The following is a 144,179-nucleotide window of genomic DNA, read 5'->3' as shown; positions in this document are numbered from 1 at the left end:
TAAATGCCAGTCATTTCTTAGAATAAAGCTAGAGAATGCCTCCTTACTGAACCAGGACAGGGAAACCTAGAAGGGATAAGAATCTGAAATTAATTTAACTCACTAGGGCTGGGTAGATGCTAGAGGAAAGACAGAGCTGCCAGGATTTGGAGTAAATCCAGCCCAGCAGGTCAGATGTGATAAAGAATGAGTAATTGTGTTCCCGTCAGGAATTGTCAGGGGTGGGAATATCCCTCCAAGAGGAAGAAGTACATCCATGCGGAATCCAGGAGAGGTATTCTCAATCCCCTTTAGGTCACGTTTTCTTCTTCCAGCTCAAAATTCTCAGTTATGCTCCCTTTTTGCCAGTGTGCCTAATTTCCACCCCTGGGACCAGGATGAAGGCATTTCCCTAGATATGTGAAGAAGTTGAGTCTTGTCTTTTCTGGCATTCTTATTTTCTTTTTCTGAGTCTCCTGAATTCAGCTCAGCCTGAAACTCTTCATTATTTTCTACAGAAGATGTTCTTTGGTCTAGACTCACAGTGGTATTTTATTCAATTTTGCCCTTCTCTCTTTGTCCCAACCCTCACTCCATTCATATCTGGAAGTTAAATATAGAAGGAAAATCAGAAGTTTTCTTTGTTTCTTCTTTTTTTTTTTTTTAACCTCCTGACAATAAAGCATTCCATGGAGCAGCACACTGGTGTAAATACATCTAGAGCCATGTTTTCAAAACTGTGTTCTGTGGAACATCAGACTCCCATGAGATACCACTAGATAGGGTGATTTTTAATGAGCACATTTGGAAAACTTTTATTTCAGTCCAATTCATTAAATAGTATTCAAGTATTTACCAAGAGTCAGATAATGTATTTGGTACTGGGGTTGTATCAGTTAACAGGATATATGCAAAGCCAAAGCAGAAATGCTGCCTCACCTTTACTCCCTTTTTTTTTTTTTTTTTTTTTTTGCGGTACGCGGGCCTCTCACTGCTGGGGCCTCTCCCGTTGCGGAGCACAGGCTCCGGACGCGCAGGCTCAGCGGCCATGGCTCACGGGCCCAGCCACTCCGTGGCATATGGGATCTTCCCGGACCGGGGCACGAACCCGTGTCCCCTGCATTGGCAGGTGGACTCTCAACCACTGCGCCACCAGGGAAGCCCCTTTACTCCCTTTTAAAACCATTAAAGGCTCTAAGACTTCTAGAAGTGAGAATCCTATTTAACTTTCTTTAACCCATTTTTTTCCAAACCTATTTAAATATGGGAAACCTCCCTTTACCCCACTACCTGGGAACACTTCTTGAGAAATGCCTCAATGCTGTATATGACTTACTCACTGTCTTCAAGATCTTCTGCACTTTGGGGCAAGAAGATAGGTGTACACATAATATCTCAAGAAATAAAACTTATAGGGAACATATGGCAGCATGGAAAAAGTGTCAAATTAAATAAAAGCCTCCAAAGTTTACAGACAAGCCCAAATATGGTAATTAATTCTCCTCATACATGCCTGCTTTCACAGCCCTCTTTCCTTCCTCCTCCCTTCTAGATGACCTCTGCTACTGTCTGGAGAGGGATAAGGGAATACTTACTTCTTGAGAGTTCACAAGAATTTAAAGCCAGTAGAAAGGAAGAAGTGAAAGCAAAAACAAATTCAAGACTTGACCACAATGGACGTGGGTGGTCCCTCTGGTCAGTAAACCAACCCTTGCTTTCACTTCATAAAACTCTTCACCTGCCTTTTATGCTTCTTGATGTTCCACACATTATTCATTTGGATTAATAGGAAGTCTGTTCTGTAAAAGGGAAAAAAATCACTCTCAAAAGAAAATATCATACTACAGAAAAAAAGGGCTTCTGAGTCACAGTGGCCAGAGCTAGGTTCTGCCTCTGCTTCTGGCTGCATGAATTGAGCAAGTTGTTCACCTGTAAAATGAAGATAAATCATTCTACTGACAAGAGCATTTAAAGGATAAAATCAACACATCCTACGAAGTCAGCACTTACTAAATAGTAGCTCTTGTTCTTATCACTTTTAGTACTAAATGGTCATTCTAAAATAGTCACAGGAATATCAAAGCATATTAGGTCACCACAAAAGGTTGCTTTTCTGTAACAAATGACTGAGTTCAGCCACTCAAAGGGAATGACAATTTTCACTGGTGGAAGGAGAGTTTGGCACTTTAGTTCTACAAGAACTTTCCTCCAGGGGTGGGAGCCAGGCTAGGAAAAGAGAAGCAAATTTTCTGCACCATCTCCCAGGAATTCAGTGCATTTAGCATCTTTGACAGTTTATATTAGGAGTTCAGTAGACTTGTAGGTTGGCCTGGGAAACTAACCAATAATTTCTTTTTAAATCAGATAGTATATCTTAAACACCAGAAAACTCTCTCTGTGAAGATTTATGGGAACATAACCTGTCTGTAAATTGGCATTTTTATAATAATCACATGTATCTACATTTGTATAATGGTAAAATGTAACTACAAGAAAGCAGAAAAATAATCCTGAAAAGGGAAGATTTGCAGCTTATAGCAAAAATGATAAAGGGCATGTAGTTGACTGTGGAGTGAGCCAAAGTTACTGCCTTCAAGGGAGGTCTTTATAGGAAAAGGAAGATCCATGTGGAATAGGGGGTCCATGATGTCTTCTGCTAACTCAAGTCATCTTTGAACTCACATATATAGAAGTCATCAGCTTAGAGGGGTTTTTTTTGGGTTTTTTTTGTTTTTTTTTTTTAAATATTTATTTATTCATTAGGCTGTGCCAGGTCTTAGTTGCGGCACATGGAATCTTCGTTGCCACGTGTGGGATCTTTAGTTGTGGCATGCGGGATCTAGTTCCCTGACCAGGGATCAAACCCAGTCCCATTGCATTGGGAGCGCAGAGTCTTAATCACTGGACCACCAGGGAAGTCCCCAGCTTAGAGTTTTGTTACTAAGGAAATGAATATCCCAACTCTGATCATTAACAATTCATACTGCTCTATATATTCTTCAAGGTGTATATCTTTCGGTCTTCAAGATTGCAGAAGACAAAGTCACAAATTTATTCATATTATCACTATGTTTTTATTGATAACATCTTTGGAAAAATCATGCCATAAATACACCCTTCTAAACACTGAATAATCAAAGTTAATGAAGGTGTAATAGATATGATAAATTGGATTTCACGCAGATTATAGGTTACTACTCTGAATAAATATCTGCTGTACTTGCCCTCTCCTTAAAGGAATGCAAAGTGCTAATTAGGTCATGATCAGGGATTACTTTTAGCTTTTTTCCTACTTTAATTTAGAAGAGTTCACTTTGTATTCCCCCCAAGTTGTTACTTGAATAAAACAGTCATCTTCTAATTTTATGCTTAAAATAGAATTCCCTTTTAATGAAATAGTTCTGCCCCAGCTCCACAAAAATTAGAGAAGATTTTAAATCTCACATGCTTTTCTTTGAAAGCTGTAGATTTCTGTCCCTTTTTATGAAAGTCATAATATTTTCAGTTGTGAAAAACTAAGATCCTCCAAGATTCCCAACCCTTGGGGTATACACTCCTTCACCCAATTATTCAAACATTAACCTAGGTGCTGCTGTGAGGGGATTTTGCAGATATAATGAAGGTCTCAAGTCAGTTGACTTTTAAATGAAGAGATTCTAATTTGTAGGCCTAACCTAATCAGGTGACACCTTAAAATAGAACAAGGCTCTACATGGAGAAAGAGATTCAGAATGTGAAAGAAATTTGATGGGAGGAGATTCCCCATTGCTGGTTTTGAAGATGGAGTGGGCTACATGGCAAAGAATGTGGGTGACATTTAGCAGCTGAGAGCCCTCTGACTGACAGCCAGCAAGGGAACAGGAACCCCAATTCAGCTTCAAGGAACTGAGCTCTGCCTCAAACCTAAGTGAGCCTGGAAGAGGGTCACATACGTCAGGTGAGATTGCAGCCTCAACCAACACCTTGATTTCACCCTCCTGAGATCCTGAGCAGAGAACTCAACCATGCCACATACAGAACTGTGAGTGAAGAAGTGACTGTTGTTTTAAGCTGCTAACTTTGTGGTAATTTGTTACACAGCAACAGAAAATTAATATACCAGTGTTTGTTTTATGGGTGCAGGTAAAGCAGGGAAAAAATGCTTGAGCATCTCTACCTACATACAGGCTAGATTCCAAAGGCTTTACTGAGTATATTTCCTTTCAAATCTGTAGTGATATTATGCAAATCATTAATAGGACCTCTCCAGAATGGGAGGTTGATGATGCATATTTGTTTTCATGCCTTGCTTGTTCATAGTCATGAAAGTTGATACTAAGTTGCAAGTTTATTCATATAGGATTAAGTAGTTACAGCTTTAACCCATGGCTCCTGCAGCATTTATAATTTGGTCTTGCACACCTGTTACATTCCCCAAAAGTTTTCTCAAAAGGAGAAACTTCTGACAGCTGATCACCCCTGTTTGTTGGCCACCATTTCCCGCAAGATGTTAACAGCTCCTTGTATTGCATTTTTGGACATGACCTCCATGGCACTTGAGGCAGTGTATCAGTGAGTGTTGAACCACTCTTCTGCCTAGTGTCTCACAGCCTGTAATACTGTGAGTTTGTGTGCATCTTGGTGGCGGGGATGTGATCTTCCTGCATCTACTTTCTCCATTTGTCCTACTCAGAGGAACTATGTTATCATGGGAAGATAGATTTGAAAGCTTGTAAATCTGCTTGAGGTCTAGTCTTTCTCCTTTGGTCCATTGTTGGTTTTGAATGACTTGAAGACACACTGATAAGATTCTCTAAGAAAATAAATGAAGAATGAATAAGTGAAGAGATGAATATATAAATAATAAATCTAGTTAAGAATTAAAATGCAATCAATGGGGAGGTACTCTGGCACTGAGAAAAAATAGCATACTACAAGTTAGAAGACATGAGTTTGAGATGACTACTAGCTTTATTATACTGGAGAAGGCACTTAATCATCTCTAGGGCTCAACTTCCCCAACTGGAAAATGTGTTACATTGTACTAAATAGTCTTTAAATTATGCTTCACTTCTGAATCTAGGTTTTAAGCCAATTAAGAGGCTAAATAATGTCATATCCCATGAAGCTTCTATTTGTTGGGTTTTTTTTAACATCTTTATTAGATGGTCTGTCAGTTTCTGCTTTATAACAAAGTGAATCAGTTATACATACACATATGTCCCCATATCACTTCCTTCTTGCACTTCCCTCCCTCCAACCCTCCCTATCCCAGCCCTCTAGGTGGTCACAAAGCACCGAGCTGATCTCCCTGTGCTATGCGGCTGCTTCCCACTAGCTATGTATTTTACATTTGGTAGTGTATATATGTCCATGCAACTCTCTCACTTTGTCCCAGCTTACCCTTCCCCCTCCCCGTATCCTCAAGTCCATTCTCTAGTATGTCCACATCTGTGTTCCTGTCTTGCCCCTAGGTTCTTCTGACCATTATCATTTTTTTTTTAGATTCCATATATATGTGTTAGCATACAGTATTTGTTTCTTTCTCTGTGGCTTACTTCACTCTGTTTGATAGTCTCTAGGTCCATCCAGCCCACTACGAATAATTAGGTTTCATTCCTTTTTATGGCTAAGTAATATTCCATTGTATATATGTGCCACATCTTCTTTACCATTCATCTGTTGATGGACACTTAGGTTGCTTCCATGTCCTGGTTATTGTAAATAGAGCTGCAATGAACATTGTGCTACATGACTCTTTTTGAATTATGGTTTTCTCAGTGTGCATGCCCAGTAGTGGGATTGCTGGGTCATATGGTAATTCTATTTTTAGCTTTTTAAGGAACCTCCATACTGTTCTCCATAGGGGCTATATCAATTTACATTTCCACCAACAGTGAAAGAGGGTCTCCTTTTCTCCACACCCTCTCCAGCATTTATTGTTTGTAGATTTTTTAATGATGGCCATTCTGACCGGTGTGAGATGATATCTCATTGTAGTTTTGATATGCATTTCTCTAATGATTAATGATGTTGACCATTCTTTCATGTGTTTGCTGGCCATCTGTATACCTTCTCTGGAGAAATGTCTATTTAGGTCTTCTGCCCATTTGTGTATTGGGTTGTTTGTTATTTTGATATTGAGCTGCATGAGTTGCTTGTATGTTTTGGAGATTAATCCTTTGTCAGTTGCTTCATTTGCAAATATTTTCTCCCATTCTGAGGGTTGTCTTTTCGTCTTATGGTTTCCTTTACTGTGCAAAAGCTTTTAAGTTTCATTAGGTCCCATTTGTTTATTTTTGTTTTTCTTTCCATTTCTCTAGGAGGTGGGTCAAAAAGGATCTTGCTGTGATTTATGTCATAGAGTGTTCTGCCTATGTTTTCCTCTAAGATGTGATGGTGTCTGGCCTTACATTTAGGTCTTTAATCCATTTTGAGTTTATTTCTGTATATGGTGTTAGGGACTGTTCTAATTTCATTCTTTTACATGTAGCTGTCCAGTATTCCCAGCACCACTTATTGAAAAGGCTGTCTTTAATCCATTGTATATTCTTGCCTCCTTTATCAAAGATAAGGTGACCCTATGTGTGTGGCTTTATCTCTGGGTTTTCCATCCTGTTCCATTGATCTATATTTCTGTTTCTCTGCAGATGCCATACTGTCTTGCTTACTGTACCTTTGTAGTATAGTGTGAAGTCACGGAGCCAGGTTCCTTCAGCTCCGTTTTTCTTTCCCAAGATTGCTTTGGCTATTCGGGGTCTTTTGTGTTTCCATACAAATTGTGAAATTTTTTGTTCTAGTTCTGTGAAAAATGCCAGTGGTAGTTTGATAGGGATTGCATTGAATCTGTAGATTGCTTTGGGTAGTAGAGTCACTTTCACAATGTTGATTCTTCCAATCCAAGAACATGGTATATCTCTTCATCTATTTGTATCATCTTTAATTTCTTTCATCAGTGTCTTATAATTTTCTGCATACAGGTCTTTTGTCTCCTTAGGTAGGTTTATTCCTAGGTATTTTATTCTTTTTGTTGCAATGGTAAATGGCAGTGTTTTCTTAATTTCACTTTCAGATTTTTCATCATTAGCGTATAGGAATGCAAGAGATTTCTGTGCATTAATTTTGTATCCTGCTACTTTACCAAATTCATTGATTAGCTCTAGTACTTTTCTGGTAGCATCTTTAGGATTCTCTACGTATAGTATCATGTCATCTGCAAAGAGTGACAGCTTTATTTCTTCTTTTCCTATTTGGATTCCTTTTATTTCTTTTTCTTCTCTGATTGCTGTGGCTAAAACTTCCAAAACTATGTTGAATAATAGTGCTGAGAATGGGCAACCTGGTCTTGTTCCTGATCTTAGTGGAAATGTTTTCAGTTTTCCACCATTGAGGACGATGTTGGCTGTGGGTTTTATGGCCATATAAAGGCCATATATGGCCTTTATGATGTTGAGGAAAGTTTCCTCTATGCCTACTTTCTGGAGGGTTTTTAACATAAATGGGTGTTGAATTTTGTCGAAAGCTTTCTCTGCATCTATTGAGATGATCATATGGTTTTTCTCCTTCAATTTGTTAATATGGTGTATCACGTTGATTGATTTGCATATATTGAAGAATTCTTGCATTCCTGGTGTAAACCCATCTTGCTCATGGTGTATGATCCTTTTACTGTGCCTTTGGATTCTGTTTGCTAGTATTTTGCTGAGGATTTTTGCATCTATGTTCATCAGTGACAGTGGCCTGTAGTTTTCTTTCTTTGTGACATCTCTGCCTGGTTTTGGTATCAGGGTGATGGTGGCCTTGCAGAATGAATTTGGGAGTGTTCCTCCCTCTGCCATATGTTGGAAGAGTTTGAGAAGGATAGGTGTTAGCTCTTCTCAATGTTTGATAGAATTCGCCTATGAAGCCATCTGGTCCTGGGCTTTTGTTTGTTGGAAGATTTTTCATCACAGTTTCAATTTCAGTGCTTGTGATTGGTCTTTTCATATTTTCTATTTCTTCCTGGTTCAGTCTCAGAAGGTTGTGCATTTCTAAGAATTTGTCCATTTCTTCCAGGTTGTCCATTTTATTGGCATAGAGTTGCTTGTATTAATCTCTCATGATCCTTTGTATTTCTGCAGTGTCAATTGTTACTTCTCCTTTTTCATTTCTAATTCTATTGATTTGAGTCTTCTCCCTTTTTTCTTGATAAGCCTGGCTAATGGTTTATCAATTTTGTGTATCTTCTCAAAGAACCAGCTTTTAGTTTTATTAATCATTGCTATCGTTTCCTTCATTTCTTTTTCATTTATTTCTGATCTGATCTTGATGATTTCTTCCTTCTGCTAACTTTGGGTTTTTTTTGTTCTTCTCTCTCAAATTCCTTTAGGTGTAAGATTAGTTTGTTTATTTCAGATGTTTCTTGTTTCTTAAGATAGGCTTGTATAGCTATAAACTTCCCTCTAAGAACTGCTTTTGCAGCATCCCATAGGTTTTGTGTCATTGTGTTTTCATTGTCACTTGTTTCTAGGTATTTTTTGATTTCCTCTTTGATTTCTTCAGTGATCTCTTGGTTATTAGGTAGTGTGTTGTTTAGCCTCCATGTGTTTGTATTTCTTCCAGATTTTTTCCTGTAATTGATATCTACTCTCATAGCATTGTGGTCGGAAAGGATAGTTGATATGATTTCAATTTTCTTAAATTTACCAAGGCTTGATTTGTGACCCAAGATATGATCTATCTTGGAGAATGTTCCATGAACACTTGAGAAGAAAGTGTATTCTGTTTTTTTTGGATGGAATGACCTATAAATATCAATTAAGTCCATCTTGTTTAATGTATCATTTAAAGCTTGTGTTTCCTTATTTATTTTCATTATGGATGATCTGTCCATTGGGGAAAGTCGGGTGTTAAAGTCTCCTGGTATGATTGCGTTACTGTCGATTTCCCCTTTCAAGTCTGTTAGTATTTGCCTGTATTGAGGTGCTCCTATGTTGGGTGCATAAATATTTACAATTGTTATATCTTCTTCTTGGATTGATCCCCTGATCATGCTGTAGTGTCTTTCTTTGTGTCTTGTCATAGTCTTTGTTTTAAAGTCTATTTTGTCTGGTATGAGAATTGCTACTCCAGGTTTCTTTTGATTTCCATTTGCATGGAATATCTTTTTCCATCCCCTCACTTTCAGTCTGTATGTGTCCCTAGGTCTGAAGTGGGTCTCTTGTAGACAGCATATATATGAATCATGTTTTTGTATCCATTCAGCCAGTCTATGTCTTTTGGTTGGAGCAATTAATCCATTTACATTTAAGGTAATTATTGATATGTATTTTCCTATTACCATTTTCTTAATTGTTTTGGGTTTATCATTGTAGGTCTTTTCCTTCTCTTGTGTTTCCTGTCTAGAGAAGTTCCTTCAGCATTTGTTGTAAAGCTGGTTTGGTGGTGCTGAATTCTCTTCGCTTTGCTTGTCTGTAAAGGTTTTAATTTCTCCATCAAATCTGAATGAGATCCTTGCTGGGTAGAGTAATCTTGGTTATAGGTTTTTCCCCTTCATCACTTTAAATATGTTCTGCTACTCCCTTTGGGCTTGCAGAGTTTCTGCTGAAAGACCAGCTGTTAACCTTATGGGGATTCCTTTGTGTGTTATTTGTTGTTTTTCCCTTGCTGCGTTTACTATTTGGTCTTTGTATTTAATTTTTGATAGTTTGATTAATATGTGTCATGGCGTGTTTTTCCTTGGATTTATCCTGTATGGGACTCTGTGTGGTTCCTGGACTTGATTATTTTCTTTCCCATATTAGGTGAAGTTTTAAACTATAATCTCTTCAAATATTTTCTCAGTACCTTTCTTTTTCTCTTCTTCTTCTGGGACCCCTGTAATTCGAATGTTGGTGTGTTTAATGTTGTCCCATAGGTCTTTGAGACTGTCCTAAATTCTTTTCATTATTTTTTCTTTATTCTGCTCTGCAGTCATTATTTCCACTATTTTATCTTCCAGGTCATTTATTCATTCTTCTGCTTCAGTTATTCTGCCATTGATCCCTTCTAGAGAATTTTTAATTTCATTTATTGTGTTGTTCATCACTGTTTGTTTGCTCTTTAGTTCTTCCAGGTTCTTGTTAAACGTTTCTTGTACTTCCTCCATTCTATTTCCAAGATTTTGGATCATCTTTACTATCATTATTCTGAACTCTTTTTCAGATAGACTGCCTATTTCCTCTTCATTTGTTAGGTCTGGTGGGTTTTTGCCTTGTTCCTTCATCTGCCATGTGTTTCTCTGTCTTCTCATTTTGCTTAACTTACTGTGTTTGGGGTCTCCTTGTCACAAGCTGCAGGTTCGTAGTTCCCGTTGTTTTTGGTGTCTGTCCGCAGTGGCTAAGATTGTTTCAGTGGGTTGTGTAAGCTTCCTGGTGGAGGGGACTGGTGCCTGTGTTCTAGTGGATGAGGCTGGATCTTGTCTTTCTGGTGGGCAGTTCCACGTCTGGTGGTGTGCCTTGGGGTGTCTGTTATCATGATTTTGGGTAGCCTCTCTGCAAATGGGTCGGTTTGTGTTCCTGTCTTGCTAGTTGTTTGGCATAGGGTGTCCAGCACTGTAGCTTGCTGGTCGTTGAGTGGAGCTGGGTCTTGGCGTTGAGATGGAGATCTCTAGGAGATTTTCACCGTTTGATATTACATGGAGCTGGGAGGTCTCTTGGGGACCAGTGTCCTGAACTTGGCTCTCCCACCTCAGTGGCACAGCACTGACTCCTGGCTGGAGCACCAAGAACCTGTACTCCACAAGGCTCAGAATAAAAGGGGAAGAAAAAAAAAGAAAGAAGAAGATAAAATAAAATAAAGTTATTAAAATAAAAAATAATTATTAAGAAAAATAATTTTTTAAGTAATTAAAAAAAAACGGACAGACAGAACCCTAGGATAAATGGTAAAAGCAAAGCTATACAGACAAAATCACACACAGAAGCATACACATACACTCTGACAAAAAGAGAAAAAGGGGGGAAAATATATATATCGTTGATCCCAAAGTCCACCTCCTCAATTTGGGATGATTCGTTGTCTATTCAGGTATTCCACAAATGCAGGGTACATCAAGTTGATTGTTGAGCTTTAATCCGCTGCCCCTGAGGTTACTGGGAGAAATTTCCTTTTCTTTGTTCGCACAGCTCCCGGGGTTCAGCTTTGGATCTGGCCCTGCCTCTGCGTGTAGGTCGCCTGAGGGCGTCTGTTCTTCAGGACAGGATGGGGTTAAAGGAGCAGCTGGTTCTGGGGCTCTGGCTCACTCAGGCACGGGGGAGGGAGGGGCACGGAGTGCGGGGCGAGCCTGCGGTGGCAGATGCCGCCTAACATTGCACCAGCCTGAGGTGCGCCATGTGTTCTCCTGGGTAAGTTGTCCCTGGATCACGGGACCCTGGCATTGGCAGGCTGCACAGGCTCCCGGGAGGGGAGGTGTGGATAGTGACCTGTGCTTGCACACAGGCTTCTTGGTGTCTACAGCATTAGCCTTAGGATCTCATGCCCATCTCTGGGGTCCACGCTGATAGCCACGGCTCGCCCCTGTCTCTGGAGCTCCTTTAAGCTGCATTCTTATTCCCCTCTCCTCATGCACCAGGAAACAAAAGGGGCAAGAAAAAGTCCCTTGCCTCTTTGGCAGCTCTAGACTTTTTCCCAGATTCCCTCCCAGCTAGCTGTGGCGCACTAGCCCCCTTCAGGCTATGTTCACGCCGCCAACTCCAGTCCTCTCCCTGGGATACGACCTCAGAAGCCCAAGCCTCAGCTCCAGACCCGCCCGCCCCGGCGGGTGAGCTGACAAGCCGCTCAGGCTGGTGAGTGCTGGTCGGCACCGGTCCTCTGTGCGGGAATCTGTCCGCTTTGCCCTCCGCACCCCTGTTGCTGCACTCTCCTCCGCGGCTTCGAAGCTTCCCCCTCCACCACCCGCAGTCTCTGCCCACGAAGGGGCTTCTAGTGTGTGGAAACCTTTCCTCCTTCACAGCTCCCTCCCACTGGTGCAGGTCCCGTCCCTATTCTTTGTCTCTGTTTTTTCTTTTTTCTTTTGCCCTACCCAGGTACATAGGGAGTTTCTTGCCTTTTGGGAGGTCTGAGGCCTTCTGCCAGCGTTCAGTAGGTGTTTTGTAGGAGTTGTTCCATGTGTAGATGTATTTCTGATGTATTTGTGGGGAGGAATGTGATCTCCGAGTCTTAATCTTCCGCCATCTTGAAGCTCCTCCTGTTTGTTGTTTTTATGTTCTGGAACCTTAGGTCTTGTCCATCCAAAACTGCCTTTCGACAGCCAGTTGTCTAGATTCTTTTAAATCAGTCAATGTGCATTGTCAGTATTTTCCATACACAACAAAATTCAGGTCTCTCAAGTTTCACTAGTGGTAAGTTGTTACACAGCAAGCAACAGAAGATTAATACACCAGTGTTTGTTTTATGGGTGCAGGTAAAGCAGGAAAAGAATGCTTGAGCATCTCTACCTACAAACAGGCTAGATTCCAAAGGGTTTACTATGTATATTTCCTTTCAAATCTGAAGTGATATTATGCAAATCCCTAATAGGACCTCTCCAGAATGGGAGGTTGAGGATGCATATTTGCTTTCATGCATTGCTTGTTCACATTCATAAAAGTTGATATTATGTTGAAAGTTTATTCATATAGGATTAAGTAGTTTATTGGCTAAATGTATTACTTATGCCAAAACTATTGCCTTCTTAACTATTTAGGTCCAAACAGTTTATATCTTTCATGCTGGCATTTATGTATAAAAGTATTTTACATTAAAAAAAAATTCCTGTAAATCAATCAATATTTATTAAAAGTCTACTTAGAGTAAATCAATGCACTAAATATTGTGAAACATGAAAAATACCTCTGCCCCCAAAGAATTAGCTTTTCAATACACACACAAAAAGATAAATTCTAATGAAAGAGATAAATTAAGTTGACTACAATGGCAAGTTGCAGAGAAGGAGCACTAGAAAATGCGTTAGATGACCTGGGTCCTTTTAAGTCTCCTGGCTCTAATAAATAAGACATCTTCTCTCTCAGCCTCTGTTGTTTCATATGTAAGGTTGGTATAATACCTGCCTGATTCTCATGGATTTATAAAATTCCTACTCTGTACCAGGCACCTTATTAGGACTTAATAATTAAAAGATGAACATGACTAGTTTAACCCATTGAGTTCACTGTTACGTATAGGTTAATATACTTGAAAATAAACAGTTACTACAATGTGATTATCGCTATTGTTGAGCATAACTAGAGGAAGAGCAAAGAGTTACCTTTTTTCTCCTAAACTGTGGAAATTTCCTCTAATCCAGAGGTGATGCAATATAAAGTATATAGCATCACTTTTGAAGTATTTTTGCCAAATTAATTTAAATCTAATCAAACCTTTAGATCTAAATTTAAGCTTATAAGAAATGAGGGGGATAGAACAAGTTAAATGAGATCACAAGAAAGCATTCAGACAAGTCCAGAAGGTGGACATTCTAAAGAAAAACTGGCTTGATCTCTTCAACAAGTCAATGCCATTAAAAATTAAAAAGCAAGCTGGACTCTTTTATGTTAAAAAAGACTTAAAAGACATAACAACCAAGGTACTATGAGGTCCTTGATTTGTACAATCCATCTGTAAATAGGGACAATAAAGGAAATCTGAAGATGGATTTTGTTTAGAAGATAAAAAGATTAGAGAAATACTGTTAATTTTTTAAGAGTGTTATGGTATTGTGGTTATATTGTAAATATCCTAATTGCTTATAATAATGATTTGGTAAAAACTCATGAAGTCCTATTTTACATTAAAATACAGCAGAAAATAATGAATGAAGCCATTATAGTAAAAATGTTAACTGACAAAATGATGTGATGAATATAGGGGTGTTCTACTATACCATTCTTTCTAAATTTCTGTGTCTGAAAAGTTTCATAATAGTTAAAAATGAAAGATAAAGAATAAATGAGAATATATTTGAAATCACTTTGTAAACTTTAAAAGGATAAAAGAGATTTTTTTTTTTAAAGAAATTGTTGGAGAAAGAAGGAATGGTTTTTTTCAAGCATATGTGCTACTTTGGACCACACTGCTAAGAGAAGTCAGGAATGGCCACCACAGAGATCCACCCAATGCCTCTAGAAATAGAAACCAGGAGGAATAGCATGGATTCCCAGATACTGATCTTTTTAATACCCCCCTTCATGCCTAGATGACCTTGACCAAAATTGAAGACAAATGTCTTCTTGCTGGGAAAGGTGGGCTAAAGCAACGTGCACTTATCCAAGAAGCAGCAGAAAGCCTGTAACCGTTACAACATGAGAGTAACTGGTGAGTTTTCCTTTTTGCAGATCGGTAGGATTTGGCACCCAAAGCAGAGGTTTGAAACCATGGATGATTGCCCTTATTGTGTTATTACTGACAGTGGTAACTGTGGCCACTGGTCTTCTGGCTTACTTCTTAGTCTCTGGTAGGTAAAATTGTGGATTTTGCTCAGTTTGATTTCAGTTTTCTGTAAAGCTTCATTTGAATAAATGTAAATTTATTTCCATCCAAAAATAATGTACTTTCACTAGTAAATGTCCACATTTTGAATTTTTTAATTTATTCAGTCATTTCATCAACAAATAACTACTGAATGTTTAGTATGTCCAAGTACTTTTCAGGGCACTCAAGAAACAGCATTAAGCAAAGCAGATAAATTTCCCACCTCCTTGGAGCTCACAGTCTAGTATTCTTTTCAGAATCTATACAGAAGACCAAAATAGTAATTGTCTAAAATTTACTAGTAATCACAATAAACTCTAATCATTCATGTATATGCAAGTGAAAAATTATGATGAATTAGTTATTAAAATTGGCTCTTTTACTCAGCATTTTCTGCCCACTAACATTTCTAGGGAAAAAGAAAAGCACGTGTCCAATTAAATAATGAATTTTAAAATTATTGGTAAAGTATAAATATGATACAGTATTATTACTTTTCTTTTTTTTTTTTTTTTTTTTTTTTTGGCGGTACACAGGTCTCTCACTGCTGTGGCCTCTCCCGTTGCGGAGCACAGGCTCCTGACGAGCAGGCTCAGAGGCCATGGCTCACGGCCCTAGCCACTCCGCGGCATGTGGGATCTTCCCGGACCGGGGCACAAACCCGTGTCCCCTGCATCGGCAGGCAGATTCTCAACCACTGCGCCACCAGGGAAGCCCCTATTACTTATTTTTAGAGAAAAAATTTTACTCTTTCCAAAACAATATCGAGAGATTTTTCTATTGCCTGATGTATTTATAATCCCACAAAAATTCATTGCAGAATTCTCTTTTTACATTGCATCACTCTGCAGAGTGCAAACCATTTACATTTTTCACAAATGTCCACAATGTCAATCTCACACAGATGTATGTGATAAGACAACTAGTACAGGGGACTTACCTGAATGGACTTATCTGTTGTCTCTTTCCTCAGACTTGATGGGGGAGTCCAGATTCTTTTAGGAGCTTTAAAGGGCTTAAGAACATAGTTCTGGGGCCCATATAACTACTCTATCTGTAGTTTACACCAATGGCAAAAGATTCTCGGGTCAGCTAATTTAATGTATAGAAGCCCCTTTTCTATGAGTAGAGGGTTCAATTACAAATGGACTATATAGATTAGTAATCGGGGGGACCAAAAAAGCACTACAGAGTCCAGAGATGTCCCTAGGAGACAGACCATCCTGAGGTCCTCTTTCTTTCCTAGATCCACAGCTTCCCAAGGAGAGATATGCTTCTGTGGTTGCTCCATTTTCTATCTTTAACTCTTTGTAGATTTCTTGCCCCACCAGGGCCATACTCCTAAGATTACCACACTCCTCCACTGCTGTTTTTTATAACCTTTCCTGAGAGATGAGCAGAAATCTGATTGATTCATCCCTTTTACACACTGTTCTCACCTCCCACCTCAGGCAGTTTTTTCCCTGCCTTTCTTTTCACACCTTTCTTAGTGTGCCTGCCTCTTCCATTAAAAACCAAAATTTACAAGAACACTTATTTACCTCTACTTCCAGTAGAGTACAAGGTGGTATACATTTCACCGCAGCAAGAAGCAATACAGTAATTAAATATTCCAGCTCTAGAGCCACACTTGTCTGGGTTTAAACTTGGAGAGGCCACTAACTAGCTGTATAGCACAGAGCAAGTTACTTAATGCCTCCTGCCTCACTTTCTTCATCTGTAAAATGAAGGTGATGCCAGTCTTAGAGAGCTTAGTGAGAGTCAAATGAATTAATACATATAAAGTGCCCAGAACAGAGCTTGGCACATAGTAGGCACTGAATAAATACCAGCTACTATTATTAACATATAACATTAATCATTATTTTTATTATATTTATTATTAAAGTCTCAGAGATATATTCAAGACTTCATATTAGCCCCATTATAGTTGGGCCTTAGATCCCAAAATCTACCCTCAAACCACTTAATTTCCTACTTTTTCTTTTCATCACAGGCCAGAAAATGGAGTATTATCATGGCACCTTTAAAATTTCAGATCTACGAGTCAAAAGTAATTCTGGACAAAGCAGCCCATACCAGCTTAAGGACTTACAGGAGATGACTGAAAACTTGGTAAGTCAGATAAAATTGTTTCTATCATAAAATATTGCAGGAGGAAGGGATTTTGTGAATCATTTTCTCCACTATTTCTTAAAACATGATTTTCAGACAATTTGCATCAGAATCATCTTGCAGATTCCCAGGTCCCACTCCAGATCTTCTGAATCAGTGTCTGATGGGGTGGGTGGGTAGGGAGAGAGGAGTAAGGGAATCTGCATTCTAGCAGATTGGTGATTCTGATAAACCACTTTTTAAACCACCTCATTTAAAAGTGAGAGAACGGAAGCCAAGGTATCCCAGCCCTTCGCTCCCCCATTCCACCACGATACTACCCAACTGAAAAGCTTAAACATACCAGAAGTGGTTATTGGTAAAACCACATGCTTTTTTTGTTAGACCACATTTTAGGACTTAAAATATTTTTTAAATACATGAAAAAAGGAAAGAGGATTATAAATGTTCATTTTATCTCAAAAACACACTAATTAAGATAAAATACCCAGACCTATTGTGCAATATTCAAATGAACTGCTAACGATTTTGTTAAAACTGAAATACAAGACTGTCCCCACCCCCACCCCCCCTAAAAAGTAAACTCAGTTGCATAACAGCTCTGCTCACGATGTGTGTGAACCCTCACTCAAAAACTAAGGTCAAGTTAACTGCCTTGACAAAGAAGCACAGAGCATAAAATTATCTTAAAAGGGTGGAAATGTCAGGTGTTGGTTTGTTTTAGTCAAAGAATCATTTTTTACTCAAAACATTTCCTTTCTTTCTCAAACCATTTTCATTTTTTCATGCCACTATTTGATCTTTGTCCACATGCATACCCAGTTGCAACATATTCACAGTCACATCACAAATGGAGTTTTTAATCTATATTTTCAATTCTCATTAAATTATGCAATTTTTTTTTATTTTGCAGTCTTATCCCCCAGATCAATAATTACATTTATAGATTGATATATATCCTCCATTCTTTTATATTCAGAGCACCTTAGAAAATAGCATTTGTGATCATTTCTTGAGGAATGCCAGAAAAAACTTGGATACATACCCTAGTACCTCTTTTATTCCTCTGACCCTGAGTGACTCCACATAACCTCCTCAATGTTAAAATATTAATAATAAATTAATTATTTATTAATTTAAAAATTAATAAATTAATTAATCTTAGTTTAAAAGATATACAATTTCTTTGACTGTTGAAAAAATATTTATAATTTAACAGGAAAGTTTAAAATTTGTTTTCTTTATGTTTTACAGCCAATATTGTTGGCATTGTTTTAGGCTAACTAAGACATTGTTTCTACTGAAGTAAATGGACAGGAATGAAGTAGGTCTTTTTTAAAAAAGTGAAAGAAATTCACTTATAGAGGTATGTGTTTGAAGGTGAACTTTGAAGCTTCACTAAACCACACGTTTTTAGGTGTGAAAGAACCTCAGGTACAAAGGCTGAGTTACGTGATGAAACATTATCATCATAAGGACCTACAAGGTCTTCCTCTAGTTGTCATTATTTATTTCTTCTCTTTTATTTTCATACCACACTCTCATTCTCCTCCCCCTGCAGACAACCATACTGTATTTCACATGTATTCTTTTATTAGTATTCATTCTTGCAAAAATGCATTTTCTTGTTTTGTGCAGAGCACATGGCTTTAATTTATTCTTTGTGTTATAAATCCCTTGTTTTAGTTAGTTTGGGCTGCTATAAAAATGTACCATAGCTTGAGTGGCTTATAAACAACAGAAATTTATTTCTCATAGTAATGGAGGCTGGAAGTCTGAAACCATGACACTAACATGGTCAGGTTCTGGCAAGAACCCTCTTTCTTGTTGCAGACTTCAGACTTCTTGGTGTATCCTTACATGGTGCAGAGCAGGGAGCTAAAGAGCTCTCTGGGGTCTCTTTTCTAAAGTACTAATCCCATTCATGACCTAATCACCTCCCAAAGGCTGCACCTCTTCATATATGGCCTTCATTATGTTAAAGCAGGTTCCCTCAATGCCCACTTTCTGGAGGGTTTGTAACATAAATCAGTGTTGGATTTTGTCAAAAGCTTTTTCTGCATCTATTGAGATGATCATATGGTTTTTATTCTTCAGTTTGTTAATGTGGTGTATCACACTGACTGATTTGCAGATACTGAAAAATTCTTGCATCCCTGGGAAAAACCCCACTTGATCTTGGGGTATGACCCCTTCAATGTATTGTTGGATTCAGTTTGCTAGTATTTCGTTGAGGATCTTTGCATCTATATTCATCAGTGATATTGACCTGTAATTTTCTTTTTTTGTGGTATCTTTGTCTGGTTTTGGTATCAGGGTGATGCTGGCCTCACAGAATGATTTTGGGAGTGTTCCTTCCTCTGCAATTTTTTTGGAAGAGTTTCAGAAGGATAGGTGTTAACTCTTCTATAAATGTTTGATAGAATTTGCCTGTGAAGCCATCTAGTCCTGGACTTTTGTTTGCTGGGAGTTTTTTAATCAGTTTCAATTTCAGTACTGGTGATTGGTCTGTTCATATGTTCTATTTCTTCCTGGTTCAGTCTTGGGAGATTGTACCTTTCTAAGAATTTGTCCATTTCTTCTAGGTGTTTATTTTATCGGTATATAGTTGCTTGTAGTAGTCTCTTAAGATCTTTTGTATTTCTGTGGTGTCCATTGTATAATAACTTTCTCCTTTTCCAGTTCTAATTTTATTGATTTGAGCCCTCTCCCTCTTTTTATTGATGAGTCTAGCTGAAGGTTTATCAATTTTGTTTATCTTTTCAAAGAACTAGTTTTTAGTTTCATTGATCTTTTCTATTTTCTTCATCTCTATTTCATTTATTTCTGCTCTGACTTTTATGATTTCTAGATAGGAACAGTTTGTTGGTAGTAGACATTGCACTTATCCATTCCATCTTTTATTAATTTGGACCATATTGCCCTTCATAAAACAAAAATCCATAATTTTAAAGTAATCATACTTATCAGTTTTCTCAGCCTTATGGTTGTGTTTTTAAAGATTTTTTTTTAAAGTTATTTCCTCTTTTAAGTTATAAAATTAGTTTACTGTATTTTCTTCTATTAAACTATTAAACTTCTACCTTCTACAGAAGGTTTTTAATGCATCTGAAGTCCACCTTTGAATGTGATATTAAGTAGGAACCCAGGTAGTGATCCAGTTTTCCCAATGTAACTAACTAAACAATCTGTCTCACCAATATATGGTATGATTATTCAGCTTATGACACTTCTTAGCCCCTGAGTCTTACAGAAAAAAAACGATGATCCTCATCTCTTCAAACTGCTTCCCATCTCCTTGGAGAGATGATAGTAACACACATGAAACTGAACAGCATGACATGATATGGTTAAGGACTAAACTATATGTTGAGGACTATAAGTGCAGAAGAACTTCAAAGAAAAGGAAGATCAACTAGGGTTCACGTGGTCAGGAAAGGCTGTGTATTATTTTAGCCCTGTTTAAGTGAGACAATGTCCCTTTCCCTCCAATCCCCACCAATTTACCTTCAGGAGAATTACAGGAAGTGTTCATGCCTCATCCTGAGCCACTCCTTTTTATTGTTGCTAAATCCCAATGAGTGAAACCAGATTCTTCTCTCTGACCTATGTGTGTGCTAATTAGACAGCCACGAAATACAGGTTGTAGGTCCTGTTCTTCCTCATAACTGGGGATTCACTGATTTGAATGGAAACAGAGATGCAAATATAAAATGAGTTCATGCTCAGATACTGCTAAAACCCATTCAAGTTCCTTGAGATAGCAGCACAGACATATCTCATCTTTCATACCATTCTTCAGAGAATACTCCAGTAACCAGACACCATGATATTCCTAAATAGGTAGGTCATTTTTATTATTATTATAAGTTTGAGTAGGATCACTGACTGAGCGAGCACTTCATTTGAAGAAATATATTTCAGAAATATTTTTAAAGTATAGGATCATTACAAATGTGAAAGTTAAAAACTTGTAACACTATAGCAATAACACTAGTTAACATATACTAAATGCCAAGCACTCAATTAGCTTAGCACATTAAGCACTGTATCTGTATTATTTTAGTTAATCCTCAAAAACAAACTTATGAGGTAAGTATAATTATTATCACAATTTTACAAATTGAAAAATCAAGGTACACAAAAGTTAATTTACCCAAGATCATTCAGCTAGTAAACGATATAGTTAGGGTTTTAGATTACATTTTCTTAATACATTTTCGTCATCCATAAGAATCATCTGTGTGATTTTACTTCCCATCTACCATCCCACAAAACACCAGAAATCAAGTAATTATCCCTGGTACATTATTCTCTTTCAGTTACAGTTGACCCTTGAACAACATGGGTTTGAACTGTGCAGGTTCACTTACATGCAGTCTTTTCAATAAATACGTGCTATAAATAAATAAACAAATATGTGCTACAGTACTACATGATTGGTGGTTGGTTGAATTTACAGATGCAGAACCAGGGATACAGAGAGCCAACTATGAAGTTATATGCAGATTTCTGACCCAACCCCCCACATGGTTCAATGGTCATTGAATACTGTATAGTATTAGCATGTGCCAGTAACCACCATCTGAATTAACAATGGCATCAGTTAGGAATTTTCTTAGTGTTGTCTCCAAAAAAACTCACTTCTCCTGTGCCCAAAGCAGTCCTAAATTTTATCTTCTTTGTGCCCAGGAACACCAGAAACAGTGCCTGAAATGATCCTCAAACTATCCTTTGGACTATGTGTCTAGAGTTGTAGAGACAAAGAACTTGGAAACAGAAGTGATGTAAGGAGATAATATAGTTTAGGAACACTCTCTAAAGGAACTTGAAGACACCAATGAGAGACTTGGCTCTCTGAAGCAGGAAGCTCTTCTCTTGAGAAAAGGCAACCGGGTCAAGGTAAACAACTTAGCAAAGGTATTAGACTACCTAAAGTTTGGAGTTGCATAATGTAAGAGAAGTAAGAGGCCCAGTGTCTGGTGTAGGCCTATGGTCCTATGCTCAGAGAAGAGATGAATTTGAAAGCTTATTTGAAAGCTTAGAAAAGAAAATAAGTAGCAATTATTTAAAAAAACAAAAAAAAACCTTTGTGTTCAGAGGTTAGAAAAATTGGGTGTAGAATGTGACTGAGTTCTTACTTGGGAGCTCAAACTCACGTTCATTTCATAACTGAAGATTAGGTATGACTAAAAGAGGAAAATGTGTATCACAACCTCTGCCTTCAACGTGTTAAATTTGAATACTGAAAGAAAAAGCTAACTGTTGTATATTTCATGTCTAATCTTCAATATAACACTGCAAAGGAGGCATTGTTATTCACACTTTATAGATAGATAAGAGAACTAAGCCTCTGAAGATAAGGTCCACAGTTGGTAAATCAAGGAGGGGAGATTTGAAGCCATATAGGTTAACTCCAACAGGTGCCATCTCCACTAAATTATTCTATTTGTCAGGAAGGGACTAAGCTTTAATAGGAAGTTCAGTTCTACATCAATTCTCCCATTTAATTTTTAAATCCATAAAGATTATAAATTTATATGCTCTGTCAGACCACTTTTACTTAGCCAACACATTGGGATTACATTACTAATTATATAAAGATGTCTTCATTCTTAGTTTCTTCATTTCCTTGTATCAATTTTTTCAGCTTTATTAAAATATAATTGACATATAACATTGTGTAATTTTAAGGTGTAAAATGTGATGATATGATACATTTATGTTGCAAAATGGTTACCACTATAACACCTCCATCATGTCACATAATTACCATTTTTTTTGTGTGGTGAGAACACAAGTTCTACTCTCTTAGCAACTTTCAAGTATATAACACAGTGTCATTAAGTATGATCATTACAATGTACATGGGATACCAGAACTTATTAATTTGCAACCAGAAGTTTGTACTCTTTGATCAATATTTCTCCATTTTTCCCATCCCCTAGCCTTAGTAAGTACCATTCTACTATCTGTTTCTATGAATTCTGCTTTTTAGATTCCACATAAAACTGGAATAAAGTATTTGTCTTTGTCTGACTTATTTCAGTTAGTGTAATGCCCTCAAAATCCATCCATGTTGGCAGAATTTCATTCTTTCTCCTGGCTGAGGAATATACAGCTGACCTTTGAACACTATGGGCTTGAATTGCAAGGGTCCACTTATATGCAGATTTTTTTTCATTAGTAAATACTGTAGGATTGTATGATTTGACCCATGGTTGGTTGAATCCACAGATGCAGAACCATGAATACAGAGAACCATATGGGAACTGTGGATACAGAGGGATGTTATGCTATATGGGGATTTTCAACAGCACAGGGGGCAGCACCTCTAAGCACGACATTGTTCAAGGGTCAACTGTATATATATGTATATACATATTCTTTATCCATTTATTTTTTGACAGACACTTAGGTTGTTTCCGTATCTTGCCTATTGTGGATAATACTGTGATGAACATGAGAGTGCAGATATCTCTCTTGAGATCCTGTTTTAATTTCCTTTGGATCTATACCCAGAAGTGGGATTGCTGGCTCAGATGGTAGTTTTAGTTTTTTGAGGACCCCCCCATGCCTTCTCCACAGTGGCTATGCCAATTTACATTCCCACCAACCGTGCACGAGGGCTCCTTTCACCAAAGTCTTGAAGATTCATTGTTAAGATCTTTTACCTCCTTAGTTAAATTTACCCCAAAGTATTTTATTGTTTTTGATGCTATTATGAATCGCGTTGCTTTATTTCTTCTTCAGATATATTGTTGTTATTGTATAGAAACACAACTAATTTCTATACACTATGAATGTTGATTCTATATGTTTGATTTCTCTTGATATGTATGCAACTTTACTGAATTCATTGGTCAGTTCTAACAGTGTTTTGGTGGCATATTTATGATTTTCTATATATAAAATTATATCATCTGCAAATAAAGGCAATTTTACTTCTTCCTGTCTGATTTTAATGCCTTTTATTCTTTTTCTTGCCTGATTGCTCTAGCTAGAACTCCCAGTAACATGGTGAATAGGAGTGGTGAGAGTGGGCACCCTTCTTATCTTGTTCCTGATCTTAGAGGGAAAGATTTCAATCTTTTACTGTTGAGTTTTGGTGTAAGCTGTGCATTTGTCATATATGGAGTTTATCATGTTGAGGTATGTTCCTTCTACACGTGATTTGTTGAGTGTTTTTATCATGAAAGAACCTTGTTTTCTGTCAAATGCTTTTTCTGCATCTATTGAGATGGTCATATGACTTTTAGCTTTCATCCTATTGATGTGTTGTGTCACATTTATTGATTTGCATATGTCAAACCATCCTTGCATCCCAGAGATAAATCTCACTTGATCATGGTATATGATCCTTTTAATGTGCTGTTGAATTTAGTTTGCTAATACACTGTTGAGAATTTTTGCTTCAGGAATATTGGTCTGAAGTTTTATTTTCTTGTAGTGTCCTTATCTGGCTTTGGTATAAAGGTAATGCTGGCCTCACAAAATAAGTTTGGGTGTGTTCCTTCTTCTTTGATTTTTTGGAAGAGTTTGAGAAGGACTGGCATTAATTCTCATTTAACTGTTTGGTAACATTCACCAGTGAAACCATCTGGTCCTGGGCTTTTCCTTTTGAGGAGGGTTTTGATTACTGATTTAATCTCCTTATTCATTATTGGTCTCAGATTTTCTGTTTCTTCTGATTCAGTCTTGGTAGGTTGTATTTTTCTAGGAATTTATCCATTTCTTCTAGATTATCCAATTTGTTGGTTTATAATTGCTCATAGTAGTTTCTTATGATCCTTTGTATTTTTGTGTTATAATGTCTATTCTTACATTTCTGATTCTATTTGAGTCCTCTTTTTTCTTTTAGATAGTCTCACTAAAGTTTTGTCAATTTTGTTAATCTTTTCAAAAACACAGCTCTTAGTTTTGTTGATCTTTTCTATTGTTTTTCTGATTTTTATTTCATTTATTTCTTTTCTTATCTTTGTTATCTCTTTCCTTCTGCTAGCCTTGGTCTTAGTTTGTTCTTTTTCTAGTTCCTTGAGGGGTAAAGAGATCAAAAGACCAATAAGCATCAAAATCCTGTGAGCACCATCAGTGCTCAGGTTGGCCATGTTCTACATAGGCTTAGGATAATGATTCATAGCTGACTTCTTAAATCTTGGGTTTTGCCAAAAATCTGGATTTTAAATAGACAGAATAACAACTTTAAAGGATTGCAATAAGAACGATCAAGATTATGGTCTTTATTTTTAGAGGGCAAAGAATATAGGCTGCCTTTGGAGAGGGGTAACCATTACATGTTGCTTGTACATATCAATGGGTAGGAGTTCTTAATCCATAGGAATCAAATTACTGAAAATGTCAACAAGGAGAAAAAATTCCCCTCAAATACTTCATGTGCAGTTTTCTTTTTTCTCTAGGAGCACTGATCTCAATCTGAGGTAAATCTCATTAAAAGCACTAATAAAATCTTCCTGATAAATGCAAGGCTTTCTGATAAACAAATTTTCACTTCCTTTTATTAATTCATTCAAAAAAGCATGCTGAATTCTTACATATTGTAGAGTATGAAAAGAAGAATGATTGTCCCTATCCATAAAAGGTTTGCAGTTTAGTAGAGGAGATAATATATTTTCATAAATAACTATATTAAGGAGTAGAAGATATAAGAGGAATAAGAACAATTAGGACAGGAAGAGGAAAGATTACTCTTTCCTCAAGGTTCAAGGAATAAACCCAAAGTAGGTCTTATCTGAAATAGACTTTGAAGGAGAGTTGTGATTCAGAAAAGCAGAGCCAGCAGAATCAGAGAGGGGACTACAGACCAAAGGAATAGCCTGAGAAGGGCAAGTACAGAGGGAAACAGGACATGCCTGAAAACAGCACTACCAAGCATGAAAGGTAATGGTGGTGTTGATGGGGGTTGTGGGCGTGGGGATGAATGACAGATGGTGAGGCCCTTGAACATATGACTCTGTGACCAGAGACTCAAATGCAATTGTGCTCTAATCTCTATTTCTACCTTGAGTTCAGCCCTGGAGTAAAGCAACTTCAATTGAACCTTATTTAAGGTTAAAGGTGTGTTTTTTAAAAGCATCTCTTATACCATCCTTTGTGTGCCACTCTTATTATAACTAGGAGAAAGCAACAGGATCTGAATTTTTTTTTTTTTGGCATGTTTTGGCTCTAAACTTTTAGTTATCAGGCACTCATCTGGTGAGATGTTGGTAGAAACTGCCTTCATATTCCATTGGCCAGTCTTCAGTGGCATATCTCTCTGAAGTTAGTGGTCTCAGCTCTGAAACACCCCTATGTGAGTACAAAGACTGCTGTGAGAGGAGCAAGCTGGGAAGCATCTAAACTGAAAGGCGGGCTACATGTGTGAACAGAGGTAGTCTGGGAATGAGAGTTAAATTGCTGGGCCCGTCTGTTTGTTTGAATTGAAGGCCTCTCCCTAACTCTTCCATTAAACACCCAACTAACCTGCAGTTGCCCTCTTAGAACTTAGTGCAACTTCCAGCATTTCAAAATCATCAAATATAAAGAGGTACTACCTTGAAAGAAGGTCTTTTGTTCAACATGAGGGACTAACTCCAACTACAAGACTCTACAAATGGCTCCAAATGGGAGCAAGATAGATTTATAAATCACTAACTCTATTAAGATATGTAAATAATAAACTTAGAACAACTTGGCACACAGCTTAAAAAAAGTGTCCTTTGAAACTTCTGAGAATTTAGAATTAGAATGCCAAAGTGCTGGCAGAATGTTTCTGATGAAATAGGCCTTAATCTGCCAGGGAAACATTTTTGGGTGGGGTCTCTAGAAAGCTAGTTCTTACATAAACTCCATTCAGCAATAAAGTTTACGTTCATGTTTTCTCTGATTTCCCTGTTTTAAATTCCTTTAGTGTAGGAACGCTGTTAGCTAGTCTCTGTGCCCCAGCATCTTTTAGGATAACATAAAGATCCTGGGCTTCACCCCAGACCCAACCAATGAGGCTTTATAGGGACACGGTCCTGGAATTTGAATTATAGAGAAGAGAATTCTATATTTCTGTGATTACCAAAGTTACTTCTACCTAGATTCTTCTTATGTTATTCTTTCAGCTCCTATCTTCCCAGACACCTGAACTATTCAAAGATGGAATGGATGCTGGGGCTAGATATTCTTCTCAGGAGGTATTTTGCCAGATGAATGATGTCATCCAGAGGCAAAAACTTAATCCAGTACCTTCACCAACAAGTCACAAACAGCCAAGGGATCTATTGCGGGTAGAATTTCAGAGGATAATTACAAACCAAACTTCTTTAGATACCCAAACACTATTTACTTTTTTTTCCTTTTAATACTGGTCATTTTTCTCCCCTTTGTTTTGGTTAGTCTTTTCTTTTCTTTTGGATTTCCCCCAGATACTGAGTAATAGGACTGGCTGTGTATGTCGGAAGAGAAATGATTAAAACAATTAGTGGTCTTGCAAAAACATAACTTACAAAATAATTTCATTTCTAACATATAAACCCCACATTTCTTCAGCCCATTTAAGCTTTTCTTATTTAAGTACAAGTAAATGTATATTCTGGATACAAGCAATTTCTCTATTTTCTAAATACTGTCTTTGATCTAAAGTTTAAAAATATATTACCAAATATATGTTTAAAAGTTTTATACTTTAAGTCAATCGACTGTTTATGTTATAACTTATTGTTGTATGTTCTATGAAAGAAATTGAAGTAAAATGTACATCACATTTAACAAGGAGGTTGTGTGATTGATAAGAGATGGACCTAGAGACAGAAGACCTAGATTTAAGTCCCAGTTTACTAATCCACATGATGCTAGGGAAATTCACATGATGTCTCCGAGTGTCAGTTTCCTCTTCAAATGAAATAAGAATCAAAATAATTCTTATTTCATACAGTTATTATAAGGAGTAAGGGGGATATATATTTTGTTTCCCAATTAAGCTTTTTATGAATGCCTGATACTGCTAAGGAAGTCACAACTTGTTGCTTGATCTCTGAAACAGTCTTCTTTTTTATTTCCATTCTTTGGGTTTTTCAAAATGAGAGGTGGTTTTCTTGTCTCTTTCTTAAGGATTTAGGACATAATTTTTGTCCTAAATAGATGAGCACATTTGGCTCATCTACTATCAAATATGAAATGCAGTGCCTGCATTCAGATGACACTGTTGCCACCAGGTGGTCACTGGGGGATACTGCAAGCAAAAATCTAGGTGTGATAAGTCACAGCATCATAATGTCTAGGCATGCAATTAAAATTCTGTGCAAATGGACCCCAAACAGTAGTTTTTGTTCTCCTCCCCTGTTGACATAAACTGAGGAACACAACTTTGACCTAAACCTGTAAAACCACCTTACTCTTTCTTCCTTCCTGACCTACCCTAGGGCTCAGAATCAACAACAATTAGAAAATTTTTAGCTCTTTCCTAAATCTCTAATGCCTCTTCCCTGTACTTATAGCCAAAGACCTGCAGAGAAATCTGAGACCTGTGATGACAGAATGGGGGCTAACCTGATCCACCGGCAGTCTACTACCAAAATATACCCAGCATTTTATATGTGTTTAATCCTTACAACCCTATGAGCAGCATAGCAATATCTTTGTTTTAGAGGTTAGGATACTGAGGCTCAGCTTGGTTCAGCAACTTTTCCAAGGTCACCCAGTTCAAGAGCAGCAGGATAAGCAGGCTTCAAACCCAGCACTGAGCCACGGTTGTCTCCACCACTTCTCAAGGCCTCCCTCCATGTCCCATCTCTGCTCTGCAACTTTCTGCTTCACCTTCTGTGGAGTTTTAGGAAGATAACCTTTACCCCAGATACCTATGTCAGCACATTAGAGTCACCTGGGGAGATTTTTACAAATACAAATGCCTAGGTTCCATCCAGACAATTTATAACCAAAATTCTGGGAGAGGGGCCCCAGCATCTTAAGTCATTTTTTGTTTTTTAATTCTGCAAATGATTCTGTTGCACAGTTGGAATTGAGAACCACTGGTTTAAATCATGATATTACTCATGTTAAAACATTTTTCTATCGCTTTAACATTTAATCAGGGGTATATTCTTCTTATAAAATATCTTATTAACACATAGTTTCTCTTATTGTAATAACAGGTGGATGATACATTTATAGATTCGGCCTTGAACAAGCATTATATCAAGAACCAAGTAGTCAAACTGACGTATGTATGTTTGGGCAAAGGTGGATTCACATCCTGGAGTGACAAAGGGCAAAAGAGATAGGAACCCTCATATACTGTTGCCTCTATGAGCTTGGCTTTTGGCTAGGATTTCTTATAAATATTATTTCGACAACAGTCTCGAGATACAGGGCCGATCACCAGTTTGTAAACATAAAAACTAAGACTCTGGGAGCTTAAGTGATATGTTCAAAATTCCGCAAGTGACAGAACCAGGATTCAAATCCCATCAACTGATTATAAGGCCTGGGACTACCAGAAACCATAGCTTTGGGAAAACCCAGCAGCATGTCACTGAATGCACCAAGCTGTATTCTTTCAATACACATGTCATTTCAAAAGTATTAAGAAGGCAAAGTTGACTACAAAATGGGATCATAAGTCTTACCTGTAATGAAGCCCTAGTTAGAGGAGCCATGCCCAAACAAAAAGATGTTCCTGTTTTAATGAATTTCTGCTTGTTGTGGTGGAGAGGGAAGACTCCTGTCATTTGCAGAAATTGCTCAGAGGTTTCAATTGTGTTATTTGGAAAGCTCATAGCAGAACATATACGTAACAGATACAAACATATGGGCCTGTGTGACTCATCTTCTTAAAGAAAATGAATATAGTCAGACAGATCTATTTGAAGGAAATAATAATCGGTTTTCTCATCAATAGGCTAATGCTTTATTGGCAGACTTACCCCAAGTTCCTTATACCTTTATCGAGTAACTAGTGACCTCCAGAAGGATTTTACAATATATATTGGATAAATTTTATAATATTTAGGAGATAAAAAGCATGTATTTCCCAAAACTTTCTAGATTTCATGCCCTCCGTTTTTAAATTCTGACTTGCCATAGCATCCTAGCAAAATTATCATAGTCTTAAGAACTCCTTTGAATTTGTAGCCACTATCATTTTGTAAGCTTTTGTGTGGGTCCAGGGAAATCCCACTTGGTAAACAATGTTTTCCCTCTGATTTAAAAACAGGGAAAATTACTAGATTGTATATTTACCAATTTGACATAAAATTCTGTTTATTTATATCTTCACATTCCAAAGCCTAAAATGAACCACAATATATAAAATGCCTTTAAACTGATATGATTCCCTCTTTTTTTAAATCGAAGAATTCAGGAAAATAGGGCTTCAGTGGTTTTTAGAGCTTGGATCTTTTGAAATGTAAAAATAAAAGACATGGCAGATCAACACATAGGTTTCCATTTTTCTTAAAGTCCTTTAATTGTTTGGTTTTCCTACTTTAAGAGTATGGAAAAATTCAACCCCACAAGTGAAGGGGCTTGAACTTGTGTATATGAAAAAAGTTCAAGGAACTGGACATGTGTAATCTGGAGAAGACTCAGACACCAAGAATATCACTGTCTTCAAATATTTTATGTGGAAGAGGGAACTGATGTTTTATGTATGTCCCAATTGGTAGACCTAAGCCTATGGAATGTAAGCTTTAGGGAGACATATTTCAACTCCAAGTGAAGAGCTCTCTTAAAATCAGAGCTGACCAAAGAGAAATACCCTCTTTAGAGAAGTAAATCTTTTTAATTACTGTGCTGGGGTTAGATGACCACTTATCATGGAAGCTGTAGAGCTGATGAAGGTATCACACGAGGGACTGGCCAAAGACACCATTAAAGTTTTTTCCAATTCTCAGCGTTTATAATTTTGATGATAAAATTTTGGTGTCTGAGTCTAACTCAAATGCTATAGCAAGCCTTCAAATTAATGGGGAAAATTCACTCAGAACATAATGAAAACTTGAAGAGGGAACATATGAAATGATCTTGAGTCAGAAAGTGACATATATGAGTTATCAATGTGAGATGATTAGTTCTTGACACTTTCAACAACTGAGGCATAATTCAGGAGAAGACAATACAGAAAAGAGAGTTAGATAATACTGGATGTATTTTTTGAACAAGTACCTTTCTCTTGTGTGTCACAGTCCAGAGGAAGATGGTGTGACAGTAGATGTGATTATGGTGTTCCAGTTCCCCTCTGCTGAGTCAAGGGCAGTGAGAAAAAGGAAAATCCGTAGCATGTTATATAAGAAGATAAGTAACACCAGAGCTTTGTCAATAAATGCCTTGTCAGTTGAAGTTAATGGTAAGTAGGTGCCTTTCTATGTGATGTGAAGTTCTCTATTAAGTCCATTTTTTGTCTAATCATAAACTTATTTACCATTATTTCTATTCCAAATAATGGCTAGAATTCAGATGGAAAAAATTTCAAGTTAAAAAAGTGACTTTTAAAGGTTTTGTTATTCTCTGATGAAAGCATGTCTGAAGTTAGTTGTCAAGTGATTTTTTTCTGTAGTAATTGACTGGCACTCATCCAGAAATAAAATCAAACCTTTACCACTAACATAGTCAATCTGAGCCAGCCACTGCCTCCATGACTAAGCAGGTGAAAATACCAAGTGTTTAGCAAAAACTGTTTTTCTGTTTCTAAAACATAAACTCATTTGTTGCCTTTTAAAAATATGAATAGTTTCTGTAAACAGTGAAATCATGGAGTTTATGTTAACTTTTTTTCCTATGGGCATTTGAGAAAATGGTAAATCAATTTTGGAGCCACTAAAGCCTTCTTATAAGTAATGCTTTAAAAATCACTAAACTAAAAAAAAAAAAAAAAAATCACTAAACTAGAAAAGAAATCATAGGAACGAGAAGTAATCTTTATCAAGGCCCTTCTCTATATCCTTTACATGCAGCGTCTAGTTTCTATATTCTTATGAATTAGGCAAATTCACCTTTATAGATGTGAAAGAGGGGCAAAAAAGGCTAAGGACTCCAATAATTAAATGGAGCAAACATTCGGGACTTCCGTGGTGGTGCAGTGGTTAAGAATCCACCTGCCAATGCAGGGGACATGGGTTCGAGCCCTCGTCCGGGAAGGTCCCACATGCCGCAGAGCAACTAAGCCTGTGCACCACAACTACTGAGGCTGTTCTCTAGAGCTCTCAAGCCACAACTACTGAGCCCGCATGCCACAACTACTGAAGCCCGTGCACCTAGAGCCCGTGTTCAGCAACAAGAGAAGCCATTGCAATGAGAAGCCCGTGCACCACAACGAAGAGTAACCCCCACTCGCTGCAAATAGAGAAAGCCCGTGTGCAGCAACAAAGACCCAGTGCAGCCAAAAATAAATGAATAACTTTTTTAAAAAAAGGAGCAAACATTCAAATCTAGATTACTAATTTCTTGAGAGGCTTGTGAAAAAAGGGTGTGGTCAAACACATTTCAGAAATTCAGTCTATGATATTCACCTCTTGGAAATTCATCCCTTATATTAGCATACTAAAGACTCTGAGACCAGCTAGACAGAAACCTGTTTAACCCTGTACATTAAGCTGCTTCCACAAGCATCTATTTCTGGAAGACAAGTGCAGATTTCCCGTACAAATTCCAGGGGACACCAGAATTATGAGTCACAGAAGAGATTCAGAGTAAGTGTGATTAATATCAGATGTGAAACAGAAGGCCCTGCCCTTGCAAGGGTCTGGTTGACCCTTTAAGAGGAAACCTGACCAGGAAGTGAAAATCTGCAGGAATGGGATGGGCAGGAGTTTGCTGATGAGACAAAGAGTCAGCTAGTCAGGGAATAAACTTGGGGACCTCTCCCAACCCAGGAGGGAAGAACCTGTCAAGGGCTTAATCCACCTTCTTTGTTTTCTTGTTTGTGGGGAAACAAATGAATCGAGGTTGTGAAATAGTGGAAGCTCTGATAAATTACATGATGTGTTCTATGTAATTTCCAACAACCAGTTAATCTGCCAGGAACTTAAAAGCCTGAACTATCTGAAACCAGAAATGAAGTATGAAATGGTCATCAGTTGTCTGGGCTCTTTGTTTCTTATAGGTTCAGTTTGTGACCTGCAGCTTATTTTAATGACTACAATAGAGTAAAGGGCAGGATGTGCTGATGGAGAACCTGATTTGAGAGTTACCTAATTCTAACTCCACTGAGTCACTGCAGGAACACCCAAGTAATTGGCCCATGCCTTTGCCTCCATCTTCTCATCTATAAACTTGCAATGATAATGTTTGTTATTCCTGAAGTCACAGAAATACCATGAAGATACACAGGAAAATAGAATATGGAACATATAGGCCATAACCTCTTAGAAAGCCAGCAAATTGTGCATATGCGTTGGAAACCTGAAAGCATTAATGTGAGTAACTGGTGGTAGAAAAAGCTATAACCTTGAAGTTTTCCAAATTTCCAAATATAAAAAGAGCAGTGTTTACTAGTACTTAGGAAAGGCCCATTTAGTAGAAAGCTCAGTAGAATCCTCAAGGCAATTCTTACAGACAAAAACATTGCTCTCCAGCAAAACTTAATTTGGGGGACTTCAAATGAATGGAGAACCACAGAAATTCTAGACCAAGTCTAGAAACAACCCTGCAGCCCAAGATTTATCCATAATTTGTCAAGAATCTGTGTTTTGGCTTGACAAATAAGTGTGTGGTGTGGGTCTTTCACGTGATGTAATGTGTCAGAGCAAAATTAAAATCAGCTCCTTTGAATTGCAAACACCATGGCTGTGGAAGAGCGGCTCACTGCCTACCTGTTGTTGATGTGGGTTCCAGTTATCATCATGTTACTTGTAGCATGTACTGACCTGAATATGATTACTCCCAACTCAGAAGTGTGTTAGAGGGTCACTTTCAAAACTAAGGTGTTAATGTTTCTTTTCACTTCTAGACGTGGAAAGTAAAAGCATTTGGTCAAAACTGGAAATGTGAAACAGCTAGTTACTTGTGTATGGGTAGTTTAGTTCCAGATGTAATCATTCTCTTTCCTTAAAAATTCAATTACACTCCCAACTATTACACTCACCCTGGTATCATTCCTGGAAAGGGGTGATTTGCATCTTGCTCAAACTAAGCTGAAGAAGTTTTAACTGAAGAAGTCTAACATTATACTATTTTCCATTTTAATTTATTACTAACATGTGACATATTAAAATACCTCTTTTTATTTCACTTCCCTTCATTGCACTTCAGAGATGTTGTGTTTTTATAAATTGAAGGTTTGTGGCAACGCTGCAGTGTCAGATAATTTTTAGCATGTTTTAGCAATGAAGTATTTTAAAATTATATATATATATATATATAGTTTTTTCAAGACGTAATGCTATTGCACACTTAATGGACTACAGTATAGTGTAAAAGTAAACTTTTATATGCACTGGGAAATCAAAAGCTTTGTGACTTGCTTTATTGCAATATTCACCTTATTGCAGTGGTCTGGAACCGAACCCACAATATCTCCAAGGTATGCCTACATTTAAAAACATAAAATAAGAAATTTACTACCTTAAAACTATATTTGACTGAAAATTGAGTTCCTTTCATAAGTAAGTACTGAGAATCTGACCTGAGAAATTGATTCTTCACCATATAATGATTTAGATATGCCTTTAAGGGTATCCCTGAATTGGATATTCTCAAGAGCTCCCACTTTGTAGAGTTCATTATCACTAGTTTCCCAAGTGAAATTTATAGAAGGTAAGTAGAAAGAAACATTCTTATTGTGTATAATGAGAAATTAGATACAAAGAATATGAGTCTGAGAAACATGGCATTGGTAGAAATAAGTAAAACCAATCTACCCTCATTCTACTCATTAAGCCCTTTTATTTTGAAAAACATCACAGTTTTCATGCAACTGTCCGTCAGCTTAAGTTTAAATGTTTGTATTTCCTTTATCAGATTCCTAACTTTGTTGGAAATGACAGAATTTAATCTTAGATTCTGTCCAATAATTGGCCTTTACCAATATTCAGCCGGTGTTTGATAAGAATATACAGTAGTTTATACCTCAGAAAAAAATAATTTTAATAATTTAGGAACCATGTTTTAGAAGTATTTTAAATATAGTTTATGTGGTAGTTTTCAAAGTTTTTTTTTTTTTTTCCATTCCCAAACCCTTTGACCAAAGAAAGGCTTATGTGAAATCTTAAATAAAGAGAAGAGATAGGGCTTCCCTGGTGGCGCAGTGGTTGAGAGTCCGCCTGCCGATGCAGAGGACACAGGTTTGTGCCCCGGTCCGGGAGGATCCCACATGCCGCAGAGTGGCTGGGCCCGTGAGCCATGGCCGCTGGGCCTGCGCGTCTGGAACCTGTGCTCCGTAACGGGAGAGGCCACAGCAGTAAGAGGCCCGCGTACCGGTAACAAAAAAAAAAAGAGAAGAGATAAAAGCAGACCTGTTCTGGTTGAGCCTGGGTTTGAACCTGAAGACCCCATCTAGTTGCTCCCTCTTTCCCCTCTTTCTCTATTTCCTTAAATAAAATCCAAAGAAGCTTTATCCTGCACCATTGGAAAACCACTGTTCTGTATTAATACAAATGATTTGTGAGTTTTGATCATCCAATATTTGTGCCTTAATTACCTACTGCTTGTATTACCCACCTAATCAGCGGTTGCCTATAAATCTCTACAAAAACTGTACACATATTCTGTTATATCAGATAACCACTTTCCTGACTGATCTATATGCTCAAGTTTCTAGAATCCATATGCGGTCAGTATCGTCTGATAATTTCTGGTCATTGAGACCAACCAGAAGAATATCAAATTATCATTCTTTGCTCTATTTTGTTTTTCAGCAATGAGCTCATCGACAGGGAAGCTAACTGTCCAAGCATGTAAGTCTAGTTAGCTTGTAAAAACAAGTTCAATTTCCATATCAGGGAGGATAATATCTTCAAATATTACCTCATAATCTCCCACCCATGTCCCACATTTTCTTTGGGAGAGAATAACAATTGAGTAAGAGATGAAAATACTTTTTTTCCCTAAGACCATTCTTTTTGTAATGTTCAAGAAAAACATTTTACATGGTGGGAATTTGGGGGCAGTTTGAAGAAATTATATATTTCTGGTTTGGAATAAATAAATTTGCCTTGCTAATTTTTTGAATGCTATGAAATATGCTTTCTACTGAGAAATAAAATGAGAAAGTGATAAATGGGAAAGAGATAGACCCCATAATTTGTGACTGACCTATAAAATTTACTTATTATACCCATCTTGATGGTTGACAGCAGCTCCACTCACTCACTTTATATCACTGTGACCTAAATTTTGAAAGATTTTATAATAGCAGTGATGAATTTTAGGAAAGTTGTTCTTTCATTTTCATCTGTGTCTTGCAAACACACTATACATTTTATTCATTCATTCAATAAATAATTTTTTAACATCTACCAAGTGCCAGAAAGTGAATACAAGTGTCAATAAGACATGATTCCTCCTCTAAAGTTAGGAGTTTGAAGGTAGGGGAAGACATAAATAAATCAGGAAATGTTAAAACAGTGTGATAAACGCTATGACAGAGACAGAGCACAGTGCTATGAGAGTCAATCAGAGCCAGCTAACCTGGTCTTGTGGGGTCACAAAGTGATCCTTGAGGTGAAAGGAAAGACAGAAAATCAAGTGACAAGTGGAATGAGTGTCTCAGGCAGGGGGAGCAGAATGTAAAAATGTCTTCAGAAAAGCAAGAACACGGTCATTTCTTGTCATTGAAAAATGTCAGTGTGGCTGTAATATAGAATAGGGTGGGCATGGGAAAGGGGTGTGATTAATAATGATCAAGGACCAGAACCATGCTGAAACATTTCGACCTTGTTTGGAGGGCAACGAGAAGTCACTGAAGGGTTTTACACACATCAGAAAGGTCACTCAGTTTTCAGTGTGGAGAATGGACTGGAAGAGCAAAGCTGGAGGCAGGGAGATGAACAGGGAAGCTATTGCAGTCCTTCAGATGAGAAAAATGGTAGTCTAAACTAGAGATGGCAGAGTGATGGGGATTTCTAAAATGACTGGCCACAGAAGGAGTGTAATCAGTACCAGTAAAGTGAATTTCCTTTTTGATACCTAATTTGTTGGAACAAGAATTGAACCTACCATGTTTTCTTTATGAGCACCATGCTTTAAACAGGCTTAATTCTTAGCAGGAACCCTAAGCATCAAACTAATCTCTGATCTGATGCACATAATAAAGTACATATTTATTCCTACCAATAGTGAATGTGATGTTTATGTGGAAACACAGAACCCTCCATCCCGAAGAGTAAGAGACTGGTCATGATACATTAACCCGTGCTCACTTTAGGAACTAGTCACTCAGAAAACTGTATGGGGGTAGGAGTTCCAAGGAATTAGCAATTACTTCTCTGACTAGTTCTTTTGGTGAGGGCTTCATGTCAAAGTAACATGGTGGGAACATCTAAAACTGGGAAACAATAATCTTAGTAGGAGCTTCCAGAACATCTGGATAATTGACACTGCAGGTCCTCAGGACATACACTTTTTGGTGTGTCAACACTTTACAGCCTTACATAGCTTTAGTAGGCAATATATATCCACATCTATAAAGGGAGGGAGTAAGCAAAACATCAACTATCAGGAAATACAGAGGATGGATATTAATATTGTACATGTTTATATAATGACATGCAAATATTGCACTGCAGTACTCTACTAGTTTCTCTGTATCAGGGATTATAGAGATGTTTCTTACAATCTAATGATGTCATCTCTTTCAGGTTGTGGTAAACGAGCTGTTCCATTAATAGTGAACAGAATAATATCCGGAGAGATTGCAGGCAAGTCTTCCTGGCCTTGGCAAGCTTCCCTTCAGCATAATGACATACATCAATGTGGCGCCACCTTGATTAGTAATACGTGGCTTGTTACCGCAGCGCACTGCTTTAGGATGTAAGTGATTGACGTTAACTTACTACTACTACTGCTACTACTACTGCTTAAAAAAAACCTCTGAGTTTTATCATCTTCTGAGTAATAATCAATGTCCCCAAATATTACTGAGGTAAAATGAGAAAAACTTCTTTCAGTTTCTTTTCTAAAATTGTGTTACACTTACACTTATTTGGAAAGTCAGTAGGGGTAGTAGTCATTATCCTAGTATCAGGTCCTTAAGGTTTTAAATAAAGAAACTGTGGCTGAACAGAGTGTGGAGAAAAGGGAACCCTCCTACACTGTTGGTGGGAATGTAAATTGGTGCAGCCACTATGGAAAACAGTATGGAGGTTCCTTAAAAAACTAAAAATAGAGCTACCATATGATCCAGCAATCCCACTCCTGGGCATATATCCAGAGAAAACTCTAATTCGGAAAGATACATGCAACCCAATGTTCACAGAAGCACTATTTACAGTAGACAAGACATGGAAACAACCTAAGTGTCCATCAACAGGTGAATGGATAAAGAAGATGTGGTATATATGTACAATGGACTATTACTCAACCATAAAAAAGAATGAAATAATGTCATATGCAGCAACATGTATGGACCTAGAGATTATCATACTAAGTGAAGTAAGTCAGACAGTGAAAGACAAGTATCATATCACTAATATGTGGAATCTAAAAAAAAGATACAAATGAACTTATTTACAAAACAGAAATAGACTCACAGACATAGAAAACAAACTTATGGCTACCAAAGGGGAAAGGGAGGAGGGATAAACTAGGAATTTGGTATTAACAGATACACACTACAATATGTAAAATAGATAAACAACAAGAACCTATGTATAGCACAGGGAACTATAATCAATATCTTGTAATTAACGCTAATGGAAAAGAATCTGAAAAAGAATATATATATATATATATATATATAAAATGAATCACTTTGCTGTATACCTGCAACATTATAAATCAACTATACTTCAATTTAAAAAAAAAAGAAATAATTAGGTTGAGAAACAAGTATCTATATCGGCAGTACCTGTCTCTTTGCTTATCCCTCTTGGATGATGTTAGTTCAATTAATTAGTTAAGGAACATTAATCTCATTATTAATAATACATTTTGGTGGAAGATGGTGTCCTATAAAGAACAGAGAGAGACAAGCAGACATGTGATACTAGGCATATAATTTAAACCATCTAGGCCCTATTTTCCTTAAGTATAAAACAAAGCCTTTACTAGAGGACCTTTCATTACTAGATGACCTTCCCAGTCCCTGTATGTGCCAGGATCTACCAGCTGCTCAAGCCCATAAGCTAGAAGTCACCCACACTTGGTCATCTCTCATAGGACTTATGACAACTTTGCCTCATTCACTCTTGCCCTCTAACAATCTACTCTCTGGAAAGAAACAATGTGATTTTTTTTTTTAACATGAGACTACATTATGCTTGGCTTAAAATCATCCAGTGAATTGCCATATCACTTGAATAAAATCTAAGCACTTTATTCACGACGTATAAGACACTCTAAAATCTGGCCCCCGCCTACCTCGCCGATCTCATCCCCCACCATAATTCCCTTGTGTCCTGAACTGCAGCCTGTCTGGTCTAAGCCCTTGAGATGTTTGCCTGAAAACTTGTCACCCCACCTTCTCACAGCTGACTCCTCATCAACCGTGTCTCAACCCAAATGCCATGATCTCAAGAGGCTTATCTAACTACCCCCTTGTACTCTATTCCATTGCCCTATTTTATTCATAGACCTTATCACTGTGGGAAATTATTTATCTATTCATTAATTTGTTTTGCTCTTTTTCCTTCACTGAAATCAAATACACCCACCAGCAGGGACCTTTCTATCTTGTTTGACACTTTATCTCCGGCACTTCAAATAAGGTTCAACATGTAGATGTTTAATAAATATTTGCTGAAGAAATAAATGAATAATATTTTATGTGCTTTACAGTTCTAAAATTCAATAATTCTATACTGAATTTCAGCTCAAAGATGCCGTTTGTATACATTTTATCTTTCAAAACAGTAGCAAAAGACTATATGGTCAAAGAAAACTATCATTGCAACCAAGTGTTTTAGGGTGGAATTTTCTCCTTTATTAGCCTGCATGCAATTATTGTAATGCAGTTCATATATTCTGTTCATTTCTAATCTTTTCCAGTAAATCAAATCCACATCAATGGACTGTTAGCTTTGGAACAACAATCAACCCTCCATTAATGAAAAGAAATATCGAAAGAATTATTGTCCATGAGAGATATCACTTCCCAGCAAAAGAATACGACATTGCTGTTGTGCAATTATCATCCAGCGTCACCTTTACTGATGAGATCCGAAGAGTTTGTTTGCCAGAAGCCTCTGTGTCCTTCCAACCAAATTCAACTGTCTATGTCACAGGATTTGGAGCACTTTTTCATGGTGGTGGGTATCCCAAAATGAATCATGGAGCACTAAGCCGTATTTATGGCAGTGTGATTTAATGTCCATCAATATTATTCTGTCAGACTTTTCCACACAGTTTGGTTGGATTAGTTAGGGTAAAAGAATGGAAATCACACATAGTATGCTCTCTGATGATAATGGAATCAAACTAGATACCAGTAACAGATAATAGGAAAATCTCTAAATGCTTAAAAATTAAGCAATACACTTCTAAATAATTCATAGGTCAAAGAGAAAATCTTGAAGAAAATTGTAAGTATACATAGAATAAAATGAAAATGAAAAAATATCAATACATGCAGGATGTATCTAAAACAGTAAAGAGAGAGGGAAACATAGCAAATGCATACATTAGAAAACAGGAAAGGTCTCAAATCAATAACATAAATTCTCATTTCAAGAAACTAGAAAAGAAGAGCAAAATAAACAGGAAGAAGGAAATAATAAAGGTAAGAGTGAAAATGAATTCTATCAAAAGCAAAAAATAGAGAAAATTAATGAAATAAAAAGCTGATTCTTTGAAAAAAATCAACACTTTCTGAGAAATGTCATTAAGCATTCCCACAATAGTTGAGAAACAGTTCAGGGATGTATAGGACTTATAGGCTATACTTTTTGTTTGTTTGTTTCCTATGGGTTTTTTTTTAATTTAATTAATTTTTATTGGTGTATAGTTGATTTACAGTGTTGTGTTAGACTATAATTTTTATAACTTTTTGCCAACTAGTTTTATGAAAAATTTATGAATTTACACTGTCACCTACAATATGCATTTCAACCCTTCCCGGCACTGGACATGAATTTTTTTTTTTTTTTTTTTTTTTGCGGTACACGGGCCTCTCACTGTTGTGGCTTCTTCCGTTGCGGAGCACAGGCTCTGGACACGCAGGCTCAGCGGCCATGGCTCACAGGCCTAGCCACTCCATGGCATGTGGGATCTTCCTGGACCGGGGCACGAACCCGTGTCCCCTGCATCGGCAGGCAGACTCTCAACCACTGCGCCACCAGGGAAGCCCGACATGAATTATTTTTAATTGATAATGTAGTAGGCAAAAAAAATTACACCAATTATATTCAAAGAACAGAATAATTTGAGCATTTTTAAAACATTTTAGCAAACACACCTGTCCAGAAATAAATCCCGAATTGGCATTCTACAGAAATTAGTATCTATATTAGTTTTATACTGCTGTGTAACAAATTACCACAAATTTAACAACTTAAAAGAGCACACATTTATTACCTCACAGTTTCCATGAGTCAGAAGTTCAGACATAGCTTAGTTGGGTTCTCTTCTCAGGGTCTCACAAAACAGCAATCAAAGTGCTGGCTGGGGTTGTGGTCTCATCTACGGCTCTGAGTTCTCTTCCAAGCTGGTTGTTGATGGAACTCAGTTTCTTGCAGCTGCAGAGCTCATGGCATCTTGCTTCTCCAACACCATTAGCGAAAACTCTCTGAACTTAGGGAAGGCCTAAGCCCTTTTTAAAAGGGCTCACAGGATTAGGTCAGGCCCACCTTGGAAAATCTCCCTTTTTATGAACTCACTGTCAGACTGACTACATCTTAATTAATCTGCAAAATTCCCTCTCCTGTGCCACAGAATATAACCTAATCATGAGAATGACATCCATAATATTCACAGATCCCACCCATACCTCAGAGAAAGGAGATCACATAGGAATCTTGGGGATCATAGTAGAATTCTGTCTACTACAGGGTCAGTTTCCCAATCAGCATATGGTTGATATAAAGAAACTCTGAATGCTTGTGATATTATTGTTTTCCATCATAAATAGTTGTCTTCTGCATTAATACTGGTTTCTATAACTCAGGATCTCGTTTATGATCTGGAGTCCCAAAATTGTAAGAGGTAATGAAATCATTGCCTTTAAATGTCATTATGTATGTGAAAGTTCTTCATAAAATGTAAAGGATAAAGTAAATGTATATAGTTATTTTATCAAGCCAGGGAAGCAAACTAGGCCTGAGAAGTTTCTGGGAACAATCTGGAATCTAGAAATACAAACTTTATTTTTTAAAAAATGCCGTCCTGGGCTTCCCTGATGGCGCAGTGGCTGGGAGTCCGCCTGCTGATGCGGGGGACACGGGTTCGTGCCCTGGTCCGGGAGGATCCCGCGTGCCGCAGAGCGGCTGGGCCCGTAAGCCATGGCCGCTGGGCCTGCGCGTCCGGAGCCTGTGCTCCGCGACGGCGGAGGCCGCGGCGGTGAGAGGCCTGTGTACCGCAAAAAAAAATAACAATAAAATAAAATAAATAAATAAATAAAAATTAAAAATGCCGTCCTAAATACATTAACTGATTGTTTTTTAAGGTACAAAGGTTCCAGAAAAAGAAACAAAATGTTTTTCTTGCTAGTATAGGTATTTATAAAAATGAGATAAGGACGATTATCATTTACATATACCAGATATTAAACAGAATTTTTTTTCTTTAGGAGCTGCTTACATTAACCTCATCCTGTATCAACAATTTTAGTATGAAAAAAATCGGGAAAAGGTCCACACTTCATTCTAGCTAAGATGTTTACTGTAAACACTAAAATTACTTTGTTTTTCCTTAAGGGGAATCCCAAAATGATCTTCATGAAGCCAGACTGAAAATCATAAGTGATGATGTGTGCAAGCAGCCACATATGTATGGCAGACATATAAAATTTGGGATGTTTTGTGCTGGCTATCTGGAAGGAGTTTATGATGCCTGTATGGTAGGTGGAGAGAGATTATTTTGATATCATGACCTCAAAAAATGTATCTGGCTCAAAATGCTCTTTATTTTAGTAAAATACAGAGATCTTGTCTGTTCAAAAATTTATAAATGCAAATCTCAAACACATATTTTTAAATGTTTTATTAAGCAAAACAAAATAAGCAAAGAGTTTCTTTGATGCTATCAACCAACCAATAAAATTAAATTTTCTTAATACCAAAAATCCACAGGTTCATAAAGCAGAGTCCCTTTCCTTAAAGAGCTCACATTTAGAAAGGAAACAATGATGAACAATGAACTATGATGTAATGTTATAAATTATATAACAGAGAACAAAAATTTTTATTAAAGTATAGTTGATTTACAATATTGTATTAGTTTCAAGTGTGGAGAACAAACATTTTTAGCTTGAAGGAACATTTCTGGAACAAGTATTAGAGAGACGATACTTCAATGAGGCCTGAAGGATAAAGAGCACTTACCCTATAGAATAAGAGGGGAATATTATAGAAAAGAGAGAAAGCATAGCTAAAATTCTGAAGGTGTGAAATTATAATTCATATTTGAGGCAACTCCAAGTACTCTGTTGGGTCTCAGCCTAAGGAGGATGAGAGGTGAGAAGCTGTTAATGCTGAGAAGGTGGATTAGGCCATGGTGTGAATATCTAGTCCCCTTTCCAGTGGCCTACTCTGTTGTCCAGCATCTATCCTGCATGTATATTTTTGGACAAAGGAGTAAAGTGTGTTTCTTCCTGGAGGCACTTGCTTTATAATGAGAGATTCCTGAAAACTCCAAGGAGGTGATTCCACATGCTAAAATGATGGGAATTGTATTGTTATCAGGTGGCAGAAAGCCCTGCGCAGAGTCCCACCAATTACACAACATAGACAACCTCTGTCAGAAAAATAGCAGGGAGTTTTGCAAGCATACACGCTGGGCAAGAGCAGAATCTAGCCCCAGTTGCTGAGAATGTGGAGGAGGCATCTAAAATTCAGGGAATCCAAAGAGAGGTTCATGCCATGACAGGCAAGTGGGGGGTGGTGACAGGAACACACTGAAAATGAGAATCTAGATGAACAGTAAGATCAGTGATAAGCCTCTGGAAAGACTGGTGGTCATAAAGAGCTTTCACTGGACTGGGGAGCAGAGGTAAGATTCCTGCCCCATGACTGTTCAGTACATAATAAGGCAAAGCTCTAGTCATAGAAAAATTGGGGAAGTTATCGAGGAAGTGACTCAGGCACAGGGGTCTAAGCAGGAATACAGGGATTGCTACTGGGGTACATCGGGAGGTGCTTTGTCTGATAAAACAGAAGCTCAGGCACCTTACTTGAAGTCAGAAAAAACTAACATCAGATTGACTTTCTGTGTTGTGTACTTGAAATTTGCTAAGAGTAGACCTTAAGCATTCTTACTACACACATACACCCACACACACACAAAGTATTGTGAGGTGATGGGTGTGTTAATTAACCTGATTGTGGTAATCATTTCACAAAGTATATATGTCAAATTATCATGATGTACACTTTAAATATATATGTTTATTTGTGAATTATTCATCTATAAAGTTGAAAAAATAAAATGTGGAAATTGAATTTTATAACTTTTGAAACCCATGTTTCAACTAATTATCCTAGAATTGGTAATCTATACATATACTGTCTAATAATAAAATATGTGGTTCATCAAACTATCTTAAGTAACAAGTTTTACATTTAGCTAATTTTCTTTCTCTTTTTTCTTTTTTTAATTTCAGGGTGATTCTGGGGGACCTTTAGTTGGAAAGGATCTTAAAGATACCTGGTATCTCATTGGAATTGTGAGCTGGGGAGATAACTGTGGGCAAAAGAACAAACCTGGAGTCTACACAAAAGTGGCTTATTACCGAAACTGGATTACTTCAAGAACGGGCCTCTAATTCACTATTACAAGTTAAACATTGAGAGCTGTATGCAGGTCATACATGTATGAGAATCCATATATTCTGTGGTTGTAGTACAATGAAGTGAGATTAAATGATATGTTTTATTTCAGAATCACTTTAATCAATCAAAATCCCATAGCCAATTTGTAAAGGATTTAAATTTATAAGGTAGTGGGTCAGTTTAGCCTGGCTTGAAAAATACAGCAGAGATACTGAGCTCTTTAAATCAGCAAGCTAGAGTATAAAAGAGGAGCAATGCAAATTTTTGAGGATAATCTGTATGATTTTTAGAGTGTCTTTTTCCCTTAAGTGAGAAACTTTTTGAACTCTGAGTTTAGGAAACCCTTACATAATTTTCTATCATTTCTCTAGAGGTCACAAATACTTTTTTCTAGTTCTTACAGATTTTCCAAAGAAATTTTCCATACTTTCAATTTATAAACCCATTGGAGGGATCCTAATTTTTTTAAAAGTTATATCTAGGAAACAAAATATGGTGATAAATCAAGCCAGAGATCTTATAACCTTTGCTGCAAAATCTCCCTAATTTTTCAGTGATTCTTTAACATACATACACACACACACACACACACAGAGAATATCCCTACCTTCAGATATACCCAGAAAAAGCCTGCTTAATGAATATATACAGTAATTAGCTAATCAAAGATGTATTTTTGTTACAAAAATTGGGGGGAAGGTGATAGTAACTTCATGAACAGTCCGAAAAAAATGGCACAAAAATTGGATATTTTATAGATGCGTTTACATGTTTGGACCACCAGGAGGCAGCTTTGTACATTATTGTTGTACGCTTAAATGCCTAGAAAAAATGAGAATTTGTTCATATGTTGAAGAATTAATGAGCATTATCCTTTCACACAGAAAGAAAAAGTTTATTCCTGTGTATTGCTGCAGCCAATTATCTCCTAAGCCTTGCAGCAACAGCCTGACTATTGCAACCATGAAACAATAGTTTTTGTTTTAATTTAATAAATATAAATTTTGAGGACCAACCATATAGAACACATGAACAAAGTGATTAAATGAACCCCCTAAGTGTCTCATGAAGACATTAGGTGAGTCAGGCTCATGTATTCCATGATACAATTAAATGAAGATTTTGTGGAAACTGTTACTCTGTGTGACAATGCTGACTAAACATCAGGGTTTATAGGTGGGGCGTCGTTTACTCATGCAGTCCAGATATAAGCCAAACTGTTAGAAAATTGAGTGATTTTATAACAATCTCCCCCATGTCCTAGTAATAAGGCATAAAAGTAATCCTAAAAGCAACGAAGACCCAACGCAGCCAAAAATAAAGTAAATAATTTTTTAAAAAATCCTAAAATAATCTAAAAGAGATTTAAAATTTATTCACCATAAAAATTGATCCATAACTTAGACTCACAGAATTTTAAAGCTTAGGAGAGACTACACGTCATATGGGCCAGTACACTTAGGGTTCAAAGAACTGAAGCCAGGAAAAGTAAATAACTTTGTGAAGTTGTAGGTAATTTGTATCCCCAGTGGGCCTAGAACCCAGGTACAAATTTCACAGGCCCTTTTCTTACAAAGTATCTTTATGATTGTCTATATTTATTGAATCATCAGCTGTATAAAAATTTCAGTGAGTTCTATTGAATCTGTTTTAAATTGAATTTTAAACGGTGTGATTCACTTAGGCGGCTGGCTGCCAATTCTCTGAACTCACTTCAAGATAAAGCTGCTTTTTCTTATATAAAAATATACATAGGCATATAAATTATTCGATATTATGGTGGCAAGATATAATTCTGATTTCTAGTGTTAAGGTTCAAGAAATGATCTTAGAGTTATAACTTTATATTTCTAAACTGTTTTGTGAAGCACTTAATCCTGGGTCACATGTAAACAAATACTGATATATTATTTAAAATCTAATAAAGTTGGTGATCAGAGCATTCTACAAATAATATCATTGAATCTGTGTTAGGCCAATAGCATGAACCTTTCTTTCAACTTCTGTTAAAAATTGCATTTCTTTTAAATAACTAGTTTGGGTCACTCTGAAGCAGAATTTCTCAACTTTGGCACTTTTGACTTTCTGGTCTGGATAGTTCTTTGTTTTAAGAGGCTACTCCATGCATTGTAGAATTTTAGCAGCACCCCTGACCTCTGCCTTCTAGATGCCTGAAATACACTCCTTCCCCCCAAATTATGATAACCAAAAATGTCTCCAGACATTGGCAAATGTCTCCTAAGGGGTGAACTTGTTCCCTTTTGAGAACTACTGTTCCAAAGACATTTGATTATTTTCAGAAATGCCAGCGATATCTCAAAATTATGACACTGAGCATTCAAAAACTATAGTCTCCTGGTCAAACTGTATGTTCACTATCATGTTCCTAAAAGAAACAGCAGAATAAGTGACTGATGCTTTAGTCAGTGGCTATTTCAAATACAGAGTGATCTTCCCACACACAATGTGCCTAGCGTTTTTCTCATACTCCTGCCTACAGTATATTCATAGAGAACCATCAACCACTACTATGAAGATAGCTTTTCTATGAATATACCCTCTAGTAGAGTTTCTCTATCTTGACCACAATCCACAGCAAGAAATATATTTTACATCACAGCTCCATAAATATGTTACAAAATACTATGTATGAAAAAATGAAACAGAAGTTTCATTAAACAATACCTACCTTATTAAATACAATAAAATCTAATATTTCTATTCTATTCTATTTCATATTTTTAAATGCTTGCCCCACCAACTAAATTGATTTCACAATCTAACAAGTCAGTTAGATTGTGAATCTGCAGTTCCTATAACATATTCTGGAATGATCATTCACTATTATTAACGCCATATTATTACCTCACCTCTTCCCACTGCGTTCCCCACCTTCAACCTCTCTCTACTGCATTTAGCAAATTGTAGCTAGATTATAATGCTATTCAATAATGCTATTCTCATGCACTCAAATCTTCACTGATTTCCCCTTTGCCTGACAAATAGAGTCTAAATTCACATCACCATAGCTTGTAAGGTCCTTTACAATCTGCCAACAACGAATAAAATTTTTGTTTCACTTGTACTCAGTGCTCTTATAACACTGAATGTTACTCTTTATTTCCTGAACACATATATAGTGGGGCATGCAATGTTCTCTTCACTCTATAAGATCTAGCTCAAATATCACTTCTACTGAGAATACCTTTTTTATCCCAGATAAAATTACTCTTTTTGAATGTTTTTGTTCTTCCCCTAGAGCATTTCTCATACTTTACTCTGTATTACAGCTTATATGTAAATTTATTATCTCTGCAAACATTTTAAGTTCCATTAAAGACTGCTTTGCTCATTTTTGTATTCCCTACAGTATTTAGGACAATATGCTGTATATATTGTGTTTAGTGAAGGAATAAATTAATAGAGGTTAATTATGATTTCTATGAAGGAAAGACACCTCAGTTCTCAGTTGTTAACTGCTTCCCCCAGGTCACCTTCTTTTACACTGCTTTACAATCTGTGCGGGTCCTGCTTTGCACATTCTTGAACGTTTCTAAAGATCTCCTGCTCTCTGCCTACACCAGAAGCAATCAAATTACAGTAAGGCAAGTCCCTGACATTTCAGGACCCCCTCTAAATCAAAAACTTTTCCCTATATCCCTTAAATGAGCACATTCCAAACCCATAGGGATATTTGGAAATAAGGCCAAAAAGCAAATCTCCCATTTCCTTTTTTTTGTTTTTATTTGATCTACAAGGACTGTCCCTTTCCTCCTTTTTCTTTCATGGACCTCACAAAAGAGGTCTGGGTACTTCCAAAAAGCCTTGTTAGATATCCATGGTTATTTTTTTCTGATCAAAGCCCTTCTTTGTTGAATTTGCCTAATGGGAAACAATAGAGATAAAACTAAAAATCATATACAATATCTATTTTTGAAAGCTCACAGAAATAAAAGGATTAGAATTTCATGAAAAACATGACATTTGGTTCAACAATTTTAATTATCCATAAGCCTGTCCTTTCATATCCATTAGTAATCAAGATTTAACTGATTAACTTTTTAAAACTGATTTTGTTGTTTTCCAAGTTCAGGAGACTCCTCCCACACCTGAAGTCACTAAATTAAATAAAGGGAAAAAAATCCCAAATGTTGCACTGAAATCTAAATACATACTAATGAAAATGATCAGGGGCTCATGGGCTAAAAGAGGAGAGACAGTAAGAGTGTCAAGACTGTTTGTATAAGTACATGCCTGGGACATCTAAGCTTGAATAAAGATGCTACATTTTAGGCTCAGTAACTTATCCATGAACTGTGGTATTTTGAGCTAAAGCTGGAATTTCTGAGGTCCTGATTTAGAGAGAAGCGAAATCGAAAGACATCTTATAGATTTTTAATCTGAAGATTAAAGCCAGTGGGGAGAGAAATCTAAATACAAATCCACTTAGAAACAAGGAAAGTCTGAAAGAGAATAAGTTCAAAGGAAAGTCTGGAAATTCAAAACCTAATTATTAGACCAACTAATGGAAAAATGAAGCTGATTTTACTAGAGTAACAATATTATTTGCAAAAATAATGATGGATGAGTTAAAGAGACTATCTCAGGTTTATCCACTGAAAAACCCAAAGGTGCTTGCTACATTTCTAAGGTTGGTGCTACAACAGCACCTTCCTCCAGCCTGTACACTTTTCAGTAGACAAAAATAGGAGTCAGCTGGGAACCTCTTAACATACTTGGGTTTTCTGCCTCAGGTTAATGTTGTTGGGATATGTAGGCATAAGCTATAGTGGGGTCTTAGTTAATTGGCATAGGGGAGAGCTGAGGAAGAAAGGAGGCATGTCAACAAATGAGGCAACTGAAGCTGAAAGTTATGAGATTAATATTATTAGTTACTAACACCTCAAAGCAGTCCCACAGAACTTTAAATCATAACACAGGCTAGAAGGATATCAAAGAGTATATTCTACATAGTAGTCTTCCCTAAGTTTAAAAAGTCAGCATCCCTAAAGATGCTACACAAATGCCAAAACATTTGCACCTGATCTTGATACCATGGAGACTATGATGGTGTCACTTCCTTATGGCCTGTACATTTCTCAAGTGCTAAAAAGCTACCAGGGGAATGCAAAATGGTATGGCCACTTTGGAAGAAAGTTTGGCAGTTTCTTACAAAACTGAACATACTCTTACATACAATCTAGCAATTGTGCTCCTTGGTACTTAACCAAAATGAGTTGAAAATCTATGTCCATACAAAAACATGCACAAGAATATTTATAGCAGTTTTATTCATAGTTACAAAAATTTGGAAGTAACCAAGACAACCTTCAATAGGTAAACCGATAAACTGTGTTACAAGCAGACAGTGTAATATTACTCAATGATAAAAAGAAATGAGCTATAAAGCCATGAAAAGACGTGGAGGAAGTTTAAATGCGTGTTACTAAGTGAAAGAAGCCAATCCGAAAAGGTTACACACTGTATGATTCCACCTAGATGACATTCTGAAAAAGGAAAAACTATGGAAACAGTAAAAATATCAGTGGTTTCCAGGGATTGAGGGGAGGGAGGGATAAATAAGTAGAGCATGGAGGACTTTTAGGGTAGTAAAACTATTCAGTATAATACTCTAATGGTTGTCAAAACTCATAGATTATCAAAACCAAGAGTTAATGTTAATATAAACTTTGGACTTTAGGTAATAATGATGTGTCACTGTAGGTCCATTGATTGTAAAAAATGTACCACTCTGGTTCAGGATGTTGATAGTGGGGAAGCTGTGCACGTCAGGGGGTAGTTGGTATATGGGGGCTCTTTGTACTTTCTGTTCAATTTTGCCGTGAACCTAAAATTTCTCTAAATATAAACTGTTTCTCTATTTTTTAACAAAAGCTGCTAGAGCCTCAGAGGCCCTTGAGGATGTGGTAAAATATAAAGGAATATTGAGTTCTGACTCACAAGGAGTTAGTATAAGGGAATTCTTCTGTAGCTTAATTGTGTTGTTTGCAGGAAACATACAACAGGAGAGTTTTCTAATTACCAAGCTGAAAGTCTTTTTATCAATCGGTATAGGCAAAAAAAAGAGGAACTAAACGTATTTTTCTTAAATGAATAGCTGAAAATTATATTAAAAAATTCTGTGGAAACTGATAGTGATGGTGAGGATAGAGATCCAGTATAGGGATTAACAACTTCATAAGTGTAGTGAAGACCTTCAATGTTAGTGAGGGAAAATCAAAGATTAAAATGCAGGCTTTCAGGAGTCAGAAAAAAAAAGGAAAGAAACAAATGAACAGCAGTTCCTCAGATTAACCTAAACTGTGTTTAGCCTTGAAATAGGTGTTATGGGTTTAGGCATATAGATGATATTATGTCACATACAGGGCCCCTGAAAATTCCTACATAACCTGTTGAATACTTTGTATGGGCTACAATGATCAACTGTGGTAACAACATGGTACAGAAAAAACACTAAGCTGAGCACGTCTCTGACTGAGTTACGTGGTCACTGCCCTCATACAGCGGACCACCTATGTACCCTGTGCCTCCCAGGGCCATCTCAGGAGGTTCTGCCATTCAGTGAGGCACTATTATCCACATGATTCTCCTGCTATCCTTTAAGGGATCATGTGCTTTAGTTGGAACCTGGGAACTAGATGTCTTCAAAATTCTCAAGATTTCCCAAGGAAAAACTTCCCTTACCAATCTGTTAACCTGGCTTCCAGGATTAGAGGAGCCATCTGGCAGGTTTGCTTTATCTACTTCAGCAAAAGCAACTCACCAAAAAAGACAGTGGCAGTAACCATGGTAGAACAAACCGTGAAAGTCTAGAGACATGATGCTGGCCCCCCCTCAAAGGGATAGTTCTAAATCTTGAAAGTGTGCTTGATATTGAATAAATACGGTATTTTACCTTTGTGGGAATGCTCTCCTGGAGAATCATATATAATATTGGTCCCTGAGCAAAGATAAGTCCAATTTCAATGACGGAAGGTAGGGGTAGTTTAGAGGAGGAGATTGGAGTAATTTCTGTCATTGCCTATAGAAAGTACACAGTTGTCTCTGGGGTTCCAGACAAACCTCCTTCCCATGTAAAGTTTTGTTATTGTTTTGTTTTGTTTAAGTGACCATGGCAGAAAAGTATGAAATGAATCACTGGGGGGACCTTAAATATTTTTGCCCAACCTTGAAGATTCCCACTTATAAAACTGTCATCAGTTATCTGGCTGGGATCACGTCTGGATAGAGAGAACATTCAGGTTTCCTGTCAGTGCTCTTCTTGAAACTGTACTAAAAGTGGTAACATAATCTGGCTCCATGATACACTACACAATGGTGGTCCAGCACAAACCTTTAGCTAGGCCTCCAACACTCTTCCTGCTTTCCCTGGATGGACAACTGGGAAGTAGGATGGAGACCATTCTAGGTCAGAAGTCATGCCACAGCTGACCACAGCTCTGTTTCCTCTCTCTCATGGTGTCTGAGGCAAAGGACAGTATTCTTGGTGCAAAAGCACAAACTTTACTTCTGGATTTCCATGAAAAACACTCTAAATACAGCCTAGCCCTCACATTGCCTTTCATTGGGCCATTTTAAGAACCTAACCATCAAATAGGAGATAATTATACCATCTCATATTTGATCTACATTCCTCATTTCCTTCTCAGTTAGACGCCTCTGAAAAAATAATCAGATCAACAGACTCCAGCACAAGACAAATAAAGCAAACATTAAAAAAGAAGACACAGACTGAATTCCAAGGTGAGCAGGTAGCTTCTCCCTGTTCCATGACTACAGACTATTCCTAATCATCAAAACTATCATAGTATTAAATGTTCTTGTTCAAAAGCCTGGGAAAACAAATAAGGGTAAATCAGTGGAAATTCACGAGTATTACTAAAAAAAAACAACTCAAGTACTTTCTCTTCGAACAGTAAGTGAGAATTGTTATCTTTGTGTCAAAATGATGTCATCATGCACTTTCATGGTTCCAAATGACCTCAAACCCTGTTCATGTACCTCCTTACAATCACATATTTCACAGATTGGTGAAAGAGTTCAACACTAATAAAAAACCTGGCCATTGATGCTCATTTGAATCAACTGGATTATTAAATATAGGTTTAAAAAATCTTTCAAAATGTTCGTAAAAGATTACACTACCAAATCATACAATTGCTGGATAGTGAGTAGTAAAACACAGAAGTAAACAATATGAAGTTAAAAAGAATTTATTTAAAGAAAAAGAAAAAGAATTTATTTGAATCCCAGCTCCATAGCCTACCAGCTGAGTGACTATGGGTGTGTTATTTGAACTCTATGATGGTTAGTTTTACATGTCATCTTGACTGGGCCACAGTGCCCAGATATGTATCAATAGTTAAACATTATTTTGGATGTTTCTGTGAGGGTGTTTTGGGTGATATTAACACTTTTCCAGCTTTATTGAAATATAATTGAAAAACTGTATGCATTTAAAGTATACAACATGATAACTTGATTGTATATATACATTGTGAAATTATTACCACATTAAGTTAATTAACACATCCATCATCTAACATGTTTTTTGTTTTTTGAGTGAAAATGCTTAAGATTTACTCTCTCAAAAAATTTCAAGTATACAATACAGTATAATTAACTATAGTCACTATGCTAAACATTAGGTTGCCAGGAGTTAGGGGCAGGGGAAATGGGGAGATGTTGGGTGAAAGGGTACAAACTTTTAGCTATGAGATGAATAACCTCCAGGATCTAATACACAGCATAGTGATTATAGTCAATACTGTATTATATACCTGAAAGTTGCTCTGAGAGTAGAGCTTTAAGGTACCCAAAACAACAACAATGAAATGGTAATTATGGAAGGTGAAGGATGTATTAACTAACCTGACTGTGGTAAATATTTTGCAATGTATATATGTATGAAATCATCACATTATATACATTAAACTTACACAGTGTTATATATCAATTATATCTCAATAAAGCTGAGGGGAAAATCAATAGATTGTCTTGAAGTTAGCACTAAACAAACAGAAAAAGAAATGGAAAATTAACCTATTCAAAATGACAACAAAAACAAATCCAACAAAACAAACTCAAGAAATCTGCTTTTGACCATTCCCAGGGACAAAACAGGAAAAACCCAAGTTCTAAGAAAGGTCTGTGTAGGGGGAGATTCAAAATGGCGGAAGAGTAAGATGAGATCCCCTTCCTCCCCACAAATACATCAGAAATACATCTACATGTGGAACAACTCCTACAGAACACCTACTGAATGCTGGCAAAAGACCTCAGACCTCCCAAACGTCAAGAAACTCCCCACATACCTGGCTAGGGCAAAAGAAAAAAGAAAAAACAGAGACAAAAGAATAGGGACGGGACCTGCACCAGTGGGAGGGAGCTGTGAAGGAGGAAAGGTTTCCACACACTAGGAATCCCCCTCGCGGGCGGAGACTGCGGGTGGCGGAGCGGGGAAGCTTCGCAGCCATGGAGGAGAGTGCAGCCACAGGCGTGCGGAGGGCAAAGTGGAGAGATTCCCGCACAGAGGATCGGTGCCAACCAGCACTCACCAGCCCAAGACGCTTGTCTGCTCACCAGCCGGGACAGGTGGGGGCTGGGAGCTGAGGCTCAGGCTTCGGAGGTTGGATCCCAGGGAGAGGACTGAGGTTGGCTGCGTGAACATAGCCTGAAGGGGGCTAGTGCGCCACAGCTAGCCGGGAGGGAGTCCGGGAAAAAGTCTGGAGCTGCCGAAGATGCAAGAGACTTTTTCTTCCCCCTTTGTTTCCTGGTGCACAAGGAGAGGGGATTAAGAGTGCTGCTTAAAAGAGCTCCAGTGACGGGTGTGAGCCGCGGCTATTAGCGCGGACCCCAGAGACGGCCATGAGATGCTAAGGCTGCTGCTGCCGCCACCAAGAAGCCTGTGTGCAACCTCACGTCACTTTCCACACCTCCCCTCCCGGGAGCCTGTGCAGCCTGCCACTGCCAGGGTCCCGTGATCCAGGGACAACTTCCCCGGGAGAATGCACGGCGCACCTCAGGCTGGTGCAACATCACGCCGGCCTCTGACGCCGCAGGCTCGCCCTGCGTTCCGTACCCCTCCTCCCCCCAGCCTGAGTGAGCCAGAGCCCCCGAATCTGCTGCTCCTTTAACCCCATCCTGTCTGAGCAGAAAACAGACGCCCTCAGGAGACCTACAGGCAGAGGCGGGTCCAAATCCAAAGCTGAACCCCAGGAGCTGTGGGAACAAAGAAAAGAAAGGGAAATTTCTCCCAGCAGCCTCAGGAACAGCAGATTAAAACTCCACAATCAACTTGATGTACCCTGCATTTGTGGAATACCTGAATAGACAACAAATCATCCTAAACTGAGGAGATGGACTTTGGGAGCAATGATATACGTATTTTTTTTCCAATTTTCTCCTTCTGTGAGTGTGTATGTGTATGCTTCTGTGTGTGATTTTGTCTGTATAGCTTTGCTTTTACCATTTGTCCTAGGGTTCTGTCTGTCCGTTTTTGTTTTTTGGGGTTTTTTTAGTATGGTTTTTAGCACTTGTTATCATTGGTGGATTTGTTTTCTGGTTTGGTGGCTCTCTTCTTTCTTTCTTTTTTTTTAATTACTTTAAAAAAATTTTTTTCATAATTATTTTTAATTTTAATAATTTTTAAATTCTATTTAATGTTATTTTATTTAATTTTCTTCTTTGTTTCTTTCTTTTTTATTTTTCTCCCTTTTATTCTAAGCCATGTGCTTGACAGACTCTTGGTGCTCCAGCCAGGCATCAGGGCTGTGCCTCTGAGGTGGGAGAGCCAAGTTCAGGACACTGGTCCACAAGAGACCTCCGAGCTCCACATAATATCAAACAGCGAAAATCTCCCAGAGATCTCCATCTCAACGCCAAGACCCAGCTCCACTCAATGACCAGCAAGCTCCAGTGCTGGACACCCTATGCCAAAAAACTAGCAAGAGAGGAACACAAACTCACCCATTAGCAGAGAGGCTACCTAAAATCATAATAAGTCAACAGACACCCCAAAACACACCACCAGACGTGGACCTGCCCACTAGAAAGACAAGATCCAGCCTCATCCACCAGAACACAGGCACTAGTCCCCTCCATGTGGAAGCCTACACAACCCACTGAAACAACCTTAGCCGCTGGGGGTAGACACCAAAAAAAACGGGAACTACAAACTTGCAGCCTGCGAAAAGGAGACCCCAAACACAGTAAGTTAAGCAAACTGAGAACACAGAGAAACACACAGCAGATGAAGGAGCAAGATAAAAACCCACCAGACCTAACAAATGAAGAGGAAATAGGCAGTCTACCTGAAAAAGAATTCAGAATAATGACAGTAAAGATGATCCAAAATCTTGGAAATAGAATGGAGAATACAAAAGAAGTGTTTAACAAGGACCTAGAAGAACTGAAGAGCAAACAAACAGTGATGAATAACACAATAAATGTAATTAAAAATTCTCTAGAAGGGATCAAGAGCAGAATAACTGAGGCAGAAGAACGGATAAGTGACCTGGAAGATAAAATAGTGGAAATAACTACCGTGGAGCAGAATGAAGAAAAAAGAATGAAAAGAATTGAGGACAGTCTCAAAGACCTGTGGGGCAACATTAAACACACCAACATTTGAATTATAGGGGTCCCAGAAGAAGAAGAGAAAAAGAAAGGGACTGAGAAAATATTTGAAGAGATTATATTGAAAACTTCCCTAATATGGGAAAGGATATAGTTAATCAAGTCCAGGAACCACAGAGAGTCCTATACAGGATAAATCCAAGGAGAAACACGCCAAGACACATATTAATCAAACTGTCAAAAATTAAATACAAAGAAAACATATTACAAGCAATGAGGGAAAAACAACAAATAGCACATAAGAGAATCCCCATAAGATTAACAGCTGATCTTTCAGAAGAAACTCTGCAAGCCAGAAGGGAGTGGCAGGACATATTTAAAGTGATGAAGGGGAAAAACCTACAACCAAGATTACGCTACCCAGCAAGGATCTCATTCAGATTGGATGGAGAAATTAAAACCTTTACAGACAAGCAAAAGCGAAGAGAATTCAGCACCACCAAACCAGCTTTACAACAAATGCTAAAGGAACTTTTCTAGGCAGGAAACACAAGAGAAGGAAAAGACTTACAATAACAAACGCAAAACAATTAAGAAAATGGAACTAGGAACATACATATCGATAATTACCTTAAAAGCAAAAGGCTTAAATGTTCCTGCCAAAAGACACAGACTGGCTGAATGGATACAAAAACAAGACCCATATATATGCTGTCTACAAGAGACCCACTTCAGAGCTATGGACACATACAGACTGAAAGTGAGGGATGGAAAAAGATATTCCATGGAAATGGAAATCAAAAGAAACCTGGAGTAGCAATTCTCATATCAGACAAAATAGACTTTAAAACAAAGACTATTACAAGAGACAGAGAAGGACACTACATAATGATCAAGGAATCAATCTAATATGAAGATATAACAATTGTAAATGTTTCTGCACCCAACACAGGAGCACTTCAATACATAAGGCAAATACTAACAGCCTTAAAAGGAGAAATAGACAGTATCAGAATCATAGTAGGGAACTTTAACACACCACTTTCACCAATGGACAGATCATCCAAATTGAAAATAAATAAGGAAACACAAGCTTTAAATGATACATTAAACAAGATGGACTTAGTTAACTGACATTTAGAGGACATTCCATCCAAAAACAACAGAATGCACTTTCTTCTCAAGTGTGCATGGAACATTCTCCAGAATAGAGCACACCTTGGGTCACAAATCAAGGCTTGGTAAATTTAAGAAAATTGAAATCATATCAAGTATCTTTTCCGACCATAACACTATGAGACTAGATATCAACTACAGGAAAAAATCTGTGAAAAATACGAACACCTAAACAATACACTACTTAATAACCAAGAGATCATTGAAAAAATCAAAGAAGAAATTTAAAAATACCTAGAAACAAATGACAATGAAAACACGACGACTCAAAACCTATGGAATGCAGCAAAAGCAGTTCTAAGAGGGAAGTTTCTGGCAAAACAATCCTACCTTAAGAAACAAGAAACATCTCAAATAAACAACCTAACCGTATACCTAAAGCAATTAGAGAAAGAAGAACAAAAAAACCCCAAAATTAGCAGAAGGAAAAAAATCATAAAGATCAGATCAGAAATAAATGAAAAAGAAATGAAGGAAACAATAGCAAAGATTAAAACTAAAAGCTGGTTCGTTGAGAAAATAAGCAAAATTGATAAACCATTAGCCAGACTCATCAAGAAAAAATGGGAGAAGACTCAAATCAATAGAATTAGAAATGAAAAAGGATTAGTAACAACTGACACTGCAGAAATACAAAGGATCATGAGAGATTAATACAGGCAACTATATGCCAATAAAATGGACAACCTGGAAGAAATGGACAAATTCATAGAAATGCATAACCTGCTGAGACTGAAACAGGAAGAAATAGAAAATATGAAAAGACCAATCACAAGTAATGAAATTGAAACTGTGATTAAAAATCTTCCAACAAACAAAAGCCCAGGACCAGATGCCCTCACAGGCGAATTCTACCAAACATTTAGAGAAGAGGTAACACCTATCCTTCTCAAACTCTTCAAACTATAGCAGAGGGAGAACACTCCCAAACTCATTCTATGAGGCCACCATACCCTGATACCAAAACAAGACAAATATGTCACAAAAAAGAAAGCTACAGGCCAATGTCACTGATGAACATAGATACAAAAATCCTCAGCAAAATACTAGCAAACAGATTCTAACAGCACATTAAAAGGATCATACATCATGATCAAGTGGGGTTTATCCCAGGAATGCAAGGATTCTTCAATATAAACAAATCAATCAATGTGATACACCACATAAACAAACTGAAGAATAAAAATTGTATGATCATCTTAATAGATGCAGAAAAAGCTTTTGACAAAATTCAACACCCATTTATGATAAACACTCTCCAGAAAGTGGGCATAGAGGGAACCTACCTCAACATGATAAAGGCCATATACGACAAACCCACAGCAAACATCATTCTCAATGATGCATTGAGAAAGCATTTCCACTAAGATCAGGAACAAGACAAGGATGTCCACTCTCAACACTATTATTCAACACTTTTGGAAGTCCTAGCCACAGCAATCAAAAAAGAAAAAGAAATAAAAGGAATCCAAATAGGAAAAGAAGAAGTAAAACTGTTTGCAGATGACATGATACTATACATAGAGAATCCTAAAGATGCTACCGGAAAACTACTAGAGCTAAGCAATGAATTTGGTAAAGTAGCAGGATACAAAATTAATGCACAGAAATCTCTTGCATTCCTATACACTAATGATGAAAAATCTGAAAATGAAATTAAGAAAACACTCCCATTTACCACTGCAACAAAAAGAATAAAATATCTAGGAATAAACCTACCTAAGGAGACAAAAGACCTGTAGCAGAAAATTATGACACTCATGAAAGGAATTAAAGATGATACAAATAGAAGGAGTGATATACCATGTTCTTGGATTGGAAGAATCAACACTGTGAAAATGACTCTACTACCCAAAGCAATCTACAGATTCAATGCAACCCCTATCTAATTACCAATGGCATATTTCACAGAACTAGAACAAAAAATTTCACAATTTGTATGGAAACACAAAAGATCCTGAATAGCCAAAGCAATTTGAGAAAGAAAAACGGAGCTGAAGGAATTAGGCTCCCTGACTTCAGACTATACTACAAAGCTACAGTAAACAAGACAGTATGGTACTGGCACAAAAATAGATATACAGATCAATGGAACAGGATAGAAAGCCCAGAGATAAACCCACGCACTTATGGTCACCTTATCTTTGATAAAGGAGGCATGAATATACAGTGGAGGAAAGACAACCTCTTCAATAAGTGGTGCTGCGAAAACTGGACAGCTACATGTAAAAGAATGAAATTAGAACACTCCCTAACACCATACACAAAAATAAACTCAAAATGGATTAAAGACCTAAATGTAAGGCCAGACACTATCAAACTCTTAGAGGAAAACATAGGCAGAACACTCTGACATAAATCACAGCAAGATCCTTTTTGACCCACCTCCTAGAGAAATGGAAAGAAAAACAAAAATAAACAAATGGGACCTAATGAAACTTAAAAGGTTTTGCACAGCAAAGGAAACCATAAAAAAGACCAAAAGACAACCCTCAGAATGGGAGAAAATATTTGCAAATGAAGCAACTGACAAAGGTTAATCCCCAAAATTTACCAGCAGCTCATGCAGCTCAATATCAAAAAAACAAACAACCCAATCCAAAAATGTGCGGAAGATCTAAATAGACATTTCTAGAAAGAAGATATACATATTGCCAACAAACACATGAAAGAATGCTCAACATCATTAATCATGAGAGAAGTGCATATCAAAACTACAATGCGATATCATCTCACACCAGTCAGAATGGCCATCATCAAAAAATGTACAAACGATAAATGCTGGAGAGGGTGTGGAGAAAAGGGAACCCTCTTGCGCTGTTGGTGGGAATGTAAATTGATACAGCCACTATGGAGAACAGTATGGAGGTTCCTTAAAAAACTAAAAATCGCACTACCATACAACCCAGCAATCCCACTACTGGGCATATACCCTGAGAAAAACATAATTCAAAAAGAGTTATGTACCACAATGTTCATTGCAGCTCTATTTACAATAGCCAGGACGTGGAAGCAACCTAAGTGTCCATCAACAGATGAATGGATAAACAAGAAGTGGCACATATATACAATGGAATATTACTCAGCCATAAAAAGAAATGAAATTGAGTTATCTGTAGTGAGGTGGAAGGACCTAGAGTCTGTCATACAGATTGAAGTAAGTCAGAAAGAGAAAAACAAATACCATATGCTAACACATATATATAGAATTTAAAAAACAAACAAATAAAAAATGGTCATGAAGATCCTAGGGACAAGACGGGAATAAAGATGCAGACCTACTAGAGAATGGACTTGAGGATATGGGGAGGGGGAAGGGTAAGCTGGGACAAAGTGAGAGGGTGGCATGGACATATATACAGCACCAAATGTAAAATAGCTAATGGGAAGCAGCCGCATAGCACAGGGAGATCAGCTCGGTGCTTTGTGACCACCTAGAGGGGTTGGATACGGTGGGTGGGAGGGAGGGAGATGCAAGAGGGAAGAGATATGGGTATATATGTATATGTATAACTCATTCACTTTGTTATAAAGCAGAAACTAACACACCATTATAAAGCAATTATACTCCAATAAAGATGTTAAAAAATAAAATAGAATAAATACATCTATTATGGATGCATGTTAAAAAAAAAGTCTATGTAACTAAAGATCTAGTAGGACATGTCATGTATATTGCAAGTAAAACCAAAAATGTATATGCAATTTTCAAATACCAACCCCAAATCGAAGATCAAAAGGGCAAACACTCCAAATTACACGTGTTTGGTCTGTAGTCTAGATAAGCTACATAGGCAACCCTATGTAGCTTATCTAGAAAAGATAGACCCAGGGGTTTATTAATTCAAATATGTTAATAATTCCTCAGGGGTAGACTGGTACATTTCTTAGTGTCTTATCAAGATTTTTATTAACCAAGATAATGTCAGCAGTGTAAAATTCACGGAAAAGTTTTCAGCATGTTCTATACTTGGGAACAGTTAAGAGAGCATAGGAAATAACAGTTTCTTGAAAACATTGAGTCCTGACGCTTTTAGGAAAAAAAAGTGTATATAATCTTTTCTATTTCTTCCACACTTAGTTATTTTTCTGTTCAAGTTTCCTAGTTCTTGATTCAATTTCAATAATTTTAATTTTTTCAGAAATTTATTTTCTTGAGACTAAATATTTTTGGTATAGTTTCACATATTCTTATCTATTCTTCATCAGCTGTTACCTTATTATTCTCAGTTTTTAAATTGCTGCATTATATATTTGTGTGTTTTTATCAATATAAATAACCCTCTTTATCCTGGTTACTGTTATTGCTTTGGACCTCTATCCTTACTATCTCCGTATACTTGCTTGCTATCTTTGTTCCTTCTCTTTAACTTTTTGTTTTAGTTGTATATTTGACAATGTACAGGCTTTTGAAAACTGGATTTTCTTTTTAAAACCATCAAAGAGTCTTTGCCTTTTACTCCATCTGTTGAAACTACTCATGTATATTAGCATAAGTTTTATGTTTGGTATAACTCTGTCACCTTTCTTTCTACCATTTATTTCTTATGTTTCTTATGGCTAATTTCTTCATTATCTTTATTTTATTCCCCAAACACACACCCATCCCCAGAGCAATAAAGACCTCAGTAAATACTTCTAGATACTTCCCTCCCTTGGTGGGAGATTTTCTACATCTTATTCATAATAGTCTAATCATTCTGTTTTAGACAAATATGCTTTGTTCCTTTAAAGCATCTAAAAACAAAAATGAAAAAAATGTTTTTATACTAATACTTTATGTAATTTTACCTCCCAAAACACCCCTACTTGTCCCAGCTCTCTAGTGAAATCCCCCCTATTGTGACTTAACTTTGGTAATAGGCTTGGCAGCCAGGAGAGAAAATGCATGCAGCTCCTGGAGAGGACAGCTATTGCCTTGTGAGGAAGAGGCTTCTGCAATATCCCTGCATAATGCTAGCTCAACAGAGAGAGAGAACCCACTTCTGCAAACTCAGAAGGCTCAAACAAAAAAAGTTTGCAGAGTCAAAAACTTCAGGTTATCTAGCCCAATAGCCACATCCCATGTGTCAGGTCCCAAGTTTTACCAACTAGGGCTCTGACTTTGGATCACCAGATCTATGTTGAGCATCCAACCATCACTGCAGTTCAACCACTCTATCCAGTCCTGTGTTTGGTATTCAGCTTTTCCTGCTCACCCACTGCATGAGATGAGAGCTTTTAAATAATCTACCAAAGAGAATCTCTGGATCTCAAACTCAGCTTTCAATTATGTTAACTGCCCTCCACTTTTCATTATCCACCTCTTGCACATAATTGCAAACTAGCAGCAACCATGCAATTCCACTGTCCTTATGTTTATCACCTCTAACCCTAAAATGTATGAACTGGCACTGACTTGTGCACTCACCTCTACTACCAGTGCCAGTGGTGAAAGTTTTAACAATCACACCACTGCCTGAGCTAGAAGCTGTCAGCATGCCACCTACCACCAAGTTCTCATTACCAGCACCAGCTGAGTGGTGATTGATCCAGTCCCCAAATCTCATCTTAACATTAGTTTTCTTGGAGCTCTTTCAGTACTACCTACTACAGATTAGGCTTTCTGGGTACCAAACACTTAAATAAAGTAAATGTGCAAAGGTTTATTGAGAAGTAACACCTGTTAAAGGAAAAGAGAGGAAGCAGGATCTGGCGGGGAAAGCTATCAGACGCCAATCTGACAAAAGTCTCTTCCAGACCAACTGGGAACTATGGAGTAAATAATGTGTTAGAGAAATCCACACTGGGTGGAAATGACTAAACCTTTATATCACTACCTTGCTCAGTCATTGGCTGAGGGCTACCCAGGGAAGAAAATGCCCTGAGCTTGAAAACTGAGGCAAACCTTGACAAAGCTAACAGCTAGAGTCTGTCAGGTTGTATTAAGCATATATTTTTACTCTGATACTTTGATATCTGAGGCCTTGCTGATCCTGGAGGGAATGCCTCTTCCAGGGCCAGCTAATTCCCAGAGACGGCAAATGACTCCACTGTGAGCATGTCCTCCATATGCAAACCAACCAACCCAGAGCTTATAACCCAACCATCTCCTTTTTTTGAGCTCTTATACTCTGGGCCATCATTCCTCTGCCAGGGAATAGTGTACGCAGTATTACAGTGTACCCACACCAGGGCCAGGTACCAGACAACAGGGGACAGCCCCTATGCCACAGAGCCCACTGAAATTATTTCAACTAGCCAAGCATCAGCCTGCTTACCCTGAATCATCTGTCCTTCTGATGGAAATCACAATAAAGGCTCTTGCACATAGTTCTTTCTTTTTCCCTCTGCCTCCTGACTCTGCTTCCCCATGTGACCCTGCATGGTGTGACATGTCCCCTTCTTGGGAACAGTAAGTAACAAACTATCTTTTCAATCAATGGCAATCATCTCCTGATCTGCTAGCCTCACCTTATCTAAATAAAAATGAAATCTATGTTTTAAAATATAGGTACTCATACTCTTTGCAGTTGAGCAGTTTGTCTTGAAGAATGATCTGAAGGCTACCTCCATGTGTCCTACAGGAGTGATTTTTTTAAAGTGGATCAATCATAGCTGTAATACTTCAGAAAGCAGTGAATTTTTATTCACTATTTCATTCACTACTTTTTTAATTAACCACATACCAGTTAGGGATGACTGGCTCTGAAAACATAGCAGTCCTTTCCCCCATGGGCCCTATGGTCTACTGTAGAATAATTTCAAAAGGTGTGCTGAACACTGTAATGAGTATGAGAGGAGAAGCAAACAGATGTGGGATCACAATGAAGAGGAACCAACCTCTCCTAAGTGTGAAGAAGCCCTCATGGATGGAAAAGCATATAAGCATTCCTGAAAGACTATTCAGATTTGGACACTAAAAAGAAATTTGTTGAAAGAGGTATGAAACAATAGGGAAAGCTGAGGGAACAGAGCTGGAGGAGACAGAGAGGGCAGTATATTCAAGTAACTAAAGGAAATTCAGTGTATAGTGTAGAGTTCTAGAAGCAGGGTGGGAAAGGAGGGTGAAAAGGTAGGCAAAGTCTAGATGCTGCAGGGCTCTGCCACCCATGTTAAGGAGAGTGAACTCTCTTAAATGCAAGGGAAGCTACTGAAGAATTTTTAAGAGGGTAGTGACATAACTGAATGTGTAAAGATCACTCTTGTATGAAAAAAAGACTGGAGTGGAAAAAAAAATATGGGCAGAAAAGTTAATCAGAAGACTGTGGCAGTAATCCAGCTAAAAGATCAGAGTGGCCTGGAGTCATATAGTGGCAGTGGGTATAAGGACAAGGGGAAAATGGGTTCAATAAATATTTATGCACATAAGACATTAAGAAAAGAGATGGAGTCAAGGATGACACCCAGATTTCTGGTGTGAGAAACTGGGTGAATGGAAGGTGACTTATAGAGATAGGAAATACTGGAGAAGCATATTAGGAAGAGGAAGCATAAAGATGTGCATGTAAAGAACAAGTAAAAAGATTAGCCTCCCAAGGGAGGACAAAAACATCTTCCACTATAATAAGAAGGATATAGGCAGATGCATAAAATTTACAGATACAATAACAAGTAGTTGAGAGAGTGTCCATCTGAAGGTGGTTCTATCTTCACCTGTTGATAGAAAAAGTTCTATCTTTTTCTCCAACAGTAGAACTGTAAGTCATCTGTTGAAAGCAAATGCAGAGAGTAAGGGATAGAAAATAAACATTTGGGGAAGAATAGATAAGATATGAAATGGTTTTTGTAAATACTAAACACCGACCATGGAAACCTAGCTATATTGCTGGGCAGTAGTGAAGAGCCAGATAAGACCAGCAGTTATAAATTGATAATGGGATCAATCTTAAACTAGATACTTACAACGGTTATGTATATTCATACTCTTCTTATTATCGACCAAATAAAAGATCACTTAAAGCCTTTTGTGGATATATTGGGTAATTTTAATTTGAGCTTACCAGCCGGAACTTTCAATTGATCAGATGACTTATGTTGTATATTAATATGTACTTTATTTATTTGCCCTGATTGCCTCTCTGAATGTGGAGGGAAAAGAGCAAGAGTCAAACTTTCATATGTATATAGGAAGACAGAAATTACCCTTTATAAAGGAGAAAATGACTCTATGCAGCTCAAGGGAGACTGAAGTGGAGAACTTAGGAGAGGGGTAAAAGATACATGCTTCCTCCTCTAACAAGATAAAAAGGTATCTATAACCAAGATGCTTCTTTGACCTCTTAGTATTAGAAACTGGCTTAAAAAAATTTACATGTGGAAAGCACAAGAAAATAGTTGGCTCTCAACATAAAAGCCATCACAGATTGTAATAAGCTTCTTTGGATTTCTTAAACCATGTTTGAAGGAATGCTGTAGGAATAAGATTACTTTGGAGAAGCATGGTCACATATGTGAATCTAGGGAGGGGGTATTTTAGAAACACCCAGGGCCATTTTCAAACTGTATGTGCTTTCCACCTCTCAGCAATTGTGACTTCTACACATGTATACACACACTGCCTTGAGAATCAGTGTTGAAGGAGTGACCACATTACAAATTGTTGCATTGCCAGGTGCTTTACATTTGTTAGTTCATTTGATTGGATTTGACTGAATTTTCATTTTTCCATGAGAATGGTATTTTAACTTCATTTGTATGTATAAGAAAACTGAGGCATACACAGATAAACAATTTTGTTGGACCCCACTGGGTAGTGAATATTGGGTGGGCCAAAAAGTGCTTTTGGTTTTTTAAGTAAAAATAAAAGACACATTTTTCATTTTCACCAAGAACTTTATTGAACAACATATTCACCCTTTAGTTCCACTACCTTCTGCCATTTTTCAGGCAACTTCATAATTCCATCTTCCCAAAACTTTTTATCTTTCTGAGTAAATAACGGTTCCAGGTGCCTTTTACAGTCTTCCAGGGAATTGAAATTTTTTCCATTAAGAGAATTTTGTAAAGGCCAAAATAAATGGAAATCCGAAGGTGCAATGTCTGGTGAATACAGAAGATGAATCAGAACTTCCCACCCAAGCTGTAACAGTTTTTGCCTGGTCATCAAAGAAACATGCGGTCTTGCATTATCCTGATGGAAGATTATACATATTCTGTTGACTAATTCTAGATGCTTTTCGTTGGGTGCTGCTTTCAGTTGGTCTCAGTGGGAGCAGTACTTGTTGGAATTAATCGTTTGGTTTCCTGCAAGGAGCTCATAATACAGGACTCCCTTCCAATCCCACCATATATACAACATCACCTTCTTTGGATGAAGACCAGCATTTGGTGTGGTTGGTGGTGGTTCATTTCGCTTGCCCCACAATCTCTTCCATTCCACGTTGTTGTACATTATCCACTTTTCATCACCCATCACAATTTGTTTTAAAAACAGAATGTTTTCATTACGTTTCAGTAGAGAACTGCACATGGAAATAAGGTCAAGAAGGTTTTTTTCACTTAACTTATGTGGAACACAAACATCAAAGCAATTCACATAACCAAGCTGGTGCAAATGATTTTCAATGCTTGATCTGGATATATTGAGTATGTAGGCTATCTCCCTCATGCTATAACATTGATTGTTCTGAATTAATATTTTGATTTGATTGCTATCAACTTCAACTGGTCTACCTGACCGTGGAGCACTGTCCAGCAAGAAATCTCCAGCACGAAACTTTGCAAACCACTTTTGACACATTTGATCAGTCACAGCACCTTCTCCATACACTGTACAAATATTTTTTTGCATTTCAGCTGCATTTTTACCTTTCTTGAAATAATATAGCATAATATGCCAAGAATGTTGCTTTTTTCCCATCTTCAATATTAAAATGGCTACACAAAAATTCAGCAATTTTGATGTCTTTTTTTAAATGCACACTGATATGACAACTGTCACATACTACTTAACAAAATTGTTTCGAATGACATTAAACACAACTAAGTGCTACTAGAGCCATCTTATGGAAAAAAACAAACGTTTTGGCGCACCGAATAGAAGAACCAAGATTTGATTCCAGGTGTATTCTAACTCCAAAGAATGTACTGTTTCTACTACATGCCTTCTGAATAGATAAAAGCCTTTGAAACATAGTAGGACATACTTATTCCCTTACCTCCCACTGCCTACAAGTCATAATCCACAAAATATACAAACAGCTCATGCACCTCAAAATCAAAAAAACCAAACACCCCAATCAAAAAAGTTGGCAGAAGACCTAAATAGACATCTCTCCAAAGAAGACATACAGATGGCCAACAAACACATAAAAAGATGCTCAAAGATTCTACCAAAACAGACAAAGATAGCAAAAAAAGAAGAAAATTACAGGCCAATATCACTGATGAACATAGAGGCAAAAATCCTCAAGAAAATGCTAGCAAACAGAATCCAACAGCACATTAAAAGGATCATACTCCATGATCAAGTGGGATTTATCCTAGGGATGCAAGGATTCTTCAATATACACAAATCAAACAATGTGATACACCACATAAACAAACTGAAGAATAAAAACTGTATGATCATCTTAATAGATGCAGAAAAAGCTTTTGACAAAATTCAACACCCATTTATGATAAACACTCTCCAGAAAGTGGGCATAGAGGGAACCTACCTCAACATGATAAAGGCCATATACGACAAACCCACAGCAAACATCATTCTCAATGTTGAAAAACTGAAAGCATTTCCACTAAGATCAGGAACAAGACAAGGATGTCCACTCTCAACACTATTGTTCAACAGTTTTGGAAGTCCTAGCCACAGCAATCAGAGAAGAAAAATAAATAAAAGGAATCCAAATTGGAAAACAAGAAGTAAAACTATCACTGTTTGCAGATGACATGATACTATATATAGAAAACCCTAAAGATGCCACCAGAAAACTACTAGTGCTAATCAATGAATTCGGTAAAGTTCCAGGATACAAAATTAATACACAGAAATCTCTTACATTCCTATACACTAACAATGAAAGATCAGAAAGAGAAATTAAAGAAACAATCCCACTTGCCATTGCAACAAAAAGAATAAAATACCAGGGATTAACCTACCTAAGGAAGCAAAAGACCTGTATGCAGAAAACTGTAAGATACTGACAAAAGAAATCAAAGACGATACCCACAGATGGAGAAATATAACATGTTCTTGGATTGGAAGAATCAATATTGTGAAAATGACTATACTACCCAAAGCAATCTATAGATTCAATGCAATCCCTATCAAACTACCAAAGGCCTTTTTCACAGAACTAGAACTAAAAATTTTACAATTTGTATGGAAACACAAAAGACCCTGAATAGCCAAACTAATCTTGAGAAAGAAAAATGGAGCTGGAGGGATCAGGCTCCCTGACCTCAGACTATACTACAAAGCTACAATAATCAAGACAATATGGTACTGGCACAAAAACAGAAATATAGATCAATGGAACAGTATAGAAAGCCCAGAAATAAGCCCACGCACCTCTGGTTACCTAATCTATGACAAAGGAGGCAAGAATATACAATGGAGAAAAGAGTCTCTTCAATAAGTGGTGCTGGGAAAACTGGACAGCTACATGTAAAAGAATGAAATTAGGACACTCCTTAACACCATACACAAAAATAAACTCAAAATGGATTAAAGACCTAAATGTAAGGCCGGACACGATTAAGCTCTTAAAGGAAAACATAGGCAGAACATTCTTTGACATATATCACAGCAAGATCTTTTTTGACCCACCTCCTACAGTAATGAAAACAAAAATAAACAAGTGGAACCTAATGAAACTTAAAAGCTTTTGGACAGCACAGGAAACCATAAACAAGACCAAAAGACAAAACTCAGAATGGGAGAAAATATTTGCAAATCATGCAACTGACAAGTGATTAATCTCTAAAATATACAAACAGCTCATGCAGCTCAATATCAAAAAACCAAACAACCCAATCCCGAAATGGGCAGAAGACCTAAATAGACATTTCTCCAAAGAAGACGTACAGATTGCCAACAAACACATGAAAGAATGCTCAACATCACTAACCATTAGAGAAATGCAAATCACAACTACAATGAGGTATCACCTCACACCGGTCAGAATGGCCATCATCAAAAAATGTACAAACAATAAATCCTGGAGAGGGTGTGGAGAAAAGGGAACCCTCTTGCACTGTTGGTGGGAATGTAAATTGATACAACCACTATGGAGAACAGTATGGAGCTTCCTTATAAAACTAAAAATAGAACTACCATATGACCCAGCAATCCCACTCCTGGGCATATGCCCTGGGAAAACCATAATGCAAAAGGACACTTGCAATGTTCATTGCAGCACTATTTACAATAGCCAGGACGTGGAAGCAACCTAAATGTCCATCAACAGAAGAATGGATAAAGAAGATGTGGTACATATATGCAATAGAATACGATTCAGCCATAAAAAGGAATGAACCTGTGCCATTTGCAGAGACATGGATGGAACTAGAGACTGTCATACAGAGTGTACTAAGTCAGAAAAAGAAAAACAAATATCATATAATATTGCTTACATGTGGAATCTAGAAAAATGATAAACTTATTTGCGAAACAGAAATAGAGACACAGATATAGAGAACAAAGGTATGGATACCAGGCGGGGAAAGAAGGATGGGATGAATTGGGAGACTGGGATTGACATATATACGGTTCTATGTATAAAATAGATAACTAATGAGAACCTACTGTATAGCACAGGGAACTCTACTCAATGCTCTGTGGTGACCTAAATGGGGAGGAAATCCAAAAAGAGGGGATATATGTATAGCTGATTCACTTTTCTGCACTGCAGAAACTAACACAACATTGTAAAGCAACTATACACCAATAAAAATTAATTTAAAAAAAAAGAACCTGCACATAGTAAGAAACAAAATAAAATAGACTCTTGGCCAGACTTAGAAAATCCAATTACTACCCCACTTTTAAATTTACACTTATACTAAATGTAAATATTTCTATTTAAACAACATTTACAACTTTCAAATGGTGGGCACATCATTAACTTTCTTTTTCTATCTATATAATAACTCTGTGAAGGAGGTCATGACAAATTCATTACCAGCCATAGCCATACGAAAGTGCTGCCCTGGACATGATGACTAAACAATCTCCAAATTCAAAGAAAACACTCTGGCCCACGCCTTCTTACATCATCTGCCTTTTGGTTGTTTTCTTCTGCTCATATTGTTGTGACGGGTTCCACTGAATGACTCATACTTCTTTTAAAGCTAGGTCTATTTTCAGACATTTGTGTATTTGGAGATACTGTCTTTACCATGATCTCCCCACTCAGCCTAGGCAGGCAAAAGAACCAATCTTGATAGTGTTTACACTACATGATTTATCCTCCATCAAAACAAATGATCTCTTCTATTGATATTTCCCTGAAGCTTGTTCCTGTCAGTCTTAGGTCACATTGTCTTGGTTTTGTGAATATACAGCTGGAGGAATAAAATCAAGCCTATGGCAGGGAAGAAGAGGATTCTGATTTTTTTTGTACAATGTCATTCTACATTCCTTATTCTTGCAATGGCTTCCCTATAGAATAGAAAAGGTCAAGGCCTATCCTGCCACTCCCTGAGGATCTGAAAATTAAGAGTCAACATCTTTTGAATAAGTCCTTGTTAAGAGCAATTCCTTTGCCTCACAAACCATAATTTTTTTGTTTTTTATTAATTTTTATTGGAATATAGTTGCTTTACAATGTTGTGTTAGTTTCTGCTGTGCAGAAAAGTGAATCAGCTATACATATATACATATATCCCCTCTTTTTTGGATTTCCTCCCCATCTAGGTCACCACAGAGCATTGAGTAGATTCCCTGTGCTATACAGCAGGTTCTCATTAGTTACCTATTTTATACATAGTAGTGTATATATGTCAATCCCAATCTCCCAATTCATCCTGCCCGCCTCCCTTTCCCCTTTGGTAATCATAAGTTTGTTCTCTACATCTGTGACTCTATTTCTGCTTTCACAAACCATAATTTCATGTCCCACCTCTCTTCTTGTGCTGAGCTCATCATAGGAAAGCAGGAAGTTGCTTTCAGACTGAATGCAGTTTACCCCATGCCATTCCCAAGTTCTGTTGTGAACAGTGTTGCAAAACCAGGATCTGCATTAATTCATTCAGTTACTGGGCATTCAATTAATGTGTGCTAAGTACCTTCTCATTAAAAAGGGCTTTGCTGATTGCTCCAGGAAATACATAGATGGAGAAAAAAGAGCACACATAGTTGGGGGAAAGTACTGTCAACAAAACCCAGAAGACAATATACTCCACATCTTAAAAAAATTATTAAAATAAAAGCAAATTTTTAAAGGTCATTAAAATATTTAAATGATTTGCCCCAGTATGCTACTTTTTCTTTTTCATTTATTTCAAGGAAAAATTCAGCAGCAGGGTTAAAAAAAAAGACTACATTCGTGAAGGTGGTCAAAATACTTCACATTAGGAGATGGTTTCAGTATTTTATGATGAATCTGTTCAGTGTGATATGATTCACCTTTTAAAATGCAGCTGTTAAAATTCTTAATAATTGATGAATCTAGGTACTATATTTGCAAGTTTGAAATTATATCAAAATAAAGTTATACTTTTTATGCAGCCATTAGACAGATACACAGCTACCAGAAATAATATATACAGCTACTAGAAATAAAAATTAGTAACACAAGAATATGCTTATGAAATAACATTGAGCATAATAAAAAGCACAATACAAAGCTATATACTATGATATAACTTGTGAAAAAGAGCTGTACATGTGAAAAGTACTTAAAGGTTAACATATAAAATAAAAATGGTTTGTTTAGGTAACTTTGTTCAAATGTTTTTAATATATTGTTTTATTCTTTTTACTAATAAAAAAAAGGTCAGAATATCAGTCATGAGACATAGGATCTGATGAAAATATATAGGGGAGATGGGCAGGGAGGAGCCCATGCATTCCTGTTCCTGTTGTATGGTATGCACATTATATAAAAAATGCATAAGTAATTGAACACTTCTGGAATTGAAGTCTTGGAGTGAATCCATTAGACATTAGCTATCAGTGATTTACAAGCTAAAGTCATAGAATTTTAGAGATAAAAATGTCCTCTAAAACCACGTAATTCAGCTTCTCATTTTTCTCAGTAAATAAATGAGACTCATATAGTGATAAGTGATTTTTTTGCTTAGGCTTTGCAACTAGTTGTTGAAAAAGTTGAGACCAAAATTCAAATTTCCTAATTCTGTTACACATTCCAATTATTTAGCATTCATTATTTCTCCCAAAGTAAACTCAGCATAACCTTCCAAATTTATCTCCTGTCCTTCCCAACACAATAAACAGGAATGTCCTTTCTCACTTCCATGCTATTCTACATGGAATATTCGTACTACACTCTGCTGTCCACTCATCCACTAGCAGTATTGAGTTAGAATATTTTTTTTAAAAGGCATAGAGAAAAAGATAAAGTGAATTTTAGTTCCAACTGTTCTGCTTGCTTATCCCACAACTTTGTATATGTAATCAATTACTTCTCTGAATCTCTGTTTCAAGTGCTATGAGAAAAACAGAATTTTATCACAAAGAAGGGAGAATTCAAAGGTAGTACTACCAATTAATATCTGGAAAGTATTTTCTGATCGTCTTTGGCTTGTGTGGCAAAGAATAAGTTGTATGACAACATGATAATACGGGCGAGTGTCACATCCTTTTTAAATGAAAAACTATGACACTACAGCCTGTGGACTAGTTTCAAGCTTTCACAAAATACCTATCACCTTTTATCATATGTAATCACAATTTACCAGTATAAATAAAATTTTTACCGATTTGTAAAATTTCCTGTCTATTTCTGATTCCATTCCACAAGTCACATAATTGGTTCAAGTTGATTCCTTCAGACTTGTTTAACAAGTTAGGTTTTAATTGTGTGGGATTTCCTCCTTTGTCTTCAGTTCTTTCATAGATCACATATAACACACAAGCGTCATTCATCTGAGTGGAAATCTCAGAGCAGTTGGACAGGCAGAAAAAAGGACCTCTTTATTACTCAGGATTAAAATGTATAGGTAAGTCCTATTTTTGCTGCTGTAGTTCTGAAATTTTGACTATATCATAAAGCATTTGAAAAATGTACAGAAGCTTAAGAAATTTTGGCTGTGCCTAGCAATCTTCTAGTTATTTTTCTCAAAAGTTCATTGAAACTCTTAGATATTGTTTAGATAACATGCTTGATATTGTTTAAATAAGGTGCTTGACTGCTTGACTGAATTTTTAACAAAATGAATAAACCTAAAAAGATGGCTTAGCGTTATGAAAACATGTTTGAATAAGGAAGTGTTTTTGTTTTCTCATATTTAACTTTTCAAAAAACTGATGTGTGGCTTTTAAAATGTAATCAGTAAAAAATACCTCTGTTGTTTAAAGTTTTTTAAGGATTCTCTATTTTTACTCCTGTCGCAATATTATTACTAGCTATTAAATATGCAGTGAATCCTGAAGTCCTCTTTAAGAAAGCAAAGACTGTATTTGTCTACCTATTATATACTATGATATCATTAATTTCAAGTTCTTGTTGATACTTAAGAAAAAATAGTATTTGCCTAGTTTTCTTTTCAATTAATAGCTATTTATGATCATACACTTTCACATAAAAAAAGCAACAAAATTGTAGCACAATCTAGAGTTAGATGGTACAATCTCAAAATTACATAATTTGATGTGTTTGTGTCTGCATCTATGAGTATATTGTTCATTTTGTTTTCCCATGAACAAAGAAAAGTATGATATTGGTAAGTCATTTTAAAAGAGGAATAAATAAAATATGGACAATCTATTGGCCATGTTAAGTGTAGTTGTGTTTATTTTAAATCTCCTGAACTTTAGAAAACTCAATCAAAATTCAAATAATTTCAATAAAATATGTACAATTATGTGCATTTGAATATATATAAAAGAATAAAAAATGGATAGCAATCTAATTTTCCAAAAATAAATGATAATTAACAAGTAATAATATAAGAAAATAATAAAAATAAATTATTTCATATTCATAGAAGGGATAGGTTTAATAACACATTAAAATAGGTTAAAATCTATGAAACAATTTATGTTATTCTCATAAATGTATTCTCATTTTATGTGAAAATAAATCACAAAATTGTATTCACTCATTGATTAACACTTTGTAAAACTATACATGTGAAAACGTCTATGAGAAATATAAAACACTAATTGTGTTTGTTGTATTAGAGTGGTGAGCTTATGAATTATATTTTTTCCTAAACCTCCTATAACAATCTGGTATTGTTTCGGTAAACACGATAGAGTTTGAAATGTATTTTGCTGAAACGTTTTTAATTTTGCAAAGAAATTTCTCTGATTTTTTAAAGAAATTGAATCTCATAAACAGCTAAATGTTATTCAAAGGAAAATAAAGGGAAACATGGAAATAATGGAAATAATGAAAGTGATGTACAATTTCAGAATGCCTTGAATCAATCTAATTTCTAAATTGATCCATCCTTACACTCAATGAGAACCAAACTTTATAATTACAGAGAACTCTTCTTTGCAACTTGGTTTCTATGGATCATACTTTGAAATATTTTATCTCTTAAAAATAAGCTGCATCTACATATAATCAGATTTTCCTCTTTTATTAATCTAAAAATATATAACTCATAATTAGGTTTGTTCATTGGTTGGTTGGTTGGTTGATTTTATCGGAACAAGATAATCAGAGTCACTGTGCCAAATTGGTAAAATTTTGAAAATAACTTATGGACCTTGTTCATCAATTTGAGGACCCATGACTAGAAAACAATGCCTTCTGTCAACATGAGTAAAGAATAGAATTTTTAGTGGGAAGAGGAGAGTATACTCAAATGGCTTGCATAATTTTAAAATAGACAAATTTTTATTTTATTTTATTTATTTATTTTTTATTTTTTGGCCGCGCCTCGAGGCACGTGGGATCTTAGTTCCCTGTCCAGGGATCGAACCCGCGCACCCTGCACTGGAAGTGCGGAGTCTTAACCACTGGACCGCCAGGGAAGTCCCAAATTTTTATTTTGACAGGATACATGCCTGAGTTTAATAGTGCAAGAAATGAATTAAAACATAGTTTCCTACTCTTCTTGAATATTCCCATCAGCATAAAGACACACCTCACTATCTTCAATTTAAAAGAAAAAAACTCAAACTTCACTATTTTCCAGTTCCTCCATATGCTCTGAGGGAGCAGGGTATCCAAATTGGGCAGGGGAAGAGAAATGAAAGTAATATGTTTTTAGGTAATTCTATGTCATTTTTAGGTAATTTTAGGTAAATCTCCAGGTAATTCTGTGATACCTTTTGTTGAGAATGGGGTCTCTTGAATGGTTTGATTACTTTTATGTATAAATTAAACTTCCAGACCTTTTTTAGGTTGTCTTCTCCTGAAGGTTGCAAAGATGGTGTGTTTCTTTCTTTACCTATCTGTTCACCCCTCACTGAAGAGGGAAATCCTATTAGAGGACCTGGGCAGCTCTGTTATCGTGATACAATTATTATTCATTTCAGATGTTCTTAGGTCCTCTGAGAGAGTGTCTTTTTCACTGGATTACATAAAAAGTATGAGATGAAGTTTGGAAAACAGGATGAAGATTAAAAGCTGGAATTCAGAATGTAGTTTAAGGAAAGATTTAAGGCAAATGAGCATATCTCAGCTCAGGTACAGACAGGTCTTAGCAGGACTCCTCCCACCATAACAAATCTTATTTCCATTTTCTTCCTTTTTGTTTGTGCTCTTGATATGATTAACTGACCAGAGAGACATGCCAAAGCCAATCAAATGCCATGGGGAAAAAAAAGACTGTAACTGTCAAAAATGTATTCCAAATTCTTCCTGTTGTTTCAATTCTGGTTTATGAATTGCTATTTTAATTTTCAAAAACCATGCTTAAAATTGTAAATCAGTAGGCAAAGGACATATTTCTTAGTAGAAATTAGACAAGTGGATACCAACTTACCTTTACAGTCAAGGAGCCCAAAATGGCACATTTAAAGCACAAGGTATTGCCCATAAACGCCTCAAGCCACATGCTAAACCAGTTGCCCATTTGGCCAGACTATTTTTCTAATGTTGGTACAGGCTGGGGAGTGGTGATGGCATTATAATACATGGTGACTGCAATCAGTCCCCTAGAATCATGTATTTTCTAGCAAATTCTCTTATATCCACTGACAATTTGTCCTCCAGAAGGAACTCAAATTACTTCCTCAGAAATTTGTTCCTTATCTGACTCATGCCACTCCATGCCACCACAGGGGTGTTTACAGTTGACACCCCTAAAATAAGTCATGAGGACAACAATCAGTATCTGTTGCTGTAAGGGAACCTAAAGATACCCAATTCAATTCCTTAAAAGGTATTGCTCCAACTTGAAGGATCTCATTCTCCTGAGCAAAGAAAACTTGCCATAATTTCAGTTTTTCATAGTATTCTTTAAGTCTAAATTTAGCATGTGCTCATGATATATAAAATTAAAGTACCATCCCAAGTCTAAAATCATTCACTGGGTAACTAAGATCATTGAAAATAAAACTGACTTTGGAAAAGTTTACACTGATGAATAACTCAACAAAAAGAAATGGCAGATTCAATACAATATTTTCAATATCCATGTGCCAGAAGTATAAACAAATGTATCAATGATTAATAAAAGGATATGTGATCTCAAATTTCAAGTCAGTGGATAAATAAATCCATCGAACATTTTTCTAACCTAGACATTTTTTTATTCTGAATTAAACAAATTAAAACATATAGTTTCCTTCTCTGCTGGAATATTCCTATCAGTATAAAGACATACCATGCTATCTTCAGTTTAAAAAAAAAATTCCTCCCTGATCCACAACTCTTCTCTAGCTATTGCCTCATTTCTCATTTTCTCCCCTTAACAGCAAAACTCTTGTAAAAGTTTGTTTAGACCCACTGCCTTGATTTCTATTTTCTTCTCCCATTCACTTTTCTTACTTAAAAATTTATTATGAAATATATCACACACAAAGGCTTATTTAAAAATGAACCTCTGAGTACTCAGCATTCATTAAGAAAAATAGTATCACTGTAATTTAGAAGACCCTCTGGGCCCCTCCCCAGTTACATCTTGTTCACTAACTGCCCTCCCCCAACACTGCCCTTGTAACTGTTATCTGTCATGGTATCTAAATTTCCTTGATTATCTTTATGATATATATATTTACATATACATACGTATATATGTGTGTGTATATGTGTGTGTGTGTGTGTGTGTGTGTGTGTGTGTGTGTGTGTGTGTGTATCTCCCTAAAGAACATACTGCTTAGTTCTACCTATATTTTAAATTCATTACATGGGATCAAAATTAGGTTTTATAAGATGTATAGTAATAACTTATTCGTGTTCACAGCTATATGATATACCATTGTAGGAGTATAATATAACCTACATATCCACTGTTTGGGGATTTTACCATTACAAATAACACAGCTCTGAACATTCTTGAATGGGTCCAATGGTACAAATGTGCAAGAGTTTCTCTTGGGTATGTTCCTGCAAATGAATTTTCTGGACCATAGAGTGTATGCATGTTTATCTTTAACCCATTCTCTCTTTTCCCATTACAAACAGTTTCTCATCTCCACAGCTCTCAAATTGCTCTTGTCTAGCTCTCCAGTGATCATGCAAAATCCAGTGGTCAGATCTCAGGGTTCATTTTACTTAACAGCTTCACAACAGATCATTCCCTCCTTGAAACACAGTCTTCACAAAGCTTCCAAAACATCATTCTCTCTTGATTTTTCTACTATCCCACTGGTGAAACTTTCTGAGTTTATGTTACTGGATCCTTCTCATTTTACTGTTGTCCAAATTCTAAGTAATTTGAGGTATAACTTCTTTTCTTCTGTAGCTCTGCTTACTTTCTGTGTGATTCCATCCAGTTCCATGGTTTTTTACAAACTTCTCAACTGATTTTTACACACACAAAAACTTGAGAACTGTTAGCTTAGATGGTAATTGAAGTTGACTGAATGAGATCAACTAGAGAGAAAAGTGAACACCCAAAGACAGAGCATGGAGCAACACTAGACTCTTAAGGTTGAATAGAGGAGAAGCAACCAGCAAAAGACATTTAAAAGAAGAGTCAAAAGGATAAAAAGAGTGTGGAATCATGGAAATTAATAGAAAGAGAGTGTTTCAATAAAAAGGAATGATCAAGAGTGTGAAATCCTGCTAATAGGCTATATCTTATCTTCCCTCAGAAAGTCATGAGTGCCTTAAGCAAGGACAATTGGCCATTGTTTTAAAGTCCCCAGTGTCTAGCAGAATGGCATAATAAGTATTCAATATCTATTGATTTTTCCACCACTCATTCAATAAACACTGTGTTAATACAGTGCCCACCATGTCCTGGGTTGAAAAATAAATAAATAAGACTTCAGAAAAAAACCACAGATTAAGAAAATGAAGAGGCATCTCTGTACAACCACTTAATCTCTCTTTAGATCAGTCGATTCATCTGGAGTGGATATTCCTGAAGTTCCCTTCCACTGATAACATTCTGTGATTCTGAAGAATGTTATTACTCTTACAAAATGCCAGCATTTTGTATCTGGCAGCATTTTTACTAAGTTCTGAGGAATATATTTTATTATGTAGGCTTCAAAAATACTAGTGTCATAGACCTTGGAACTCTGCTAATTTCATTAATCATCCTGGGAAAATGATACTGAGAATCTCAATTCTTTCCCCTGCTTCTTTAGAAAATCTGGGCAAGAAGCCACTAGGATTAAGTTCAGATGGGTTTGAGTACAAGTTGTTTTTAAAAATATATTGATACAACTAAATGTTACTCAAGAGCATTGGAAACAACTAATCTTGGGTTTGGTCCATGATTCATTAGAAGCTACTTTTTTTCTATGAGAACAATCATCATTTACTGGATATAGTTAAATAGAACTAACCATGATAAATACATATGGGGTTCTGGGTTCAGTCTCCACTTCTTCCAACTTACTGGTAATAACCCTTAACTAGTAGTTCTGAGAGAATAGTTCAGTAAATTTCTATATTCTCTATTCTATCATTCCTACTAACTTATTTCATCTAGTTTGTGCTGAAATGTCTTTCTTGCTTTAGACCCTTAACTAATACATTTTTACTTAACTTGTGCATTTCTTTTCTCTTTCTTCAACCCCATTTTTCATTGTATCTCCTTTCTTGCCTCCCTGCCCCACCCGCCCCAAGTAAACAATGTTAAAAATCTGGTATATATCTCTCTATACAAATTAAACAGGATTGTCTCCTTGGTAATTGTTAGAATTTTTTAATATTTGGGTCTATATAACAATCAAATCAAATATTAGAAGATGAACACATGTGGGGCAAAAAATGCTGCCTTGTGCTTCTCCAGAGTGTGATGTACCAAATTTCTCACCTCACTGGGACACACTTTGTAGAAAAAATAAAACAGGGAATATCCTGATACTTTAAATTTAGTATTACAAATCAGGTCACAATGAGCTAGGAGTAAGGGCCCCCAAATACTTCACCCATTTATTTTCTACAGAAAGCAAATATGTATCTAGTTTTATTTTGACAAAGCAGTAAGTTAAGGTTTTGGACATTTCATAATGATCTTATAGCAGAAAAGGATTGTCTCTGTACTTGGACTTTAGGAAACAGAGAAGAAACTAGGATGTCTTCAGTAGAAATCGCTCTGTTCTGTCTTGGAGCTACTCTGATCTAAATGTATCCAAAACCCTTGTTACACAAAGTGTGGTACTGGGACCAATAGCATCAGCATCACCTGGGAGCTTGTTGCAAATGCAGAATCTTGGGCCCAACCCCAGCTTCACTAAGTTTAAGTTTACATAATAGGCAATTGATACATACATTAAAATATAAGAAGTACTAAACAAAACAACTTCAACTAAACTAAACAGCTACAAGGTAGTCTCCCAAGTATTCAAAATGGAGAGAGAGGTACAGCAAGAAGTATCTTTGTGTGTTTAAATATGAATGAGCATGCCCTCTAACCTGGGTGTGCGATAGATTTCCCATTCCTCTCCTGCAGAAACACTTTAGTGCCTTGGGCAAGTCACAATTCACAGAGGAGCGTTTTCCTAACTGAGTCCCAGGAACACTGTGCTCCTCAAAATGTTAGGTATTTTGGAAATAAATGTTTCTGAGCTCAAATAAGTTTGGGAGACACTGCTATCTAGACAGGTCAGGCCGCTTAAGAAAGGAAGAAATTGGGGAATTGGGAATTCCCCAGGAGAATTGCGGAATGCACAGAAAATGAATGGCTTTTTTGTCATTTAGCAGCTGAAATTTAAATATGTTTTTCTCTAGGACTTCTTAGTTCTTTTTTTCCACCCTGACAAGTAACAGTAATATGTGTGACATACCCCCCTGGATCTAACCAGGCTTATAAGCAATTCCTAACGTACTCCTTGTAACTCCACTCAAAAAAAAAAAGGAAGAAAGAAAATACAAATGAGTGAGAGGAATGTTATGCTAGAATTATCTGCTCTAAATTGTGTAAGAAGTAAATCATTTCAAAACTCTAATGCTTTAACTATTATTTGTAACAAGTTGTTTGCTATTGTTGTTGTTATTAACAATAACACACCACTGTATTCCAATACCTAGATGAGAATTTCTTTCAAGGAAATGGCACTGAAACTTGAACTGAATGGGTTATTGAGTCCTTTTCTGTCTCTGTGAGTTCAAGTCCACCCTCACTGTCAATTACTCTTTGAAAGTTTGGTAATTTTGTTATTGCAGTAAGTTAAGAATCATTAAAAGATAAACAATTTTAACAGCTTTATTGAAATATAACTATGTATCATAAAGTTCACCTGTTTAAGTGTACAGTTCAGTGGTTTCTAGTATATTTACAGATTTGTACATCACCAAAACCTAATTTCAGAACATTTTCATCATCCCAATAGATACATTTAATTTTAAAAATTAATTTCAAATACACATTTTTAAAAGAGGATTTTGACAATAAACTATCACATGCTTATAGTGTCAAGAATATGTCTTTGTAATTTGCAAAAAGACAGCAAAATAATGTTGGTGCCGATAAAGGTTAAATACCATCTTTAGTTTAAAAAAAATTTTTTGAAGAAAATCTCTTTAGTTTTTGAAAAAACTAAACAAAAAAATTTAGTTTTTGAAAACTAAATCTATATAGGAAAAATATACTATTTGGAGGAAAACAGACAAGGAAGCAAATCTTCAACTAAATAGTTATTTCTTGCTCTGAAACTAGTCTGGGCTCAATGGTTCTGTCAATAGATAGCTACACTTTCTAGAATTCAGGTGGAAAACTAACATAGAAGAGCAGTGCCCTCTAGAACAGCGGTCCCCAACCTTTTTTGCACCAGGGACTGGTTTTGTGGAAGACAATTTTTCCTTGAACAGTGTGGAGGGGAGGGGAAGGTTCAGGTGGTAATGCGAGCAATGGGGAGCGGCAGATGAAGCTTCGTTTGCCCACTGCTCACCTCCTGCTGTGTGGCCCAGTTCCCAACAGGCCTCAGACCGGTAATGGTCCGCAATCGAGAGGTTGGGGACCCCTGTTCTAGAGTACATGCTAAGCTCTCCCTAACATTAATCAGCAAGGAGATAGGTAACCTCTGTCAGGATTTTCTCTATTACAGTTGTTGGTATTGAAACACCAGGTACACGTTTTTTGACAGTGGTAGAGTCAAGAAAGCGTTGCTCCCATGACTTTGTGGACTTGGTGATTCCTAGAGAAATATTCTTAAAATATCAGCATTGTCAAGTTCCAGAAGTATTTCAACTGTTCTGTAGTTTTCAGATCACCTACGCAGGTTCACCTTTGCAGACAGTGACACCGTGTACCATAGTGCCACTGTGCCTATTTGCACATGGAAAAGCCTCCATAATCTCAGTTACAGAATCAGAACCCACCTTTAGGCAGCTATACAGTTCCAGCAAAGTTGACCTTCCTTATAAAAGCAAGTGTGTATTAAGTTTAGCAGAGCAGTAACCAGAATATGCCTTTAAGTCTTTAACTGACTCTATGTCAGTTAGGAGTCTTCAAATATCCTCTACTAATAATTATGCAAGGCTAACCCTTTTATTGAATTTGGAGGTATATACTGAGTAAATGAAACCTGGCAAGCTTTACTGATCTATGTCCAGCAGCATTCCTCAAACCCTCCTCAGCAGTACATTCCATTCTCTAAACCAGACCATCTGCTTGAGGAAAATGAGCATGAGTGGGACAATTCAGATATACCATCTCCTGCCTTAGTCTAAAATAAGATAAATATCAAAGAAAGATCAGAAACAAGTATCTGGAAATGCTTACTTTAAAACAATGGGTGCAAGGCTGTATTAGGGCTGTGATTTGAAAAGGAAGGACTTTGATTTTCTTTGGATAAGTCTTCCACAGTCAAGAATCTCTTCCCCTGAAAAGGCCTATGAAATCAGCCTGACTCATGAACAAAGACTCTTGTTTTTGGATGTCACATTCCTTTACAGTCTTTTCAATACCAGAATTAATTCCTGCTTCTAGTAAATGCCTTTCTTGGAACAGTTCTTGAATATGTTGAATACAGAGAAACCAGAGTAATGGGACCAGTCTTCTTAAAATAAATACATTACTCATGAGGAGGAAGGAGGGAAGGAGGGAAGGAAGGGAAAATCCCCACCCTCCTGGAGCTTCTAAATCAATGAGGGGAGACAGATAACAAACTAAATAAGTAATATGGTATATCAGAAGGCTCTAAGTGCTCTGCAAAATAATAAGGCAGGAAAAGAGGGTAGAGAGTACTAGGGGAGGAGGAGCAATTTTAAGTAGGGAAGCCTCACAGAGAAGGTGTCAATTTAGCAAAGACTTGAAGGAGGGAAGGGAGGGAGGGAGCCCTGGGGAAACCTAAGAAAAGTGTTCCAAGGAGAGGGAACAGCAAGCACAAAATCCTTGAGACGGAGAGTGCCAGGATGTTTGGAGCACAACACGGAGGTAGAAAGAAGTAAGAGATAAGGTCAAAAATATAAAGAAACATGGAATCACATTAGAAATACATGGAAGTAGCATCACCATGCAGCACCAAGAAATTGAGACAAAATATTACAAGATAAATATCCAAGGTTATCTTGGATATCTGATAAACATTTCAGCATCAGCATTCTTAATCTTGAAGATATAAGAAAGTATTAAAATATACAAAAACAATATTGCCAACACAAGAAAAGCACATAGCATTCAGCATGAAGCCCTAATTGGGGTGATCAATGTGCCACCTTGGTGGTATAGCTTGTGCCAAGACCATTTTGTTTAATTAGATGCTCCAATTCCTTACTCTTTATGGGGTGAGGGGGCCAGCTCTGTACTACAAAAGGAACACACCAGCAAAATAGCAAATAAGAACAAAAGCTCAACCTATAGCTCTGAACTGGTTGGGAAAATCTATCTGCTATGAAACCTTTGACCTTGGTCTCATTATATCATGCCATAAGTACACAGAATAATCAGCTACTGAAGGACAATTCCGACTCCATTAAACCATCAATCAACTGTTTAAATAACCATACACCCAAGCACCCAGCATGAGTAGTCATTTATGTTGTTTCATTCATTTGACTATTCGTGCCTCTTTAAAGTGTAGACTAGCTAGGACTTCCCTGTCAGTCCAGTGGTTAAGACTCCATGATTCCATTGCAGGGGGTGTGGGTTCGATACTTGGTTGGGGAACTAAGATCCCATATGCCATGCGGCACAGCCAAAAAAAAAAAATCTAAATAAATAAAGTGTAGGCTAGTTAAAGAAGTACAGACAAAATTTTGTATTTCTTTCTTTTCTATTTGTAAGCCACAATAAAAGTTCATTTTCACTGGGTCATGGTTCATTGCATTTTTAGTCTCATATGTAAAAATTATTTCACTTCGGACAATGGTGTAATTATATGTGTTTAGTAGATATTAATGATGGCCGCCTAAATTATATACACATACTGATTTTCATAACGCCAAGTGCTTTCACTTATTAATGGATACCTAAGGCTGTAGTAATGGGAAGTTCTTTATGAAATCAAATTCATGTGTTTCTGCATATCTGCCTAGACATTTACATTGTATTTTTTTAATCCAAATTTAGTGAAATGAGTTGGTTTCACACTCTCTTTTTCAGAGCTTTAAATTACTCTCTCTCAGATAATGGCTTCAGAAAGGATACCTCCAGTCCCAAGATCTTTTCTTAGGTTAGACGTACCTTTCCAGCTAACTGCTGGGAAATATCATACAAGTACTGCTAGTTACTAAAATTAAATATTATTAAAATACCTGAAAAAACTCAAATTATCTATTCATATAACTAGTATAACTAATTCCTAAATTACTCAGGCTGAGCCTTCAGCCTCATCTTGCTCCTCTTGCCTCTGGCACTGAATTCTCTATCAGGGACTGATCCTAGTTTTCCATCTTCCATATTTCCCTCCATCCCTCCCTTTCCATCCTACAGTCTCTGCAAGGCCCTAGGCCCATCCTATCCCGTTCACGGACTAATGAGTTAGTCTCCCCAGTAAGACCTCCTGCCTCCCAACTCCCTCCCATTGTGGCCCAATCAGGCCACCAGATTAGCCTTTCTACAACACTACTGTTTTTCTGTAACTACTCATTTCAAAAACCTCAGTGATGTCCTAAAGCAAGCAAAGACTCCAAATCCATCACACTTAGTGTCTTCTATAATCTTGACTGACTTAGTTTTCCAGATTATTTTTCCATTTACTAATCTATAAGCACAATACAGGGCCAATTACTATTTCCCAAGCACACTTTGCACTTTCTCTTTTGTTCTTGTTTCTTCATCTACTCAGAAGTCCTGCCCATCTTGCAAAGTATAGCTCACATGCCACATCTTCCATGAAGACTGGAATCAATTTATATTCCCTTTAACCAAAAGTTACTTCTCTGACCTCTCAATTTCTATAGCATTTGGAGTGCTATGTGCCACTTTTTACCTATCACTCTAAAGTTATTTAAGGAATTTTATTTATTTTTACATGTCTGGCAAAAGTACAGGCATGTAAAACCAATAAATCTTTCTGAATAAAGGAATAAGAAGAGTAGAAATATATAAGAAGAGTAGAAAACTAATATTAAATTTCTTCTACTACAAAAAGGACTTCAGTAGAGGCAGCTGTGGACATGTTCCTTTCCTTTGGTCTAAGGTATATATATGATAACACCCAGGTGTCAGTTGGAGGAAATTGGAGCTCATGAAAAACATTACAACTAAAGATATAAATTAGAAGTCATCTCTGAAAAAGAATGTGTATAAAGTAAGCTTGAAAAAAGTGGAGATAGAGTAGAATAGGTAAATAGGTAAAACTGAATATTTTAAATGAAATATATTTTCTTCTCTTGATAGTATAAATTAAATATGAACAGAGGGTAATAAGTAAGATTAAATTGATTAATGAAAACAATTTCTTCTTACTCCAAAGGTGCCTTGTGCTTCTTTAGCACTTTATAGTTTATATAGCATGCATATTATCTGCTTTAATTCTCACAAAATACTGTGCGGTGGGTATTGTTATCACCATGGTACAACTGGGGCAACTGAAACTCCACCATGTTAGAAGGACTCATTCAAGATCACTCAACAGTTACTGGAATAACAATCTTCTGTTCTTGAGATCTTTCTAGTATACTTCAGTTGTCCCTATAATAATGCCTTATATTCTGAAAAACTTTTTCAGAATTTTACAAATAATTGTCACATACATTTTATTTTGTTCTCTTTGGTTAGGGAAGGTATTGTTTTATCAATTTTTAAAATAAGACAGCTGGAGTTTGAAAAAATTATGATTTACATGAGACCTTATAGCTTAGATTTGACAGAGAGAGAACCTGAATCCACACCTCCTAACTCCAGTTCTCTTTCTACATCTCCTTATAAGTCTTTTACAATGCAGGAATTAAACACTATGCTCAGAAGTTTAAACTCAATGAAAGGAATCTTTTATATCTCAGGTCTTTCATTTCAAAAACATGACTGATATTAGAATGAAGGAAATCTCAAAAAGAAATAATTTTTAATTTCCTTACTTATTGCAGAAATGTAAAGTGAACATTATTAACAAAGAATGTATTACAAAACTGGAACTATTTTTCAATGTAGCTGGGTCCAAGTAAATTAAAACTTGATATACTATGCTGAAGTATAATCTATAATTTTTCCCTTCTCCAATAATTGTTTAATGCAGCCCAAGATCTATCCTCAAACAGAACTCAGTGAATCTTTTTAATCAAGTAACAATTGCTGTAAAACATCTTAAAATACATTTCAATTATATAATAATAATAAACTGGAGAAAGAATGTCCATGGGAGTTCTGGGCTTTTGAACACGAGCTGGCCATTTTCCTTGCTTGGCCCTGAAATAAACCTTTTTCTGCTCCAAAAAAAAAGAATGTCCATGAACTTCCAGTATATGAAAAATTGACTCCTTCAAGTTTAGAACCAATTAGACAAAGTATGAATAGAGTACCATAGGGAAGGAATTAATTTTTCCCCCAGCAATAAGGATGGATTTGTCTTATTATGGCCACACTCTCTCATGGAGTTGAATCTGTGGCCTGGATCTGTTAAAAAGAGCCTGAGTTCCAGGATACAGCCTGAGTCCTAAGAAAGAAAGAACTTAACTAGCCTGTGAAGCTACTGAGCCCACACTCTTGGCTTCATTGGCAGCAGGTTCTCCTGAACCATCATCAACTCCCCAACTCAACTACTACATACATGCAAACATAGGCACATGCTTACATAATACCTATTAGTCATTTGTCCATATCAATTTGCAAACTTTATGAGAAAAAAATGAATCCTAGATTGGCTTTTCCCACTAGCAGCAGATTTCAAAGCTTTGACACATCATTTCAGGTCTGTTGTACACACGTGTGCAGTTTGTGCAATGCACAGAAATGCTGGTTCAGGGAGAGACTGGAAGCCTAGATGGTGCCTATGCTCCCTGACAAGCTGTCTACCCCAGAGTAGAGCTGCATGCAGACCAAGAAACACCACTGTCTCTGTTTCCCAGAGAAGTTGTCTTTTCCTAACTCTCAAAAAATCATTGTATAGGCTTGCTCAGGTCCCTTACCACTTGCCCAGTCTCTGTATCCTCAACTGGTATAAAGTGCTGTATATCCTCAAGGAATATAAACTTATTTAAATGTTACCCAAGATAAAGTTAAGTTGGAAGGTAAACCATTGAATTAAAAGAAAGTAATGTAGTGCATTCCAAAGGTACATGCACATAAAATGTTGTGGATTTGTGATTCAAGGATAGGAACCTTATCTTCCATATGAACCCAGAGTTTTCAGAATGCATCATGTTTTAATAAAACAAACATATTCGAGAAGTCTTAAAACTATGGCACTTACTCTACCATCATCCAGTTGTGCAATCCTGAATAATACAATCATCCAGTTGTGCAATCCTGAATAATCCTGTCTCTCTTTTCTTTCGGAGCACACCTAAGGTTATCAAGAACAACCAAAAAAAAAAAGTTAATAAATAAATAAATAAAAGTGTTGGACTAGATCAGTGATTTGCTGGAAATAGGAAGGTGTCTTTTTCCCACAACTCAAAATTAAACAGAGAAGCTACTCCGTTTTCATCTGTTTTAATCATTAAGCTTCCAAGCCTTTCAAGACCTTGTCTGAACAAAGTATTTCTCAACTTAAAAAATTAAATCATTCAATTAGATAGTCTCTATTGCCTGCCTCATGACCCCATCCAAAGTTAATGAAAGGGACTAAAATAGAGTAAGTTCCTCTACTTTGGAACCATTTCTCATATTCTTCTTAACTCCAACATAAAATGTAAATACACACACTCAAATATATGTGTTTGCATATCCTGTAATACAAGGGCTATAGAAATATTTTTGAACTTTCCATTTCTTAGTATCAACAATAAGGTAGTAAGTGTGACAGAAATTAATAACAACAACGTGATGATTAACAGAAAACTTCCTCCCATCTGAAGTGGCTATTTGTAGTTTGAGCTTGTCAGACCTGTATTTGCATTCCAGCTCTCTTACTAGCTGAGTAAGCTTCTGTTTCTTACCTGTAAATAAGGGTTTTTAATAGGGATTAAATTAAATGAGGTAGAAAAGTTCAGCCGGTACATGGTATGCACTCAATAGATGGCAGAGATTATTCTCTGATCTATATTTTTGTCACTATTTAAAATAAGAATGCACAGCATACAATCTTACATAAAGTCCCTCCAAACTATAGTAAAATTATTTTTTAAAACCCCCTTTGCAGAGTCATTCATAAATTTTTCCATAGCAATGCCTGATGTGGACTCTGTAATGGGTATTATGTAGGAATGGGGCATATCCTGGCAGACAAGATGCATCGCTACCTTTCATGAGTTACAGCCTAGACTATGGATGCACATGAGGGGATAAGGGACTGCAACAGAGAAATTCATTGAGCATTATGAGATCAGATGAGGAGAAAAAGGTATCTACCTGGAGGGAAATGAAAGACGTTTAAATTATTTTAAGGATAAAATGAGAATTAACCAGGTATGACATTTTCCACGCAAAAGACATCACATACAGAAGGGGCTGTGACATTTGATCTGGCTGGGGTCAAGTGGGCAGGTGAGGATGCGGCAGACGATGAAGCTGCAGGGGTGATATGATTGGCCTTAAATGCCATGGAAGATTTGAATGCCATCTGAGGATTTTCATGAGCTATAGAAAAATTTCAAATGAGGTATTATTGGAAGGGGAGGGTGTCAGACCCTAAGATCTACATTTTTTAAATCCTTTGAAGGATTTTAAAGTGTTGACTGGAAAGAGGCAAAAATCTTGAATTCATTGGAAAGAGGCAAAAATTTTGAATTCGATCTGGATTTCTCTTTTTCCCACATCTCATAAGTGAATCATCAGCAAATCCTCTAGGGTCTAAATTCGAAATATATCCACACTCTGACTACTTCTTACCACCTCCACTGCTACCACCCTTGTCTAAACTACCATCGTCTCTCACTTCGATTATTTAATGACCTCCTAAGTGGTCTCCCACACCATCCAGGCCCACTATTCCCCGCAAAGTACCCAGAGTGATCCTATTGAAGAAATAGATCTGAGGTCAGTCTTTGCTCAAAACCCTCAAAGACTTTGTCTCACTGAGAATAAAGACCAAAGTCCTTACCTTCAAAGCCTTAAGTGATCTTCCCCAAACCACTGACTCCCTGATCATTATCTTTCTGACCTTATTTTCCTCCAGTATCCACCACCCCTAACTTTCTCACTCCACTCCAGTTCAGCTGTCTCTCTTGCTGGTCCTCAAATTTACCATGTGAGCTCCTTGCTCAGGGCCTTCAAACTGCTGTTTATCTGCCTAGATAATTCTCCCCCTGGTATATTCATGGCTTGCTCACTCACCTCCTTCTGATCTTTACTCAAATGTAAACTCCTCAGCAAAGGCTTTCCTGGCCACTCTATCTAAATTTTCAGCACCCCGTACTTATACTCCTTCCTATTTTTTCTTTTCTTTTCTTTATTTATCTTACTCATTTCTCTCCCCCCATTATTAGGAGTGCTATGATTCTTTTCATTGTATTCCCAGAAATTAAATTTTTCCTAGAACATTGCAGGCACTCACCAAATGTCTCTTGATAATGGAAGAAGGGAGAACATTTAAGAGGTATTTCACATAATACAAAATAATAGCAGCCAGAATTAAGAAAGAGATAGAGGTGATGGACAGAAAGATTTAGGCAGTAGGTGTAAGCACCAATGACCTCTCAAATGTGGGAACTTACCAAGAGGGAGCAGGTACAGCTAATTCCTGGATCTTTAACGGTACCAGATAGATGGTAGTGACATTCACCAATATTAGAAATAGTGGGACATGAGTGGAGGCTGGAGAAAAAGCAAGTTCAGTTTTGAACTGAACTGTTATATTTAAGGAGGTTCTAAAACATCCATAAGATGTCCAATGCATAATTGAAAATAATGATGTAGAGCTCAAAGACAGAAGTCTGGGCTGAAGATCTATCTTAGAAAATATTACCTTATTATATGTTTGCTGAAACCAGGGCATAGGATGGGATCATTGAGGAAGAATACACATCAGGAGAAAACAACCGTGGACCAAATCTCTGTTACTATCATACCTGAAATCTTATTTAAATGGACACAAAATTGTCTAAAAGTCCTCTACGGACATACTGTGTATATCTGAATTTGCAATTACCCTGTCGCTGTTTTCCTCTATTCTTACAAATAATGAAAAGTTATTGCCAAGTGACTCTATTAATCCACAACCATATATTGCTTCTAACTATGTGTCAATGGCAGAAGTTAACTAGTATTCCTACATAAATCTGATATATTAATGTAAGGTGTAATTTCAAATTAAAATTAAATCAACAATTATTTTATTACACATTTACTATGTGTAAGAACAAAATCCTAGCACTCAATTTAATAAGCACTCAATAGATGTTGATTCCCTTTGCTTCCTCCAAGTGATGTCACAAGAGATAGGAGTCCCCAAATTTTTTCCATCTCTATAGTGTGAGGGAGGAAGTCTACATCAGAGGAAGCCCATGTTCTTTTATTCTAACCACCCTGGTTTCCATTTCCAGCTCTGTCATTCCTGAGTTATTTACTTTCTGAACCTCAGTTTTCCTATATTCCAAATAGGGATCATAATACCCATCTTACAAGACTAATATGAAGATAGGCAATAAGCATGTATAAAGTCTGACACTTAGGTTCTCATAATAAGAGCACAGAATAAGTTTTCTAAATTCATGTAATTTTCCAAGTCAATGAGAGAGAGAAAGAAGGAGGTGGAAGCTGGTTAAATATTTCACAACTGCATATTTGTTTTGCTGTTTAAACACAACCACTAAAAATTTTACTAATCAGGATCATGCTTTAAAAGCAAAGTATTTGCTTGAAGATTTCCACTGAATATGAGTCAAAATTCAGACAGTGTTAGCAAATATATTTTCTCTAATAGTTTGCAGAGCAAATATTGTACACAATTCAGTGTGTGTTGGCATAAGCTTTATAATCAGCCACATACAGAGGTTCAATGACAAGCTGCACTGCTAACAAGAGAGCAGATATTTCTTCAGCAGTTTCTACAAGGTGGAACAACCTATTCTTATGTAATTAATAATGGCTTGTGAGATTAAGGTAATTTGAGCTCCACACCCTTTGTTTATTGAGTCACATGTCTCATGGTGCTTTTTAGCCATTGGGTTTAATATGTTTTCCATGAACTGAAGCAAGGTTGGTTCTAAAGCCATTCCCATGGGAGGCTCATCCAAGCTAAAGCATATGCTGACTCTAGCCTATGGTTTTTGCTTTTTGGTATTTTGGCTTCCAATTTAAGCCTTGTTTTTTAGTAACTTCTCATTCTACACTCGTAAATCTTGATACTTCTATTCACCTCTGGAAATACAGTCAGTCCCTTGTTTGGGGTTTTTTTTTTAAACATCTTTATTGGAGTATAATTGCTTTATAATGGTGTGTTAGTTTCTGCTTTATAACAAAGTGAATCAGCTATACATATACATATATCCCCATATCTCCTTCCTCTTGGGTCTCCCTCTCACCCTCCCTCTCCCATCCCTCTAGGTGGTCACAAAGCACTGAGCTGATCTCCCTGTGCTATGCAGCTGCTTGCCACTAGCTATCTATTTTACATTTGGTAGTATATATTAGTCCATGCCACTCTTTCACTTCATCCCAACCTACCCTTCCCCCCACCCCATGTCCTCAAGTCCATTCTCTACATCTGCGTCCTTATTCCTGTACTGCCCCTAGGTTCTTCAGACCACTTTATTTTTATTTTTTTTTTAGATTCCATATATATGTGTTAGCATACGGTATTTGTTTTTCTCTTTCTGACTTACTTCACTCTGTCACCTTATTTTTGATAAAGGAGGCAAGAATATACAATGAAGAAAAGAAAGCCTCTTCAATAAGTGGTGCTGGGAAAACTGGACAGCTACATGTAAAAGAATGAAATTAGAACACTCCCTAACACCATACACAAAAGTAAACTCAAAATGGATTAAAGACCTAAATGTAAGACCAGACACTATAAAACTCTTAGAGGAAAACATAGACGAACACTCTGACATAAATCACAGCAAGATCCTTTTTGAACCACCTCCTAGAGAAATGGAAATAAAAACAAAAATAAACAAATGGGACCTAATTAAACTTAAAAGCTTTTGCACAGCAACGGAAAACATAAACAAGACAAAAAGACAACCCTCAGAATGGGAGAAAATATTTGCAAATGAAGCAACTGACAAAGGATTAATGTCCAAAATTTACAAGCAGCTCATGCAGCTCAATATCAAAAAAACAAACAACCCAATCTAGAAATGGGCAGAAAATCTAAATAGACATTTCTCCAAAGAAGATATATAGATAGTCAACAAACACATGAAAGAATGCTCAGTATGACTAATCATTAGAGAAATGAAAATCAAAACTACAATGAGGTATCACCTCACACCGGTCAGAATGGCAACAAATCTACAAACAGTAAATGCTGGAGAGAGTGTGGAGAAAAGGGAACCCTCTTGCACTGTTGGTAGGAATGTAAATTGATACAGTCCCTTGTTGTTGAGGTAGGGGGTCAATCAGTATAAAACTTATTTGGGTTGGCTTGCTTCCAGCTCTTCTTTTGACTCTCCCCTGCTGAGTACCCACTGATATTTACTGAACTTACAAATGCCAAACACTGTGCAACTGTCACCACATGTCATTGGCACAACAAACCCAGTAGGAAACAGAAGAGTAAACTGAGGCTCAGAAAGTCAGCAAATGTCAATGGGCCAATTTTATCCTACTAGAAAATTACTACAGTTAGTCATTCCCAAATGTTGGACTCTGGACCAGTGTCGCTGAAAGTCAGTTTTGATTAGCATAGCAAAATGAACAAATAAGAGCAATGTAGTAAAAAGACATCATTAAGCTAGAGCTAAATTATTCATCTAATTTGTTATTATGAGATTATGTCCTTCCTACTTTTATCAATTTAAATGCCCTTTTACTAAAAAATAATATTTGAGTGTGGTCAATTTTTGTAATGTTTAATGTGTTTATTTAACAAAATTGAAAGTTGGCAAGTCTATGTCCACCTCCAATAATCTTCTGAAATGATACTGGTCCCATAGCCATAGCATACAATGTGCAGGTGGTACAATGTAAAATACCAGGATATGCCCTTTCATCAGTATGTGAGTTGGGTAGAGCCCAAACAATATCAGGCAACCCTGCTGTGAAAACTAAAGTCTGGGAATCACTGACTCTCAGAGCATTCCATTCCCACTTATACCAGAATGTTAGCAAAACAAATAGAAAAAATGGAAATCTGACTATATTCTAGATAAATGTAAGTGCTTTTCAGTTCTGTTAAGGCTTTTAAATCTAAAACACACCCAGGAGTTAACACATACAACAAATGTTTATAAATATCATAAATCTATGGACCACCTATATATGCCAGGTACCCTACAAACTATCAGAAACATATGCATGAATACCATCTTTATCCTCAAGGTTCTCACAGTCTAGTGGATAACCTACTTAATAGAAATATATACTTTATACACTTAATATAACCTCACTGATTTTCAAATTAGCCTTGCGAGGCAAGTATTATTTCCATTTTTTCAGATGAAGAAAATCTCAGATAAATGACAATATGATCTCCAAGCAAACAAGGGATAAAACAGGAATTCACATTAAGCTCTTCTGGTGACCTCCCCAGTGTGAGTGTGTGTGTGGTAGGGAGAGAGGCCATGAGGAAGTACTTGGATTATATGCGTAATATAATACCAGATACTGTTAGTACAAATCTACTGACTTACACTGCTGTTGATGATTTCATGGGTGAAAAAAATTATGCAAATCCTCTGCTGCTGGTATAGTTCTAATTAATTACAGGTGCTTATTACTCTCCTGGATCTCAGCTCTCAGCCTCTAGACATATCCCCATTTTAATAACCCGGAGAATATTACAGTGAGAAATGCTACTGTCTGACTCCCTCCACCCCTCTCCCCACCCAAAATGATCTCTCTTCAGCACATCCCTGAGGATGGTGCCCAGGTAAGGGAGCTTACTACAGTAGTGTCCAACATAGGGTCTTAGAAGGAGTTGTAGTAAAACAGAAATAGTTGTTATTCTTGAGAACCTCATCAACTGGCAGAAGAAGGAAAAGCAATTGCAAACCTGAGGTCAGATTTCCTTATTTGTCTATCAAACTATCTAAATGTCAACATTTTAGTGCTGAAAAAAAAATTGAAAGAAAAACCATTAAGGAGAGTGTTGAAGGAGAGTGTTGTTCAGTTAGATTTCATTTCCAGAACTATATTCCTATCAAGAAACAATCGGTTTTCTATAATAGAGCCATGTGCAAGCTAAGAGACTTCAGAAGGCAGAAAATGATCATGAGAGCTGAAATGATTGCTTCTCTGAGTGAAATGAGTGGTCTTTGATCTTTTCTCTTGTTCTAAGGCCGTCAGGGATGCCATCGGCCTCAAGATCTGTGAATCCATCCATAGTATGTTTTGTTGTCATCGCAGTTGTGGCGATCCTGGCAGTGACCACAGGTTTACTTGTCTACTTTTTAGCTTTTGGTAAGTACCAGAAGATTGGATATACCACTCTTCAGATGAATTAACTAAATATACTTTCAGATTAAAAGTTTGGCATTCTCACTTTTATTGCCACTTCTATTTCTTAATACAACATAATTATATATTTATTCATATACCCCTGAATATATGTTCATGTCTATATTTTCTCTAATTCAGTATTTTTTCTCTTCTTTTTCTTTTGGCCTTTTTTAGTATACTAAACAACATTAAACCCAGACAAGAATTATTCTAGCCAAGGGAAAAAACTCAATATTTTTCTGATGCTAGAGTTCACTTGTTTTGTTCTTTCATTAATACCATGATTTCCTTCTTCATTTAAAATTTGCAAAGGACCTTAAGTTTCAACATCTAAAAGTTGGATGTATCTAAATATTTGTTAATTCACGACCTGTCTCCCGAAAATAATCTTAGGAGCAGAACAATTATGATAGGAGATGAATTTGAAGTTAAGAAGTAGAAAGAGGTTTAAAAACAAACTTTAAAAAGGATTCTGTTCCTTTTTTTCCTCTTAGTTTCTTTAATTTTTCATTACATCATAAAAGTAGGAAACAAAGAAATAATATAAAGAATGCATATACCCTGCTCATTCACAAACAACTTAATATCTCAGTGAATATTCTTTCAGATGTTTTAATGTAGATAAAATGTGTCAAATTTCACTAGATAATATATGTTATAATCTGTTTCCTTCACCTGAAAAAACACTTCGAGTTTTTTTTTTTAATTTTGCTATAATCCTGTTAAATTATTTAAATCATTGGGGCAGGGTGGGGCAGAGTGTGAAGGCATATGGGTATGTATGACTGTGGAGACTGAGTAAGAACAAACTTATTTATTCTAGTAACTAGGAATAATCTTTTCAGTCAATCTAGTTATAAAGTTGTGGCTAAATTTTGCTTTTGACTACATTTTGCTATCAAATTACCTAGAGACAAATATGTCCAAGGTGAATTATGGAAGAGTGAAAAATAAACATCAAGTTTCAGATTAAACTAATGAATTTTCGCTCTTAACAGCACTGTATTGTCACACTTAAACACAAAGGGTGAAGCCTTAAATAAGTCCTCTTCAAAGTGTATACCAGCGACCACTTATGGCCCTAGAAAGACTTGTCCTTCTGTCACAAAGGACCACACAACCCTATCTCCATGATCTCAAATGCTTTCCCTGATTGAGATATTTCTCTGCATAAATTATGTATGTGAATGATCAAATGGAAGCATGGAATTTTTTCCTGAGACAGGTTAGGTTATGTCCATGTTCATAATGTTTCTAAGGTAAGGACAAGTATGTTTTAGGAATTTTTATTTCCTTCACATAGCTTAATATATCCATTGGAAGACCCTTTGTGATGGAAATAGTTCACATTGAACAACCAGATTAGCTTTCTTGTCGGAAGTTATTTTCTAGCTTAATCCAGAGAACCAATAAGTCACTAATTCCTCTAAAAAGAATAGTATTTGAAATAATTTTTAAAACTATTCAGAATTACTTTATTCCTTAATTATAAATGAATAATAGTGTATTATAGACATTAATATTTCCTGAATGAATAAATCTGTAATCACAAATCTCCCTAAAATATAGTAAGAATGAAAATTATGATACTGAACAATTTAATTTCTCAAATAATGCTGCTCTGATTTTCATGCATTTTTAACACTTCCAGCATTGCCAATCTTTTTAAAAACTGAAAGAAAAATAATTTTATTATAGTTACATTATATTAAGTTTAGAGTTTTCTTTCAAGGGAATCAAATATTTTTTAATTGTATAACATAGCCTCCCATAATCCTGTATAAAATACAGATTAAAGTACTTAGTAATGTGAGATTGATCCTGCCTTTTCTTTGTTTTACAGGGCAAAAAGAGTACTTTTACAGTAGCAGCTTACAAATACTAAATGTTCAATATACTGATGAGCTAAGTTCACCAATTACACAGAAATATAGATCTTTGAGTGAAAAAATTGAGTCTGCGGTAAGTTAATATTTGCATTTCCTCTTTATTATATCATAAAACAATTATGATAATAAACCTAATATTTTGTGATATATTTGCAACTCCTAGATGCTCTGCATATTCTCCTCCCCAAATGGTTAAAGATATGTTTCATTGTGCTTTTTCCAAGTCAATTTGTACACTTTGTACAATTTGTACACTTGTTCTTATTCATATTTTCTTACATCATGAGTGAAAAGTTTTAGGTCATGAGTAAACATTTTTTATGATTATGACTTCAAAGATTGGAAGTCTATTGTTTATGCAATTTGAGCATTTTTCCTACCCTTGAGATTGTCTTTTTAAATCCTTTTCATTTTGCCTTCTTTCCTTTTTTCTTATCCAACTAAACATACGGGTAGTAGGTGTTAAAATACATATTAACATAGTTTGGAGAATGTCATACTTTGGTTCAATGATTGACATAGAAAATATACAAAGAAAGCCTGGGCTCTCACTTGAAAAGGCCCCCAGGCTGCTTACCAGGAAACCTCACAAGCAGACCCTTAGCACTGGTTTATCATCACAGACCAGGGTTTGGCCTTCAGCCCTGCAGAGTCAGAGCTGAACAATCTCAGGGTTGCTCACTTACTTAACGTTTTCTAAGATTCCTAAGGTTATAAATTAATCCAATGGTTCTAAAACTTTGGCAAAATCACCTGGAAGGCTTATTAAAAATAGAGTTCTAGGCCCCAGTGTCAGAGTTTCTGATTCAGTAGTTAGAATTTGCATTTCTAACAAGTTCCCAGGTGATGCTGATGCTATGGTCCAGGGACCACACTTTGGGAACCACTGAGTTAATCTATAATGAGAATTATCATGGCTGGGGGACTGAATCATCTACTTGTCTAACACCCTTTTCCCCTAGGGGCAAACTACACTGGGAGCCAAGTATTGAGAAAAGTGCTTGGTGAGCATTAAATTAGAGCAAGGGAAGTCAGTATATAATTTAAATGTTTAATCAGAATAAGCAGCTGAGTCAGAATAATCTGGGAACAGAATCTAGGCCAGGAGGCAGTGGTAGGGTTAATATTGGGGAACATCAGTTTATTATGCCAGAAGTGGGAGCCTCCTGTTCCTTCAATAAACTTTTTTTAAACATCAATCCTGTCTAATGCTGTGGACATACAAAAAGTGGAGTAGATATTGGATCTGTCCTCATGGAGGTTAGTCTAACATGGGAGATTAAACAAGCTTACAAATATTTATAATATAAGGTATGCAGTGAGTATGTGACATGAGAGCAACGCAGATGTAAGTTTGTGGTAAGAGGATAAATGATATCCAATTATGGAGATCAGAGACAGCGTCTTATAAAAGATGACTCTTTTCAGGTTAGCTTTAGAATGAGCAGGGCACACCACAGCTAAAATATGAGCCAAGGCAGAGAGGAGAATGTGCTTAGCTAAAATGTTTGGGTTTTATCTTGTAGAGAGAAAGTCTTGAGCTAGAGGCAGAATGATGCAAACAGGATCTGATAGATTCATGTTCCGAATATAAAAATTATACTATAAAGAGAAGAGCCTGCACACAGTAACGCTAGTTAGAAGCTCATTACCGTGGTCCAGAAGAAAGACAAGGGGTTAAAACTTGAATTAGGGCATATTCCAGAAAATGTGGAAATGCACATAAAACTTCCATTTTAGGCTTACCAAAGCAATCCACCTCCCCAACTTCCTACTTTCTCTTCCCAACCTGCTCTTAAAAAATCAATAGGAATATTTAGTTATATCATTTGCATCATGAGAGCCCATTGTTTAGACTTCAAACCAAGAGACATTCTTTTTTTTTTTTAGTATTTAAAGAATATCCTTAAATTTATTCACATTTATTTAAAAATGCCAGTTTTTAAAAACTTTGGTACTTTGTCATTAGTAATGAATTACTTCACGACTGACTGCCCACACAGTTTAGACGTTGAAAGGTGCTGATTTATGCAATAATCGGTGCTTGGGTTAGTAATACTACTCTGAGGCTGGACCCCACAAAATACACACACAAATACAAACTACACAGACAAATACAAAGAGCCTGTGAGTACCTCTGTCTCAGGCAGAGGGCAACATGCAAATCTGAACAGATTTTCTTGTGATTAACACTGCAAGAGACATTCTTAAATTTCTTGACGAAGACACTAGAGACAAACATCTCAGGAGGTCAGTCTGAGGACAGTTATTCATAATGAAGTCCTCACATCCACACAAAGACATCATGTAATGTTTCAGCTATTTACCCAGTCTAATAAAAGGGAGCAAACTGTAAGTATGTATATTGAGAATCCCAGCTTCATTATAGGGAATTAGAACCCAACTATTTGTCATTAAAGCAAGATGCCAGAGACATCCTCAGCCCTAAAGAGGTCACTCAGTTCCTGCCAGACAGATCAGATATGTCAGGTCAGCGCATCCTTCATAGAGCATATGTAAAATTGCAAAAGACTGATATGGAGAGAAACAGCATAAGGCATAAAGCACAACGTACATATTCAGCAATGTGAAAAACATAAACTAAGTTTCTTTTCAAAAGTACTACCAGCACATTTGGAAGATATTCAGTAAGTCTTTAAAATCCAATCCCAATGACAAAAAAATTATACAATCTAATTTGTTATTCTTCAATTACTCTCAAAAGTGGTCTATAAAGTAAATTGTAATGTATAAAGTGTTATCAAAATGAAAATAATTTTAGTATTGTCTTTTGTTGTAAAGATAATAAAAAAGTAGAAAAGTCAAGGCATTCAAGAAATATAAAGAGAAAGAAATATGCACAAAATCTCAATACTAATATATCCATTTTTAATATTTTGATGTTCCAAGTACTTTTCATGAAAACTGCATAATCATCCATGCACAAACACATATAATTTTCTGTCAGTGGAATAAGACTATACATGCTTGTTTACTACCACTTTTTTCTCAAAAAATATGTCATAGAGATATTTAAATATCAATGAAGAAATATGCCATTTTAAATAAATAAATAGTATTATAGTGCGTAAAGGTACAGTATTTTATTTAACCAGTCCTCTGTTGACAGATGTTCAAATTGTTTCCAGTTTTTCACTATTATATCCAATATTCTGATGACCAGTCTTGTTGATACATCCTTGCACACCTGAGTGATTATATTCTTGGGACATATTCCCAGAAGTAGAATTATCAGAATATAGGGTTTATGCTTTTATTTCTCTCTAGAGATTTTTAAATTTCTTCTTCAATTTTAATAAAGATTTTATTTTAGAAGCATTTTAGATTTATAGAAAAGTTGCAAAGATAATATAGAGTTCTCATATACATCACACCCAGTTTCCTCTATGATTAATGTTTTATATTACAATAGTATATTTATTGCAATTAATCATCCAATATTAATACATTGTTATTAACCAAATTCTGTATTTTATTCAGATTTCCTTTGTTTTTACTTAATGTTCTTTTCCATTTCCTGATCCCATCCAGGATAGCAAATTACAGAGTTGTCATGTCTCCTTAGGCTCTTGTAGACTATGACAGTTCCCCAGATTTTCCTTGTTTTCGATAACCTTGACAGTTTTGAGGAATACTAGTCAGGTATTTTGTAGAAATGTCCCACAATTGGAGGCCTTCTGATGTTTTTTCTTATGGTTAGACTGGGGTTTGGGGTTTTAAGGAGGAAGACTATAGAGGAAAAGGGTCATTTTCATTACATCATATGAAGTGGGGTACATAATATCAACATGACTTACCACTGTTGACCTTGATCACCTGGCTGAAGTAGTGTTGGCCAGATTTCTACACTGTAAAGTTACTCCCTCCCTTTTCCATATTATACTCTTTGGAAGAAAGACACTATGTACAGGCCACACATAAGAAGTGGAGGAGTAACGAGTTATGCTTTGAATATTTAAAGAATATTTGAAATTCTTCTGTTTGTCTAGTTTCTCCATGTACTAATTCAACCATTTGTTTATATCAATATAGTGATCTATGCATTTTTAACATTTATTTTAATTTCTAGATTGCACTCCAGAAGTGCCCAAGTTTACATTCTTACCACCAGTATATAAGTATGCATAGGTATGCTTATTTCCCCTACGGCATTAACACTATGCATTGTAAACCTTATTAATTGTTGCTAATTCAATAGGTAAGAAGTGATATCTCACTATTATTTTGGTTTGCATTTCTTTGATTACTAGTAAGATTTAATCTGTCTCCCTATAGTAATAGGTCATTTTTATAATTTCATTTGTGAATTGCCTGGTCATGACCTTGCCCATTTTCTTACTGGAGCCTTTGTGTTTTTATATAAATCTAGGGAAAAAAATTCTTTCCTTGTTAAAATATTAAAATTTGCCTGTTATTCATTTGCATATATTTCTCTAACGAGATTTGACTTTCAACCTTGTTTATAATCTAGGGTTTTTTTTTACTGCCATATAGATTTAATTTTTTAGGTAGCCAAAATTATCAATTTTATCTTTGATTCACCTGTAATTTATTTTGTAATAAGATAGAGATCCAGCTTTTTCCCCTAAAAGAGCTAGGTGGTGGTACCAAAACAGTATATTAAATAGTACAATGGATTTATTTGTTGTGCCGTCTTTATCATACACTAAATTCCTCCTTTCTTTTTTCTGTACTCCTCTCTCTTTCACTGACTAGTCTTTGTCTGTACCAGTACCCAGCTATTTACTGTGGCTTTATAATTAAACATCTGGCAGAGAAAGATTCCCCTTGAAATTCGTCTGATGTATGATTTCTACAGTTAATCTCATTTATTCATACTTCTGTAGAAACACTTTGGATAATACTCTAATGTAGTATTTTATAGTTCATAAAGCACTTTTACATATATCATCTAACCTTCAACTCACAATGGGCATGTAATTTTTATAGATGGGTAAGTGAATACTGTGAGAGATTAAGAAACGTGACAAAGGCCATTCAACTGGAAAGTGACAGAACAAAAATTCAAACCAAGGTCTCCTGATTTCAAGTTCAAGAATCATACCACTTACCAGTGGTAACATGAGTACCATCATTATCCCTGTTCCATAGTCAGCAGTGTTAATTAATACTTAATGAGCTGTGGAATAATCCCAGAATTTCTATTATATTAAGCAATTCACTTTTCTGGTTCACAGTTTATTCATTAGTAAAATAAAATCATTGAACTAGATGATTTTTATAGTACATTCTACCTCAAAAAGTCTATGATTATGTGGTTTTCACACAAGATATCCATGCCACCGAATCACCTGTTTTTCTCATCGTGCCTCTCTGGCCACTCCTTCTCCTCTGTATCTTTTATAGATTCACCCTCCTCTACACTAACATTAAATGTTGAAATTCCCCAACTCTTTGACCTATGCGCTCCTCTCCTCTCACATTATTTTCTATCTCTAGATGATCTCACCCATGACCATTACTTCTACCAACACTTATATACTAATGACTCATGCTGTCGTCAGCCCAGACTTTTCTTCTGTACTTCAGACCTTTTCCCCCAACTGCCAGCTTAATATCTCTACTTGGCTGTTGTAAAAACATCTCAAATATATTATGTCCCTAAATCAAACTCATGATCCCTCCACGCCATACTAGTCTTCTTCCCATAATCCTAACCCCATTGATGATAATACCATTTATTCAGTTTTCCAAACCAGAAACCTAGAATTCATCCTTGACATACTGCTCTATGCCATTCCAAATATCCAATCTATTACCAACCCCTGTAGGTTTTATCCCCTGTATTTCCCTCAGATCCATTCATTTCTCTCCATATCTGCTACCACCATAACCATCCAAGCCATGACCTCTACACCGAAGTGCCAAAATAGCACCATAACTAATTTACGTTATTTTGTACCTAAAATTGTTTATCCACATGCAACCAGAGAGATTGTTCTCAAATTGCAAATCTGATTTTATTATCCTCTCATTTAAAACACTTCAGTGACTTCCCATTATGATGATAAAGACCAAATTCTTCACACACTAACAAGACTTTCATGGTCTGGCCTTTCTATATAACTCTAGCCTCCTTGCTTTCTAGGCTACAACTGTCCTGGCCTTTGATTCCTTAAACACAATCTGTTTGTTCCTACCTCAGGACTTTGTATGTGCCATTCACTCCACCTGTGAGGCTTTTCCTTTCTCTTCAACCAGCTAACTCTGATTCTTCCTGAAGATCTCAGTTTCATAAACATTCCTCTGAGAAGCCTCCCTAATCTCACTGACTGGATCAAATCCCTCTACTATATTGCTGCACTTATCACAGTTATAATTCTGCTTAAATGTGGATGATAATATGATTAGTGCGTATCTCCCCCATTAGATGTAAGCTCCATGATGGCAAGGACTGTCTATTTTCTCCACCAGTGTAACCCAGTGCTTGAAAGAGGGAGCGTGAAGCATAAGAGGTGCTCAAAAATTGTTGAATGAATGAAAAAATGAATAAGGTGATTTCGAAATAATGAGAGCATCTGTTTGCAAAATATGTGTATCAAAACTATGAGTGCATTCTGATTGAATGGGCCTCTCCAAATAAAACAAGGGACTTCAATCAGGATTCATACCTGGGATCAACTGAACCATTGAAACTCCCCTTTGGCATCAGGGGTGGTATTGCAACAGATTCTGCAAACAACAATTGCCATTTTTTCCAAAATATACCTAATGACTGTACCATGAAAAAAAACTAGGGCACAGGAAGAGAAAGACAGCAGTATCAATTTACAATTAATCTTATCACATCCCTTATACCATCAGGGCTTTTAGTACAGCCATTTAATAAGCACTGGTTGCTGCCTAATGCCTAAAAGAGAATTTGGTACATAGCTAGCATTCAAATATTTGTTGAATGAATGAATAAATGATACATTCTATCTGTTGGTTCCTGTGCTAAGTGCTAGGGACACAAAATAAAGATGTCATTGCAGTCAGGATGAAGCCCACAATGGTATCCAAGATGGAGTTGTCATACCAGAGAGGGATTCACAATAATTTTATTGGAGTCATGGAAGAAAATACTCAAATGTCACTCTACATGTGTTTTTCTCTTTTACGAAAGAATTTTTAAACAAGAAGAAAAAGAAAATAGGGAGAGAAGGAGCGAAGGAACAAATAAACAAACTTAGCTTTGTTACTATTTAACAAATGGATTGACACTGGCACCTTTGTTTGGTTTTATGTCAAGTAGTTCCACACAATGTGTGTGAAAATATCTTGAGGGATGGGGTGGGCAGTAACACAACAGAACTGACTGGGCATCAGCACACTTTTACCGGCTCTCAGTAGATTTAAATGATACACAGTTTCCACTAGATTTTAAAATTATATTATCTAGCTCTAAAAGTAAACTAAACCTCCCCAAAAATTAATATGAGGACTGAGAAGAATCCTGCAAAACATAAATAAATTTAAAAATCTGCAATTTGAAGACAACCCTCATATGAAGTAATGAATATGCAATATACAATAATGAATAAGTAAATGAACAGTTAGGTAACATAAGAACTGGCTACAGCCATACTGCCAGGTTAAGCAATGCTTTTTAGAAGATGTTTAAACACACACACGCACACCCTGTCCCTTCAAGGTATAAGTGTGAGAAATTAACTGCTTTTTATTTATTTTTTTATTTTACTTTATTTTTTTTGTGGTACGTGGGCCTCTCACTGTTGTGGCCTCTCCCGTTGCGGAGCGCAGGCTCCAGACACGCAGGCTCAGCAGCCATGGCTCACGGGCCCAGCCACTCCGCGGCATGTGGGATCTTCCCAGACCGGGGCACGAACCCGTATCCCCTGCATTGGCAGGCGGACTCCCAACCACTGCGCCACCAGGGAAGCCCTTAACTACTTTTTAAATAAATAAGAGAAAACTTGGGAAATACATGTTTAACAATGTGTCCAGCATTAGGTGATTGAGTTCAGTTGTTTTGTTTTACTGAAAATTAAGGGCTTAGACATGCACACATAAAAATTTGGGAGACAAAAATTACCTACCATGTTTGTTGATTTTGAACACATTTCTTAAAATTTGTATATAAATATAATTAAACTCCTTTGATTTGATTTGAAAGGGTAGCCAGTTGAAATCAGGAAAGATGGAAAGTCACTTGCTGAACTTCAACAAAACCCTTGCATGATTGGTGGGAATGACAACTTAGTGTCATGATTTGTTAAGTTCTGCCAATGAACTTCATGCATCTGGAGCCACATAATTGTGTGGAAACTTCTTCAGTGCTTCAGACCAAGTATTTAGATTAAACTTAGAATCATACCTTTGGGTCATTTTATCACAGTGTTTCAAAAATTATAAATTCTGGGCTTCCCTGGTGGCGCAGTGGTTGAGAGTCCGCCTGCCGATGCAGGGGACATGGGTTCGTGCCCCAGTCCGGGAGGATCCCACATGCTGCGCAGTGGCTGGGCCCGTGAGCTATGGCCACTGAGCCTGCGTGTCCGGAGCCTGTGCTCCACAACGGGAGAGGCCACAACAGTGAGAGGCCCACATACCGCAAAAAATATATATATACATATTTGAAGAGTACTGTAGTAATAGATTATATTGTCATGTATTTTATCTTTTTTCCTGAAAACTGAGTTTCCAGATCTTCTGATTAAACAGAAAAGAAAGTTTGTAACTGAAGGGTGACTGAAATCACAAAAACAACATTATTACTATTACTCAGCTCATGAATATTATGCACAAAACTGTACCTATTGAGAAATGTTATGAGGTAGGTATGTGAGAGATGCTTCCACCTCATCAGTTGTTCATGTAATTTCAACATTAAATACTAAAATACAAGACAAAACAAAAAATATACCTACCAAGTAAGAAGGTACTGAAAATAAGAAGATGATTTACCTTCATGGGGTAGCTAATAAGATCTCTTCTCCCTCAAGATGAAAAATATGTGACAATTATAGACATTCTATGTGTAATGTCTTACCCTTCGTATGACCTCACCTATTAACCGGTTTAATGATGGTTACTTTGTTAGAATTTACCTAAATAATCTATATCTCACTTCAATTCTTATCAATTATGAATATTATTGAGGTTTGAGGATTCTAGGCTATTCTAGAATTCAAAGATAGTGTTGTCAAGAGACCTTCAAGATGGCAGAGGAGTAAGACATGGAGATCACCTTCCTCCTCACAAATACATCAAAAATACGTGTTCATGTGGAACAACTCCTACAGCACACCTACTGAACGCTGGCAGAAGACCTCAGACCTCCCAAAATGCAAGAAACTCCCCATGTACCTGGGTAGGGCAAAAGGAGAAAGAAAAAACAGAGAGAAAAGAATAGGGATGGAACCTGCACCTCTGGTAGGGAACTGTGAAGGAGGAAATGTTTCCACACACTAGGAAGCCCCTTCACTGGTGGAAAAGGGGGGAAGCTTCGGAGCTACAGAGAAGAGTGCAGCAAGAGGGATGCAGAGGGCAAAGCGGACAGATTCCCGCACAGAGGATTGGTGTCAACCAGCACTCACCAGTCTGAGAGGCTTGTCTGCTCACCCACCGGGGTGGGTGAGAGCTGAGAGCTGAGGCTCAAGCTTCGGAGTTCAGATCCCAGGGAGAGGAGAGGAGTTGGATGCGTGAACATAGCCTGAAGGGGGCAAGTGTGACACAACTAACTGGGAGGGAGTCCAGGAAAAAGTCTGGAACTGCCTAAGACTCAACAGACCATTGCTTTGGGGCGCACGAGGAGAGGAGATTCACAACACTGCCTAAACGAGCTTCAGAGACAGGCACGAGCTGCGGCTATCAGCGCGGACCCAGAGACGGGCATGAGATGCTCAGGCTGCTGCTGCAGCTACCAAGAAGCCTGCGTGCAAGCCACTATCCACACCCCCCTTCTGAGGAGCCTGTGCAGCCAGCCACTGCCAGGGTCCCGTAATCCAGGGACAACTTCCCTGGGAGAACACACAGCGGGCCTCAGGCTGTTACAACACCATGTGGGCCCCTGCAGCCACAGGCCCGCCCTGCATTCCGTACCCCTCCCTCCCCCCAGCCTGAGTGAGGCAGAGCCCTCTAATCAGCCGCTCTTTAACCCACTCCTATCTGGGTGAAGAAGAGATGCCAGAGGGTAACCTACATGCAGAGGCAGGGCCAAATCCAAACCTGAACCCCAGAAGCTGTGCGAACAAAGAAGAAGGGAAATTTCTCTGTGCAGCCTCAGAAGCAGTGGATTAAACCTCCAAAATCAACTCAATGTACCCTGCATCTGTGGAACACTGGAATAGAAAACAAATCATCCCAAAATTGAGGCGGTGGATTTTGGGAGCACCTGTGGACTTGGAGTTTGCTGCGTGAGACTGACTACTTTGATTTTTATCTTTATCTTAGTATAGTTTCTAGCACTTGTTATCATTGGTGGATTTGTTTATTGGTTTGGTTGCTCTCTTCTTTATTTTTAAATTACTTTAATAATTTTTTTATTTTAATAACTTTATTATTTTATTTTATTTATTTTTTCTTTCTTTCTTTCTTTTCTCCCTTATCTTCTGAGCCCCATGGCTGACACAGTCTTGGTGCTTCAGCTGGGTGTCAGGCATGAGCCTCTGAGGTGGGAGAGCCAAGCTCAGTACACTGAACCACCAGAGATCTCCCAGCCCCATATAATATCAACCGGTGAGAGTTCTCCCAGATATCTCTGCCTCAAAGCTAAGACCCAGCTTCACTCAACGACCACCAAGCTCCAGTGCTGGACACCCCATGCCAAACAACTAGCAAGACAGGAACACAACTCCACCCATTAGGAGACAGGCTGCCTAAAATCATAATAAGTTCACAGATAACCAAAAACACACCACCGGACGAGGTCCTGACCACCAGAAAACAAGATCCAGCCTCATCCACCAGAACACAGGCACCAGTCCCCTCCACCAGGAAGCCTACAAAACCAACTAAACCAACATTACCCACTGGGGGCAGACACCAAAAACAACAGGGACTACGAACATGCAGGGTGCGAAAAGGAGACCACAAACACAGTAAGTTAAGTAAGATGGGAAGACAGAGAAATATGCAGCAGATGAAGGAGCAAAGTAAAAACCAACCTAAACAAATGAATGAAGAGGAAATGAAAAAGAATTCAGAATAATGATAGTAAAGATGATCCAAAACCTTGGAAATAGAATGGAGAAAATAAAAGAAATGTTTAACAAGGACCTAGAAGAACTAAAGAGCAAACAAACAATGATGAACAACACAAAAAATGAAATTAAAAATTCTCTGGAAGGAATCAATAGTAGAATAACTGAGGCAGAATAATGGATAAGTGACCCAGAAGATAAAATAGTGGAAATAATTACGGCAGAGAAGAATAAAGTAAAAAGAGTGAAAAGAATCGAGGATAGACTCAGAGACCTCTGGGACAACATCAAATGCACCAACATTCAAATTATAAGGGTCCCAAAAAGAAGAAGAGAAAAAGAAAGGGACTGAGAAAATATCTTAAGAAATTAGAGTTGAAAACTTCTCTAATACAGGAAAGGAAATAGTCAAGTCCAAGAAGTGCAGAGAGTCCCATACAGGCTAAATCCAAGGAGAAACACACCGAGACACATATTAATCAACCTTTCAAACATTAAATACAAAGACAAAATATTAAAAGCAGCAAGGGAAAAGCAACAAATACCATACAAGGGAATCCCCATAAGGTTAACAGCTGATCTTTCAGCAGAAACTCTGCAAGACAGAAAGGAGTGGCAGGACATATTTAAAGCGATGAAAGGGAAGAACTTACAACCAAGATTACTCTCCCCAGCAAGGATCTCATTCAGTTTTGACGGACAAATTAAAACATTTACAGACAAGCAAAAGGTAAGAGAATTCAGCACAACCAAACCAGCTTTACAACAAATGCTGAAGGAACTTCTCTGGGCAGGAAACACAAGAGAAGGAAAAGACCTACAATAACAAACCCAAAACAATTAAGAAAATGGTAATAGGAACATACATATCGATGATTACCTTAAATGTAAATGGATTAAATGTTCCAACCAAAAGACATAGACTGGCTGAATGGATACAAAAATAAGACCCATATATATGCTGTCTACAAGACACGCACTTCAGACCTAGGGATACATACAAACTGAAAGTGAGGGGATGGAAAAAGATATTCCATGCAAATGGAAATCAAAAAAAAGCTGGGGCAGCAATTCTCACATTAGACAAAATAGACTTTAAAATAAAGACTATTACAAGAGACAAAGAAGGACACTACAGAATGATCAAGGGATCGATCCAAGAAGAAGATATAACAATTGTAAATATTTATGCACCCAACATAGAAGCACCTCAATACATAAGGCAAATGCTAACAGTCATAAAAGGGGAAAATGACAGTAACACAATCATAGTAGGGGACTTTAACACCCCACATTCACCAATAGACATATCATCCAAAATGAAAATAAATAAGGAAACACAAGCTTTAAATGATACATTAAACAAGATGGACTTAATTCTCATTTAGAGGACATTCCATCCAAAAGCAACAGAATACACTTTTTCTCAAGTGCTCATGGAACATTCTCCAGGATAGATCATATCTTGGGTCACAAACCAAGCCTTGGTAAATTTAAGAAAATTGAAATCGTATCAAGTATCTTTTCCGACCACAACGCTATGAGACTAGATATCAATTACAGGAAAAAAACTGTAAAAAATACAAACACATGGAGGCTAAACAATACACTACTAAATAACCAAGAGATCACTAAAGAAATCAAACAGGAAATCAAAAAATACCTAGAAACAAATGACAATGAAAACACAATGGCCCAAAACCTATGGGATGCAGCAAAAGCAGTTCTAAGAGGGAAGTTTATAGCAATACAATCCTACCTCGAGAAACAAGAAAAATCTCAAAAAAAACAACCTAAACTTACACCTAAAGCAAGTAGAGAAAGAAGAACAAAATAACCCCAAAGTTAGCAGAAGGGAAGAAATCATAAACATCAGATCAGAAATAAATGAAAAAGAAATGAAAACAATAGCAAAGATCAATAAAACAAAAAGCTGGTTCTTTGAGAAGATAAACCAAATTGGTAAACCATTAGCCAGACTCATCAAGAAAAAAAGAGAGAAGACTCAAATCAACAGAATTAGAAATGAAAAAGGAGAAGTAACAACTGACACTGCAGAAATACAAAGGATCATGAGAGATTAATACAAGCAACTATATGTCAATAAAATGGACAACCTGGAAGAAATCGACAAATTCTTAGAAAAACACAACCATCCAAGACTGAACTAGGAAGAAATGGAAAATATAAACAAATCACAAGCACTGAATTTGAAACTGTATTAAAAATCTTCCAGCAAACAAAAGCCCAGGAATGGATGGCTTCACAGGTGAATTCTATCAAACATTTAAAGAAGAGCTAACACCTAACCTTCTCAAACTCTTCCAAAATATAGCAGAAGGAGGAACACTACCAAACTCATTCTACGAGGCCACCATCACCCAGATACCAAAACCAGACAAGGATTTCACAGAAAAATAAAACTCCAGGCTAGTATCTCTGATGAACATAGATGCAAAAATCCTCCACAAAATACTAGCATACAGAATCCAACAGCACATTAAAAGAGTCATACACCATGATCAAGTGGGGTGTATCCCAGGAATGCAAGGATTCTTCAATATACACAAATCAATCAATGTGATATGCCACATGAACAAATTAAAGGATATAAACCATATAATCTCAATGGATACAGAAAAATCTTTTGACAAAATTCAACACCTATTTATGATAAAAGCTCCCCAGAATGTAGGCATAGAGGGAACCTCTATGCACATGCACATATGGTTACCTTATCTTTGAGAAAAGAGGCAAGAATATATAATGGAGAAAAGACAGTCTCTTCAATGAGTGGTGCTTGGAAAACTGGACAGCTACATGTAAAATAATAAAATTAGAACACTTCCTAACAGCATACCCAAAAATAAACTCAAAACGGATTAAAGACCTAAATGTAAGGCCAGACTCTACTAAACTCTTTGAGGAAAACATAGGCAGAACACTCTTTGAAATAAATCACAGCAAGGTCCTTTTTGACCCACCTCCTAGAGAAATGGAAATAAAAACAAAAATAAACAAATAAGACCTAGTGAAACTTAAAAGCTTTTGCACAGCAAAGGAACCCATAAAGAAGATGAAAAGACAACCCTCAGAATGGGAAAAAATATTTGCAAATGAAGCAGATAAGAAAGGATTAATATCCAAAATATACAAGCAGCTCATGCATCTCAATATGAAAAAAACAAGCCAATCCAAAAATGGGCCGAAGACCTAAATAGATATTTCTCCAAAGAAGATATATACATTGCCAACAAACACATGAAAAGATGCTCAACATCATTAATCATTAGAGAAATGCAAATCAAAACTACAATGAGGGGGTTTCCGTGATGGCGCAGTGGTTGAGAGTCCACCTGCCGATGCAAGGGACACGGGTTTGTGCCCCGGTCCAGGAAGATCCCACATGCCGCGGAGCAACTAGGCTGGTGAGCCACGACTACTGAGCCTGCGCGTCTGGAGCCTGTGCTCCGCAACAAGAGAGGCCGCGATAGTGAGAGGCCCGCACACCGTGTTGAAGAGTGGCCCGCGCTTGCCACAACTAGAGAAAGCCCTTGCACAGAAACAAAGACCCAACACAGCAAAAATAAATAACTAAATTAGTAAACTCCTACCCCCAACATCTTCTTAAAAAAAAAAACCAAAAACAACTACATTGAGGTATCACCTCACACCAGTCAGAATGGCCATCATCGAAAACTCTACACACAATAAACACCGGAGAAGATGTGGAGAAAAGGGAACCCTCTTGCACTGTTGGTGGGAATGTAAATTGATACAGTCACTATGGAGAACAGTATGGAGGTTCCTTAAAAAGCTAAAAATAGAGCTACCTTATGACCCAGCAATCCCACTATGGGCATATACTCTGAGAAAACCATAATTCAAAAAGAGTCATGTACCACAATGTTCATTGCAGCACTACTTACAATAGCCAGGACACGGAAGCAACCTAAGTGTCCATCAACAGATGAATGGATAAAGAAGATGTGGCACATATGTATAGTAGAATATTACTCAGCCATAAAAAGAAATGGAATTGAGTTATCTGTAGTGAGGTGGATGGACCCAGAGTCTGTTACACAGAGTGAAGTAAGTAAGAAAGAGAAAAACAATTACCGTATGCTAACACATATACATGGAATCTAAAAAAAAAAAAAAAAAATGGTTCAGAAGAACTTAGGGGCAGGACAGGAATAAAGACGCAGATGTAGAGAATGGACTTGAGGACATGGGGAGGGGGAAGGGTAAGCTGGGACGAAGTGAGAGAGTGGCATGGACATATATACACTACCAAATGTAAAACAGGTAGCTAGTGGGAAGCAGCTGCATAACACAGGGAGATCAGCTCCGTGTTTGTGACACCTAGAGGGGTGAGATAAGGAGGGTGGGATGGAGATGCAAGAGGGAAGAGATATGGGGATATAGTATATGTATAGCTGATTCACAGAAGAAACTAACACAACACTGTAAAGCAATTATACTCCGATAAAGACATTAAAAAAAACCCCACAAAGATAGTATTGTCACCCTCATTCAGGAGGGAAATATAAAATAGTTCTTTTTTCTTTGTTTACTTGATTTTTTGTCCATTGTAATAAAAGGGTCAATAATACAGGTTACAAAATCAAAGAAGTATGAAAGCAAACTCATCCAACCCATTAAAGAAGAATCAATAATAAGTTTGAAGGGAGTGAAAAAGCCCAAAGGTTACATGTAAAGCTCACTGAAAGCAGATGCACAGCCTCTGGGAGTTGCAGTAGTCAACTGTGTACAGAACAATTTTTTAAACACACTTTGGACTGTTTTCCTTTTACAGATGAAGAAATTGAGAGGAAGAAAGTTTAAAAGATTCGTTCAAGTTCTCATAGCAAGCTAACTTTTCCCTGTCCCCTATCTACTACACTTTCCACTCTCCTATTGGCTTCCTCTTCAGGCATCTGCTCACTGATTTTCTACCAAGTATTTGATAAGTTCTAATTAAAGAGACTACAAAATTTTCACCCACTCTATGAAATACGGATTCTTATCCATAGGTCTCTTCTTTTATCCTTGTATATGGATATCAACCAATTAATCAACTTGCTTTCTTTATGTTGCTTATTACCTTAGTCCTCACTAAATTACATCAATATTTTCCACATAACAAAAATGTCATAATTAAATTATATTTTTAACATTTTGGTCCAGTGTAGCCCATGCTGATGCAATACCAAATCATGAATTAAAATATAATTACAAGAAACATCTAAATTTTAGCAATTCCTTCAGTTTTAGGTCAGTTCCTTTTATTTCTGCTAAAGTCAAGTAATATTAAAAATAAATCAGTTTATTAAACTCCCTCCTACAATATACCATATTAATAAACACATTAAAACCTATCCTTCTACATAGTTAACTAAAATACTCACCAAATGATTGCATTCTATAATTCTAGATCATAGAATTTTGAGTGACTTTTTGCTCTCTTCTTAACACTTACTAGTACTTCTTGAATTTTTTAAAAAGGAAATTATTTTGAAAAACTAACAGCCTCATAACTCTTAAAAATATTTGAGACCTCTAGAAAGAAAAAAAGTTATTTTGCATCACAACTGGTTGGTCTGATATCAGCCTAAAGAATGGATACTGAAAAAATAAATGCAGTGTAATAGAGATTGCATAAACTTTACAGTCTCAAGAAGAATTGACTTCAAATCCTGGCTTAATGTAATATTCAACATGCTACTTAATTTCCCCAACTTCACCTTTTCATGTTCACCCCCACCTTGGTCCAACTTTACAGTCTCAAGAAGAATTGACTTCAAATCCTGGCTTAATGTAATATTCAACATGCTACTTAATTTCCCCAACTTCACCTTTTCATGTTCACCCCCACCTTGGTCCAACCTCACAGTACAAGCCAACAGAATCCACTCGCCATTATGAAAGCTCAGTACATCTCACCCTGCATCTTGGCAGAACTGTTCCAGTCACAGAATCACTCACTACTAGTTTACTGTGAAGCTAAACCTTATACCTCAAGAGGACCATCCTTGCTGGCATTGAGCAATGATTCAGGGGGAAAGTTAAAGTTAGGTCAGGAAGTACCAACTGATGCTAAAAATAACTTATGTTGCTTAGGCATTAATCAGAAACAATAAGGAAAAGACTGGCCTTTACTTCGTTTCCTCTTTCTCATCAAGCCCTCCATTGCTGCTCATTTTAATCTAGTTTTACCCATTTAAGAACAGTTGTTGCAGGATCACACACTGTAAATTGTATCAGTGGACTCACCTAGCGTTGGGTTGGCTCATGCGCCCACCTTTTTGGGAACAGCCACCAAATCACGTAACGTGGGCTCTCACTGAGCAAAACATCTGCTATGTTTAGAATGGCTTCTAGCAAAGATGCATCCTGTCCATTATCATCTTTGTGTAACAGATGAAGAAACAGGCACTGCATCAGAAGGTTATTAACCTGCCTAAATCGCTCCCATGTGTTCTGAGATGGAACTGAACTAAACTGAACTCTCTATTCCTCATTAACATAGTCAACTCCCCATTAACAACCATGTTGCAAGGTTGGGCAGAAAGAGGAAACAGAGAAAGAACGGTAATTACAGAGAGGTTGTTTTTTCCTTTCTTTCTACAGATTACTAAAACATTCGAAGAGTCAAATTTAAGAAGCCAGTTCATCAGAGCTCATGTTGTCGGACTGAGGTGAGTGGAAATACAACAAAAAATATCTATAAGCATAGATACAACTTGGTGCATTTGATTTTGTTCACAGCATAGATAATGAATGAGACATTCACACAATGTGTTGCAATATTATGAAAATAGTATCATGGAAAGTTTAAAAACCAATGCCAAAAAACAAAACATGTCATACGATCTACTTACTAATGTAAATAACCATATTACTTCAGTTCTTGGTGGGAAAAGGAGGAAAGGGTAGAGAGAGAGTTGGGTGAAGGTACAGCAACAGGGTTATTCTATTATATAACTCCAGGGGATACTATTCACAATGCAGTCTATGTAGCAAACAATGCCTTGTGGAGATGTGCAGTGTTGTGGTCCTGGGCACGATTGGAACACTAAACCAACACCAAAAATGGCTTTTTGGGTTTTGTCTGCCTGGAATGCTATAATATAAAGGATGCTGTGGCCAAACACAGATGTGTCTGCTATGAATTAATAATAGGCGAAGTAGGGCTTCCCTGGTGGCGCAGTGGTTGAGAGTCCGCCTGCCGATGCAGGGGACGCACCGGTCCGGGAAGATCCCACATGCCGCGGAGCGGCTAGGCCCGTGAGCCATGGCCGCTGAGCCCGCGCGTCCGCAGCCTGTACTCCGCAATGGGAGAGACCACAACAGTGAGAGGCCCGCATACCGCAAAAAAATAAATAAGTAAATAAATAATAGGCGAAGTAGCAGCACACAAGCTAGTTATTTGCCATTCTTACCTTAGTTGAATATGGACTTATCCTTGTGATGTGATGTGATATTCCTACCAACTAGAAGAGCCACCCTTGCTGACCCTAACATAAATATCTCAAATGTCCATATTGCTCAATCCTTCAACTAATATACAAAAGCTCTTCAGAGGGAGAGAAATTATACTATTTCTTTCTCAAATACTAATACCACAAGAAAATTATTTTTTCTTATTCTCGGAAGAGTCACCTAGTTAAGTACCCAGGAGCATAGAGCTCTGGTCAGTTAAGTTTTGCTGAGGAGTTCAAGAAGAATCCATAGGAAGAGCATTTTCCAAAATGCATTTCAGTCAGTTCAGTGCACATTTACCTTAGTACTTTCTTGAGAAATTCTCTGTACCAGCCACGAGCTTGCAATACTTGTAGGACTGAATCTGCATGTTTTTCTCCTTTTGTTCACTTCCCACTTACTTCTCATTTCACTGCAGTCTGGCTTCTGACCTCACCACAAAATAGTAATTGCTCTTGCCAAGTTCAGCAATGACATCTGAATCACAAACTCCAAAGAAATTATATCAGTCCTCTTCTTGGACCTCTCAACAGTATTTAACACTGTTGAGTTGTCAATCCTTTTTGAAATAGTACCATCCCTTGGTTTCTATGACCCTATACACCCCTGATTTTCCTTTTATCTCTTAAGTTATTCCTTCTCAATTTTCTTTGTTAGTTCTTATTCCTTCTCTTCCTCAAGTGTTGTCAGACTGTGCTGTAAGCCTCTCATCTTCTCAGTTCACGCTGAAGCTCCTTTCAGGGGCTTCATTGCCCCTATATGCTAATTATTATTAAAGTTGTATCTCTGGGCTAGTCCTCTCTTCTCATCTCGAGATGTGAATATACACAGCCGTCTACTTAACATCATATGGCTATCTTGGACAGCTCAACTTTAATAAGTCCAGACCAGAACCTATCATTTCTCCCCCACCAAATATGTTACTCTTCTAGTATTGCCTACCTCTATCAATGGTGTCACCTTCAACCCAGATGCTCAAGAAAGAAATATGAGTTATCTCTAAATTCCTATCTCTCCCTCAACCCACACATCCATCCATCTAACCTTCACAATTCTATTTCTTAATTATGTTTAAGATCCATAACTTCAAACACACTGCCCTCAATCATCTCTCTCCTTGTCTATGAACAGCCTTCTAATGAGTCTCCTTTCCTGCAGTCTTGCTCCACTCCACATTCTACATAGCAACCAGAAAGATTTCTTGAAATGAAATGCTAAACATAGTATTTGCTTAAAGTTCTTCTAACTGCTATTCCTTACCCTTATGATATGTCAAATATCATATATAAACATGTATATGTGCATCAGATATATGTATTCTTGATATATATATATGTCTCCTTTTATATACATATATATATATAAAACAAAGTTTACTAAACCTTCCTATATAGGGTTTTCTCCTACCATCTCTATTTCTGGGGTAGTCTTTTACTACTCTCTACTTTGTTATTTACTCACAAGTCCCACTAGGCTGTTTTCAGTTCTCCACTCTCTCTAACCTCAAGATCTTCTTATATAAGCTATTCCCTCTGTCTGAAATACACATCCACACACACACACCACTTTTTCCCCTTCCCCTTCTGTTTTAAAATATACTGCATCAATAGAAGATTTGAGGTACAGTAAGGCCAACAAATCAGGAGATGATGACTTTTGAAAAGAGAGTTTGTTACTCACAGTTCCCACAAGGAAGGTAGGTACATGACTCTTATAGAGTTGTTATGAAGATCAAATAAATGAAGTATAAAACACAGTCCTGTTTGAGTACCTATTTACATGTTTATCATTCACTAAAGATACCTCTTCTTTGAATTGCATATTCATCTTTTCTGGTTTTTTTCTATGATTTGTCTTTTTCTTATTGATTTGTAGGAGTTCTGTGTCTATAGGAGGTACCAAACAATTGTTACTTTCAGTTGCAAATATATTCTCCCTATCTATAGCATTATCTTAACACTTTGTATATGCATCTTTTGTTGTAGAAAATCAGTTGCAAAAGGTCTTACTTAAGAAATCCTTTATCATCTTGTATATAAAGAAAATCTCCCATATTGACTATAAATTTAAAATTTTTGCTGTTCCTATTCAAGTGTTTTGTTTGTGTGTGACATGAGGAAGATTTTTAATTTTTTACATAAGTTATTTTCCTTCAGATTTGTGATACCACTTCTATAGAATATTGTTTACATACGTCTATGAGTCTGTTTCTGGATTCCTATTAGACTTAATTATAGGAATTCTGTTCCTTCCAATTAAGCTTAGTAATTATGTCATTCAAATAAAACCTAGCACTATGGATTTGCCTATTTCTCCTTGTTCAATATATTTTGAGCACATATTATCAAGCACCTATATGTTTAGAATTATTATATCTGCCTCATGAACTATTTCTTTTAGCAAGGTATTAATCCTTTTTATCACTAATTAATGTCTTTCAATCTTAAAATCTCTTATATCTGATACTATTATGCTACACTGACTTTCTTATGGTTCTTTTTACAACATACCTTATCTTCATTTTCAACATTCATATGTCCTTACAGGTTAGATTTTTCTCCTAAAACAAGAAGACAGCTAGATTACATTTTCAAATGCATTCTGACCATCTTTGCCTTTAACTAGAGAGTTTAGTCAGTTTCAATTTATTGTGATGATAGTTACATTTGGATTTATTTCCTCCATATTATCTTATGTTCTTCATCCTGGTTTTTCTAATGCTTTTTTCTACTATCTTGCCTTCTCTTGTATGACTGTATTTTCTTCAGTTTTTTTTCGTTTACTAATTTACAAGTTCTACATTCCATTTATCTTATTTTAGTGATTATTCTTAAAAAATTCTTACAAACAAGGAGAGTTGGTTTAATCCACTACCCTTCTTCCAAATAATACAGGAAACTTGGAACTGTTATTCACGTATTACTGATGTTTTAGTTCAACCTTATTTGTAACACCTGCAAATAAATCACTGTAATTATACTGTCAATATCATTTTATTAATTTTTTTAAGTAAACATCTTATTTTGGAATAATTTTAACTTTACAGAAAGACAGTACAGAACGTTTCTACATACACTTCACCTAGCTTCCCCTAATGTTAACATCTTACATAACTATGGCACATCTGTCAAAACTAAGAGATTAACATTGGTACATTATTAGACTCTGATTTACTTCGTTTTCACCAGTTCTTCCACTAATGTCCTTTTTTTCCATTTCAGGATCCAACCCAATATACCACATTACATTTAGGGTGTTTTTTTTTTTTAACATCTTTATTGCAGTGTAATTGCTTTACAATGGTGTGTTAGTTTCTGCTGCATAACAAAGCGAATCAGCTATAGGTATATATATATCCCCATATCTCCTCCCTCTTGAGTCTCCCTCCCACCCTCCCTATCCCACCTCTGTAGCTGGTCACAAAGCACAAAGTTGATCTCCCTGAGTCATGCAGCTGCTTCCCACTAGCTATCTATTTTACATTTGGTAGTGTATATAGGTCAATGTTACTCTCTCACTTCGTCCCAGCTTACTCTTCCCCCTCCCCGTGTCCTCAAGTCCATTCTCTATGTCTCTGTCTTTATTCCTGTCCTGCCCCTAGGTTCTTCAGAACCTTTGTTGTTTTTTGTTTTTTTTTTAGATTCCATATATATGTGTTAGCATACGGTATTTGTTTTCCTCTTTCTGACTTACTTCACTCTGCATGACAGACTGGGTCCATCCACCTCACTATAAATAACCCAATTTTGTTTCTTTTTATGGCTGAGTAATATTCCATTGTACATATGTGCCACATCTTCTTTATCCATTCATCTGTCGATAGACACTTAGGTTGCTTCCATGTCCTGGCTATTGTAAGTAGTGCTGCAATGAACACTGTGGTACATGACACTTTTTGAATTATGGTTTTCTCAGGGTATATGCCCAGTAGTGGGATTACTGGGTCACATGGTAGTTCTATTTTTACTTTTTTAAGGAACTTCCATACTGTGCTCCACAGAGGCTGTATCAGTTTACATTACCACCAACAGAGAAAGAGTGTTCCCTTTTCTCCACACCCTCTCCACCATTTATTGTTTATAAACTTTTTTATGATGCCATTCTGACCAGTGTGAGGTGATACCTCATTGTAGTTTTGATTTGCATTTCTCTAATGATTAGTGATGTTGAACATCTTTTCATGTCTTTGTTGGTAATCTATATATCTTCTTTGGAGAAATTTCTATTTAGGTCTTCTGCCCATTTTTGGATTGGGTTGTCATTTTTTGACATTGAGCTGCATGAGCTGCTTGCATATTTTGGAGATTAATCCTTTGTCAGTTGCTTCATTTTCAAATATCTTCTCCCATTCTGAAGGTTGTCTTTTCATCTCCTTTATGGTTTCCTTTGCTGTGCAAAAGGTTTGAAGTTTCATTAGGTCCCATTTGTTTATTTTTGTTTTTATTTCCATTTCTCTAGCAGTGGGGTCAAAAAGGATCTTGCTATGATTTATGACAAAGAGTGCTCTGCCTATGTTTTCCTCTAAGAGTTTAATAGAGTCTGGCCTTACATTTAGGTCTTTAATCCATTTTGAGTTTATTTTTGTATACGGTGTTAGGAAGTGTTCTAATTTCATTTCTTTACGTGTAGCTGTCCAGTTTTCCCAGCACCACTTATTGAAGAGGCTGTCTTTTCTCCATTGCATATTTTTGCCTCCTTTATCAAAAATAAGGTGACCATACGTGCATGGGTTTATCTCTGGGCTTTCTATCCTGCTCCACTGATCTATATTTCTGTTTTTGTTCCAGTACCATACTGTAGTATTGTATGATTGATTACTGTAGCTTTGTAGTATAGTATGAAGTCCAGGAGCTTCATTCTTCCAGCTCTGTTTTTCTCTCTCAAGATTGCTTTGGCTATTCGGGGTCTTTTGTTTTTCCATACAAATTGTGAAATTTTTTGTTGTAGTTCTGTGAAGAATGCCATTGGTAGTTTGATAGGGATTGTATTGAATCTGTAGATTGTTTTCGGTAGTATAGTCATTTTCACAATGTTGATTCTTCCAATCCAAGAACATGGTATATCTCTCCATCTGTTTGTATCATCCTTCTTTCATCAGTGTCTTACAGTTTTCTGCACACAGATCTTTTGTCTCCTTGGGTAGGTTTATTCCTAGGTATTTTATTCTTTTTGTTGCAATGGTAAATGGGAGTGTTTCCTTAATTTCTCTTTCAGATATTTCACCATTAGTGTATAGAAATGCAAGAGATTTCTGTGCATTACTTTTGTATCCTGCTACTCTACCAAATTCATTGATTAGCTCTAGTAGTTTTCTGGTAGCATCTTTAGGATTCTCTATGTATAGTATCATGTCATCTGCAAACAGTGACAATTTTACTTCTTCTTTTCCGGTTTGGATTCCTTTTCTTTTTCTTCTCTGATTGCTGTGGCTAAAACTTCCAAAACTATGTTGAATAATAGTGGTGAGAGTGGGCAACCTTGTCTTGCTCCTGATCTCAGAGGAAATGGTTTCAGTTTTTCACCATTGAGAACGGTGTTGATGTGGGTTTGTCCTATATGGCCTTTATTATGTTGAGGTAAGTTCCCTCTATGCCTACTTTCTGGAGAGTTTTTATCATAAATAGGTGTTGAATTTTGCCAAAAGCTTTATCTGCATATATTGAGATTATCATATGGTTTATATACTTCAATTTGTTAATATGGTGTATCACATTGATTTGCATATATTGAAGAATCCTTGCATCCCGGGGATAAACCCCACTTCATCATGGTGTATGATCCATTTAATGTGCTGTTGGATTCTGTTTGCTAGTATTTTGTTGAGGATTTTTGCGTACAATGTTCATCAGAGATACTGACCTGGAATTTTCTTTTTTTGTGACATCTTTGTCTGGTTTTGGTATCAGGGTGATGGTGCCTCGTAGAATGAGTTTGGGAGTGTTCTCCCTCTGCTATAGTTTGAAGAGTTTGAGAAGGATAGGTGTTAGCTCTTCTCTAAATGTTTGATAGAATTTGCCTGTGAAGCCATCTGGTACTGGGCTTTTGTTTCTTGGAAGATTGTTAATCACAGTTTCAATTTCAGTGCTTGTGATTGGTCTGTTTATATTTTCTATTTCTACCTGGTTCAGTCTTGGAACGTTGTGCTTTTCTAAGAATTTGCCCATTTCTTCCTGGTTGTCCATTTTATTGGCATAGAGTTGCTTGTAGTAATCTCTCATGATCCTTTGTATTTCTGCAGTGTCAGTTGTTACTTCTCCTTTTTCATTTCTAATTCTGTTGATTTGAGTCTTCTCCCTTTTTTTCTTGATGAGTCTAGCTAATGGCTTAACAATATTCTTTTTCTTCTCAAAGAACCAGCTTTTTGTTTTACTGATCTTTGCTACTGTTTCCTTCATTTCTTTTTCATTTTTTTCTGATTTGATATTTATGATTTCTTTCCTTCTGCTAACTTTGGGGGTTTTTTGTTCTTCTCTAATTGCTTTAGGTATAACTTTAGGTTGTTTATTTGAGATGTTTGTTTCTTGAGGTACAATTGTATTGCTATAAACTTCTACCTTTGAACTACTTTGCTGCATCCCATAGGTTTGGGGCAGTCGTGTTTTCATTGTCATTTGTTTCTAGGTATTTTTTGATTTCCTCTTTGATTTCTTAGTGATCTCTAGGTTATTTAGTAGTGTATTGTTTAGCCTCCATGTGTTTGCATTTTTTTAACAGTTTTTTTCCTGTAATTGATATCTAGTCTCATAGCGTTGTGGTCGGAAAAGATACTTGATACGATTTCACTTTTCTTAAATTTACCAAGGCTTGATTTGTGACCCAAGATATGATCTATCCTGGAGAATGTTCCAAGAGCACTTGAGAAAAATGTGTATTCTGTTGTTTTTGGATGGAATGTCCTCTAAATGAGAATTAAGTCCATCTTGTTTAATGGATCATTTAAAGCTTGTGTTTTATTTATTTTCATTTTGGATGATCTTTACATTGGTGAAAGTGGGGTGTTAAAGTCCCCATTATGATTGTGTTACTATTGATTTCCCCTTTTATGGCTGTTAGCATTTACCTTATGTATTGAGGTGCTTCTATGTTGGGTGCATAAATATTTACAATTGTTATATCTTCTTCTTGGATCGATCCCTTGATCATTATGTAGTGTTCTTTTTTGTCTCTTGTAATAGTCTTTATTTTAAAGTCTATTTTGTCTGATATAAGAATTGCTACTCCAGTTTTCTTTTCATTTCCATTTGCATGTAATATCTTTTTCCATCCCCTCACACTCAGTCTGTATGTGTCCGTAGGTTAAGTGGGTCTCTTGTAGACAGCATATATACAGGTCTTGTTTTTGTATCCATTCAGCCAGTCTATTTCTTTTGGTTGGAGCATTTAATCCATTTGCATTTAAGGTAATTATTGATATGTATGTTCCTATTACCATTTTCTTAATTGTTTTGGGTGTGTTTTTGTAGGTCTTTTCCTTCTCTTGTGTTTCCTGCCCAGAGAAGTTCCTTCAGCATTTGTTGTAAAGCTGGTTTGGTGGTGCTGAATTCTCTTACCTTTTGCTTGTCTGTAAATGTTTTAATTTCTCTGTCAAATCTGAATGAGATCCTTGCTGGGTAGAGTAATCTTGGTTGTAGGTTTTTCCCCTTCATCACTTTAAATATGTCCTGCTACTCCCTTTGGGCTTGCAGAGTTTCTGCTGAAAGATCAGCTGTTAACCTTAGGGGGATTCCCTTGTATGTTATTTGTTGCTTTTCCCTTGCTGCCCTTAACATTTTTTCTTTGTATTTAATTTTTGAAAGTTTGATTAATATGTTTCAGAGTGTTTCTCCTTGGATTTATCCTGTATGGGACTCCCTGCAGTTCCTGGATTGATTGACTATTTCCTTTCCCATGTTAGGGAAGTTTTTGTCTATAATCCCTTCAAATATTTTCTCAGACCCTTTCTTTTTCTCTTCTTCTTCTGAGACCCCTATAATTTGAATGTTAGTGTGTTTAATATTGTCCCAGAGGTCTCTGAGACTGGCCTTAATTCTTTTTATTCTTTTTTTTATTTTATTTTGCTCTGCAGCAGTTATTTCCACTCTTTTATCTTCCAGGTCACTTACCCATTCTTCTGCTTCAGTTATTGTGCTATTGATTCCTTCTAGAGTATTTTTAATTTCAGTAATTGTGTTGTTAATCACTGCTTGTTTGCCCCTTAGTTCTTCTAGATCCTTATTAAATGTTTCTTGTATTTTCTCCATTCTGTTTCCAAGATTTTGAATCATCTTTACTATCATTACTCTGAATTCTTTTTCAGGTAGACTGCCTATTTCATAATCATTTATTTGTTCTATAGGTTTTTACCTTGTTCCTTCATCTGTAACATATTTTTTGTCATTTCTTTTTGTTGTTGTTGTTTTTTTGATGGGTGGTGCTGTTTTCCTGTTTTTCTAGTTGTTTGGCCTCAGACCTCCAGCACTGGAGTTTGCAGACAGTTGGATATAGCTGGGGTTGGTGCTAAGATGAGGAACTCTGGGAGATCTCACTCCGATTAATATTCCCTGTGGTCTGAGGTTCTCTGTTAGTCCAGCGGTTTGGACTCAGAGCTACCACCACAGGAGTCTGGGCCTGACCTCTGGCCTGGGAACCAAGTTCCCACAAGCTTTGTGGCACAGTAGAAAAAAAAAAAAAGCGAGAAAAAAGAAAAAAAGGAGCAGTACAATATCAAAGAATAAAAAACAAAATAAAATCAGAAAGATAAAAAATATATTAGGAAAAATAAAACTATAATGGGAACAACTGCAACAAGGTAAAATAAGACCACAACAGAAAAAAGGAAACAAAAAGTGGGCGGGGGAAGTAAGCCAGACGGAGAGAACAATAACAAAGCTTAAAGAATAAGATAAAGTTTGAAAAATATAATATTTGTTAGGAACAATAAAAATATAAAAGAATCAACAACAATGAATCAACAAGGTAAATCAGAACCCCAATCTAAAAGAGGAAAAAAGAAAAAAAAAAAAAAAGCCTTGGCTATGGGGGTGGAGTTTAGGTGGGGTGGAACTTAGGCAGGGGCGGCGTTCAGTGTGGGGCAGGACCTAGGCGGGTGGGGGGTGACGTTTTTGCGTGGGGCGGGACCTAGGCTCAGGACCCACGTAGCTGGAAAAAGTCCTGGGGGCGGGGCCTAGGCAGGGCAGAATTCAAGCATGGGGGGCACAGGGGGTCTCTGCTTAGGACCTCTGTGGAAGGGGAGAAGCAGCACGTGGAAAGGAGGGTCTCCAGAGTGTGGGGTTCCAGAGTTTAGAGGTAGGCCCCTGGGTGAGGGTGTGTGGGTAGGGTTTAGGCCCAGTGCGTTGGAGGGGGTCTCAGAGGGGGTCTCCCAGTGTAGAGGTGAGGCCCTGGATGGGGGTGTAGGAGCAGGGCTTGGGCTCTGCGCAGCAGGAGGGAGGCTCCGAGGGCAGAGGATTAGGCCGGGGAGCCCAACAGGCTCCCCAGCTGCTCAGCTGACAGGGGAAGCACTGGCTGTGTTCCCTTCTGTTCCTTCACACCACTCCCCAACCATCTCCCTCAGGGTCTCCCCCATTGCCACTGGACCCCTAACCATGGGTGGGTCCTGCTGGATGTAGGAACTCCTCCCCTCCCCCAGCCACCCCTCAGGGGTTCCAGTCCCATAGGTCTGGCCTTTACTTTTGCTCCCCCTTCCCTCCCTCCCACTCCCTCAGGACCACATGGCTAAAGGGGGCCTCCGTGGGCAGAGGATCAGGCTTGGGATCTCAGCAGGTTCCTGGGGGCCCAAGTGGGCATGGGAAACCTGGCCATGCTCCCTTTTGATCCTCTGCCCTCCCAATCGTTCCCCAATTTCCCCCTTTTCCCCTCCCCCAGCCGCCCCTCAGGGGCACCAGTCCCGTCCTGCCTCCACTTCTCCTCCCCCTTCACTCCCCCCAGGCCCCACGTCCTACCCAGTGCCTGGGGGTTCCTACCGTCCCCTTAGGTGTCCACAGTACCCCACCAGTGCCTGGTAGGTGCCCCAGTTGTACGAGACGCAAATTCCACGTCCTCCTAGTATGCCATCTTGACTCCGCCCCCGTCAACGTCTTTTTAGATTACCAGTTTACCATTTTCAATGTTTCCTATGTCTTCCTGTACCTAACAACCAACCTTCTTCTGGGTTCAATTTCCTTCTTACTGAAGTACTTCCTTCATAAATTCTTTAACAAGAGTACATGAACAATAAACTACACTTTTGTTTAGTTTTGTTTTTGTTGTGTTGCATGAAAGGTCCTTATTTGAGCCTCATTCTTGAATAATACTTTAGTGTGGATATAAAATTCCAAGTTGATAGCAATTTTCTCTCAGCATTTTGAAAATACAATTATATACTGCCTTTTATCACTGCTATTAAGAAACTGTCCTTCACTCAAAACTTTCTTTGGTAGCTAGTTTTTTCTCTACTGTTTGAAAATCTTCCATTTGCCTTTGGAGTTCAGAGTTTTATTATGATGTATCTGTGTGTTTGTGTTGTTTTATTGAGTATGCTTCAGACTCATCTCGATCTGAGGCTTAATGTCTTTATTAATTCCGGATAATTCTCAATATCTCTTGTAATACTGCTGCTCCTTTATTTTTCTGTGCTCTTCTTTAACATTTCACTAAGTAAACTTTGAGATGTCGCCTGTCTCTTAGCCTCTATTTGATCTTTTTCATACCTTTATCTATGTTACATTCTGTGTGATTTCATCTCTTTCAGTTAACCAGTTTCTCTTCAACTTTGTCTACTATTCTGTGTAACTCATCCATCAAGTTTTCATTTCAATTAAAAAGTATGTTTGACTATGTTTACCTGTCTGTTTTGAAAAAGTACTATACTTTTCTCATATTTATAATTCCCCTTTAATGTCATTTGTCATTTCAAATTTACTTACCTGAATATCTGTTAATTTTATTATGTGGACTTTTTGAGGATGCTCTTCTTATTCTGATTCTAGCTCATGATGTACTGTTTACCATTGAGGTTGTATGCTTATCTTTAATCTCACTTTGTAATTGGGATGCTATGCAGTCTGGATTTAATATACATACCTCCAAAGCATTTGCTTCTATCAGATACTCTAGGAGGATTGGCATCACATGGACCATTTTTTGGTTAATTTCTTAGATTAAAGTGTCTGGGACCATGCAGGTGGTATTAATGTAAATCCAAAACTTTCATGAAGTCAGGTTCATGATTATGAATTCTCAGGAGAACCTTTTTTCCATCCAGACCTGGACCTCTGAGACAACTAAACTTTTTTTTCTTTTATGATGTGAGTTCTTCTTCTTTCTAAACTATGCTTTCACTGAATGCCTAGTTCTTTGAGAAACCTAGCCTTATTCTGGAACCTCATGTCCGTCTCCCTATTTTTTACTAGCCCATGACCTCATCTCCAGTATCTATTAATGCTGAAACACAAAACAATTGCAATTCTAATGCTTACCATGTAATATTCATATTCTTTTATTTTTAGTCTTCTAAGATTTCCCTTATTTTCACAGGAGCCCAACTTTGCATTTCAAATAGAATTTATTATATTTTCGCTAGCATTTCTGGTTGTTTTATATGAAAAGCTTCTTTAAATTATTTAGGTTTTCACGTTGCTAGAAATGTAAGATGTAATTATTTATTCAGTGTCTGCTTCTTCATCTAAACTGCCCTATTCATGAGAATGGCAACTGTGAATCTTGGTCATAGCTAATTTCTGAAACTAAGAATAACGCCCAGCACAAAAAAGGTGCTTATTTAGTATTTATCTAGTAAATATTAAATTAATATCTGGGGTGAATATTATGGCAAAATTAGCAATTGAGATGAGAGGAGGCAGCCTAGAATATGAGAGCATCAAAACCAAATGTGCCTAATGCACATTCATTTTCAGAAAAGGAGAGCGCCAATATTAGGTGGAGGAAGTGATTTACATGGTAATTTACATGGAAGGAAATGGATATTATATCGATTTTAGAGAATTATAACCTTTAGCCAAATTATCAAGGTTCTTGTGAGAAATATCAACAGTTAATCGAAACAGAGATAAAAATCTTAACGTATGACTACAGAAGTTAAAATGTGCTTTTGTAGCCAGATAAGGGGGTGTAGGTACCAGAAAATTAACTTGAGCCTATAAGTCACATAAACTTGGAAGTTCATCTCTTTATAAGTTTGTTTAATGAGATGAGTGGGGTTTTTTGAAGATTTGTGAAGTCTAACCATAGCTAATACTTACAGCATACTTACTGTATGCTATGTACTCTTCCCAAAAGTCTTACATTTGTTAATTCATATAATCTTCATAATAACCCATTTTAATGTGAGGATACAGGTACAGAAAGATTAAGAAACAAAAAACTTACCTAAAGTCCAATAGTAAATAGCAGAGCTGGTGTTCAAACTCTGCCATTCTGACTTTAAAACAAGCTATCCTGAATGGTGGGTACAGTGTACTATGCACTGAAATCTAGTGTTTGTGGGGTAGCAATGTGATATATCATTACATACAGAAACACTGTTATGTGAATCTGTTCTAATGTTAAATTTCTTAAGTAATGTTTTTAATGCTTAATCAAGAAGAGTATATAAAAAGAACGACAGAAAATTATCATAATTATACATTTTAAAAAATATCTTTATGGTTTTTCAGGCAAAGTGGTAGTGATGTGATAGGAGATACTGTCATGAAATTTAAATTCGCCAGGAATAGCAATGAACCATCAGTGAAAAGGAAAATTCAGTCTGTTTTACAGCAAATGCCGAATAACCCTGGAAACTTGACAATGAACGCAATTGACTTAAAACGCAAGTATCATTTTTTTAGCCATTTCATTTCAATATATCTCTCTACCAGTTCTAATTCATGTTTCAATTTAATGAGAGACTGACTTTTTCCCTTGGAATTAAACTTTATGAAAACAATGTATTATGACGCTAACTATAATATATAGCTCTCCAATATAAAATATTCTAAAGTTTTAAAGAATCATTTAGCATTCATTTAGTAAGTTTTATTTGCTAAAAATTCTTTATTATTTTTCCCTCTCCACCCTCCTTGTAAGGGATGTTGCTGTCAGATGTTCAATTTGTAGGTATGTTATAAGAATGGTAAATAGCTGTTCGAGGTCAGAGAACAATTTAATTAAGGATCTATCTCCCTGAGAACAGAGCATGCAATTGGAAGGTGTCTGGTAAATACTCGTAGAATAAAGAAGGAAATTAGAAGATTTAACAATATCCCTACCTCCTCTCTGAAAACCTCTCTACTTCTGCCTAGAATGGAATCTACTTCCATTGTTTTTCATCCCTATTGCTATCACTCTGGTCTAAGCCAACATCATTTCTTACTTGAACTACAGCACTAGCCTCCAAGCTACTCTGCTTCTATACTTTCTTGGCCCTTTCCAATGTATTGTACACATACTGATCAAGGAAATATTTTAAAATATAAATACAATCTTACTTAAAAGCTCCCATGGCTTCCCACAAAACAAAACAAAAATAAAAACAAAACATAAACACCACATGTAAGAAGAATACCATATTTCCTGGCTTACCCAGGACAGTCCTGGGTTCATGCCAATTGTCCAAGAACCATTATTAATATTAGCCTTTACGTTTTCTGGTTTGGACAATAAATGATATGGTGATCTCATCTAAAGCACTGTATGATCTGGTTCATACTTACCCCTCTAGCCATTTATTATACCATTCTCTTCCTCATGCACCACAATCTGGCCACACCTTCACTTTCTCTGTTTGCAAAAATTCTCTCCCTCTTGCCTCAGGGCCTTTGCATACATTATTCCAGTTTCTTATAACACAGGTTAGATCACCCCCTTGCATCTGTCAAGTATCATCTGAATCATTTCTTTCTAATGTAAGTCTTTTCTAACTTCCAGTACTAAATTATTTACCTCTGTCATACACACCTTCATTTTCCTTCACAGCATTTATCACAATTGAAACTATAATATTATTTCTGTGTCTTCATCCTACTCTGTAAGTTTTCTAAAAAGGACCAGTCTGCCTTGTTCATCCTACTGTCCTTCTACTACCCAGTGTCTAGCACATAATAAGTACTCCATTAATATTTTTGCATGACTTTAAAAAAAAAAGGAATTACTTAATATATGCATAGAATTTAAGGACACTCCTTCAACTCTGTCATGTACTGCTAGCTTAAGAAACCATGATTCCCCTCATAATAAGCTCACAATTAAGGGATTTTGGTGGCTCCCACATTGGACTGGTAGTTAATCAGCAAATACCTGTTATAGTTTTACTAGTTGTTAAAATATTGAAATTCTTTCCTATCTGTTGGTAAATAACCACTGCACCAGGCCTACAAAGGTGCCTCCCCAACCCCTCCAAATTCTCCCATCCCTCTCCTCCCCTTGCAACTACAGCATTAATGCTTAGCACAGCAAGGACTTCCAAGACACTGATCCAGCTCCATGGGTGGCTGTGTCCTTCCTGACTAGCTGATGCTCATGCATTACAGTTTGTTAATCCTCACAACAACCACATGTTATAGATCCTTCTATTGTCCCCACTCAGAAAAGATAGATAATTGCCCAGGGCATACAGGCAGCATGTAGGGGAGCCAGTATTGAAATAAAGTCTTTCTTGCTCAAAGAATGAAAAGGAATGGTCAGCTCTTTTTATTTCCTTTCTCCAAAAGGATGTTTTGCCTCCTCTAACACTTACAAAGCAGGTGTGATACCCAAGCCCTGTGAAACTTCTGGCAGCAAAAAAGTTTGTTTAAGTTGACTTTAGAGAACATGAACACCTGTCTGAGAGGTTTAGATTTATCTCATAGGAAATAAGAAGCTGATTTCTCATTAAAAGATTTCAAGCAGAGAAGAATATACTCTGATATGATCTACATTTTTAGAAATGTCAGTCTGGTAAAGTAGAGGTGGATGCATTAAAAAGGGAAAAAGTGGAGGCAGGGAATAGGTGTCAAATGATGAAAGTATGAACTAAAGTAGTAGCCAAAGGGAGGGGGAAGATGGTGCTAATGCAAAGGATCGTTAGAGGGTAGAAGGTACAAAACCTGGAAAGCAATAAGATGTAGGAAATGATGAGAAAGGAGGAGTTAGAGACCATTTCAGATTTCTAGCTATTGGTGGAAGTGGTGTCATTTACTAAAGGAGGAAATATACGTAGTAAATTTGGAGTAAAATTTGGTGACATTGAGTTTGAGATGGCTGTAGCACATGCAGAGAAAACTGTTCTATAAGTAGACATTAAACTGGAATATACAAACTGTCACCATCTGGCACCAACATATTTTCCTTTCTGTGCTCTCCCACCACTTCCCTACATGCAACACCTGTATTAGCTCTACTGACTTTATTGCTCCACAAACATCTTACACCTCCATGCATTTGTGCCCACTATATCTCTCATCTGGAATGCCTTTTCACCTTTTGCCTGCCTGAAAAACTCCTTTTAGGTATTCAAAATACAACTCAAATGTTATTTTCATCATGATAACATCTGTGAACCAGAATCACTAGTAACTCTCTCCTTTATCCTCTCTACTTCACACTTAAATTTATTTGAATGATTTCTTGATCAATTTCTACCTATAAATTATGTGATGGCAGACCCCCTATATTTTGTTATACCTGCAGTACTACAAATAGTATCAGTAAAGTAACACAGATATAGTTATATGTACATAAATATATATTAGAAAAAAATGAAAAATTAACTTCCCTTATAGCATTTACTACATTGTATCTCCATGACTATGTTGCTGTCTTCCCAAGTAAACTGAGTGACTTGAGAGCAGAAATATCTTTTAAATAACTTTTAACTATCTTTTAAGCATTTGATGAGAAATTAAAGCACAAACTTTAATGTGCAAACAATAAATTGAGGGAATATTATAAACAGTTTTCTGAAGCCCATGACTCAGATTCTTTCACCGGTTCTGATGGAGTCAAGGAGTCTATTATAGCAGTCCTCTAAATGATTCTGATTATGGTTGTCTGAGGACTACACGTTAAGAAATTAAGGTCAAATGGTATATAGTCCTTTTTGTATTGATCTTACTCTCTCTCTCTTTTTTAACACCAGAAATAACTCACAAGGATACAGAAGATATTTTAACTAAAGGTAAGCTTTTAAATTACTTTGTAAATGTGGTTTACCAAAATAAAAAGAGTAAATGTTCAAGTGATTTGTAGTCTTTGCCAAGGCAGTGTCTATTGAGATGGTATCTTTATTCTTAGTTCACTCATGTGGGTTGTTGTTGAGATAAGATATTGCTGATTCTGTTGGCCTATGAAGTAATGTTTAAGTTTTCCCCTCCTTTTAGAAGGAAGAAGTAGCAATGCCATTCCACCACTCTGTATCAAGTTTGGTCTCATTAAGGTTTTCTTGGCAGCTTTGGGAAGTTTTTCCTGCCCTGGTTCCATGGCAGCATTTCAGTAGACTTGCAAATTATGTTTAGTTGCATCATTTATATGCCTTCTCCTAACCACCAGAATAGCTTGCTTTGTTGTGGATTTAAGTTAATCATAAACTATAATAAAAAAAATTACAAAAAACAATATGAGTTTTATGTCTATAACATATTAGAAAAGTCACTGCTTTCCAATGTCCTTAGGTATACTCTCAGGCTAGGATAGCAGAAATATAGCCCTTAGAAAACAGCAGTTTACTTCTCTGGCTAATAAAAGGTAGTTAGAAATTAGTTCAATATATCTTGATAGCTGGCCTATCTCACATACTTAAGTGATGTTATAAGTTAATGCTTCTTCCTCTGTGGGTGTTTTTCAACTTCACTATATATTTAATTCATGCTTCTTTTTCATTAAAATGTGCTTATATAATTTACTAGAGAATTTGGTTGGAGAATGTAGCAAAGGAACCTATATTCCATGTATATTCTTACTGGAAGTCTAGTCCTCCTCTATCTGGGAGATCTGTTAGAAAAAATACCTTTGGATGGTGTCCTATTGAAGCAATGTCACTACTTCAGAGCTGGTCCAGCAATAGAAACTGTTGGTGGTGATTTACCTCTAATTTCTCAGTAATAGACTAAACAAGAGAAAATAAACCATGGGAGTGGGAGTTAAGAGGAGTTGAGTGATCCAGCCCACTCCAGCCCGTTTCAGCTTTGACCATTAGAGAGTCATGGGCTCTCTTAAAATATTTAAATAAACCTCATCTAGATACTTAGAAACCTTCAGTTACCCTCAAGAATATTCTGTGGACCTAAAGTAACTCTTTTTCCAGAGCACAGTTGGTAAGATAGAGTCAGTTGCAGATGTGGACTGAACTGTCCACAATGAACTGAATTACCACTATAGAGTCTTCATGATGAGAGCAGTTTCCCTCCAACTTCATTGTGCACATGAATCACTTGTTAAAATACAGCTTCTAGTAAGTTCTGAGAACATAATGCCCAGCTTGGTGACTAGTTAGTAATATGGTATTGTACACTTGAAAGTTGCTGAGAGTAGATCATAAGTATTCCCGTCACACTTACACACACACAAAAAAAAGAGAACTATGTGAGGTGTTAGATGTGTTAAATATCTTGAACTTGGCAATCATTCTACAATGTATATGTATATGTATATCAAATCATCGCACTGTATACTTTAAATATATATACATTGTATCAATATTTGTCAATTATTCCTTAATAAAGTTGGAGGAAAAAAATGCAGCTTTTGATTTGTTCCCTGATGTGAGTCTGAGAGTCAACATTTTTTTTTCTGTCATCGCTGTTCATCTTTACCGTGGGACAACTGACAAATAAAATTACAAGATATTTAAAGTGTACAATGTCATGATTTGATACATGTATACATTATGAAAAGATTCCCCTCATCCAGCTAATTAACACATTCATCACCTCACGTATTTATCACCTCCCTCCTTTTTTATTTTTTTAGCGAGAACTCAGCAAATTTGCTACTCTCAGCAAATTTCAATTATACAATACACTGTTGTCAACTATAGTCACTATGTTATACATTAGATTCTCAGACCTTACTCATCTTACAGCTGAAAGTTTATACCCTTTTACCAAACTCTCCCTATTCCTCCGACCCGCTGGCCACCACTTTCTACTGTTTCTAGGAGTTCAACTTTAATTTGCACATATAGGTCATACCATGCAGTATTTGTCTTTGTCTGGAAAATTCCCTTAGCACAATACCCTACAGTTACATCCATGTTGCTGCAAGTGACAGGATTTCCTTCTTTTTTAAGGCTGAATAACATTCCTGTGTGTGTGTGCATGCTTGTGTGCATGCTTATGTGCACATATATACCACTATTTCTTGATCCACTCATCTACTGACAGACACTTAGGTTGTTTCTACACAGAGCCAACATTTCTAACAAGTTCCTAGGGGAGGCCCGAGCTGCAGATCCACAGACCACACTTTGAGTAGCAAGGCTACTGAGAAGATGGAAATTTCCCAGGGAACCTGTGGCCTGAACTGGTGCCTCCAGCACTGACCTATCTTAACCCCCACTCATGAGGAATTCCAGAGAACTCTGAAGCTGCTCCAGAATTTGAAACCTCCATGCCAATTAAGTTCAGCAATGTTCTCTAAAATGCAGTCTATAGGCAACAGTCACATAAGTACTCTAAAAATATAACATATTGATCATGCTTTTGGAAAGCCTAGCATGTCGTGGGAAAGAATACATAAGAGACATAAAAGTCATAAATGATGGTGAAATTCTTAAAGCATCTGCCAAGTGTAAGAATCATGATCTTCTCAGCACATTAATTCCCTTTTCCCATTAGAATGTGGGGTCCGTCCAGACCTAATATCATTGTCTGCTGAGAGAATCATAGGAGGCACTAAAGCTAAGGAAGGAGACTGGCCATGGCAAGTCAGTTTACAGTGGGATAATCTTCACCACTGCGGAGGTGTCTTCATCAGTAAAGAGTGGATCCTGACAGCAGCTCACTGCTTCAAAAGGTAAGACCACAGTTAACTACCCATCTTGGCATACCTTAGTTGTCTCAATTAATAGTTACATCTGTGTTAGAGGGTATCAATCAATCACACTTTATGCATAAAAAAACTGATCATTAGCGATATTAAATAACTTGCCCTGAATAACACTGCCAATATGCGACACAGCCAAGATTCAAATCTAAATTCAACTGGTTCCAAAACCATGCTCTTATTCATTTGCTGAAAGAAAGGAAAGGAAGGGATGGAGGGAGGGAGGCTGACAGGGAAGAAAGAAGAGTATCTTTTACAATCTTCACTATAAAGACCCTGAGGCAAAAGAAGTTTAATATAAAAACTCATGTATTTTCTTGTTGTCAAATATTTTTTCTTTAGAATTTTTAACTAGCATTTACTCCTTTGCAAGCTACTGTACCTCATGAAAGTATCTCCTGGATATATAATTTCTATTTTCCGTATAACTCCACTATCTAAACTCCACAAAACCCTCAAATTATTTGGTTACATTTTGCTTTTATTCAACCTTAAAAGCATGTTGCATTAATCAACCTTCCAATTCATAGATCCTTATTTTCATCAGTTTGTACAAGACCTTTCTCTCCTTTTTATTTTTCTCCTGTCATACCTGTATTCCACTACTACTACCTTCCCTGCCCCCATAGGCCTCACACAAATATTTGACATGTCTTTAAATATGCAGTTACCTGCAAAACCTTTGGGGGGGCGTGTGTGTCTTTAATTTATATAAGTGGCATTGTGTATAAGTCTCATATTTCCTTACTGTTTTTGCTCAATCCTGGGAATTTTAATCTGGTCCACCACTGCATCCACCATATCCCTTCATCCAGCTAGGTTGCTCCAACTTCCCACTGCCACAAAGAACAGCACATATACACTTTCTCTCATGCCTTCATATGTGCCTCTCTATAAACCTTCAAGAATTTCTCTGACATACATACCCAGAAGTATATATACAGTGTGCTAAATACACTACAATGCTTTCCAGAATTTTACATCTTCACATGTAATGCAAAAGAGTTCAAACTTCTTTCTCACCAACACAATACTATTCTTTTTCAATTTTTTGTCATTCTTATGAATATACATTAGATGCCCATTATTGTTATAATTTCCATTTCTCTGCTTATTAGTGAGTTTGAGTATCTTTTCATATGTCTACTGGCTGTTTGGGCTTCTCCCATGAAATGCCTATTAATATTTTTTGCTCATTGTATAATGGTTTCTCCCTCCATTTATTGCTGGTTTACAGACTTCTGTATATTCTACAAAAATTTTAGATATTAAACATTGCAAGTCTTTTCTCATTCATCTGATAAATATGTCTATGGTACAGTTAATTTTGTTTTCAGTTTTTTTATGTCTTTTAACTTTATTTTTTATTCTACATACTTTTTATTGAAGTATAGTTGATACACAATATTATATACTATAGGTGTACAGTATAGTAATTCACAATTTTTAAAGGTTATACTCCATTTATTATAAAATGTTGGCTATATTCCCTGCATTGTACCATATCCTTGTAGCTTATTTATTTTATATATAATAGTTTGTACCTCTTAATCCCCTAGACCTATCTTGCCCCTACCCCCTCTCTCTCCCTCTAGTAACCATTAGTTTGTTCTCTATACATGATACACTTAATTTTGATCTCATGAAATTCATCCATTCTTAACTGTATGGTTTGTATTTTGGGAGTTTGGCTAAAAAGTCCCTATTCCTAGGTCAGCAAGATAATGCCTTATATTTTTTTTATATTAGTGCTCTCTCTCTCTCTTTCTCTCTCTCTCTCTCTCTCTCTCTCTCTGTATGAATACATACACACACACACACCCCAAAATCTTCAAGAAGCATCACACTTAGTACAGAAAAATCATTCGTCAATTAGTAAGACAAGGAGCCCCTTATCATCACTACTATTTAAATGGAACTTCTGGCTAAAGGAAAGGAAAAAAATAACAGTTGGAAGGAAAGAGTTAAAACTAAAGTGAACATTATTTCAGACTTCTTAGTTGCTTGAATGGAAGGATGTAGAAAAGGGAGAAATCAAAGAAAAGTTTTGTGTTATACTAGTGTTCATCAAAGTGTCAGTATATCCTTATTGGAATAATGGAACACCAGGACATTCATCACCCCAAGATATGTTTTCTAAAATATTTCTGTTTCTTTAGACAAATGATCACTCATTGTACCAGTAAAGAATTAAAGAAATAGATCACAAAGAAATGTTGGTCGAATACTTCCTAGATTGGGGGTGGAGGGGACAAACACAAAAACCAAATATTTGAAATTCTCACAAGTTCTCTATTCAAATAACATGTTTTCATATTTTTAGCCGCTCTGATACTCTTCAATGGACTGTCACCTTTGGTATTTCCACAATACTTCCTAAAGAGAAAAGAAGAATAAGGAATATTTTAATCCATAACAATTATAACCCTGAAACTCATGAAAATGATATTGCACTTCTACAACTTGATAGAGAAGTCACCTTTACCAGAAATATCCGTACAGTGTGCCTCCCAGATGCTAGCCAGAATATTCTACCTGGTTCCCCTGCTTATGTAACAGGATGGGGCTCTCAAAGATACAGCGGTGAGTATCTCAGGAAAAAATAAAACAAAAACAACAGCAATATCTCCTGGTACTTGCTAGTACGCATTTTTTTTAAATTAAGGAACACCTGAAGGGTAGGTTCTATGGACAGAACCATGCTACAGTCTGGTCATCCTAAGATCTAACTAGAGTTCCTTCAGCAAATCAAAGCAATGTTCCTAGAAACTATACAGAATTCTCACACACAGTAATATGAAAATGTAAAAGCAAGTGATACAGAAACATGAGTTCTTCCATGACCCAGAGACTCTACAGACTTGAATGGCTCCCCTATAAAGAAAATTTTAAAAATTTATAAGAGGATTTAGATAGGTATTCTCTACGGGTTTTAAGGTATTCTGAAGTGAAAGAAATCCTGCCTTCAGAACAAGAAACTCTGTGTGTACATAAGTATTGTTCACACTTATTTATGAAGCAAATAAAATGAGAAAAAGAAATAAGGGTGACATGAAAGAGCAAATATAGCCAAGGGGAAAATGAGTATCAGCTAGGGAGTGGAAGGATAGCATTAACAATATCCATGGGTTTCTAACTATTTTGTAGATCATGTCTCCAAGACACAAAACAAAGGCTGAATTGTCCTAGAAAATATTTCATTGTGTTTTCATGGCCCAAAGTAATCTGGTGTAGTAAATAAAATCTGTGCCAATCACAAAAACGGCAGTGCCATATTGAAGGAATATCAATATAAAATAAATTCATTCTTTAGTCGTGAAACAAGATTTGTTTCTCTTTTGTTACTATATTAAAGGTTAGTTAATATTTAATTTTCTAATTCTAAGTTAGTCAGTGGATATTTCAAAATCTACTAGTCAATTTTAAGTAAGCAGATTTTTTTCCCCCTCTTAAGGTCTAAGGGGCACTGTATCACAAACCTAAAGCAAAAAAAGAAAAAAACCAATCTATGTAAAGGGGTAATCCATCTCTACTATGGAAATCTTTGCTGAGAAAAAACTACTAGTACATTTTCAATAGCCTTCTTTGCTGAATAAGAGATAATGTTTGGAGTACAATTATTCCTTCCTATATTCACCATAGAATCATTAAGTTATCTACCCTGAAGTCCATTTTCATTCTGCTTTTATACTTAACAGGCAGCCAAGTTCCAGATCTACAACAAGCACGGGTCAATATAATAAGTAATAATGTATGTAATAAACCATCTAGTTATAATGGAGCCATCCTGCCTGGAATGCTATGTGCTGGACTATCTCGAGGTGGAGTAGATGCATGCCAGGTAAGTTCAAGACAATGTTATCCACGTCATCAGCCAAGTTTATAAGCACTTACTAGCATGTCTTATTGTGATAGACAGAGAGGTATCATTATAATATACAGCCCTGATCCTCTAAAAATGTATGGTCTAGATTTTACAGATTCTTATATGAAGTTGATCTATCATGAAACACTGATTCTGAGAAGCCAAGTTGCGAAGTGGTTAACTATCAAGCTCAAGAACGAGACAGGCCCGGGTTTGAATTCCTTAACCTCTATTACCAATCCTTTCATCTATAAAATCGGGATAAGAATAGTATCTAACTTTTTAGGTACCACTAAAGATTAGATGGAGATTAAATATGTCAGGCACGCACTAAGCAAGAAAGCTCAGCTATCTCAACTATTTCTGCTGTTGTCAACCTAGACCATGATCACTGACATCAATAACTTTCACCTCAACCTTCTACTATGAAGACTTAAATAAATCACTCATCTAAGAGTTGTAGATAATTGATTTTAAAAATATAAATAACACCTGAATATCAGCACCTTGAAGATAAAAAATTTATACAAAGAGCTTAGTTACCTGAGTCACCATAGCTCCCATAATTGTTAAATAGCACTAATGAAGGAAAAAAAAAAACTATTTAGATCTACTTTGTAATTTTCAACCAAATATAAAAACACTAACAATAAATATGAATTCTTACTCCAATGTAATAAGATTTTTTTTTGGAAGGTATGTTGCTATTTATTTATTTATTTTTAATAGATCTTTACTGTAGCATAATTGCTTCACAATACTGTGTTAGTTTCTGTTGCATAACAAAGAGAGAGAATCAGCCATATGCATACACGTGTCCCCATATCCCTTCCCTCTTGAGCCTCCCTCCCATCTTACCTATCCCACCCTTCTAGGTCATCGCAAAGCACAGAGCCGGTCTCCCTGTGCTATGCTACTGCTTCCTACCAGCCAACTATTTTACATCTGGTAGTGTACATATGTCGATGTTACTCTCACTTCGGCCCAGCTTCGCCCTCCCACCCCATGTCATCAAGTCCATTCTCTTTGCCTCTTTATTCCTGCCCTGCAACTAGGTTCACCAGTACTTTTTTTTTTTTTTAGATTCCATATATATGCATTAGCATACAGTATTTGTTTTTCTCTTAGAATAAGATTTTAATCCTAAATTTTTAATTAAACTATCTAAACAACTGATGTGGTTATATTTTTTAATAGATTTTATTCCTATGTCTAAAACCCAACCCCATACAGTAACAGCAACAACTACTTAGTATCCAAAATTACATTTTTGGAATTAAGAAAAATCAATCTGTTTTTTTTTTTTTTTTGGTACGCGGGCCTCTCACTGTTGTGGCCTCTCCTGTTGCGGAGCACAGGCTCCGGATGCGCAGGCTCAGCAGCCATGGCTCACGGGCCCAGCCGCTCCGTGGCATGTGGGATCTTCCCAGACCAGGGCACGAACCCGTGTCCCCTGCATTGGCAGGCGGACTCTCAACCACTGTGCCACCAGGGAAGCCCCAATCTGTTTTCTTGATGAATCTGCTACTGCTTTCCTGACTGAATCATAAGCAGAAAAATGAGGTTTATTCTTTCCTTAAACATTGCTGACTTTTATATTTCGTGCTTACATTCTTGAAAAAGAGGATAAGTAGTAGTTCTTACATAGTTTTGGCAAAGACCCCAATCCATTTCCCCAAAATGAAACATTTTTCTTGACTACAAGCTGTGTGGGGGTGGAGGGGAATTGTTTATCAATTTTCAAGACACTGTTAATTACCCACTGGTTTTTATTCACTTTAAGTGGAGATGTCTTGATGGTAGGGAATGCTTCTTGTTCCCCTTCCCATTTTCTTCTTTTCTATTGCTAGCCCTGTAACAACAAATTCTCAACTTTCATAGTAGTTTTACAAAGAATTCACCAATCAAGTAAGCAACAAACCTTTACACGATAATTTCAGATCTACTAAGAGCATTAATTAGAACTGACTTAAGGATATACATGAGATATAAAAGGGTGTTTATTCATGCTTTACTCATGATACACTTTACCTTCTGCATATACAGATTCTGCTCTTCCTCCAAGCTCAGTTCAGGCCATAACTCACCAAGAAACTTTCCTGTGTGTTCCACTCTGGGTCTCACTGATTTTCAGCTGAAATACTATATATAATACATAGAGTTTATGCCTCAAAAGAATAGCACTTTACGTAAGAGCTTATGAGATCCTGTTTGTTTTCGTTCATTTATTTTTTTTAATTGCATTATTTACTTTTTATGTGCCAGACTCTGTGCTTACACAGTATCACCTGAACTCAGCAAGTCTATGGTCTAGAAGAGAGACCACAGGCTCAGATATCTGCCCAATCAGGCAGTGAAGCTGCCCAGATATAGGAAAAATTACATGTCCCACTTAGTTTAATATTTGCTTGCCCACTCTTGGTAAGACATTATGCAAAGAAATCTCTTACTATAGAAGAAGTAGAAGAAAAACACAATGATGGGAGAGTGCTGAGAACTGGTAAACTGGAGCACATGTGCAACATCTAAAGGAGGCAGATGCCAATCACCTCCATGCAGTGCTTGCTATGAAGCTGGTAATTCAGACACTAACCCTTCTCCCCATCTAAACCAGTAATTAAGTAGGCATGGAAGAACTAGCTACTATTAAGAGCAGTCAAATGAACAGCAAACTATTCTAGAAGCATACTTGGTAATAACAGCTGAGTTTTATTAGTACTATTTACCAGGCTATACTCAGATTGCTACGCATGTTAAACTCATTTAAACACATTAAAATATTATTTACAGATGAGGAAGCTGAGGTACAAAGGGCTATTAAGTAGCTTACTGAAAATCATATAGCTAGTAAGTAGAGGATTCAAACCTATGCTAACTCCAGAACCCACAGACTTAACCCATTATACAGCATGTAAGATATCCTAATTTTTCTCCCCAAATAGATTATTACATGCACAGATATTTAGTTGGTTGGCTTATTATTATAATTTGCTGGTAAATATTTCATACGGAGTGTTTTACTCATTGCCATATAAATTTCTATTATTCACCAAAAGAATACTTTTTGATACACTGTATATCAAACACCATGCATTGTGCTATGAATAGGAAGATAAGTGAGATTTCTAAAAACTTATTCATTCAACAGACATTTTCTTAGCATTTCCTTTGGGCTAGAGGCTTAGCATATAGCAGTGTCCAGAATATGTATGCCCCCTTCCCTTATGGACCTTACAGTAAAGCCTGAAAAACAGACACTGAACAAGTATCATAAATGCAATGAGAGTTGCAGAAATGTGCAGCTGCTACAACTAGGGGAGCTAATCCAGTGGGAGTAAGTTCAAACAGGCACACAAATGTGCACGTACAAAATAATGAAGCAGCAGTGAAAGTACCCACAGGATGTGGGAATGCAGGCAGTGAAAAACTAATCTAGCCCAAAGCTGGAAGCGGTGACCGTGGGGAGGAAAGGTGCAGGTGAGGGATGGCACCCTGAAGGAGGTGAGCCTGGAATGAGTAGCACACTGGTGGAGTCTGGAAAATATGCTTCTCATCTTCTCACAGTTGCTGAAGGAGCAACACGTGTACTTGGAAGATTTTGTTAATTTTTGCGTGACTTGGTATTTAGTATTTCAACAGGAAATGTCAGACTAACTTTACTGTTATACTGGATGTGACTTCTACTGCCATAGAAGTAAACTCAATACTTTGGCATTGTTTTCACACTTAAATAATCAATCTTTCTGTTTCCTTCAGGGGGACTCTGGTGGCCCACTAGTACAAGAAGACGCACGGCAGCTCTGGTTCCTCGTGGGGATAGTAAGCTGGGGGTATCAGTGTGCTCTGCCAGATAAGCCAGGGGTGTATACTCTAGTGACAGCCTACCGTGAATGGATACACGAACAAGCTGGGATCTAGTGCAATAAATAACATCTCTGTTGCAGAGTCTGAATGCAGTTGTGCCTGTCTAAAATTCTAAAACTTTTCAGCTGCAAAAAGAAACAAAGTGCTCTATTTTAACATTCTGTTACATAAATACTAAAGATTAAATACTATTTAACTTTTAGCTGTTACTATGGGTTTTATATTTTCTCAAGAAAATTATATGAATGTTGCATAGTAATGTGCCGGGGGAACACTGTAAACTAGTTATAGAGGTAACAATTATACTATACTTGTGATAACATAAATGCTAGTAGTGAGAGAAACAGATACCCTGAGAGTGGAAACTAAAGGAAACTGGGAAGAGTTGGTTTGCAAAAAAAACCCAAAAAGTTAAATAGCTTAATTTCAATAAAATTATCTTAATGAAGAAACTTTTCTCTCTCTCCTTCTTTCTCTTTCTCTTTCTCCCTCTCTCCTGCCCTCCCTCCCTTAAACACACACACACACACACACACACACACACATGCACACACACACCAAAAGAACACAAATAAAATTTAACATTTAATGGCACAGCAATTTATACAGTCTGAATTATGATTGTTACTGAATTTTTACGGGATTCTAGCAGAGTTAAAGTTTGCTTATGCATGATCATCTATGTGTCAGAACTTCCTCATTCTAAAAGCTAACTTATGACACCTGGGTATCAGAACAACTACATGCATTGTGATGAAAATGTCTTGTATTTCCTCATGTAAAATTGTGAAGAGACCTACACTGAAATCACTTACTTTACAGAAGTTGAAAATTTAACCAACTCTGTGAAATGTACAAATAAATCATTGGTATACCTTACTTCAAATAAACTATTTTAAAATCATTTCTCTGCCTAAATATTTACGGAAGTTATGACTTACGAAGGACAATCCAAAACAATTTATTTAACTGGTTCTCAAACAATAGAACGGCCAACTAGATTCTGAAGGCTTGGCACTTTCTGCTGCCTTATAATCAAGCTCTGTAACTAAAGCAAGCGTCCAGCTTGAAACTCCCTGGTTGCACCCTGTGAGGACAATATTAAACTGGCCATTCACAGTAAGCCTCAGGGGAGTGTGTTTGTGTATGGGTGTGTTGGTGTGTTTGTATGTGTGTGCATGTGCCTTCACATAATCATAAACATACTAGTTTATTTCTACACATTGAAAGCTATATAAAGGAACGTACTTATTTAGCAGAAAATAGAGCAAATTCAATTATTTATTGAAAATAAAATAGTAAATATTCATAGTTTTATGAAAAGATATTTGAACACCAGAAGAACACCTGTTTTAAGAGATTTTTTTTAATGTTCTGATGAGATCTGTCTTCTTGATAGCTAAGTAACTCCATGAAAGCAATTTTGAATATTTATGGAAGGCATGGTGATTCATAAATCTTTTCAGTTCTTAAAAAAATCATTCTGGAAACTCTGGAAGAAACATTGTAGAACCTTAATTCAGTGCCAGGAAGAGTTATTAATACGAGGGAGAATCCTTTTCATCATAGAGAAAACACACAGATGAACCAATTTTTTTAAATGGCAAACAAAGTGAATATTTGATGTTGAAACTAAATACTCCTGAGTTTAAAATAGTCAACAGAGCTAATAAAAAGGGAATTATTCAAGAAAGTTTAGAGCAAGCAATTGACTGTTTCACTCCTGGGAAGTCTTAATTACAGAGTGTAGATCATTCAT

General features: G+C 36.8%; 2 protein-coding genes across 2 annotated transcripts; both read left to right on the top strand.

Moving 5' to 3' along the window:
- The first annotated feature begins 11,307 nt into the window (after positions 1-11,307).
- On the top strand, positions 11,308-44,587 carry TMPRSS11A (transmembrane serine protease 11A). The gene is made up of 11 exons (XM_030880689.2): positions 11,308-11,321; positions 14,289-14,407; positions 16,421-16,539; positions 26,646-26,717; positions 28,674-28,741; positions 30,705-30,865; positions 35,373-35,411; positions 37,314-37,485; positions 39,661-39,920; positions 42,522-42,664; positions 44,426-44,587. Exons 1-11 carry the CDS (start codon positions 11,308-11,310, stop codon positions 44,585-44,587), a joined length of 1,329 nt encoding a protein of 442 aa, XP_030736549.1.
- Positions 44,588-94,533: 49,946 nt separating this feature from the next.
- Positions 94,534-142,474, top strand: TMPRSS11D (transmembrane serine protease 11D). Its single transcript, XM_060298697.1, has 10 exons — positions 94,534-94,572; positions 94,952-95,102; positions 96,985-97,103; positions 114,847-114,914; positions 128,349-128,503; positions 131,789-131,827; positions 134,484-134,661; positions 137,015-137,274; positions 138,390-138,532; positions 142,313-142,474. The coding sequence occupies exons 1-10, from the start codon at positions 94,534-94,536 to the stop codon at positions 142,472-142,474; spliced, it is 1,314 nt and encodes a 437-aa protein (XP_060154680.1).
- The last annotated feature ends 1,705 nt before the right edge of the window (positions 142,475-144,179 follow it).

The sequence above is a fragment of the Globicephala melas genome, chromosome 5, assembly GCF_963455315.2.
Source record: "Globicephala melas chromosome 5, mGloMel1.2, whole genome shotgun sequence".
Lineage (NCBI taxonomy): Eukaryota > Metazoa > Chordata > Mammalia > Artiodactyla > Delphinidae > Globicephala > Globicephala melas.
This window is presented reverse-complemented; position numbering and strand designations above follow the sequence as displayed.

Coding starts and splice junctions, on each gene's coding strand:
- TMPRSS11A (XM_030880689.2), top strand. Junction 14,408..16,420: donor GGCTTACTTCTTAGTCTCTG/GTAGGTAAAATT, acceptor TTTTCATCACAG/GCCAGAAAATGGAGTATTAT. Junction 16,540..26,645: donor AGGAGATGACTGAAAACTTG/GTAAGTCAGATA, acceptor TTATTCTTTCAG/CTCCTATCTTCCCAGACACC.
- TMPRSS11D (XM_060298697.1), top strand. CDS start 94,534: ATGATCTCTCTTCAGCACATCCCTGAGGATGGTGCCCAG. Junction 131,828..134,483: donor AGAAGATATTTTAACTAAAG/GTAAGCTTTTAA, acceptor TTTTCCCATTAG/AATGTGGGGTCCGTCCAGAC. Junction 137,275..138,389: donor GGGCTCTCAAAGATACAGCG/GTGAGTATCTCA, acceptor TATACTTAACAG/GCAGCCAAGTTCCAGATCTA.